The 143,730-nt window shown below is 45.1% G+C and overlaps 1 protein-coding gene across 1 annotated transcript; it reads left to right on the forward strand.

Moving 5' to 3' along the window:
- Window positions 1-26,072: 26,072 nt before the first annotated feature.
- GCNA (germ cell nuclear acidic peptidase) lies at window positions 26,073-108,472 on the forward strand. The gene is made up of 12 exons (XM_088445485.1): window positions 26,073-26,209; window positions 26,284-26,440; window positions 26,529-26,583; window positions 28,961-29,007; window positions 29,134-29,197; window positions 36,070-36,152; window positions 36,246-36,647; window positions 77,493-77,643; window positions 83,623-83,758; window positions 92,032-92,170; window positions 99,874-100,078; window positions 107,647-108,472. Exons 1-12 carry the CDS (start codon window positions 26,147-26,149, stop codon window positions 107,891-107,893), a joined length of 1,749 nt encoding a protein of 582 aa, XP_088301611.1. The 5' UTR covers window positions 26,073-26,146; the 3' UTR covers window positions 107,894-108,472.
- The last annotated feature ends 35,258 nt before the right edge of the window (window positions 108,473-143,730 follow it).

A 143,730-nucleotide genomic window follows, 5' to 3' on the forward strand; every position in this document is an offset into this window, starting at 1 on the left:
CCTAGATAAGGTGGAGAGTACGTGTCTATAAATCCATTAAAGTCCCTGGCCATAAGCTCAAGATGAACCAAGGGAAGATGTATAATGGCTGCCAGATAACCAGAGCCCAGGTGAGGCTGCTGTTGGACACAGCCAGACAGTCCAGGTGGGGCTACAGTGTGAGGGAAGCAGACCAGGTGGTCAGGATCATACCTGCAAGGAGGCAGGCAGATCCATATACCTCTGACACTGTCCTTGTGAGAGGCGGCAGCCAACAAGCTGAGAAAGCTATACCAGGCCAGGAGGCCAGTGTCCAGTCCTGCATGTGGCAGGAAGGACCACAAATCTCAGAGACTGTGAGAGACTTTCATGCAGGTTAGCTGCTTCTAAAGAGAGGGTTCAAGAAGTGAGCTAGTGCCCTAAGAAAGGGCTAGGTTGTTTATTATTTTATTTCTGTTTCCTGATGTTCATGCTGAAGTAAAAGCACCATTTTTCATTTGTTTCACTGGAATGCAATGTGTGGACTCTAATTCTGCATCTAATCTACCAAGCTAATAACCCCAAGTTATCACACAACCAATACCAAACAGTAAAACATAGCAAGACCTCTCGCGTTTGCAACCATTGCTGTTTAGGAGCGGAACCTGGGACTCTCACACTTAAATGCTATAGAACAGTGATTCCCAACCTCGGTTCTCAAGGCACACTAACAGTCCTGGTTTTGGTGATATGCATGCTAAAGCACAAATAGTTTAATCAAAATAACTGAGGTACTAATTAAATTGACTGTGCTCAAGTATGGCTATCCTTAAAACCTGGACTGTTAGTGTGCCTTGAGGACTGTGGTTGGGAACCCCTGCTATAGAACATGTGCACTACCCCAATTAGGCACTTCAGTTCCGAATGTAGCATAACCCCAACAGAAACTAGCATAAAAGCGTCGCTAATCTCCAGTCCATCCAAAAAGATGAACCAGGAGAAGCCTTTAAAACAAGAGACAGCACCCGTTAAGCCGCACTGCAAGCTAACCTCACGCTCTGAAGAGAGAACTACCGTTGTTCCACCTGGTAGAAGGTTGAATTACTGTATATAACGATTTCTGGCAGAAAATGACGGTCCCCTCCAATTGAGGATTAACGCTCCTAGAAAGGAGTGTGACAAGAGGGATATGCCTTATCAAAAGACTGTAACCGGAAAAAAATCGACTACAATGTGAGTCAAAACCTCAGCCAGCAATGTTCACATTGATGCGTGACATCATCTCTAGTAAGATGGTAGGGAGATACAAACGACACCCATTAATACAGACATCCTATATCTCCAGGAAGGAGGAATATAGCCGTGTAAGAACTATGAATCCACACGCTAGGAAAGCTCTAAGGTGGATAGCCAACTGACGTGAACAAGTACCATGGGTGACTGCTAGGACCACAGCTAGGGTGCGGAAGGGGAAATAACAACTGTGCAATGTCAGATACTGTACATTATCAAGAGCATCTTCCGAGGCATGAGTGGTGTAAGCCCGCTTACCTGTGAGTGACCAAAAACCCCCTCCTGACTTTTACTATCTCGCAGCAACCAGCCTCGTCAGGTATATAAGTTCCGTAGGCGGTCTAAGACCCAATGCTCTACAACTCGGACTTCAGCCTGGGGATGTTGCAGTCCAAAAAGCTCTAGAAAACTAGCAGAATTGTTAGTGACGACATTTAGTTTATACAACAGGACTGCACTCTATTACCTTACCTGAGAGTGCTCCATTAGGGATCTATATACATATAGAGAGTATACATATATCCCAAAAACCGGTCTGCCTGAACACTCTATGTACTTAAGGATGATAGAGGCCAATCCTTACGGTACCTTCCAAACTGTCTTTACTTACTAGAACGGGTCAGGGAACATTTTTTACCTTTTACTACAAAATATATTTAGATACGCTGACGTTACCCCCTTGATTTGAAAGGAAATCATATAGTAGTGCCCCCATATAACGCCCCTGTAGAGCTGCTTGTACAAAAAAACCCACTTACCTTAATCCCCGCTCCTGCTTCCGCCGCCATCCTGTCCGCCCGGCTGCTCCTCGGAACATGACGTCTCTCCCATAGTGCGCATGGAGAGAGGCGGAAGCTGGAGTTCAGAAGAGAACTCCAGCCTCTGGCTAACGCGGCGCTGCAGGGAAGGAGCCGGGTGCCCGCTGGTAATAACATCTCAGCGGGCGTCAGGCTTAGAGCCACCCTGCGGCACAGCCGGGCATGCATATGAATCATTCTATATTATAGAATGATTCATATGCATGCCCGGCTGTCCGTCCATTACCTCCAGGAATTCAATTTTTACCCCACGTGGGGTAATTTACCCCTGTTCCCTGACCACTGTACTAGAACATACTGTAGTGTAAGAAACATTACATTAACACCTAGAATGTTGAATTGTATAATAGCTAAAGAGGCAGAGTCATTCAATAAAAATATCACACAATTAACACTGGATCTCAAACCAGTGACCCCTGACAATAAAACAGTGGCTACCAATGAGGGATATTGAGAACAAATAATATAATTGAGCCAATATTATCTCAACTAGACCTGACCCTGCATAACTTTTTGGAGGGTGGCCCCTGGCCTGCTGAAATAGAAGCTACAACAGTTGCCCTCGCCGCAAGGCTCCTGAGGGCCTGATTCAGACTCGCGAGTGAGTGCACAGTGCTCGCAAGTGGGTCGATGGTCCCCCACTGCGCATGCTGGAGCCGACGTACACATGTGCAAGACCCGCCCAGCGACGGGCGCTCCGTTGCTACGGGTCTCGCACCAAAAAGGGGCAGCTGTCGATTGTGATTGACAGCTCGCCCCGTTTTGGAGGCGGGCAAGGGGGTGGCTGGCCAAACGGAGGCGTTCCCGAAAGGAACGCCTGCCGTTTGGGGGCGGCCTCAGTAGTGAGCTTCTGGTGCTATTAGAGCCGGAAGCTCACTGGGGCTTGCGATGGACAAGACCCTACCACAAGGGTCTCATCGCAAGCCCGATGGTCGCGACCATCGCCTGGTGCTGGGCCCCTCTAACAGCCTGCTTTCCTTCAGCCAGCTGAGCTCTTTGCATGCAGGGAAGGTGGACACTGCATGGGACAGGAGGGAGCTGCAACAGTGTCCCGGCCGGGGGCTCCCAGCGAAAGCAAGGAGGTAGCCACTACCCCATGTGCTGTATATCTTTACCTCCTCCCTACCCTCAGTTCTGCCTCAGCTGCTATTCTAACCCCTTCCCTAACCCCTGTACTGCCCCCAGTATTGCCTGCCCCTAGTCCCCACCTTGTTACCATGTACTGCCCTAGTTATCTACCCTTACCCCTCCCTACACCCAGTATTGCTTGCCCCTAATCTCTTCCTTGCCCCCAAGTACTGCCCTAGCTGCTAACAACTCTTTTCCCCTCTATTCCTACCATATTGCCCCTACTGCTATCTACTGCCCCTTCTCTACTCCATCTGCTATCTTGACCCAGCACTGCCCCTAACCCCCTCCTTGCCCCCCCCAGTACTGCCCTGCCACCTCCCTACCCCAAGAACTGCTTGACGCTTACCCCAACCATGCCCCCCAAGTACTGTGCCAGCTGCTATTTACCATTTCCCCTCCCTACCCTCAGCACTGCCTGCCCCTAGCCCCCTCCTTGCCCCCCAGCACTGTCGCAACAACTGTCTGCACTTACCCCTCCCTTACTCCCCTGCAGCTCTACCCCAACTTTTCCCTGCCTTTACCCCCAGCTCTACCCCAACTGCTATATATCCCTCCAGCACTGTCCCAACTGGTGCCTGCCCTCAACTCCCATAATATGTAACGGGACCCAGAAAAAGTGCTGTAGGACCCCAATTTTTTAAAGTGAGGGGTTCCCTGGGACCCACAATTTTTTCATTTGTTCAGCGCGATTACAGATAGTAGTAGAGATTTTCTCACCAATGAATTGGAAAAAGATAAATATAAATATATATTTGTACGTGAGAAGCCTGTCTCTTGTTATAAATGGGATTTTGGTACTTACCGGTAAATCATTTTCTCTGATTCCACAGAGGACACTGGAAACAATTACACTGGGGTATAGAGGCGTGGTTAGTTGGAGCTGGCACTTTAAATCATTTAGAAGTATGAATCTCCTCCCCCTCTATTCCCCACCAGCCCTCAGTTTAGAAACATGAAGACTGATAGGAGATGGAGAACAACAGGAGCAAAGAGAAGGGAAGGTCACACAATAAACAGAAACTACACAACACACGGAACGAACCGAGCAGGCAGACGAAGAGCGCTGAGGTGGGCGTCCAGTGTCCCCTGTGGAGTCAGAAAAATGTATTTACCGGTAAGTACCAAAATCCCATTTTCTCTCTTTCATCCACTAGGAGACACTGGAAACAAGTATACTGGGGACATCCCAAAGTGGGAGCGCTCTGAGGAACCTGCAGAACAAGCCGGCTAAATCGTGAAGCCGCAAATGTGTAAAACCTATAAAAAACTTCACAAAAGGTATGTACTGGGGACCAATAGGCCGTATGGCACATTAGCATGGTGGAAGGACCTCGATGTGCCGCCCATGACGTACCCAAAGAGCGTGTGGAATGTGCTGAAAAGACAGAGGAGGCTTATTGCTGCTGGCATAAGCCTGACTTATAGCCAGTCGAATCCACCTTGCCAACGTTAATTTTGACGCTGGCCAACCCCTCCGAAGAGCATCATACAGAACAAAAAGCGAATAAATCTTACGGAAAGACGCTGTCTGAGCCACACAGACACGGAGTGCTCTAACAACATCCAGAGTCTAGGATACTCCAGAGACCTCAATCAAGGAAGGCACCAGTATAGGCTGATTTATGTGGAAAGCCAACACAACCTTAGGAAGGAAAGCGTCTTGCGTCCTGAGCTCCGCCCTATTATCATGAAATATAAGGTATGGGGGCTTATAAGACAGGGACCCCAACTCCGAAATCCGACGGGCCGAAACCAATGCCATGAGGAGAACCGTCTTCCAAGACAAATACTTGATATCTACCTCATCAAGCGGCTCAAACATGGAAGAATGAAGAAACGTAAGTACGAAATTCAGGTCCCAGGGAGCTGTAGGTGGAACAAAAGGTGGATGCACCCGCAACACTCTATGGAGAAAAGTCTGCACCTCAGGTATGAGGGCCAATTTGCGTTGAAAGAAAATAGAAAGGGCAGATATCTGTACTTTGGAGGACCCTAAACGGAGACCAGCATCGAGTCCCATTTGAAGAAAATGCAATAGCCTAGAGAAACTAAAAATCCTGGGAAAAAAAGTCCCGACCGTCACACCATGCTGCATAAGACCGCCAAATGCGTTGGTAATGTGCAGCCGTAACCGGTTTTCTGGCATGAAGCATAGTGGGGAGAACAGATTCTGGGATGCCTTTGTGACTCAAGATAGCGGCCTCAACAGTCACCCCGTTAAACGCAGCAGCGCTAAGTTGGGGTGTACGAAAGGACCCTGTTGCAAAAGGTCCGGAGAAAGTGGCAGGGGCCACGGGTCGTCTGCTAAGAGAGTCCGAAGGTCCGAGAACCAACTACTCTGAAGCCGGTCCGGTGCCTTGAGTATGACCGAGGCCGGCTCATGTTCTATCCGCTTTTAAAAAGACAAGGAAGTAGTGGAATTGGCTGAGATAGGTAAACCATGTCGTAGGTGCATGGAACGGTGAGTGCATCCACTGCCTCTGCAGCCGCATCCCAAGTTCTGGACACGTATCTTGGTAGCTGATGGTTACTACTGCTCCCCAATCTCAGAGACTGGCATCTGTTGTCATGATTATCCAATCCCACACTCCAAATCTTCGACCCGCAAAGAGGTTGTTGGGTGGCATCCACCAGTGGAGAGACACCCTGTTTGTCGGGTCCAACCCGATCATCCGATGTATGAGTAGGTGATACCCTCACCCCTGTGTTAAGAGGTCCAGCTGGCAAACAAGGGAGTGTAATCGTTCGAATTGTAGTGCCTCAAAGGCAGCTACCATCTTTCCCAAGAGACGAAGACAAATAAGTAAAGACACCTTCTTGGTCTGAGAAATAACTGAACTAGTAGCCAAATGTCCTGTGGCTTTGTCTTCCGGTAGGAACACCCGTTGTAACCTCGTATCCAGGTTCATCCCCAGAAACTGGAGCCTTTGAGATGGAATTAGGTTGGATTTTTGTTTTAAATAGATCAGCCAGCCTTGCTACGTCAGAGTCTTGTATGTTAGTAAGGTGTCGTCCCAGAGAAGAGATTTCGATGGGACCTTGATCAACAGGTCGTCTAAGTAAGCAATTATTGTCACACCTGATGTCCGAAGGTGTGCAATCATGACAGACATGACCTTGGTGAAAACACGGGGTGCCAAGGATAAACTGAACTGCAACGCCCGAAACCGATTGTGATATATTGCAAGACGCAGGAAAGCTTGATGCGGTTCCCAAAATGGGACATCCAGAGAAATGAGAAACTCCAAGCTCGCAATGACTGATTGAATCGACTCCATCTTGAAGCGATGAACCATCAGATACTGGTTTAAAAACTTGAGGTTCAGGATAAGCCTGACAGACCCGTTCGGCCTGGTTACCACAAAGAAAGTTTGAGTAGAACCCCAGACCCTGATGATGTACTGGAACCAGCACTGCTGATTTTAGGAGAGACCTTGCAGAACCTTGGGTTTGTCTGCTGACACTGGCAGAACCTTAATGAAGAAACCTGTTGAAAAGTCTGCAAGTGAGACCCTGCCATGGGAGATCCCAAGTGGGACGGGAGACCGTCACGCCACCTATTTTCATCTGGCTGTAGTTCCTGTCAACGTGCTACCATCTGTAGGCGACTGCTATTTCTGCCACCGCTAGCGTGTGTGGAAGCACCCCTGGCTCCACCATGAAAGGGATGCGGGGCATGAAAGGAATGAAACTTGGGATCTTTATAAGTCCTTGTTGATGGTGGGGCAGATGAAGGGATGAAAGTAGACTTACTCCCTGTGGTTTGGGATATCCATTAGTCCAGTTCTGGACCAAAACGCATATCACCCGTGAACTGCAGACCCTCAACCACCCTTTTGGATTCTGCGTTCGCCTGCCAAGACCTTGTCATACTCACTGCGTTCTTGCGACTACTGAAGGGAGCTGTAAGAAGCTTTTAGGAGAAGCACTGTGCACTCCCAGCAGCTCTCATGGTGCGGCGGTGGAGGTGAGCTGTCAGAGGCTTTTAAGAAAAGCCCTGTGCACTCCTGCCTGACATGAGTAAGGAACGCCAGTATTGATTCCTAATAGTCGCTATTTAGAGCTGCAAGTCGCTTAAGAATTGCTTTCCAGTCCAAGCGTGTGGTTCCAAAGCACAAAAAGTTATTTATGTAAACAAGGAAAGATTTAACAATTAGAATAAAAAGCAATGAAAATAGTAACAGCCAATACATACGCGCTACTGGTCCCAGTATGCAGCCTTCAATCCTGAATCCTACGGTCACCCAAAATGGAGAATGACTGAACACTGAGACCAGCACACAGCATATATACGGTACATAACAAAGGGACAAGTTGGCATGTTTTCATTAGTGCTTGTATCTGGTCAATCTGGTCATTGGTCAGTTCATACGGTGTCATCAGAGGAATGGCTCAGTTTTCCAACAGTTTCTTTGTGTAGCTTCCCGCCAAAGAACTAGTTAAAACTGGCTACAGACACTGCATACAAGTAATAGCATTCTAACCAATAACTCCCTATAATCCATAACTAACGAACGCAAGATGCGAACCCTTCGCCGATAGAAACGGATGTCTGCAAATAAACAGGGATTTAGTATGATACCAAACATAACATGTCCACTGTATTCTGAACCTTAGATCTCTTTTAAGTACATTATAATTATTAGCTAACAAATACCTTTAATAACTCTGGTTATTAACTATGTGTGGGAACCATCTTATATGTATGCGTTCGCATATGTGCATCCGTATTTTGAAGTAGGAAATGTTCGTATGTATGTATGTGAATACTCATATGAGCGTCTATGTGTACGTATGTGGATACACATACGAGCGTCTATGTGTATGCATATATGTATATGTGTGTGCGTTATGTACATCGGTATATGTGTGTTGTGGAATCGCATTTGTGCACATTAGATTGCGCCGACGCAAAGTAGCATCGTGGTAACACATCATCAGACCATAGACGATTAGATAGTCAGATAATCATTGCAAGCGATCATATCCAATTATTTGACTTTGACACCAGGGACCCGGACCCCAACCTTTGGCTAGGTGGCGAAGGGTCCCTCTAGGCAGTCAGCCTATGTAAAAGTTAAATATAAAAAAATAAAGCAAAATGCTGGAACGCTGTCCAGAGTGAACCAGTTCCTATAGCACATTTTTCTAAACTGAGGGCTGGTGGGGAATAGAGGGGGAGGAGCTTCACACTTCTAGATTATTTAAGTACCAGCTCCCACTAACCACGCTTCTAGTGTACTTGTTTCCAGTGTCCCCTAGTGGATGAAAGAGTATGTATATACAGTGTTCTCCTCAGGCTGTTTTTTGCGCGTGCACCACCCGGCAAGAAACAGCCTACTACCCAACACTTTGGGAGCCTGCAAGTGGGGACAGTGGGCCTCATTCAGACCCACTCGCAAGCGGCTGTCCGCTCGCAAGTGGGTCGATGGTGTGCACTGTGCATGCGCACGACGGAGGGAGCTCCGTCGTGCGCATGCGCCAGATGCGACGAGCGAAGGACTTTCGCTCGTCGCGACCATCATCATCCATCGCGACCATCATCCTGCAAGCTCGTATGTGCTGTGGGTGGTGACCCACAGCTATACGAGCGTCCAGGAGGACGCTCCATTTTTATGGAGGACGGCCCTCATTCAGAGCGAGCGCTCTGCTCAGAGCGTCCGGCTCTGAATGAGGGCCAGTATCTGGGAGCTGTATAAAAAGGATCAAATCCTACAGACTTTGCAGCTTTTTCATAATCAGACGACTGGGCCTCTAATAAGAAGAGAATTTCTAAAATATTATTTCAAGTTTAAATCATTATATGGTCAGGGTTTAAAACATTTTATTACTGTGAAGGCACCCACCCCGTTACTTCTTGAAGCCCCCTGGCTACAGAGATTTTCTGGGGAGAACACTGATCTATATCACACATATATATTACAAACACACATGGAACTTAGAATACTGCGTAGCCCTTGGTATTCCTATGTGGTCCTCCATCCAAGTACTAACCATGCAAAGAAGATCAGACGAGAACAGTGTGGACTGGTCATAGGCTTTTCAGAGCGAGATTACTACAGTTTCTAATAATTATAATAGGCCTCTAGATAAGGCGTATCAGATACGAGCTAATGTACACTAGATTGTAGTCAAAGGCCGCTAAGCGATAGCCCAAGATGAAGAGTTGTGAGGAAGAATGACACTACATGGAGAACTTCTCAGAGCTTCATTTTGGCTCCACTTTCAGCATTAGAACAGCCTGCTACGACTGTACCTAGACAGCAGGTATCCCAAGAACACACAAGATAGCCCCAGGACACAGGTATGTACTGTTATATATATATATATATATATATATATATATATATATATATATATTAGTGCATCCGGAAAGTATTCACAGAGCTTCACTTTTTCCACATTTAGTTATATTACAGCCTTATTTCAAAATGGAATAAATTAATTTTTGTCCTCAAAATTCTACACACAATAGTGGCAACGTTTAAAAAGTTTTTTTTTAGATTTTTCTAATTTGAAAAAAAAAATAACTAAGAAATAACATGTACATAAGTATTCACAGCCTTTGCTCAATACTTTGTTGATGCACCTTTGGCAGCAATTACAGCCTCAAGTCTTTTTGAATATGATGCCACAAGCTTGGCACACCTATCTTTGGGCAGTTTCGCCCATTCCCCTCTGCAGCACCTCTCAAGCTCCATCAGGTTGGATGGGAAGCGTCAGTGCACAGCCATTTTCAGATCTCTCCAGAGATGTTCAATCAGATTCAAGTCTGGGCTCTGGCTGGGCCACTCAAGGACATTCACAGAGTTGTCCTGAAGCCACTCCTTTGATATCTTGGCTGTGTGTTTGGGGTCGTTGTCCTGCAGAAAGATGAACCATCGCCCCAGTCTGAGGGCAAGAACGCTCTGGAGTAGGTTTTCATCCAGGATATCTCTGTACATTGCTGCATTCATCTTTCCCTCTATCTTGACTAGTATCCCAGTTCCTGCCGCTGAAAAACATCCCCACAGCATGATACTGCCACCACCATGAGTCACTGTAGGGGTGGGATTGGCCTACTGATGAGCGGTGCCTAGCTTCCTCCAAACATAACGCCGGGCACTGACGCCAAATAGTTCAATCTTTGTCTCATCAGACCAGAGAATTTTGTTTCTCATGGTCTGAGAGTCCTTCAGGTACATTTTGGCTTCCGTCTTGCCACTCTACCATACAGGCCTGATTGGTGGACTGCTGCAGAGATGGCTGTCCTTCTGGAAGGTTCAACTCTCTCCACAAAGGAATGCTGTAGCTCTGACAGAGTGACCATCAGGTTCTTGGTCACCTCTCTGACTAGGGCCCTTCTCCCAAGATCGCTCAGTTTAGATGGCCGGCCAACTCTAGGAAGAGTCCTGGTGGTTCCGAACTTCTTCCATTTACGGATGATGGAGGCCACTGTGCTCATTGGGACCTTCAAAGCAGCAGATATTTTTCTGTACACTTCCCCAGATTTGTGCCTTGAGACAATCCTGTCTCGGAGACCTACAGACAATTCCTTGGACTTCATGCTTGCTTTGTGCTCTGACATGCACTGTCAAGTGTGGGACCTTATATAGACAGGTGTATGCCTTTCAAAATCATGTCCAAACAACTGAATTTACCACAGGTAGACTCCAATTAAGCTGTAGAAACACCTCAAGGATGATCAGTGGAAACAGGATGCACCGGAGCTCAATTTTGAGCTTCATGGCAAAGGCTGTGAATACTTATGTACATTTGATTTCTTAGTTGTTGCTATTTTTATTAAAATTGCAAAAATCTAAAAAAAAAAAGTTTTAACACGTCATTATGGGGTATTGTGTGTACAATTTTTAGGACAAAAAATAATTTATTCCATTTTGCAATATGGCTGTAACATAACAAAATGCGGAAAAAGTGAAGCGCTGTGAATACTTTCCGGGTGCACTGTGTGTATATATATATATATATATAGCGTTTCCGCTAGGCTGTTTTAGCGGGGTGTGGCACCCTGCATTCCTTCTGGAGGGAAAAAAGCACCCTGCACTCCAGAAGGAGAGCAAAAAGAGCCCTGCCCTCACAGCCTGTGGGTGCCGTCTTCACCCACGGGTCGCAGTGTCCCGTGGGTGGGGAAATGTGCGGTGACCCGGTCACCGCCGGAGTATAGACGCCGGGCGTATGCGCCCGGCATCTATTCTCCTTGTTGGCAGCGCTTGGGAGCTGCCCGGTGTGTATTGGAAGTGCCGGGCACGCCCCCAAGAGTGACAAAAAGGGGATGCATCTTATAAACACCCCCCCTTTTCAATGGCCACATCCCCTTTTCAGGCGCGCGCACGGAAGTGCCCTCTCTAGCTCCAGTGCCCTGCCTGCCGCCGGAGCTAGAGTGAACATTATATATATATATATATATATATATATATATATATACACACAGTCAGGTGCATAAATATTGGGACATTGACAGAATTTTCATATTTTGGCCTCTATTCACCACCACAATGGCTTTGAAATTAAACAAACAAGATGTGCTTTAACTGTAGACTTTCAGATTTAATTTGAGGGTAATTACATCCAAATCAGGTGAACGGTGTAGGAATTACAACGGTTTCTATATGTGCCTCCCACTTTTTAAGGGGCCAAAAGTAATGGGACAAACTAAACAATCCTAAATCTAACTTTCACTTTTTAATACTTTGTTGCAAATCCTTTGCAGGCAATTACAGCCTGAAGTCTGGAACACATAGACATCACCAGACGCTGGGTTTCATCCCTGGTGATGCTCTGCCAGGCCTCTACTGCAAATGTCTTCAGTTCCTGCTTGTTCTTGGGGCAGGTTTGTCTTCATCAAGTGAAATGCATGCTCAATCGGATTCAGATCAGGGGATTGACTTGGCCATTGCATAACATTCCACTTTTTAGCCTTAAAAAACGCTTTGTTTGCTTTTGCAGAATGCTTCGGGTCATTGTCCATCTGCACTGTGAAGCGCCGTCCAATGAGTTCTGGAGCATTTGACTGAATATGAGCATATAATATTGCCCGAAACACTTCAGAATTCATTCTGCTGCTTTTGTCAGCAGTCACATCATCAATAAATACAAGGGAACCAGTTCCATTGGCAGCCATACATGCCCACGCCATGACACTACCACCACCATGCTTCACTGATGAGGTGGTATGTTTTGGATCTTGAGCAGTTCCTTTCCTTCTCCATACTCTTCTCTTCCCATCACTCTGGTACAAGTTGATCTTTGTCTCATCTGTCCATAGGATGTTGTTCCAGAACTGTAATGGCTTTTTTAGATGTTGTTTGGCAAACTCTAATCTGGTCTTCCTGTTTTTGTGGCTCACCAATGGTTTACATCTTGTGGTGAACCCTCTATATTCACTCTTGTGAAGTCTTCGCTTGATTGTTGACTTTGACACATATACACCTACCTCCTGGAGAGTGTTCTTGATTTGGCCAACTGTTGGGTAGGGGTTTTCTTCACCAGGGAAATAATTCTTCTGTCATCCACCACAGTTGTGTCCCGTGGTCTTCCGGGTCTTTTGGTGTTGCTGAGCTCGCCGATGCATTCTTTCTTTTTAAGAATGTTCCAAACAGTTGATTTGGCCTCACCTAATGTTTTTGCTGTCTCTCTGATGGGTTTGTTTTGATTTTTCAGCCTAATGATGGCTTGCTTCACTGATAGTGACAGCTCGTTGGATCTCATATTGAGAGTCGACAGCAACTGATTCCAAATGCAAATGTCACACCTAGAATCAACTCCAAACCTTTTACCTGCTTAATTGATAATGAAATAACGAGGGAATAGCCCACACCTGTCCATGAAATAGCTTTTGTGTTGATAGTCCCATTACTTTTGGCCCTTTAAAAAGTGGGAGGCACATATAGAAACCTTTGTAATTCCTACACCGTTCACCTGATTTGGATGTAATTACCCTCAAATTAAATCTGAAAGTCTGCAGTTAAAGCACATCTTGTTTGTTTCATTTCAAAGCCATTGTGGTGGTGAATAGAGGCCAAAATATGAAAATTCTGTCAATGTCCCAATATTTATGCACCTGACTGTGTGTGTGTGTATGTATGTATATATATACATACATACACACACACACACAGCATACATATGTCCTGAATTGCTTACAGAAGCGAAGCCTCCTCCATTCATCATGGCAGTTTTTCCAGAAGGATGAACAGGTAAGGGTCAACCTCATCTTGTAGGATCTAAATTGTGCTTATCACAATGTAAGGTTGCAAATCCTGAAGCCTAGCACATAGAGCCTCCTAACCTATTGCTCATTGGGCTATTTAAACCCACTCCAGATCTTGTGTATGTGCTGCTGAAGACAGTACATAAAATAGAACTATATAAACATCTGCATACCTTATCATGGCTATGGTAACCTATATATCCCACAAGGTATGGTTATGGTAACCTATATACCTATGAGATGATTACTAAAGCCTTGCTTTTAGATAACTGGGATATTTAAACACAGCTGCCAATATTAGTATATACACTGCCAAAGTGTGCACACACGCACGTATGGAGAACTACCTAATTTTGCTGTATTAGTTGTTGAGCTATTTGAACCCAGCTCCAATTTTAGTATATGTGCAGCTGAAGCAAGCACATTAGCACACTATAATAATAGAATATTCACATTCCATGTGTAGCACAGATGGCTGCGAAGGAGGAGTAATGCCCCCCTGATGTAATGTTCATAAAGCTACTTTAAACCTATCCAACACAGGATTAGATTGTAGAAGGGAGTTATCTTGGGGCTGAACCAGAAGGACTTTACAGGCAGCCTGATACCACCTAGATGCTAACCACAGCGCCCACTGTGCTACAAGCAAACAAGCTGAGCGCAGGCCACTCGTCAGACAGTTGCAGCGCCATGCTTTAAACGTCTGCCTGATGGTGCAGTGTTTCACATGAACTGTGGACCTGATTCAGAGCCGGACGCTATTTGCGGACGCTCGTTCTGAAAAAGAGGCTGGCTATTTAAATTAATCGCTCGCTCTTTGCGGTCTGTTGACGCCTCTATGTCTGAACGAGCAAACTAAACATGCGCTCACTATTTAGGAAAAAACGCCCCCTGGCCGCTCGCATCCTACGTCATCTCCGCTATTTATTTGATTAATCGAGTACATCGAAAGGCGTATGAACTGCTCGCAGTGCTTGTGGTTGGATTTTCCTACCGCAATCATGTGAGCAGTTCAGGCTAAAAGACAACCAAGTGACGTGGTCAATGACGCTGCTTTGTTAATTATGCACTCCCATTAAACACCCGTTTTGACCTTTTGGCACACCTGCTTTCGGATCTCCACTCCCCGTTTTCAAGCACCTTCCCCTGTTACCACCCACAAACGCCTCATTCTGTCACTCAAATTAGCAGGCATTCGCTATTTTGCGAGCACACGATTTTTCGACCACACTGACTGGTTCGCGCATGCGTACTAAAACCCATACGCATATGTGCGAACATCGCTCGGAGCAAACGAGCGGCCGCTTACGAGAGGCTCTGAATCAGGCCCTGTGTCCATCTAAATACACCGCTGCTAATGTGCAGAGCACTAGAATAAAACAGCGGGCAAGGACACGCTGGCAGGAAAAAACCCCAGCCCACTCCCTACTAGTGAAGAGCAGCTCCAGGGGAGCTGAGAGGCTTTTGTGAAAGCCTCCTGTTTTTTTTTTTCACCCGCCGCTGCCAGTGGTCTCCCTTATGTAACAGGCACTGTGCGGGGCATTACTGTGATGGTGCAGAGGTGCTGCAATGACCGAGACACCCTATGTCCCCGGCAGCCAGAGATAGCAGAGGGAGCGCTCTGTGCCCAGGACTGCCGTTGGCAGTCCCCGGGGAGGGGACCGTCTGGGAAATAGCGGCGGGCGCAGCAGAAGTGGAGGGAGAGACTGACACAACGTGCAAGACTGCCTCCCCCCAACCCATTCACTGAGCGGGGATATCGAGTATACGGCACCGCAAAGCTCCGCCCCCAGTCAGCTCTGGCTATACTCCTGCTGAAAATGGCGGGCCCTTGCTGCTGTGTCAGCGCTGCGCTGGTTGTCTGACACTATTATATTACTCAATTGGGAGCTGCAGGATGCGGCTCTCCTCCTATGATAGCATAGAGGAGGGAAACATGTGTGACAGCCGCAGCCTTCACACTACACGGACACTAGCCAGTGTTAGCTGTGGCTGGCCTCGCTGAGTCCGATGACTCCAAGTAATTCAGGGACGCCGGACACAGGCTGCAGTAGCCGTGGAGACTCCCTGCCCGCCGGCTTCCACGTAGCAAGCAGGCTGCTGCAGTAAGCAGTCTGCCTGTCCTCACTGGAAAACTTTGTAAAAATAAATAAAATACTGAAAGGCTGGAGACAGCATGATGTGCTACCGGCTCTCTCGCGCACATTTCTAAGACTGGGCCTGATGGGGCATAGAAGGGGAGGAGCCAGTCACACTTTTAGATTATTTAAAATGCCAGGCTCTACTCTACCACCGTCTATACCCCAATGTCTTGAGCTCCAGTGTCCCTTAGTGGATGAAGGAGAAATTACATCTGTTCTTATGTTAAATCATAGTCTCTGAAAGTATGGGAAAACCCTGGACATAGGCGAAACTTGGGGGTGGTCCAGGGGTGCACAGGACCACCCATTAGCCCAGTTCACTTAAAAACCAAAAAAACAGGATGGCCACCGGGGAGCTGCTGTGCATGCTCGGCAACAGCTCTTCCCACAACAAGCATCAAAACAGAGGAACAGGAGGTAAGTGCTGGCGGCGACTGCAGGGAGGAAGTGGGGGGGATTGTACCTGTGCACAGTGCTAAGAAGGGAGGGGGGATTGTAGTTGTGCACAGTGCTGAGGGGGGGGAGGCTGGAGTTAATTGCACAGGGCTGGGGGGGATTGGAGCTGACTACACCGGGCTGAGGGGGGATTGGAGCTGACTGCACAGGGCTGTGGGGACTTGGAGCTGAACTGCAAAGGGCTGGGGGAGTTGGAGTTAAAACAGGGCTGGGGTGACACAGGCTGGGAGAATGGACAGAGAGACGCACACTGGGCCGGGGGAATGGGGCAGAGAGATGCACACTGGTGTCGGGGAAATGGGGCTGAGAGATGCATACTGGGGTCGGGAAATGGGGCTGAGAGATGCATACTGGGGTCGGGAAATGGGGCTGAGAGATGCACACTGAGGCAGAGAGATGCACACTGGGGTCAGGGAAATGGGGCTTAGAGACACACTGGGGCAGAGAGACACACACTGGGGTTGGGGCAATGGGGCTGAGAGACGCACACTGGGGTCGGGGAAATGGGGCTTAGAGACACACTGAGGGAGAGAGACGCACACTGGGGTCGGGGAAATGGGGCTTAGAGACACACTGGGGCAGAGAGACACACACTGGGGTTGGGGCAATGAGGCTGAGAGACGCACACTGGGGTTGGGGGAATGGGGCTGAGAGATGCACACTGGGGCAGGGGGAATGGGGCTTAAAGACGCACACTGGGGTCGGGGAAATGGGGCTTAGAGACACACTGAGGCAGAGAGACGCACACTGGGGTCGGGGAAATGGGGCTTAGAGACACACTGAGGCAGAGAGACGCACACTGGGGTCGGGGAAATGGGGCTTAGAGACGCACTGGGGCAGAGAGACGCACACTGGGGTCGGCAAAATGGGGTTGAGAGACGCACACTGGGGTCGGGGAAATGGGGCTGAGAGACGCACTGGAGCAGAGAGATGCACACTGGGGTCGGGGAAATGGGGCTTAGAGACGCACTGGGGCAGAGAGATGCACACTGGGGTCGGGGAAATGGGGCTGAGAGATGCACTGGAGCAGAGAGATGCACACTGGGGTTGGGGAAATGGGGCTTAGAGACGCACTGGGGAAGAGAGATGCACACTGGGGTCGGGGAAATGGGGCTTAGAGACGCACTGGGGCAGAGAGACACACACTGGGGTTGGGGAAATGGGGCTGAGAGATGCACACTTGGGTTGGGGGAATGGGGCTGAGAGACACACACTAGGGCTGAGAGATGCACACTGGGGCAGGGGGAATGGGGCTTAGATGCACACTGGGGCTTAGAGACACACACTGGGGCCAGGGGAATGGGGCTGAGAGACGCACTGCGGCAGAAAGACGCACCCTGGGGCGGAGAGACGCACACTGGGGTCGGGGAAATGGAGTTGAGACGCACTGGGACAGAGAGATGCACACTGGGGTCGGGGAAATGGAGCTTAGAGACGCACTGGGGCAGAGAGATGCACACTGGGGTCGGGGAAATGGGGCTTAGAGACGCACTGGGGCAGAGAGATGCACACTGGGGTCGGGGAAATGGGGCTTAGAGACGCACGCACACTGGGGCTGAGAAACGCACACTGGGGTCGGGGAAATGGGGCAGAGAGACGCACACTGGGGCTGAGAGACGCACACTGGTGTTGGGGAAATGGGGCTGAGAGACGCACACTGGGGCTGAGAGACGCACACTGGTGTTGGGGAAATGGGGCTGAGAGACGCACACTGGGGTCTGGGAAATGGGGCTTAGAGACAACCTGGGGCAGAGAGACGCACACTGGGGCTGGAGACACACAGACACACACTGGGGTCGGGGCAGTGGGGCCAAGAGACGCACACTGGGGTCGGGGGAATGGGGCTGAGAGACACACTGGGGCTGAGAGATGCACACTGGGGTCGGGGGAATGGGGCTGAGAGATGCACACTGGGGCTGGTGGAATAAGGCTGAGCCACAGGTGGGCCTGAGGATGGAGAGACGCAGGGGGTCCGGGGGATGGAGAGGCCCAGGGGGTCCTGGGGATGGAAAGAGAAAAGGGGGCCTGGAGATAGACAGACATGGAGGCCTGGAGATAAAGAGACACAGAGAGACTGTAGAACCACAAAGGGGCCTGGGGATGGAGACATTGGTGGGTCTGGAGTAACACAGGGGAGCCTGGAGAGACACAGAAGTTTGATCAGGGAAATTAAAAATTTTCCTGCACAAAAGCTGTTACTACAGTATATATTATTTGGTTAGGATGATGACATGGGTTATATTTCTACGTAAACAGGCATCTTCCAGACAATGTTATCTCCTACATGAATAGTGAATACCGGCTGAAGACGTTGCCCAGTGAGGCTCAAATTCCTCAGAGGTTCCCCGTTGCAGAGAAACCACCATATTGGTAAGAAAAGACTTTCAAAATGACTAGGGTCCCAAAAACCCGCCTAGGCGAGACAGGAGCCGGGTGCTGCACTGTAGCATCAAATGCAGCACTCGGCTCCTTACAGTGTGAGGGAGCCAGCACTGCATAGTGCTCACCTGTACTTCTTAGACACACACCAGACCACTGGGGTTCGGGCTGCGAGGCCATTCCCCCTTCTCAAGTGGCCATGCCCCCTGATCACGAGGCCACGCCCCATTTTTTACGCGCGCAGCTTAGCCGCGCACATAACATACCTTCTTGCTCCAGGTAACACCATGGAGAAGGGCACTACTGGTGTTTTTTCACATTATCTGACATGGTACTAAAACTGGGACCACCCATTACCAGATCTCTAGCTTCGCCTTTGACCCTGGACCATGAAGATACAGATGCTCAGCAAAAACTCCTGACATAGGTGCTCAGAGGAGGCTACTTGTTTCCCTGCCCAGAAGGCACTCACTGATCTGAAACAATATGCCGTTGCGTTGGCAGGAACAGGCTTCCCTGCCACCAATGTAAGTGTCAAAGCACAGAATCACCTAGGCGAATAGGGGGTGAAAGTTTCACCCTTTAATTCAAGTGCACTACACAAAAATGTAGCAAATTCCAGGGCTTTCCACATTCCTATACATTACTAGATCTTCTTTGTCTCAGTCACTTTAAGGCCCAATTAAGTAGAAAACAAAAGTATATAGAATTCAAATAGAACAAAAGCAGCTCTACGATAGCAAAACGAGCTTGGAAGGAATCCTACATTCAGATTTGGTTTACATTTATTTTATTTTGTACTTGTACTGTTATCTTTATCTACTATTTTAGCTATCTCATCTACTACAAACTGTTCTTATTATTGTTAAAATCCTGTATCTTTTTTTTCTATTTAATCTAAATGCTGACATGTCTCAACCTCACCTCACTACATATTTCTAATTGTGCCATCTCTATTGAAATAACAAATCTTTCTATGGAGGATTGATTGAAAAATAATGAGACTGATTTTGAATCAGATGACTCCACAGGATCTGAACATTTTTCTTTTTCAAAGTAGCGTCCATCACATTCAATACATTTTTTGCAGCGTTTCAACATTGTGCAGTAGGCTGTTTTGTGACATCACTTTTAGTGTTACAGCTGCGGCAATTTTCACTTCATCATCTGTTGAGAACGTCTCTCCGCGCAGTTGTTTTTTCAGGGTTGGGAATACCCAAAAATCACAGGTCGCTAAGTCCAGGCTACATGCGATGCATTTTCAGTTCCTTTGTCACAATATGCTGAACCCGTTCGAATGAGATGCCAAGTGAAGCCGAAATTTCGCGTAAAGTTAACCCTCTGTCATTTTGCAACATCTCTGCAGCTTTGGCAATGTTGACATCTGTAACCGCGGTGGATGGTCGCCCAGAACGCGCTTCATCATTCACTCGCGTATTACCCTCTTTGAAGTGCTTCCACCACCGAAATACTGCAGCACGGCTAATTGTTTCTCCACCGTATGCTTGCCGTAACAGTACATGAGTTTCATTTCCGCTTTTTCCAAGTTTAACACAAAATTCAATCACACATCTCTGACGTAATCTCATAGACACGTCTTCCTCATCTGCCATGATGAAACTTACGAAGATCTTCCACTCGCTGTGACCAAACAAAGAAGACTATGGCAGTCCAACCGCAGGTTCAGACTCATCGATGTATGAGCTTCACAATAACCAGCATAGCGTTGCCACGTCTACCTATGGGACAGAAAAACAGAAGCCGTCTCATTACTTTTCAATCAGCCCTCATACTTAACTCCTACGTGCCTCACATTTTAATATCCTATGCAAATCACATGCATTCTCCCTACACTGTTCTTCCCTATTTATCTCAATAAACTTTTCTCCACCCTACCATCTAATCAGGTATGCCAACACCTATACCAGAGGTTCCCAAACGCGGTCCTCAAGGCTCCCCAACAGTTGAGGTTTTAAGGTGCATACACACGTAATGATTTTTTTAACGATTTAATTATAACGATGCCGTTATCGTTAAAAAAAAATCGATGATTATCGTTCATGCGCGTTCCCGTTTGTAGTTCATTCTGCCTGACCAACTGAACGATTTTCATTATGGGAAGTTACAAAACTCGTTTGTAGTTCAAAAAATCATTCATTACACTTTAAAAAATCTGACAGAAAATCGGTAACAAAATCGTTGTGTGTGTATGCAGCTTTAGATATCCAGGGTTGAGCACAGGTGGCTAAATTAAATTGACGGAGGCACTAATTAAATCACCTGTGCTCAACCATGGATATCTCCAAAATCAGAACCATTGGGGAGCCTTGAGGACCGCGTTTGGGAACCTCTGACCTATACACAATTATATATTACTAATACCTCTAATAATAGTAGAATTATCTCACACTGTATGAGCAACATCCATATATCAGAATGGCAGCTCTTTGGAGACTTCAAAGGTAGGTTAAAACATGCTTTTGTTGATCAATGGATCAATAAAAGCATTCTGTTAACCTACCTTTGAAGTCTCCAAGTGCCGCCATTCTGCAGCTATATATTGGAGTTCCCGGATGTACGAGTGCCATATTATTGGTTACCTCTATAAATATAAAATTTTCTTTTTAATATATATTTTTTCTAATTTATGTTTTTTTTTGACAGATTTTCTATAGATCAGCCCAGTTCCTGGGGTTTGTCTAGATGGTAGTTTTTTTATTGCCTCCTTATATTGACACATTTGTGTACAGCCACCCTTGGTTCGCCTGTACACTGTGGATTTATTCACTATTTCAGATATCTTGTTATTAATGAATGTTTTTGCTTTGGTGTATTCATTCAGATTACATAGGATTGTTTTACTGAAGAGACTTTTCAATGCAGTGACACGTCTATTTTGGACATTACACTTATCAGTTAGTTTCAAGCATCCTGTCTGCCTAGATTCTGTGTAATCAGCACATCGATTTTGTATATCCCAGATCTCTCAGTTTGTTCTTATGTTGTTTTGTTACTTTACCAACAACTTTAAGTCACATGCTGAGGTCTCCGTGACACTGCGTCGCCACCACGCTTTGACGTGACTTGCCTGCCTCCCAGCGCCATGGACAGTACGGAGGGGGATTTAAGAGGGTAGGTTTGTTTTTTTTTGTCTTGCAACCTGACTAAAATGCATCATGCATTGAAACGTTAGTAAAGTACATCTGCCAGCAGTGTCTATAATTATAGCATTGAGTGCCGCCGTCTACAGTTACATTGTACCTGTCGTTTGTCGGCTGTTGGATGGACACCTGCTTTAACCCATTATCAGACTAATTGGAGGAGTGCTGCCCGTGCTGTGTATATATATATATATATATACATATATACATACATACACACACACACACACACACACACACACACACACACACACACACACACACACACACACACACACACACACACATCTTTCCATTATTGTTGATGATAGATCCTTTGCCCAAACCTACACCATCATATCATTTAAATGTAGATTTACATAGAAATGGTGATTTACAGTTTTTTCACACGTCCCCAAATATACAGTTTGATAAAGTGGGGATCTTGGACCTAAGTGACTATATAGTAGATCTAGGGCACCCTTTCCTATGGGTACAGACAATGGGTGTACTCCATTTACCAACAGACAGCGTGTAAAGAATATATTGCTGCTTTTCATTGTTCACTACTAAACAGTGTTTAAAGCTTGTTTCTACCAGTGCTTGGCTTAGGGTTATTACACACTGTGGTATTAGTTGGACTCTGTGACTTTGGCATCCACTAATGATACGAAGAGAACATTTCCAACAATGCCTGAAAAACACTGCTGAAGGATGCTTACTGAGCAAAAGGGATTTACTTCTATTTTACTCTAATTTACTAACATTTCATTTAGGTGCAAACTTTAAACTAAGCTATAGTAACTAATCAGACACTTACTTCATTGTCTAAAGCCTAATACACACTTACCCGATGGTTCTTGCAGCCAGTTTACAGGCGCTCAGCGGGTCACTCGTACCCACAGCCAGATGTGCTTTGGCCTCTATCCAATTCAAACACCTGCTTACTCCATGTCCTGGACACTACTTACTGGGCACCCTGATATTCTAACATTAATACCCTAACCAAACCCTTAATCCAACTCCAACCCTTATAACCGCACCCTTAAAGAGCAGGCTAGATGGGCCAAATGGTTCTTATCTGTCTACAAATTCTTTGCTTCTATGTTTACATAAGATTATTAATGCAGTTAAGAGCATGGTCTGCTTTCCTATGTTACAAGATCTGAACTATTGCTCCAGATCATTTTGCCATATATACTGTAACGTGCTCTATGCAATCTGTGGTACCATACGCTAAGACTGTAATGTCTGTCCCCATTTAGCGTTCCCGCTAGGCTGTTTTAGCGGGGCGCGGCGCCCTGCCCCTCCTTCTGGAGGGCAAAAAGCACCCTGCCCTCCAGGAGGAGGGCAAAAAGCGCCCTGCCCTCACAGCCTGCGGGAGCCGTTCTCACCCGCGGGACGCAGTGTCCCGCGGGTGGAGAAACATGCGGTGACCCTGTCACCGCCGGAGAATAGACGCCGGGCGCATGCGCCCGGCATCTATTCTCCGTCTGCAGGGCTTGGGGGCTGCCCGGCGTGTCCGTAAGTGCCGGGCACGCCCCCAAGAGTGACGAAAAGGGGACGCGTCTTATAGATGACCACGCCCCCTTCTCGGGCGCGCGCGCGCCTTCGACGCGCGCACGGGCATGCCCTCTCTAGCTCCGGAGCCCTGCCTCCCACCGGAGCTAGAGGGAACACTACCCATTCACTGGTGAACAAATTAAGATTTTATTTATCTCCATCTGCCTAGCACAAACCTTTGTACTTTGACAGTTTTAGATGATATGATGGACCATCTCATTCATTATTACATTTTGTCAAAGCAGGCCATAAAACCAAGGTATTTGTGGTTATTTTATTGGCCTCATAAATACTATAAATGTTGCACTTTTTGGTCCTGTTCCATGAGCAGAACAGTAAACTACAAAAATGCACAAGAAGATGCAGGAGACAAAAAAGTAGTATCTAGTTCTAAAGCTGTTGCAGGCCAACTAACGCACAAAGGGCCTGATTCAGACCCGCTCGCAAGCGGGTCGATGGTCCCCCACTGTGCATGCGCCGGCTCCGGCGTGCCCATGCGCAAGACCCGTCCAGTGACGGTAGCTCCGTCGCTACGGGTCTCGCTACAAGACGGGGCGGCGGAGGGGGGCTGGCTGCACAAACGCAGGCGTTCCCTTAGGAACGCCTGGTGTTTGTGGCCGGTCCTACTGACATAACTTGTGATGTCAGTAGTGGATTTCCTGCTCTATTAGAGCAGGAAGTCCACTCGGGCTTTTAGACCCTACCACAGGGTCTCGTCGCAAGCCCGATGGTCGCGATAATCGCGACCATCTCCAGGCCGCTCGCACAAGCTGTGGGTGGTCACCCACAGCTTTGCGAGCGGGCTGGAGGAGGAGAAAAAAAAAACACCCTGATTCAGAGCAAGCGGCTCTGAATCAGGCCCAAAGTCACCCACTCTACGTGCAGTGACTACATGTCAATAAATTGTCACCTTTATCCCTGTGATCCAATCACAGTGCTGTAACATTCTATCTACTCCTTAGCACAGCACGTCTGTGAGCTGCAGTGGAGGATGAAGGAAGGGACCATTCAGTATTTACCTGTGGAAGAGGCTGTAAATTGAACATAAGAGGTTATATGGTTGAACAGTGGGCTGACTTGTTTTCCCCTAGTATCTTAACACATTAAACTATTTGCTAATGATCAGATATCGTTAACGATTTCTCCTGGACTCCCAGGAACTCCTGGACAAACGATATAGTGCATACACACTGTGCAATATTACTAACGACGAAACGATATATCATTCATCGATTTCCAAATCGTTAGATCATTAATGATATATCGTTTGCTGTCCCAAACACCTGACGACCATCTAAAAGATTTCTGCCTAAATTTAAATAATGGGCTGTACTATGACACAGATGCATGCACAGTGAGATCCGTGCATACATCTGTGTAAAAACTTTTTAACGTGTAAAATCCAAAAACAAAATGATGTGGGGGTCCCCCCTAAAAGCACAACCAGCCACAGACTTTTAAGAGACGGTCCTGCTTGTAAAGATACAGGTGACAAAAGACGTAGGGGTCCCCTGAATTTAGCATAACCAGCACTGGGCTCAGCGAGCCAGTCTTAGTTTTGGAAACACAGGGGACTAAATGAGTAGGGGTCCTCTGTATTTTCCATAACCAGACTCTTTCTAGCGGGGGTGTAATGCCACAGCCAGGGAAACCCTTTCACCGGGTCCCTTGGCCAAAGCATTACGCCTGACTGCTAGATCTCACCATTGAAGTCAATGATGGGAACCGTTCATTGGCGGAGGCTCACCTCTCTCAGCCAATGAATGCTCAGCACTGGGATTTCTATAGAGAAATGCTGCGGCTTCGCTGTCATTCGGGAAGCATTCTTTTTTTTAACACAGATGCATTTATGGATCTTACTGATCTGCGCATGCATCTGTGTCATTAGGGAAATGCCTGTCAAGTGACGTCCGCATCTTTCGGTAGTGCACACACACTGCACGATATGCTGCGAGTTGTTGACGAGATTAACAGATCTTCCTGCATGTAGGGAAGATCTGAAGATACGACCAATGACCGGCGGGAGTGCACATTGTGATCAAGTGTACACACTGGTTATTAATTATTTGTCGTTCTGATGCTTCGGAATCGGCCAAATCGCTGACGACATTGTCTAGTGTGAAGGGGCCTTTGCATGTTTCATAGTACTGATATTATATTATTTTAGCATAACATGAACACTGTTTATTCACTATTATGCTGTAATATTTTGCGATGCTATGCTCACAACACTAAAGCTGGGTACACACTATCACATATATTGGCCAATCTTGTGATCTATGATGGATCACAAGGACCATTGTGTATAAACAAAATTCATTGTTTGATTAATTGCGTGGTCGCATCTTACCATCTGATGTGATGTACATGCAAATTGCTAACACTAATACTGTAACGCTAAATTGTGCCGCTGTACAGTGGATAGTGCAGCGTCAGTGTGTACGTGGGCACAATTGTATTGGCCAGTCACAAGAACACTGAGGTCTATTTACTAAGAAGTGTTAGGAGACAGAGTGAAAAGTGATAAGGTGCCAGCCAATCAGCTCTCAACTGCCATCTCACAGGCTGTGTTTGATAAAATGACAGTTGGGAGCTGATTGGCTGGCACCTTATCACTTTCACATTTATTAGCCCCATTGTTGTTATTGTTGTCAGGGCAGCCATGCAGACTTCTTTAAATTCTCTTTGAATTAAAAGGTGTGAATCACAAAGGAGAAAGACATTACTCTGGATGAATTAAGTCATTTCGGCTAATTATCTCTACAATTGTATGTACAGTACTGGTGCTGATACCGATTATGTGATATGCATGTGAGCTCCACACACCGAGTGCAGCGCTCACTTCACTTCCCATTTACTATAAGCGATAGAGGGTGATATGATACTTACCAATCCGCTTACATGGACACCATAATAATAATAGTCCTTATGCATGGCCCGGAAATAGTTCTGCTGCCGCCGCTACTTACTCTTCCCCGGAAGTTGTGCTTCTGTCATTTGTTCCGCGGGAAGTTTGAATTGTTTCTTTGCCAATTGCTGGCTGTGAGCGGCGCGGTGATGTCTGTGGAGTCCCTGAGCCTGCTGGAACGGATCTCTGCTAGGCTGGCGGGGACTCGGCCGGTAAGTAGCGCCGGTGTCAGTGATAGCGGGTCACTCATAGTTACCAGCAGCCTGATGGTCTATTATCATTCCAGGCTCCGTCAGCACAGAAGCCGCTTCCCGTGGACCGTGAGCTGCTGAGCCCTGACTATGAGGGGGAGCACGGAGCGCAGCTGCCGCCGTGTGTTCAGGAGCTAGTCCTGACCGACTCAGAGGAAGATGCGTTGCCGGGCGACGGCGCTGGTGGCTCAGGTATCAGCAGTCAGTGCGGCCGCTGCTGGCTTGTCACGGATATGTCTCTCTGAAAACTAATAAATTGTGTTTTGTTATTTTTCCCCAGATCACATCAGTGCACTGACAAATAAGCATTACAGCTTTACACAGAATACACCCAGGTAGCCTATCTATAAAAGTGTGTGCGTAAAATATATAATGTTTATAGACAGGCACTCCACAGCGGAAAAACAATATTACTTGCCTGGGTGCCCTCCCCCGGTAGACATCACAGGGCTTGCAAAGCTGAAAATCACCAACAGGTCATTGATAATTTATTCCAACGTTTCAATCTCCAGACTAGAAATTTTCCTCAGGTGAACGGTGTAGGAATTACAACGGTTTCTATATGTGCCTCCCACTTTTTAAGGGGCCAAAAGTAATTGAACAAACTAAACAATCCTAAATCTAACACTCACTTTTTAATACTTTGTTGCAAATCCTTTGCAGGCAATTACAGCCTGAAGTCTGGAATGCATAGACATCACCAGACGCTGGGTTTCATCCCTGGTGATGCTCTGCCAGGCCTCTACTGCAAATGTCTTCAGTTCCTGCTTGTTCTTAGGGCATTTTCCCTTCAGGTTTGTCTTCATCAAGTGAAATGCATGCTCAATCGGATTCAGGTCAGGGGATTGACTTGGCCATTGCATAACATTCCACTTTTTAGCCTTAAAAAAAAAACCTCTTTGTTTGCTTTTGCAGTATGCTTCGGGTCATTGTCCATCTGCACTGTGAAGCGCAGTCAAATGAGTTCTGGGTGTGTTTCTGCACCCCGAGCCCGACACCTCCAAGCCGGTGGTGCCGCCATTTTCCCCGCCCGGGTCCGACAGCAGATGCTGAGTGGCTGCAACTGAGGCGGGAGCAGAGTGTGGCTGACACTCTCTGTGTAGGCGAGGAGCGGGCAGCGCAGCGGCAGAGGGTGGACAGAGGGAGGAGATGCAAGCTCCATGGGAATTCTGGGAGTTGTAGTCAGGAGAAACCTCTGGCGATTGGATGAGAAGAAGCCGCCAGCGGTGATTGGGTTTTTTTTCGCAACGCAGGCAGCACACACAACGGGTCCTGCAGGACCCGCTGAGTTTTAAAAACCAGGTCCCCAACTTCCTAAAATGCGTAAAAATGCGCTATAGCGCGTATTTTGCGATCACTGCTGTCCCATCAATTATGATTTTATTTTTGCTAATTGTAAATATGTAATGTTTCTCTTTTTGTTCTGTGCTTACTGTAAACTCAGCATCTGGTGATGGTTGCACAGAATTCATATGCCTCTTGGACTCTAGGACGTGATAACGTCATAACACTGCAAGGCCGCGTGGTTGAGCAGTCCCGTTCCAGGAAGAGCTGCATCCATGTGGTGCCACAATATGGATATAAGGGCTGAATTCAATTAGCCTTGTTAATTTAACGAGTGTGAAAAAGGGTGGTAGCGTCGGGCTTTAATGCCAGGGGCTATTCAATTCCAGACCCTTTTTTACCCAAGACCCATTTTTTTGAATGCATAGAATGCGTGATAAGTTCACTGACCTAACAAGGTCTCTTCACCCGTTAACATGCTACTTAGGGATTTCTTTTTGGGTCTAATCAGTGAGTACTGCTCGTGAGTACTCGCAGTCTAAGGGGCATATTTATCACAATCCGCATCTCAGATGCGGATTGATTGTGATGTATTCAAATAACGCATTGCGATATTGGGCGAATCTATCACAAAGATGTATAAAAAAATTGCATGCAGGGACAGCGCTTGCGATAAAGCTGTGCCCTTGCGAATCCACTTCACACACTTTTCACTGTGTTTTTCGCAAAAAACCCAGTGACTGTGTCGGTGCATGCGCTACCGCTAACCCTCTCCCCCACCCTACACTTACCTGCCTGGTGATCGATGTTTCGGTGAGGTCCTCTCTCTGACTCCAGTCAGCTGGTCTCCGGGGGCTCCTGCACTGTGACCACCGTCAGCTGCTCTTTGCAGTAAGTTTTTTTTCGTTTTGTTTGATATATATATTTTATGCTTATGCACAGCTGATCACGGGGGCCGGCTTCGCTCTGCCTCGCAGAGCAGGAATCAGGGGAAAACCACAATAACTCCATCTGAAGGTACAATGTACAAAAAAAAAATACAATGTGTTTTTCAATGTATTTTAAGTAAATCTAAGCAGATCACGTTTCCCATTACAAGTATGGGAAATGCGTTCTGCTTACTAAAATTATGTAAATTGAAGGGATTGGGGTAGTTTTTCATGACTGTTACTCCAATTTCCCTTTTATACATTCACATGATAATATGCTGTGAAAACACCCATTTTTCAAATTATTTTTATTAAAAATATTAACAAATGCCCCTTAAGGAGTTGGGGTAAACTGTGAGATGAACTGGGAAAGATAAGGAGAGAGTACAGAGGAAATGAGTTGAGATTGTAACAGGTAATTCTTTGATATGGAGATTTTTTATTTTTTTTTGTCATCGGATGCTTGATTAATTTAAGATACTTTTCTTGTATTCTTTAGATCCACTGTGGTAGTATCTGATTCCAGCGATGAAGAGTTTGAAAAGTGTATGTGTGAGATTTTTTTTATTAACATTATATATTTTTATTTACATTATATAAAGTGGCTACTGCTTATGCACATAGGGCTATAGTCTTCCACTAAAATATTCATGTTTCCATTTCTTAATACAGATTTGACACAGCTAAAAACCCCTAAACCAGCAATAAACAAACGTTTGGATAAACAAAGCAACAGGTAGTGGATATGGGTATATTGATGATTATGCAGTCCTATTATTTTAGTTCCTTTTTTATGATTTGTGTAAAGGAGCATCGATGTTTATTCCTTATGTATGATACTATATTATGCAGGAAAACCCTGTTCCTCTATAATGTAAAACCGTGTTACCTCAATGTATGGGAGGTAATGTGGGCAATATTTATTTTTATTTTTTTTCTTCTTTCATTATGTCTGATCACTGGGCTGCTGTATTCGAAAGCTGGGTACATGCCCAATGATTGTGTACCGATCGATGCTGCCCACGATCCCAGCACCGACATATCTGCCCCCCCCGCAGCATTGTGCTGCATTGGATCGTCAGCCACATCGCCTGATCTTCCTACATGTGCAAAAGATCAGGCAATGCGGCTGACGACGTTGCACAAAATTGACTATTTGTTGTTCCGATGCGTCTGTATCGGCCAAATCATTATCGTGTAGTGTGTAGGGGCCTTTAGTCTTTGAATAGTTTTTCAAATTACCTTCCTAAATAAATAACCTTATAATTGTGATGTATTTTTATCTGCAGAACAACCTACCGCCATTATTATTATTATCATTTATTTATATGGCGCCACAAGTGTTCGGCAGCGCCTTACAAAGTACATAAACAAACTGTAGACAAGCGACTTACAGGACATGGATAATATATATTGCTGCATTAGCGACCATATCACCCAGATAAGCAACAGAGCATAAGCAACCAAGTGTTAGGTGCCCTAGTGGTGAGTAAGAAGTAAATGACACTAAAGTAAGGAGAAGCACAAGAGAGTAGATGGCTCTGCTTGTGAGAGCTTACATTCTAAAATGGTGGGGAAAGACAAACTGGTTTGACACGGATGGGGTAGATGGGGAGGAAGGAGCATGTAGCAGGGAGTTAGAATGATGGCTGGAAGGCTTTGATTAAGTAGTGGGTCTTGAGAGCCCGTTTGAAGGATTGCAAAGAGGTGGAGAGTCTGATGGGGAGTGAAAGAGTTCCAGAGGTTGGGAGCAGTGCGGGCAAAATCTTGGAGGCGGGAGTGGGAGGAAGTAATCAGCTGGCATGAAAGGCGGCGTGCATTAGTTGAACGAAGAGAGAGGAGCGTGAAGGGAGATGAGATCAGAGATGTATATGGGAGAAGATTGGGTGAGGGCTTTGTGAGCGAGCGTGAGAACCTTAAATTGGGTTCTAAAAAGGAAGGGGAGCCAGTAGAGGGCTTGTAGGAGAGGGGAGGCAGATGTAGAGCCTTTGGAGAGGAAGATAAGCCGTGTAGCAGCATTAAGGATAGACTGGAGAGGAGAGAGATAGGATTTGGGGAGGCCAGATAGGAGGAGGTTACAGTAGTCCAAACTGGAGATGACCAGTGAGTGTATGAGTGTTTTAGTAGCATCTTGGGTGAGTCAAGAGCGGAAACTGAGAAAGATCTGTCAGAGAGGTAGGACGACAGCCAGGAGAGGGCAGTTTCACTTAGACCAAGGGAGTGAAGGATATGCAGCAGGAGAGGGTGGTCCACAGTGTCAAGAGCAGCAGAGAGATCAAGGAGAATGAGAAGAGAGTAGTGGCCTTGGGATTTGGCAGCAAGGAGATCATTGCTGACTTCAGTGAGGGCAGTTTCAGTGGAGTGGAGAGAACGGAAGCCAGACTGAAAAGGGTCAAGGAGGGAGTGGGAGGAAAGAAAAGCGGTAAGGCGGTTGTAGACAATCCGCTCAAGGAGTTTGGAGGAAAAGGGGAGGAGAGAGATGGGTCGGTAGTTAGAAGGTTAGGATCAAGGGTAGATTTTCTTTGTTAAGAATGAGGGAGACAAGGGCATGCTTGAATGCAGAAGGAACAGTGCCTGATGAGAGGGAGAGGTTAATGAGGTGGGCAAGATTGGAGCAGAGAGAGAGCGGAGGGGGGGGGGGACCGGATGAGGGCCATGACTTCCTCTCCAGATACAGGGGAGAAGGATGTTAGAGTTGGTAAAGTTGATGGGGAGGGGTGATCTGGGAAAGGAGGAGGTGGAGAGCTGGGGGACTGGTTGGATATGATGTCCTGATGTATGGAATCAATTTTAGATGTAAAGTAGGTAGCAAAGTCAAGGGCAGTGAGCAAGGAGGGGAGACGAGGAGGGGGTGGGCGAAGGAGGGAGTTGAAAGTGGTGAAGAGACGCTGGGGATTAGAGGACTGAGAGGAGATGAGGTTCTTGAAGTATGACTGTTTAGAGAGGGGGAGCGCAGCACTATAGGATGAGAGCATAAATTTGAAATGGAGAAAATCTGCCTTAGAGCGTGATCTTCACTGTCTCTCAGCAGTTCGAGAACACTTTTGTAGGTATCTGGTGCATTTGGAATGCCAGGGTTAAGGAGTAGATCTGCGAGTGTGAGTAGTGATCGCCGGAGCAACAGAGTCCAGAGCAGAAGTAAGGGAGGCGTTGTATAGTGAAGTGGCTTGTTCAGGGCAGGAGAGAGAGGATAGGGGAGAGAAGTGAGTCAAGCAGGGAAGAAAAGGAAACTGTCGATAGCGTCAATGTTACGCTTGGTAATGGTGGCTTTTGGAGGTAGAGGGGAAGGAGAGAGGGACAGGGTAAAAGAGAAGGTGATGGTCAGAAAGTGGGAATGGGGAATTGAGGTGATCAGAAATATCACAACGGTGAGTGAAGACCAGATCAAGCACATGGCAACTCACATGGGAGGGTGAGGAGGTACATTGAGAGAGACCAAGTGAAAGATGTGAGGGAGAGGAGTTTGGAGGCAGAGGATTCTGTGGGGATATCAATTGGAATATTGAAGTCACCTAGGATAATAGAGGGAAGGTCTGAGGAGAGAAAGTGAGGGAGCCAGGAAGCAAAGTTGTCAAGGAACTTGGAGGGAGGGCCAGGGGGATGGTAAATGACAGCTGTTTGGAGGTGTACTGGGTGGAAGAGGCATATAGCATGGACTTCAAATGAAGAGAATGTAAGGGATGGTTCAGAGGGAAAGGGTTGGTATGAGCAACCAGGGGATAGAAGGACCCCAACACCACCACTATGGCGACCTCCAGGTCGTGGGGTGTGGGAAAAGGTGAGGCCCCAAGAGGAGAGAGCTGCAGGAGAAGTGGTGTCAGAGGGTAAAATCCAGGTTTCAGTAATGGCTAGGAGATTCAGGGAGTTGGAGATGAAAAGGTCATGGGTTGGGACGAGTTTATTACAGACTGACCTGGCATTCCAGAGGGCACAGGATAGAGGGACAGAGTTTGTTGTAGAGATTTGAATGAGATTATCAGGGTTGCTGTAGCGTGGGGGTGAGATTAATTTGGGTAACCGAGCTGAATAGAGTGTAGCGATGGTGCGGACTCCAGTGCTAGAAGGGGAGACAGTAGAAGGTGGGCAGAAAGGGAAATTAATGATGTGGGGTGAAGTGACCTGGAGAGGGGAGTGGGAGGAGGGATTAGCAGTGAGGTTGTATGATCCCTTTGGAGTATAAGAGAATGAAAGTGGAGTAATGGGAGAAGATGAGGAGGAAGGTAAACAGAGGAGATAAGGGGAAGAGGAAGTGGTGGAGACCAGGGGGAAAGGATAAAGGTGGAAGCAAGGGGCAAAACAAAAGATTAGTTAGACACTGAGTGAAGGTGGGAGTTGAAGAAAACATGGTAATAGTAAGGATGATGTAAATGGGGGAAGAAAAAGTTAAAAGTAGGTATGAAGACAGAATGTAGGAGAGAGCAGATTTCCAGAAATGCAAGTAAGTTACAGTGTGGGAAAAGTTTATTATTGAGTATAATAAAAGTGGAAATTTGGTTGGAGCAGAAGTTAAATAATAAAATAGACAGTGGTAGGAGCTAGATGATATAATACTTAGAAAAAGAGCTAACACAAAAGTACATTATTATAGAGGCATACTTATGTGTTAATGTCAGTTTACATTAGGATTATATGTAAAGCACAGAGCCAGCACAAATAGTAGCAAGGGAAGCACCAGGTTTTTGTAGCTACCAAACAGGGGAGTTCAGTAATGAAAGTCCTGGTTATATAGTCCACAGGATCTTGTAGTATGGAGAATGTGAACTCACAATTGATCATCCGACTTTGTCCAGTTAATGGTTAGGTTATTGTTTGTTTGTAGATAAGTGGGTTTCCATTTGTTTCACTTCTGTTTAACGCTGATAGAACGCCAATAATCGATTAAAAAAGTAATTGGCACTTTTAAAATAGGGCACTCCAGCCAAGGCTAGTCCAGCCTTCTAATGAACCTTACATAGAGCTAGCATGTGAAACCACTAATTTCTAGCTACCCCCAAAACACTCCCACTATTATTGCAAGCAATAAATTACCTTAAACAAACAGCACATACCATTAAGCTAACATCTGGGTCTTTATATACCTAGAAGCTAACAAAACAAAAACACAAAACTATATTCTAAACCATCAGCTATAGATAGTATGCAGTTATAAACTACTTAAGTTAACATTACTTCTAAATTATTTGTTCAGAGCAGTAGTCCTTTACCTACTACAGCTGGGGCTGGGACATAGAAATACAATGCAGCAAGAATATGCTGGGAGCAGTAGTCCTTTATCTGCAGGTGAGAGGAGACAAGGATGCGTCAATTCACAAGCAATAGCAGCGAAGATATAATTAATAACGCTGATATAACGCCAATAATCTATTTAAAAAGTAATTGGCCCTTTTAAAATAGGGCACTTCTAAGATGGGGCACGCCAGCCAAGGCTAATCCAGCCTTCTAAATTATTTAACGTTATGGACATTACTTATGCATGTTGTTGTGTAGGGTGTTGGATTGTTGTTGTACAGGTGGTGGTTAGCTGTGTTTGTGATGGTGGGTGTATTGTTGTGGTGGTTTTTGTTTTGTTTTACTCTTGTTTTCGCTGCATTGTGAATGCAGGCAGAATGTTTGTTATAGAGATCATTGATCTCTATGGAATATGCATCTTCCATAATTTGTACTTTAGGTGAGCATGAAGGAGGCATGTACCAAGTGGATACATGATGACTTGCATTGTACTTATTTCCACAATGTGGTGAACATGGTTAAGTACAGAACTTAAGTACTCTACTTAGGGCCAAATTAAGTTAGCTGTGATAACCCAATTACGCGTGTAAATGTGATTTTATTTATTTTACGGGCGCAGCAACTTAAGTTATTCAATTAGCGCACAAGTTGACGTGTGATTCTTCATGGGTATAAGTGCAACCTTTTTTTTTCACGACCCCCCTCCCCCCCTGAGCAAGAGAAAAGTTTGGGAAAATCCCTATTTTAAGGTACAAATATGGGGACTTGGTTCAGAACCAGTGGGACACCATGTTTGATTAGGCACTTAGAAGTTTTTAATTAGTTTAATTTGGCCAATAACACTGCACAACAATAAAAATGTTTCCGATGTGAAAATAGTTACTTCTAATTGATTTCAGCATGCAAAGAATGAATTTGACATTTAAAACTGTTAGCTCTGAGTTCCGAGATACAGCCCATTTATGACGATGTAGGGGTATTCCTAGTGAAGTGGGCAGAATGGAGAGAATCTTACCAGCAATCTGCATTCTGCGCAGAGGGGGTGGGGCCTAACGACCCAATTAAATGAATGTTATTTGTCCCCTCCCTTATTCAAATATATGCGCTTCACGGGATTACCCACACAAGATAACTGTGGTGCACTGAGTGACAAGCATAGTGAGCCATTCCACCAAGACATTTCAGCAATGGAACAAAGATATCAGGGTAGGTGAATCACTACTGTTGGACAGTGCCTGGTTTCCTCCAAACATAACTCCTGGCATTCATGCCAAAGAGTTCAATCTTTGTCTCATCAGAATAGAGAATTTTGTTTCTCCTGGTCTGAGAGTCCTTCAGGTACATTTTGGCAAACTCCAGGCGGGCTGTTATGTGCTTTTTACTAAGTAGTGGCTTCTGTCTGGCCACTCTACCATACAGGCCTGATTGGTGGATTGCTGCAGAGATAGTTGTCCTTCTGGAAGGTTCTCCTCTCTCCACAGAGGAATGCTGTAGCTCTGACAGAGTGACCATCAGGTTCTTGGTCACCTCCCTGACGAGGGCCCTTCTCCCTCGATCGCTCAGTTTAGACGGCTGGCCAACTCTAGGAAGAGACCTGGTGGTTCCGAACTTCCATTTACGGATGATGGAGGCCACTGTGGTCATTGGGACCTTCAAAGCAGCAGATATTTTTCGGTAGCCTTCCCCAGATTTGTGCCTCAAGACAATCCTGTCTCGGAGGTCTACAGCCAATTCCTTGGACTTCATGTTAGTGCTCTGACATGCACTGTCAAGTGTGGAACATTTATATAGACAGGTGTATTCCTTTCAAAATCATGTCCAATCTACTGAATTTACCACAGGTGTACTCCAATTAAGCTTTAGGAACATCTCAATGGTGATCAGTGGAAACAGGATGCACCTGAGCTCAATTTTGAGCTTCATGGCAAAGGCTGTGAATACTTATGTACATGTGAAATATATATATGTGTGTGTGTGTGTGTGTGTGTGTATATGTATGTATATATATATATATATATATATATATATATATATATATATATATATATATTTTTTTTTAATAAATTTGCAAAAATCTCAAATCTTTACACGTTGTCATTATGGGGTATTGTGTGTAGAATTTTGAGGACAAAAATTTATTTATTCCATTTTGGAATAAGGCTGTAACATACCAAAATGGAAAAAGTGGAGCGCTGTGAATACTTTCCGGATGCACTGTATTTATATACAAGCTTTTTGTTTTTGCCCTTCCATATTGGTGACTGGTGTTACTGCTATGATCCTTGCTTTTTTTTTTTTTTTTTTTTTTTTTTTACATTTTATTTTGAGGGTCCAAGCATTGTTTTATCTACTGATACATATTTCACTGTCTGGTTTCAGCTTGAGGGGATTCATTGATTCAGATGATGACGACTTTGTTTCAGAATTATGTAAAAGTGGAAAAGGTGCCAAAAGTAAAAATAGTAAGTGAGCTTTAATTAGTACTTTGTTCTGAATGCAGTCTAGGTCTAATTGGGTTCAATCCCTTGATACTATAATTCATATGTTAATTCCAGATATCAAGTTTTCTGATACAGGTTCTGCAAGTCCGCAGAAAGACCCTGCCATGGTGCAGTGGGATTCCCCTGTATTTGTAAGTGACAGTGATGATGATTCTATAGTTCTAAAAAGTACATGGCGTGAAAGACAGAAAACACGTCGAAATCTGAAGGATAATGGACAGAAGCCGAAGTCTAGGAGTAAAAATGACAAAGAAAATACTCATGAGTCGCTAAGCGACAAATGCTTAGCTGGACAGGAGATTGTGGAGAGGCCACCCGCCTATAACCAAAAGTTATGTACTCCCGGCAGCTCTGATGATGAGTTTCAGTCCGTTATGGATCGCATTAAAAACCGGACGAAGCTTCAAACGCCAGGTTCCACAGCAAGTAAAATCAGACCAAAGACTGCTGCAACAGGTGAGCTTTATTAACATCTTACTTATATAGGTCACGTTCGCTCCTCTTGTGATACAATTTTAAGTGGGGTGGGGGGGAGAAAAAAAGTGTATGTATGTGTATATATATATATGTATGTATGTATGTATGTATGTATGTATATATATATATATATATATATATATATATAATTTTTTTTTTTTTTTTTTTAATTTTTACTCTGGTGTGGCACTCCTCGCTCATAAGCGTGGAGTGCCACACCATAGTGAATATATATATATATATATATCTCTCTCTCCCTGTAAACTGCAGCTGGCTTCCTATGTTTATTGCGTGCTTAATGCACTCTGCAAAAGTAAAGCGGAAAACATTCTATTATTTAGGTTTATTTCCTTGCGCCTCATAGAAGATAAAGCACCACATGCTTTGCCTGAGGTCCTCATTGCAGCCCCTTCCAGCTGTAGCTGAGACTGCAAAATTTGCTTGGATTACTTTTGCAGATGTCAAATATAGTTTAAAAATTATATTTTGCAGGTTGCTAGATATTGGTTTAAACAAGAACCTGTGCTCTAAAAAAAAAACAAAAAAAAAAAACTGTACATTTGAGATTATACAACAAAGGACCATTAAAACATCATTACATATAATTTGTCCTATAGAGAACAATAATGAAATTTGTTAGTAAAAGTGGGTGTTGGGATAAACGGTAATTAAGTCTGTACGTGTAGGACACAGTCTTAGCATAATTATTCTGAAACTAAATGTAATTTTTAGTTATGAAATGTGGGGATCACAAATCCAGCAGATATGTATACAATCCAAGTTAAATAAGTGTCAGCCAACAAATGCGGAAATGGATAAACGATTAGCAAATAGTGCAGGGGTTCCCAAAATTTTCTGAATCATAGCGCCCTAGAGTATCAGCATTTTTTCCAAGGCACCCCTTGGCCAAAAGTTGAGAAATTCAGCAAAAATTAAATGTAGTAAATTGCGCTTATGTCACCCTTAGGTTCAATTATGTGGTGGTTGACAGGGCTGCACTTCTTTTGTCCACCTATTTTTTGATAGGCAAAACAAGTGCTAATGATTGCCAATCACACTGACTAAAAAAATGAGTTATGGTAAGAACTTACCTTTGTTAACCCTTTCTTCGAAGTCCATAGGGTCCACAAGGAGACCTTGGGGTGTAGGTTGGATCTGAATCCCGGGCACAACGCAGTTAAAGCTTTTGCTCCCAGCATGCAATGGTCCATCCTTCCTATACCCCGCCCACTGAACCAGAGGCACCTTTGTTGGTAAGTAGCCAAAGGCCGGATGAGGATAAGAGAGAAGGAAGACTGGTACACACAAGAATCACTCAGAGAAGGAGACTGGAAACCGGTGACCAGAAATATAGCCCATATGAAGCCAGGTGCGACAGGGCGGGTGTCCTGTGGACCCTATGGACTTTGAAGAAATAGTTAACAAAGGTAAGTTATTACATAACTCCTTTTCTTCAGGGTCCATAGGCTCCACAGGGAGACCTTGGGGATGTCCCAATGCAGTCCTTTGAAGGGTGGGGACGCTCCTGCGCTGAGAGGAGAATCAGGCACCCAACAGAAGCATTCTAAGAGGCAAAGGTATCAAATGCATAGAACCTTAGAAAGGTCTGAATGGAAGACCACGTTGCCGCCTTACAAAGCTGAGCAGCCGAGGAGCCACAGTGAGCCGTCCACTAGGGGCCCACAGACCGAGTAGAATGAGCAGTAATAGAATCCGGAACAGGCAGGCCTGCCTGCCTGTGTGTAAGCCTCTGAGATAGTCATACGAAGCCATCTGGCCAATGTTTGTTTATTGACTGGCCATCCCTTCTTGTGAAATCCATAGATCACAAACAAGGAGTCCGATTTCCGAAGAGTACTGGTCCGGCCCACGTAAATCCTGAGAGCACGGACCACATCCAATGAGTCCTCACCAGCCAAAATGTCTGGCGACTGAAAGGCCAGAACTATAATTTCCTGATTTATAGAGATGAGCGGGTTCGGATTTTCCCGCCAAATTTGAGGGACTTTTGTCCATGAAAGATGACATTTTGCCTCTTCCTGAGACTGATTTTTCTCGGGAAAAATCCGAACTTGGCGGGAAAATTCGAACTAATCCGAACCCGCTCATCTCTACTTATTTTATATGGAAATTAGAAACCACCTTAGGAAGAAACTCATGGCGAGTACGAAGCACAGCCCTGTCCTGGTGAAATATCGGAAAGGGATGACTACAGGAGAGTGCCCCCAATTCTGACACCCTCCTAGCAGATGCAATAGCCAGCAGAAAGAGTCTTCGCTTTGAACCACTTGATTTCTATAGAATCCAGGGGTTCAAATGGAGGGCACGAAGAACTACTGACAAATCCCACGGAGCCACTGGAGGGACAAAGGGAGGTTGAATCCGGAGGACACCCTGTAGGAAGGTGTGGACATCCAGTAGTGGTGCAAGTCTACGCTGGAACCAAATGGATAGAGCAGAGACCTGCACTTTCAGTGAAGCAAGGTGAAGTCCAAGGTCCAATCCGGTTTGAAAGAAGACCAGGACTCTGGAAATCCTAAATACATGAGGATTGTAGCTTTTGGTACAACACCGTTGGAAATATGTATGCCCCACACTGTGGTAGATCTGAGCAGAGGCTGGCTTACACGCTCTGAGCATAGTGCTGACTACAGAGCTAGCGAATCCTTTTTGACCTCAGGAGGGATGTCTCAATAGCCACGCCGTCAAAGACTGGCGACCCATGTCCGGGTAAAGGCAAGGACCTTGAGACAACAGGAACGGAGAGTCGATGGAGAGACTCCGAAGATCTGAGTACTAATAACCTCTGGGCCAAGCTGGAGTCCATTAAACAAAACCAAAACAAAAGAGAGAGTATTTTGTTCTGGTGCACATACGTTTAGTTCACATAGAGCATTTCATTATGCTGTTAAAATATTCAATCTTTATTAAATTAATAAAATTGATACCATATAGGGTTACCAATGAGGCGAAATATTTAAAATACAATTGATAGTATAGAGTAAAGGTGCCCACACACATAGCAACATTTTAAACGATTTGGCCGATGACGACGAATCGGGTAAAAAAAACTACAAATCGTGAGTTTATACTCACGAGCATGATGCCGATGCGCGTCCCCGCTCGTCGTACATCGCATCTTCTGATCTGCCGTGCTGTAGGGCAGATTAGCCAATCTGGGATACAATGCATTGGCTGCAAGATAGATCTTTAGTCAGATTGGACATTTTTAACTCCAAATCGTGATCACGACGGCAAGGGAGCTCCCGTGAAAGTTCATGAGGAAATTGGCCATAAAATCGTATCGAGAGGACATCTCGATACGATGTGTGTGGGCACCATAAGGTGTGCAAAAGAATAAATAAATGTGTTTTAAAACATATCTTTGTAACTGCTGATTAAATATATATATTTTCCTTCTGGATGGCTTGCAATATGTTTTGAATTAATTACTATTGATCTCACAACATCGTCAATTCATGTGAGTATATTAGTATTAGTTTAATACCTTAGATCCAAAACTACTCCAATACTATCAGCTCTTTAGCAGTTACTGCTATAATATAGCAGAGATCACCATATATCAGATCATGATTAATATTCTGAGAATTAATGCTCATAGCACTATGTGTCTCTGTTGTTCCGCAGTCAAATAATGTTGTTAATAATCTCTCACAATGCTATAGCCTGTATTGTTAGTATGGAGCATGCTTCACAGTCACAGAGTTCGTTACATTCATAATATATTATGTATCTTTGCTTTGTAGCACATTTGCACACCTTACTCTATACTATCAATTGTATTTTAAATATTTCGCCTCATTGGTAACCCTATATGGTATCAATTTTAATAATAATTTAATAAAGATTGAATATTTTAACAGCATAATGAAATGCTCTATGTGAACTAATTGTATGTGCTCCAGAACAAAATACTCTTTTCTATTGGTTTTGTTTAATGGACATATATAATCTAGAGTATATGGTAGCACCTCAGTGATGGAATTTTGTGGTATTTTAACCCTTTACCTTTACCAACTGAGTTATTGTTTCACATATATATAAATAAGACCTAATATCGAATAACTATATATATGAATAACTAGTGCGGGATCACATTCAATTCTCATTGCCAAGCTGGAGTCATCAGCAGGACAGTGCCTCCATCTTGTTGGAACTTCCGAAGAACTTGAGGGAGAAGGGGGACTGGAGGGAACAGGTGCACAATCTGGAAGGTCCACTTCACTGGTGCGTCTACCAAGGTTGCCTCGGCATCTCCTGTTCTAGACCCGTACACCAGCAGTTTGTGATTGTGTCGGGAGGCCATGAGGTCCATCTCTGAGAGGCCCCATCTGTGCACTAGGAGTTGAAACACCTCTTGGAGAAGTGACCATTCCCTGGGATGCACGCCATGACTGCTGAGGAAGTCTGCTTCCCAATTGAGAACTCCCTGAAGGAACACTGCAGAGATGTCCGGGAGGTGACCCTCAGCCATGTCAATGCATGACACTTCTGTCATTGCAGGCCGACTTCGAGTGCCTCCTTGATGGTCAATGTAAGCCACTTTTATTGCAACGTTGGACTCAACCTGTACAGGTTTTCTGTGAAGTATGTGCTGGGCCAGGTTGAGGGCCCTGTAGGCAGCTCGAAGTTCCAATATGTTGATTGGCAGGGTTGATTCGACCGATGTCCAACGGTCCTAAAAGGAGTGCGGACCGGTCACTGCGGCCCCGCCCCAAAGACTGGTGTCCGTTGTTAGGATTACCCAGTCCAGGATCCAAAAGGGGTGACTATTGGTTAGATGAGATGTCTGTAGTTACCAAGATAGAGACAGATGCACCTCTGGAGAGAGCACTCTCGTCTGAGCTATGATCCTATTGGGTAACCCATTCCACCTGAAGAGGATCAGCCTTTGCAAAGGCCTGGAATGGAACTGAGCATATTCCACCATGTTGAAGGTGGACACCATGGATCCCAGAACCTGTATTGCTGAGTGGATATGTGCACTCGTAGTCGAAGTGTGGAGATCTTGTCTGATGTCAGAAAGATTCTCTGACCCTGAGAATCCAGCAGGGCTCCCCGATGAATCATTCTCTGTGAGGGATTCAGGGAGGACTTTTTTCAGTTGATTAACCATCCGTGCTTGTGCAAGAAAGCAATGGTTAACTGCATTGCGGCCCACGGTGGAAGTGTTGCTGTATAGCAAACTGGAGATATCGCTGATGTGAGGGTGCTATAGGTACCTGTAGGTACGCGTCCTGAATATCCAGAGATACCATGAAGTCCCCAAGCTCCATAGCTAGGATGATGGAGCGTAGGGTTTCCATTCTGAGTATCTTGAGGAATTTGTTAAATGATTTGAGGTTGAGAATAGGCCGATGAGACCCATTCCACTTCTGAACTAGAAAGCGAGTCGAATAATGGGGGCGTGGCCATGGAGAGCATGTGGTAGCACACACTTTGGTGCACTCTCTGGACCAACTTATCCTTGTGCTAATATCCTGTGACACCCCCGGGATTTCACCTAGGTGCCTGGCTGGCGGAAGGTCTGTGGCTGCGATGTGCAGCTCGGCGGCGGTAGCGGCCATTTAATTACCCGGCATTGGTCGTGTGAGGAAGACTGGGCCCGCTCACGTGTCCCGCCGGTGCCATCTTTCCTGTGGATGCAGAGTCCCGGCGGTGGCTTGTATATTCCTGCAGGCACTCCTTCCTGGCGGCTGTTGGCAGGGCAGAAGCATATCCAGTGGTTTCCCTGAAGTTGCTCAAGGTGAGAGCAGTTCTCTCTGACAGTTTTGGAGCTCATGTTAATAGGGCAGTGACATCACACCCACACTGAAGTATACAGGCGGGTCCAGCCTCTAGATATATATATATATATTATATATATATATATATATATATATATATATATATATATATATATATATATATATATATATATAAATCTCTATATATCTATGTGTGTGTGTATATATAATATACTACTCTTTATCTCGCAATATAAGACCTCTATGCCTAAGGTCCTTGAAATTATTGATCTATTTGGGAAATACTCAGGATTGTTAATTAATCGTTAATTAATTGGGATAAATCCTGTATCCTCCCATTTAGGGGCTCTCGCCCAATGATCCCAGTATAAATCTTCCCCCTACAATGGGTAGATTCGTTTAAATATCTGGGAATTTGGATCTCCAATACACCTCAAAAGTATATAGCACTTAACGTACAGCCACAGATTGAGTATCTCAAGTCCCGTGTCCCAGTATGGAGTAAATTGCCACTAACTTTAACGGGCAGAGTAAATTTAGTTAAAATGGTTTTCCAACCCAAAATCCTCTACAGTTTGAATCATTCCCCGGTTTATATCCCTCAGAAATTTTTCAAGCAAATTGATGGTCTGTTTGTCCTCACTACTCTGGGTTAACAAAAGTTAGGATTAAATTGGACACTTTAACCAGACCTCGTGATTGTGGTGGTCTGGCACTACCCCTTTTCAAATGATATTGCTATGCTGCACAATTATCACCTATATGGGATTGGATAAATAATAAAACGGCAGTCTCCCTACGTACTGGCTGAGTCCAAGACAGGTCTATCGCCATTGCGTCTACTCTTTAGTGATAATATACACATAGTTAGTATGCCCTTAATTAAGCAGGCCATTAATATTTGGAGACTTGCCTTGCGCATTCTGCAGGCAGAAGGCATAGATCCAGATACTCCTCTAGCACATGCCAATAATCTTAAGGAGCTCTCTGCCCTTCAGGTCGGAGAAGCATGGGGTCAGTGGGATATAGTGTCCCTGGGACAGTTATTTCAGACGGGAGTTCTAAAATCCTTTCATCAACTGCAACTTAAGTTTGATGTCCCCAATCATTTTTTCTTTCGGTATCTTCAGTTTAGACATGCTCTTAATGCCCAATTCTCTAGTGCGCCTTTGACCTTACAGGAATCTCCTATTAAAACTCTATTACAATCTGTTAGTTCTAGTCGCTTGGTATCTGTGATTTATACCAATTTATTGAACAAGCATCATAAGTCTGATTTAATATCTATAAAACAACAATGGGAAAATGACGTTGGGGTATTGGAGGAGGATGACTGGAGTGTAGCTCTTGCTAGTCCACGCCTGGCCACTATGTCTGTAAGATCTCAGCAGATACAGTATTTCATATTACATAGAATGGCACCCGTCCGATCACTGAGAATAGGTGGCAGGACAGATTCAAAGTGTCCTAAATGCAATTAGTCTGAGGCTAATTTTTGGCATCTGTTATGGTTATGTCCTATAGTATATTGCTTTTGGCAAGGCATACTCAGGGTGATTGTTTCTATGGGCATATATCAGGATATTCTTACTGCTGCGGCATGTATTTTGGCCGTAATAAATGCAGACACAATTGACAAACCTGCTATAAGTTTTACTAATAATCTTTGTGCGCTTGCCAAAGTATGTATTGCAAGGGATTGGATGGCAAATGCTGGGCCAGATCTGGAAACTTGGATATCTCTAGTTGGAGCGGTTGCAGCACATGAAAAATGTCTATACTTCTAGAGATATCTCAGAAGTATTACACTGTATGGGACAGATGGCTAGACTCCCCATATAACCGTTCGGGGGCTGTATTAATGAGTAATCCCTTAGAATAAGATTATAGTATTACATGTGGGATGCGGTAATAGATGTCATTATTATGGTTTTATATACCAGATGAATATATATTTTTTTATGTGGTGTATTTACAGAGAAAAGATTGTATTGTATGGTACAATGATATTTAAATAGCAAGAAGTGAAGCCACACGTGTATGTATTTTTGTTTCTTTTCTTATTTTTATTGTTTTTATTTCATTAATGTAATGTTTACATTGTTTTATTGGTCATAAATGTACATTTTATTGTATACTCAATACAAAATGTAATAAACTATTGGATTTTAAAAAAAAAAGTTGAATAATAACCAGTCCCTCACAGATTGTGGGGCCGGCACAAATTCCTCTGCTTGCAGCAAGGAATGTATTGCAAGGCCTTGTTCAGTTCTGAAGGAGGGTCTGTGTAGAAAAACTGGTGGGGAGGCTGTCTGAGAAATGAGAGGGCGCACCCGTGAGAGACTACTTCTCTTACCCAAGCATCCGTGGTGGTTTGACACCAGCACTGGGTGAACTGAAGACGTCTGCCTCCCACCCTGGGATATCCCAGAGGGAAGCCCGTCCAGTCAGGCTGAGGGTTTATCCTCATGTTTTGAAGCAGGACATCTGGTGTTCCAGGGCTGCTTGGTCCTGGGTTTGGTGGCCCTAGTGGAAGCCGACTGCATAGGGATAGGACTAACCTTTAGGCTTTCCCTAAGGACGAAAGGACTTAAATAATGTAGTCCGAGGCCTAATAGAAGTAGTTGCTGAAGGTAGAAATGTAGTTTCTGATCCTGCCAATGTGGTTACAAACTTGTCAGGGTGTGATCCAAACAAGATCTCCCCATTGCAGGGTAACCCTTCTAGGCCTTTCTTGGAATCCGCATCTGCCTTCCATGAGCATAGCCACAGGGTACGGTGGGCAGACACAGCCGCGGCCGAGACTCTGGAGGTTAGGAGACTGGCATCCACTGTCTTTTCTCCAATATAGGAAGCTGCATCTCGAATGTAAGAAACAAGACATCTGATCCCCAGAAGCATCTGAGGGAAAAAAAGTCTTCAAGTGCGTCAGCCCAGCTCTCTATAGCTTCTGACAAACTCCAAGCATTGATTAGGCAAGAATGGGTGGCCATCAGTCAGTATGTGGCCCACAATTTGACAGCATGCCAGGGCGAATTGCAGAGGTCTTGAAAAAGGAGGGCCAACATTGCAAATATTGACTCTGCATAAACTTAATGTAATTGTCTGGCTGAATATTAACCCCTGGTACGCTGGCTTCCTGCGCCGATACTTTCCCTGGTGGTCTAGTGGAAGCGCTGGGTATGGGGGGCCTGGATATACCTCAGGGGACAGACCGGAGGCAATGACTGCCTTACCTTGTCCCTGTACGTCTGTCCGCAGTCTGGGATGTCCATGGGGCATGGCTAGCACAGACCCCGGGGTCCCGGCGAGATCTCCAGATCTGTGCTGGCGGGGTGAAGGAGTGGCAGCACAGACGTCCAATGGACAGTCTGTTTCTTTGCGCTATGAAGATAGCTAAAAAAAGCTATCAAATCACAACCTAAAATAGCTTTAGGGGTTGCTAAGCAGCCCCTCTGCGTTAAGTGACCCGGCCGGGCACCAACAGGTGCTTCTGGCTTTGGGTGCGAGGTATAGGAAGGACCAGTGCATCCTGGGAGCAAAAACTTTAACTGCGTGGTGCCCGGGATCCAGATCCAACCTACACCCCAAGGCCTCCTTGTGGAGCCTCTTCACCCTGAAGAATAATAATTTTATTTTGTACTGTGCCACCAACTCAAGGTACCCCTGTAAGTGCCCTGAGGCACCCCAGGGTGCCACGGCACACAGTTTGGGAACCACTGAAATAGTGAGATCTGTTAAACTATAATGGCGCTTGGAGTATAAAGTATCCAATCGGGGTGCAAGGTAATATAGATAGATATGAATATACCGTCCCAGCCTTTAGCAGAGTTCGTATTCTCCAGGATCTCTCAAAGCAATAAGAACTTAGAACTGTGGCTACAGTAATCATGGTAATGACCATGCTTGTAATGTTTAGTTTCACTACAAACGTACAAGACTGTAAATTACATAGACTGATTTAATTAGGCATCTATTATGTGCAAATCTATCAAAATGGCCTTCCTTGGAGGTGGCATAAAGCAATACTTTCAATGAAATGTTTGTTCACCATATATGGTAAAACGTCTGTGCTCAATATAACTAGCACTATGTGCAGTTCTATTGAAATTGTCGTTTTGGAGAATCTACAGACTTTTAAAACGTCAGTGTGACTTGCTGGACTTTTTCAATTCCTAAATGATCCTGGTTGTGTTGTATAGCTGTAAAAATAGATGGTCACAGATATTTTGGGGCAGATACAACCAAGCTCTATGAGGAGCAAGCAAAAATAGGCAATGCTCTATTCCAGTAACATCCCGCGAAGATCTTTCAGGACCTCTTGCTGAATTCAATTGGCCCTTTTGTGTCTTTCACAAGTCTACATATAGTTGTGATATATTTTAGATTTTTTTGTGCAGTTCTGTATTTCATTCACAATTGGTTGCCATACATGCTTGTTGTGAAAGTGTGTGCATTCTCGGAAATTTCAACACTGTGAACTTTGCTTGCTTTTCTCCTTTTTAGGATGGTATAGAATTAATCCCTTCCTCTTCCCCCAACTAGAGAACGGAAAGTCCTCTTATTTCTGGCGAAGGCCTCACAGCTGGTTTTTTACAACATGCATTCCGTCAGATCAGGTCAAGTAACTCCAGAAAGTGTTGCACTCTATGCTCCAGGCTGGAGTTATAGTGCCTGTTCCGTTACCCCAGAGGGGCATGGGATACTTTTCCAATCTCTTTCTGTTGCAGAAACCCAATGGGTCTTACCGGCCAAACCTCAAATCCCTCAACAAGTCCTTGAGGGTCCCTCGTTTCAGGATGGAGACCCTGCGTTCCATTATTCTGCCAATGGAACCTGGGGATTTCATGGTGTCGTTGGATATTCAGGACTCCTACCTGCATGTCCCTATTATCTTGGCACACCAGCAATTCCTCAGGTTTGCAGTGCTCGACCAACTTTTCCAGTTCCAGGCACTGCCCTTTGGTCTGGCCACAGCGCCTCGAGTATTTACCAAAGTCATGGCAGGGGGTCCGCTTGTTGCCTTATCTGGACGACCACCTGTTAGCAAGATTTCCAGAGATCCTCCAGCGCCATCTGCAACGAACAATATCTGTGTTGCAGAATCACGGCTGATTGATAAACTGGAAGAAGTCCACCCTGGTTCCCTCACAGAGGATGCTCCTTCTCTGAGCCCTGTTGGACTCTCAACAACAGAGTATCTTTGTGATGGAGGAAAAGATCTCTGCATTACAGGCAAAGGTACGCAATTGCCTTCAGAGCCGCCGAGTGTTTGTTCACTCAGCGATGAGGTTACTGGGCTCCATGGTGTCAATGTTTGACACTGGAATATGCCCAGTTTCACTCCAGACCTCTGCAGAAATTGATCCTCTCCAGATGGAATGGGTTGCCCCATCGGATAAAGACACAGACCATGGTGCTTTCTCCGGAGGTACGTCTGTCTCTGGCCTGGTGGCTAGTCGACTCATCTGAACAAGGGACACCCCTTTTGGGTAGCGAACTGTGTCCTTCTGACAACGGAAGCCAGCCTCCTAGGCTGGGGAGCAGTGACAGGTCCACACTTGGTCCAGGGCAGGTGGACACCAGCAGAATCTGCGCTTCCAATAAATATCATGAAACTTCGGGCAGTATTCAGGGCTCTTCAGCAAGCAAGACATGTTCTCCACGGAAAACCCGTGCAGGTACAGTCGGGCAACGCCACCACGGTGGCTTACATAAACCACCAAGGAGGAATGGTAAGTCAGACGGCTGACAGAGGTGTCCTGCATTCTGGCTTGGGCGGAGGACAATCTCCCTGCTATCTCTGCAGTGTTCATACCGGGAGTCCTCAACTGGGAAGCAGACTTTCTCAGCTGTTAAGATGTGCATCCAGGGGAATGGTCTCTTCACCAGGAGGGGTTTCAACTACTGGTGAACAAGTGGGGTCCTCTGGAGATAGACCTCATGGCCTCCCGACACAACAACAAGCTTCCTGTGTACAGGTCAAGAACAAGAGACGCGGAGGCTCTTCTGGTAGACGCTCTGTCGGTCCGGTGGACCTTCAGGTTTGCGTACCTCTTCCCTCCATTCTCCCTTCTTCCTCGAGTAATTGGAAAATTCAAGCAAGAAGGAAGCACGCTTCTGTTGCTAGCTCCAGCGTGGCCTAGACGTGACTGGTACTCAGATCTTCGGAGTCTCTCCATAGACACTTCGATGCTGTTGCCTCAACGTCCAGACCGGTTTGTCTCAGGGTCCTTGCCTTTACCCGGACCTGAGTCATCTGCTTTGACGGCGTGGCTGTTGAGACAGCCCTCTTAAGGTCCAGGGGTTTTTCCAGCACTGTAGTTATCACTATGCTCAGAGCTCAGAAGCCTGCGTCTACAAAAAGAGTGTGACATACTTTCTTTAAATGGTGTCACCCTAGAGGCAATGATCCGCAGGTATTCAGGATATCCATGGTTTTGGCTTTCCTACAGGTGGGCTTAGATCACGGTCTTCGCCTTGCTTCCCTGAAGGTGCAAGTTTCTGCCCTGTCAGTGTGATTTCAGCGTAGGATTGCTACTCTTCCTGATGTCCGCACCTTTCTGCAAGGTGTCCTTCGTATTCAGCCTCCCTTTGTTCCACCAGTGGCTCCTTGGGATTTGGCTGTGGTCCTGAAGGCTCTCCAAGGACCTCCATTTGAACCACTGGGCTCAGTGGATTTAAAATGGCTTACAGTTTCTTCAGGCCATTGCTTCTGCCAGAAGGGTGTCAGAATTGGGGGCTCTCATGTCGACCTCCCTTTCTGATTTTTCATATGGATAGGGCGGTGCTTTGCACTCGCCCTGGTTTCCTACCTAAGGTGGTATCTAGTTTCCACATTAATGAGGAAATTATAGTGCCGGCCTTTAATTCCCCAGAACTCTCGGCTGGTGAGGCCTCCTTGGATGTGGTACGTGCGCTCAGGATTTGTTGACCATACCAATTCTTTTCGGAAGTCGGGACTCTGTTTGTCCTCTATGGTTTCCGTAAGAAGGGTTGGCCTGCCACTAAGCGAACTTTGGTAGGATGGATTCGCATGGCGATTTCTGAGGCTTACACTCGGCAGGGCCTTCCTGTACCGTCCTCTGTTGGGGCTCTTTCTGCTCGGTCTGTGGATTTTTCGTGGGCAGCTCGCCGTAGTGCCTCTGCTGTTCAGCTTTGCAAAGCAGCCACGTGGTCTTCTGTCCATACCTTTTGTGAGGTATTATGCATTCGATACCTTCACCTCTCAAGATGCTTCCTTCGGGCGGCGGATTCTCCTTTCAGCACAGGAGCGTCCCCACCCTTAAAGGATACTGCTTTGGGGCATCCCCAAGGTATCCTGTGGATACCCTATGGACCCTGAAGTAGAAAATATGAGATATGGTAAGAACTTACCCTTGTTATCTCTATTTCTAAGAAGTCCATAGGGTTCCACAGGACTCCCGCCCTGTCGCACCTGTGCTGCAGATGGCTTTGATCTGGTCACCGTTTTTTTCCGTCTCCTTCTGGTGAGAATGTGATTCTTGTGTGTTCCAGAACTTTCTTCTTTCTTCTCCTCCTCCGGCTTATGGCTTGTTACGTAACTGAGATGCCTTGGCTTGGGGGTGGAGTATAGGAGAGGGACCCCAGTGCGTCCTTAGAGACTTAAAAGTTTTAACTCTGAGGTGCCTGATGTCTGCCGCCATCGCCTATACCCCAAGGTATCCTGTGGAATTCTATGGACTTCGTAGAAATAGATAACGAGGGTAAGCTCTTATCTTATCTCATGTTTATTGCTTAAATCTTCAAAAAGACTCTTCCCTTGGCATATGGATGTTCACTGTAGTACAATCCTTCTTGATGTCCAAAAAGATACACGCCTACAAAGCATTATCTTACTCCAATACACATCACCACAGTCCGCCCTGTGGTTTTTACCCAATTAAGTTAAGTGCATGTGCCTTGATGCACAAGGCATGCTTACCTTTGACATTGTCCCTAATGGACAGTTGGGAGTGGTCACTTTTCTGTACCTGGGCTCGTCCCCGCCCAGGTGCAGTCACTTCTGGGGTGAATAAAGTTCCCTGCCAAACATCCAGGAATAGGCTAAGTGACCAAGCCTACCACCTGTAGCCTGAATCCGAGCTCTAGCGATGGCAATAAAGGTCCCCAGGAAGGGTTTCCTGGAGACGGCAGTGAAGCTTTTTGGAGCTCCTTGAAAATAATTGGCTGGCTGCATTGCCAGCTCCCCATGCACCTCTTCATACCATTTTCAGGGATGAGGCTGCATGGGGAGGCAGTCTGCATTCCTGGATCCCCTGGCCTTCCAGGGAAATAAAGGTAAGTGCAATTTACTTTAAATTATACATTAAAATACATTCAGGCATATTTGTAAACTCATTATGTTAAAATATATACACCAAGCCTGTGCCCTGCGTATTTTTCATACTTTTTGCCTAGCACTCGGCGCTGGGGTTTAACCACTCTCCTGGTCCCCAGCACTCTGCAGTGCCCAGCACTCAGCACCGGGCTCCCCCTGCTGTCTGCTGCCGTCAGAGCGCCGCACATAAGCAGGGCTCAGTTCGGGGTGCAGACACTCCTCTCTGTGCTGGGATATAGGGAGCCTTTCCCACTGCCCCAGTGTATAGCCTTTCCGCCCTGTAGAGCCCTGCCAACAGCGGTCAGTGCACAACCCCCCTTCTGCCATGCTGCACTGGGAGCCGGCTGTCCTGGTCTCCCAACGGGTGGCCACTCAGCCCTGCAGTCTGGGACAAGAGTTCCGGCTGCTGCAACTCCTTGCTGCCCTGTAGTGCGGGGCCTCTGATCCCCAGTGGTCAGCACATAGCCCTGCACTTTGGGACTTTGTCTAGACACCTGTGGGGGTCCCAGCCACAGTATGCCAGGTCATGCAGGCCACCAGTGAGTTAGGGGCTGATTAAGCACAGATTGCGCAGCTGCGTTCGCATGCATCGGCTTGCTGTGAAAATCTGCTAATGAATACAATCGCATGGCAACCGCAGCACTATACAAAGCCGCCCACCGCTGTATAAAGCCGCCCACTTCCCATGACATGCATCCGCAAATCAGTGTAAACATTGTTCACATCGGAACCGTTCGCACAGTTGTGGTTGACCTAACCCTACCTCTCAAACCGCTAAATTACCTGTCGCCAGCTAGACCTCTGCCAGTGTATACAATCGCAGGGGCTTAATTGTGCACGCCCCTGTAACCGTCCAAATGCGTTCTGCCGACCCCCCCCTCTCAACCCTTAAATGGTCACTTCATGTCAATCACTATGCTATTGGACTGCGTACTCAGGGCCTGATTCAGACCCACTCGCGAGCGCTGAGCGCTCGCACGCGGGTCGATGTTGCCCAAGTGCGCATGCGCGAGACCGAATAACGACGGGCAAGCCGTCGTTATGGGTCTCGCACCAAAGGGGGCGTGCTGTCGATGGTGGTTGACAGCACGCCCCCTTTGGTGGGCGTGCCGGGGGCGTGGCTGCCCAGACGGAGGCGTTCCCATGGGAACGCCTTCCGTCTGGGGCCAGCCCCACTGACATCAGTAGTGATGTCAATGGGAGTGCTTTTGGCTCTGATAGAGCCAAAAGCACTCCAGGGCTTGCGGCAACGAGACCCTACCGCAAGGGTCTCGTCGCAAGCGCGATGGTCTTGGCCATCGCGACCATCACTTATGCGAGCGGCCAGGAGGCCGCTCCAAAAAGGAGGAGGGCCGGCTCTTATTCAGAGCGAGCGCTCTGTCAGAGCGTCTGGCTCTGAATCAGGGCCCCACTGCGATCGCTTCCCAATCTCAGTGGCTGGTACGCGAAGAGCACAAACATCGACCTGCTGCTTGCGAACGCAGCCGTGTAATCGAACCTGAATAAGGCCGTATGTCCCAATGATTTGGTTCCTGGTCCTGCACTCTCTTGGGGTGAAGGGAAACTACCTGGGGGGCTTCGGCTACGGCCTAGATAGTTCATCCATATTGCAGTGGGCCTCTCCTTATTGGTAAACAATGTCTGAATACTCACATTGAAGTCCCAGGCTTCACCATAACAGTGTCAATCTCCCCCAAGGTAGGCTGCAGCCACAAAAAGTGGGTGGTTAGTCACCCCTGTTGGGGCCAGTTGCACAAAGCACAAACAGTGCTGAAGTTTGTCCAATTCACACACAATTGCCAACCACGGTGTTCTAATTGTGGCATACCTCACCTCTCCTGGCTCCATGTTGCTCCCAGTCCATGCAATGACTCATTATTTCGGACCACCATGTCCTTCTCCTGAATTTGCACCATCTGCCCTGGAGCTGTAACCAGAGTCTCCTTCAATGTCTGGAATGCCAACTCACAAGCTGGTATCCAGTCCACTGACTTGGGAAGTCCCTTCCCAGTCAAACCTGTACAGGGTGTCACTACAGAACTAAGTCTGGGACAACTCGTCCGTAGGGCCCTACAGTTTCTAAGGTCAATAGATGTCTCGGGGTTGTGGGTCGGGGACAGTCTCTGGTAGCCTCTATCTCTGCTGGTTTGGGCCTACCGCTCCCACTCTATACCCCAGGCACTGCCTCGCTGTCTTTTATCTGGCGTCTTTCTTGCCTAACAGTTAAGGTGCATAACCACTACACAAGAGTGGAACGACTGTACGATTACAACATCGTAATCGTGCATTTGTTAATCATCCTCTGCAGTGGATAATGTGCCCACACTGAACAATATATCGTTCAGTGCAGGCAGCCGCCCTCATCCCCCGAACATGCACAACCTGTCGATGTCGACAGGTTGGCCTGCATGTTCAGGCAATGACAAATGCCGACAACTACTAGTGGGAGTGGATGTCACGGGTCGTTTGCCGGCATATTCATTGCACAATTAATGAACTATAACAATGTCGTAATCGTTCAATCGCTCATTTTTCTCGTGTAGTGGATACGTGCTATTAGACTTGCCCTCCAATCATCCTCTAATGAACAAGGTGGTACGAGTAGACCTAGGTGACAGGGTAGGTTCCCTGTCTGATCTATCCCCTTCTACCTTCATGGCAACCCTGTACCTTAACCCTTCCCGCCAGGTCACACTCACTGCTGCCATCCCTGAAAGGCTGCTGCCAGCTTGGTGCCTCATGTCTTCCTGAGATGGGTCTGAGAACTGAGCTTCCCTGAACTCTTGTCTGTGGCCCTCACTTTATCTAAGTTTGGACACTCTACAGGGGATATGCGATGGGATTGCTATGGTCAGTCAAAGAGGGGTCAGTGCGGTCACTCATACTCACCGCTGGAGTTGGAAACCACTAGGGATGGGAGCATCACTGGGCACCCTCACAGGATCCAACAAGCTGGAACCAACATCCTCTGCATTGCTAGGGGACGTAGGTGAACCAGAGGCAAAAGGCATGCTGGGTAGATGTGAAGATCTAGTCGATCTGGTCTTTTCCTCTGGGCTGGTTGATGCTATGGTTGGCAGTTGTCTAGCCGCTGTGGTCTTTTCTTCTGGGCTGGGCTGCTCTGTTGTAGACTGTAGTCTGGAAACTTGACTCCAGGTGATGGTATCAGCAAACATGGTAATGATTTCACCACTAAAATAATTTCCCAGGACCACATCCGTTGGGAGGCCGTCCATGACTGTAACATCTCGCAAACTCTTGGCCTGCTCCCCAGTCCAGGTAGACTCTTGCCATAGGAACATCTTGCTCCATTCCGCATGCCACGATCACTTTGGCAATGCACCCTGCAATACTGCAACAGGGTCAATAAGGCGGGGGCTTACTACAGTGATTGAGGCCTCAGAGTGTTTCTCTCCTCCCTGAAGGGGCCCCACTTGAAAAGACAAATCTCACGTGCACAACTCCAAATTATTGATAATATATAAATGCAATAAAATGTTGCAATCAATAGAGGTTTTTAGCATAATCATGGCCAAGGTTATGGGCCTACCCACCATATCCAGGTAACCTCTTTAGGGTAGGTCCCTAACATACTAGGGATTTGGCTGTGGCTGCTCTTAACAATCTCTTTTACACTGCACTTTTCTTACTATGGTGGTGCACTGGGGCGGCTTAGCTGGGCCAGTTTGGAGGTGCCCTGCGCTCTGGATTTGAACCCTAGTATGTTAGGGACCTACCCTAAAGAGGTTACCTGGATATGCTGGGTAGGCCCATAACCTTGGCCATGATTATGCTAAAAACCTCTATTGATTGCAAAATGTTATTGCATTTATATATTATCAACAATTTGGAGTTGTCAACCTGAGATTTGTCTTTCTGTGCCTGCAATTACCCGGGTTGGAAGATGCTTGTTTTGGGGGGTGATGAGCGGAAGGGGGTGTGTCCCCCTGTATGTTAAGTCCTTTGGGGAGGGCTGCTGGTCAGGCACTTATGCCCTTCTGGCTGAATTGCCACATACTTGTCCACTAGCCGGGCCGCCATCTTCAAGCAGGGTGGTTCCTGATCTAGTACCCACTCTATCATGTCTGGGGTGCACCTGCAATAAAACTGTTCTGCACACAGCAGGTCGAGATCCCTTCACCACGTACTGCCTCAGCTGGGTGGCAAACTGCCTCAGCTGTTAGGCTTCTTGGGCAAGTCCCAGACCTTTTTCCTGTAGGACTCAGGAGTGATTAAATATCGCTGTAGGAGGGCCCTTATGACTTCTTTATAGTCACCGCAGTCCTCAGTGACAACTCCTCGATAGGCCTCCAGTGTCTCTCCATGCAGAGTGGGTACTAGGTGTCTGACCCACTCCCACTTAGGCAAATCATGGAGTTTGCAAGTCCTTTCAAATACTTGCAAGTGTCCATCATTGTCCCCATTACTGTCTGCAAATTTGGCAAACTGTATGCGTCCTGTTCGGGGTACAGCAGTCTGCAACGGTTCTCTGGGTACCACTGCCGCAGCAGCTCTGGATGTACAGTCTCCCGGTTCAGCGAACCGGGGGTTAACGTCCGGCATTGCCGCAGCCGCCAGACATGGTCCAGAGCTGCGTCACTTAGACACGGTCCCCTGGTGCAGCACACCTGGGGGTCGCAAGATGCATCACTTTGGTTGCCGCAGAGGGTCCGGGGCTGCGACACTTCAAACAGGTAGTTGAAAAAAAAAAAAAAAATTTTAAACACTTGGCGTATAGAGCCGGCTATACATTTTACACGTGGTGTCGATCAAACATTTTAAAGTGGTCACCTAGTGCCGGCAACAGTCAGTTATGGTGCCGCAGCACTGGGTTAACCCCTTCAGTGCCACGGCCGCCATTAGCCACGTTGGGGGAGAGTGGGGGCTCTGGCCACAGTATCAATGCCAGACCATTATACATGTAATCGGTGAACTCTATCCTCATGGCTATCTGAAGATTTCCTCACATCCATATTTCAGGATGATTATCTTTATAGTCCTGTAACTGTTCTACCCTCTTGCTTGTTAGTATCTGACAGGTTTTCAAGTTGTAGCCATATTGTATATGTATGATATCCTTGTGTTGGGAAATGTCACAATAGATAATAAAAGCCACCACAGTACAGTTATGCTTTTACTGCAGAAATGTGGCTTATTTGTGAAGAACGCAAAAAAGTCAGCTAATTTCTTTACAAGGCACAATTCCCAGGAGTAGTAATAAATACCATATAGCACTTACAAAATTTGTCAGTGGAAAGTCTCATCAAGATAAAGTACTTGGCAAATCAAGTGCAAGGCTCCTTTATGGAAACCGCTAAGGAAGGGTCTCATACTGTTGGCAATCGTTTCACATGCTCAATCTTCAACCAAAACTCGTAATCCAGATTTCTATAATCCAATACAAAGCAACCAAGAGATGCCAAAAAATCTCTTGGCGGCACAAGCCAAGACTATATAGACACAAGGAATCTTTTTCTAGAGTAGTTAATGCTAACGACAAAGGGGTCCATTTACTAAGCCTTGGATGGAGATAAAGTACCAACCAATCCGCTCCTAACTGCCATGTCACAGGCTGTGATTGAAATATGACTGCGCTGTTTGGTTGGTACTTTTATCTCCGTTCACTTCATCTCCATCCAAGGCTCAGTAAATAGACCCCAAAATCCATGGCTAGAGGGTGGGAAGTCACCCTCCTCTTGAGGCTAGCACATTGTCAAGGAAAGTGTGTGTGTGTATATATACATGTGTGTGTATATATATATATATATATATATATGTGTATGTATATATATATATGTATGTGTGTATATATATGTATGTGTATGTATATATATATATATGTATGTGTATGTGTATATATATATATATATAGATATATATAGATATAGATTTTTATTTATTACTGGAGATGGGTGGTACTGAAAGCCTTTTATCACTGTAACTGTTATTGGGAAATTATCTAAATACATTTTCTCATATCTTGATTATATTCCAATAAACATACAATTATCTTCAAAGAGCATTTGACTATGTATATTTAAAACTTTGGACAATACAGATATTCTTGCATTAAAATTTTCAATATACAAAATTGTACGATCATTGTCAAATAAAACATTAACCACTAATAATCCTTCATCCATCATCAAATGCTTATAATCTTTTCTCCAAATAATACTCTTTAAACCAGGGATGGGGAACCTCAGGCCCGGGGGCCATAACAGGCCCGTGGAATCACTTGGTTTGGTCCTCTGAGCTTTTGTCTGCTAGCCTCATCTGGCTAACATGGTGCCTAGAATGGCACGCTGCAGCCAGAATCTATGCAGCAGTGCCACCTGGAGCGTCCTTAGGATGCTTCAGATGGTCACACCGCTGTCCTTACAGCTCCCCAGAGCATCCTCAGGATGCTCTGGGCATTGATGTAATCACCTGCGATTGTGGTCCAGCTCTATGTGATGTGTCAGAGGGGGCGTGGCATGCAAATAATGTTATATATTTCAAAATGGCCCTTGTCAGAAAAAAGGTTCCCCACCCCTGCTTTAAACTCTTCGTAGCCTGCTAAACATTAACATACAATACACTTCAAAATTCACCTTTCCACATTTTTTTTTTGTATCCTGAGGAAAGAACTAATACAAGAGTTCTGAAACGTTGTACATGAGTGTATTGTGTTGTCTGTGAAGTCGCTGGGAGTGCTGCCTATTGTTGCATATACCTTTTTCCTTCCCATTGCGTGGAAAGATAATTGAGCAAACTACACATTTTAGCCGTTTGGAGTGTGGGCTGCAATTGCTGTGTGTATATGTACAGTGGGTAAAGAAAGTATTGAACATATCAACATTTTCTACTTCAGGGTTCATAGGGTATCCACAGGATACCTTGGGGTATAGGTGATGACATCAGGCATCGGGCACCATAGAGTTAAGTTTCAGCCTCCCAGGATGCACTAGGGTCCCCCTCCTATACCCCGCCCCCGAGCCAAGCATCTCAGTTTAGTTAGGTGCCCGGCCAGAGTCGGATGCACCTGTTAGAGGGGGGCCATGAAGAGCCCCTGAAGTTTCTTCAATGCAGCTGTGGCTGCACATCTGGAAGTACAGCATGGACAGTCAGTCCTGACGTCCATGCTGTCTTCCCTACACCCCCGCCGGAACCAGAACACCGGTACTGATCCGGGGATGCTGGTAGGCATCTGGGGTCACAGCTAGCGGTGACCCCAGATGTTTAGAACCATGGCCGGAATCAAGGGGGACAACAGGTAAGCAGCGGGGTCCCGCGGTGGGTCCCCGCTGATACATGGTCCAGAGTCCCCAGGCAGGGGGCTCCCTGGGGACTGGCTGCAGCGTGGAGCCAGGTTCTAACCTGCGCTTCCACTACCCCCCTGGGACAGCAGGACCGCGGCAGAGCGGCAGCGCTGCTGCGTCCCAGGGGTTAAATGCATGCCAGGGGAGCGCGCCTTCCCTATCTCACAACCGGCGCCTCCCGTGCTGCACACAGCCCTCTCTGCTCTAGCTGACTGGTCCTGTGTCAGCGCTTCTCCCCCAGGCCGGCCACCTCTCTGCTCCTCGGTGGCCATCTTTGAAAGAAGCATGGTGAGCGCTGCTGGACGCTGATGAACGGTGGCATCGCGGTCTGGGTCCCCCTGCATACCTCTCCTCCATTGGATTAAGGTCTGTGTATGCAGCGCTGTGTCCTACCAGGCTCTGAGTCTGTGTAGTTGAAGATCAGCGCTGATAGTGCAGGAATTGATTTCTTTGCATTGTATGTGACCTATGCTAGCGTCTGCTGTCTGTACTTTCTTTTTCTATCTATCAGCATTTAACTGTCCCTGTTCTTTCTGCTAAAGCCCTTGCGGTGCGGTGCTTGCAGGGCGGTCTCACACTATACTAACGAGTATCAGTGAGAGGGGTCACATACTTACCATTATGTCTGAAAGTGATTTTCCTCTCCAGCTTTTATGTACTACATGCAAGGTACCTATAGCGGAGGGGGATGGTAGTACGGAGGGACTATGTCGACGGTGTTATTCGTTGATGCGACAGATTACGGTCACGGCTCCGGTACAGGAGCCGCCCTGGGCTTGTTTTGCCAAAGTGCTTACAACCCTCGTGGGCCAGTTAGCTCCGCAGCCTGCCTTCACTCAGATGGGTTTGTCCCAGCAGTCAGTGGTGTCGTCACCCATGCAGGGTTTCCCAAGACAATTGATGGTACCCCACAGTCTCCCTATTTCCCCTCCTCAGGTCTCTCATGAGCCTGCGTGGGTTAATTAATTCGTTAACAAACTCTGTACAGCAGTTGTCAGAAGTGTTGCAAGGGGAGTCTGTGATGCGGCCTCACAAGCGGCCGGTGGCATCTCTGTCTGCTCCTTATGAGGATGACGACGGGACGTCCGACGATGGGGAGATTCTGGATCTTTCTGACCAGGAACCTCCCCGTCCTAAAGAGTCGGACGCTAAGTCTAAGGTTTATATACCTGGCCTTATTCGTGCAGTCTGTACTGCTTTAGTTATTGAGGATGAGGAGCCTCCAGTATCAAAGTCTAAATACGCCTTTTTCAAGGATGTTAAAGGAGATACCACAGTGTTTCCTCTTTCGGGGCAATTAGTTGACCATTTAGAGGAAACGTGGTAAACAGCCAGGCAAACGATATCAGCCTCAAAGGCGTTTAGCAGTGGCGTATCCGTTTGCGGACAATTATTTTGCCAAGTGGGAGTCCCCTCCACAGGTGGATTCTCATGTGACACGCCTTGTCCGTAGTGCCACATTACCCATGCCATCCATGTCCTCCCTTAAGGATGCTACGGACCTCAAGGTGGAGATCTGCCTGAAGTCCGTCTATTCCCTTGCGGAGGGGCAGCGCGGCCAGCTATGGCCATTTGCTGGGTTGCCAGAGCTATGGAGCGCTGGGCTGATACGTTGGAGGCGTCCTTCGATTCCGACTGTTCGGCTGAGCAGACGGAGTTGATCGGCAATCTCCGGGATTCGGCCACTTATATCAACGTAGCGGCCTTGGATATTAGTACCCTGGCGTCTCGAATTTCTTCGGCAGCTGTAGCTGCTCGTCGCACATTGTGGTTGCGATCTTGGAAGGCGGACGCGGATTCCAAAAAGGGTTTGGAAGCGTTGCCTTTTAACGGAGAAGTTCACTTTGGTCCGGACCTGGAAAAAATTGTAGCCACACTGGCGGCAGCAAAATCCGCATGTCTCCCGTCTGCTGCAGTTCCTTCCGGTTCAGGTAAATCGTCCTTTCAGCCTTATAGGGCCCAGGGTAGGCCTAAAGCTCAGTCCTTTCCCCGACAGGCTGGCCCCAAGAAATCGGCCAAGCCTCGGAAGCAGGCCTGGAGTACCAGACGTCCGGCCCTTAAGCCAGATGACAAGCCTGCAGCCTGACAGTCCGGGCCTCCCTTTGGGGGATCCCAAAGTGGGAGGCCGCCTGCTGCAGTTCGCCCAGTATTGGTCGGTCATCACGACGGACACTTGGGTTCTCAAGGTGGTCTCACACGGGTATGCCCTCTCCTTCCGGCACAGACCACCGGCTCGATTCTTCACCACGGGTCTACCATCAGACCGGAACAAAGCCACGGAGCTGCGGAAGGTCTTGCACACTATGCTCCAGGCTGGAGTTATAGTGCCTGTTCCATTCTCCCAGAGGGGCCAGGGTTTCTATTCAAATCTTTTTTTGGTACAGAAACCCAATGGGTCGTTTCGTCCGATTCTCAACCTCAAAGCTCTCAACAAGTCTTTGCGGGTGCCGAAGTTTCGGATGGAGACCCTACGGTCCATCATTCTGGCGCTGGAACCTGGGGACTACATGGTGTCATTGGACATACAGGACGCTTGCCTGCATGTCCCTATTCTTTTGCGCCATCAGCAGTTCCTCAGGTTTGCAATCCACAGCGACCACTTTCAGTTTCGGGCGTTACCTTTTGGCCTGGCGACAGCACCACGTGTTTTCACCAAGGTGATGGCGGTCATGGCGGCTTCCCTGCGGCTGCAGGGAGTCCGAATGTTGCCGTACTTGGACGACCTTCTATTAGTGGCAGGATCTCCGGAGCTCCTTCTGCGCCACTTGGACCTGACCATTGCGCTACTGCAACGGCACGGCTGGTTGATAAACTGGCAGAAGTCCACCCTGATCCCGTCTCAGCGAATTCTGCATCTCGGAGCCTTATTGGACTCGGGACAGCAAAGGATCTTTGTGACGGGGGAAAAGATCTCTGCCTTACAGTCGAGGGTGCGCAGTTGTCTGCAGAGCCGCCGGGTGTCTCTGCACTCGGCGATGAGGTTACTGGGCTCCATGGTGTCGGTATTCCACATGGTGGAATATGCCCAGTTTCACTCCAGACCTCTGCAGCACCTGATCCTGTCCAAATGGAATGGACTGCCTCAGAGTCTGAAGTCCCAGACGTTGGTGCTCACTCCGGAGGTTCGCCTGCCTCTAGCCTGGTGGTTGCAGACGACCCATCTCAACAAGGGTCGTCCGTTCTGGGTGGCGAATTGGGTCCTGTTAACAACGGACGCCAGTCTTCGGGGCTGGGGAGCGGTCTTGGGTCCACACTTGTTCCAGGGCGGGTGGACTCAGGCAGAAGCAGAGCTTCCAATAAACATCTTGGAACTCCGAGCGGTTTTCAATGCTCTCCAGCAGGCACATCGGGTTCTCCAAGGTCACCCAGTGCAGGTCCAGTCGGACAACGCTACCACCGTGGCCTACATAAACCGGCAACGAGGAACCTGAAGTCGGGCGGTTCTCGTAGAGGTGTCTCGGATCCTGGTATGGGCGGAGCGCAATCTTCCGGCCATATCAGCTGTCTTCATCCCGGGAGTGCTAAACTGGGAGGCGGACTTTCTCAGTCGCCAGGACGTTCATCCAGGGGAATGGTCCCTGCACCCGGACGTTTTTCAACTGCTGGTGGACAGGTGGGGTCTTCCAGAGATCGACCTCATGGCGTCCCGACACAACAACAAGTTGCCGGTGTACTGGTCTCGCACAAGAGACGAAGAGGCGTCTCTGGTGGATGCTCTGTCCGTCCGGTGGACGTTCCGGTTTGCTTATCTCTTTCCTCCGGTTTTCCTTCTTCCACGGGTAATCCGGAAATTCAAACAGGAAGGACGGACGCTCCTGTTGATAGCTCCCGCATGGCCCAGACGGCACTGGTTCTCAGACCTTCAGTGTCTGTCCGTGGACAGTCCTCTGTTCTTACCGCTCCGACCGGACCTTCTGTCACAGGGTCCTTGTCTTCACCCGGACCTGACTCGGCTGTCTTTGACGGCGTGGCTGTTGAGACGGCCATGTTAAGGTCCAGGGGGTTTTCCAGCTCTGTGGTACGAACCATGCCAAGATCTCGGAAACAGTCTTCCGCGAGGATATACCATCGCGTGTGGCATACGCTCTTCCAGTGGTGTCGACCGAGAGGTTATGCACCGCGGGAGTTTCGTCTGTCTCGTGTACTTGCCTTCCTACAAGCGGGACTAGACCACGGGCTTCGCCTTGCTTCTTTGAAGGTACAGGTTTCTGCCCTGTCTGTCTGGTTTCACCGTAGGATTGCTACAATCCCTGATGTGCGCACCTTTATGCAGGGCGTTCTGCGAATTCAGCCGCCTTTTGTTCCACTCGTTGCGCCTTGGGACTTGGCTGTGGTCCTGAGAGCTCTCCAAGGACCGCCATTTGAACCACTGGGCTCAGTGGATCTTAAATGGTTTACAGCTAAGACTGTTTTCCTTCTGGCCATAGCTTTGGCCAGGCGTGTTTCTGATTTAGAGGCTCTCTCTTGTAGACCCCCTTTCTTGATTTTTCATGGGAACAGGGCAGTGCTACGCACTCGTCCTGATTTTCTTCCCAAAGTTGTTTCCCAGTTTCATGTTAACGAGGAAATAGTTGTTCCAGCTTTTAACTCACCCGGCCTTTCAGTGGGTGAGGCCACTTTGGATGTTGTGCGGGCCTTAAGGACTTATGTTGACCGCACTTCTTCGTTTAGGAAGTCTGACGCCTTGTTTGTCCTCTATGGCTTCCGTAAAAAGGGTTGGCCTGCTTCAAAGCAAACTTTGGCAGCCTGGATCCGTATGGCTATTTCTGAAGCTTATCTTCATGAAGGCCTGCCGGTTCCTCCTTCTGTGAAGGCTCATTCCACTAGGTCTGTGGGTCCTTCGTGGGCAGCTCGACGTGGTGCCTCTGCAGTCCAGATCTGCAAGGCTGCTACGTGGTCCTCTGTCCATACCTTTGTGAGGTATTATGCGTTTGACACCTTTGCCTCTCAGGATGCTTCCTTCGGGCGGCGGATTCTCCTTTCAGCACCCTTAGAGGATACTGCTTTGGGACATACCCAAGGTATCCTGTGGATACCCTATGGACCCTGAAGTAGAAAATATGAGATATGGTAAGAACTTGTTATCTCTATTTCTACGAAGTCCATAGGGTTCCACAGGACTCCCGCCCTGTCGCACCTGTGCTGCAGATGGGCTTTACTCTGGTCACCGGTTTTTCCGTCTCCTCTGGTGAGAATGTGATTCTTGTGTGTGTCCAGATCTTTCTTCTCTTTTCCTTCTCCTCCTCCAGCCTATGGCTTGGTGGTACCTAACTGAGATGCCTTGGCTCGGGGGCGGGGTATAGGAGGGGGACCCTAGTGCATCCTGGGAGGCTGAAACTTAACTCTATGGTGCCCGATGCCTGACGTCATCACCTATACCCCAAGGTATCCTGTGGAACCCTATGGACTTCGTAGAAATTGAGATAACAAGGGTAAGTTCTTACCATATCTCATATTTTTCTACATATTTGTAATGGGACTATTGTAATGACATTTTCACCAAATGTCAGCAACAATCCATGCAATCCACACATGAAAGGGAATCAAACCGTGGATGTCCATAAATTAAGTTGTTTAATAATGTGAAATGACACAGGGAAAAAGTAATGAATACGCTTACTGAAATCTATTTTATACTTCGTACAAAAGCCTTTGTTGGTAATGACAGCTTCAAGACGCCTCCTGTATGGAGAAACTAGTTGCATGCATTGCTCAGGTGTGATTTTGGCCCATTCTTCCACACAGTCTTCAAATCTTGAAGGTTCCATGGGCCTCTTCTATGTACTATGATCTTTCGTTTTTTCCATAGATTTTCAATTGGATTCAAGTCAGGAGATTGGCTGGGCCATTGTAGCAGCTTTATTTTCTTTCTGAAACCAATTGAGTGTCCTTGGCTGTGTGTTTGGGATCATTGTCTTGCTGAAATGTTCACCCTAGTTTCATCTGCAGCATCCTGGTAGATGGCGGTAGATTTTTATCAACTGTCTCGGTACATTTTTCCATGTATCCCTTCCTTCAATCATATGAAGTATGCCAGTACCATATGTTGAAAAACAGCCCCACACCATGATGTTCCCACCTCAAACTTCACTGTTGGTATGGTGTTTTTTGGGTCATGTGAGGTGCCATTTCTCCTCCAATCATGTGTATTATGGCATCCAAAGAGTTAAATTTTGGTCTCATCTGACAAGACTATATTCTCCCAGTATTTCACAGGCTTAAACGACCGTCAACATGCTTTTTCTACAGCAATGGAGTCTTGCGGGGTGAGTGTGCATACAGGTCATGGCGGTTGAGTGCATTACTTCTTTGAAACAATTGTACCTGCTAATTCCAGGTCTTTCTGAAACTTTCCACAAGTGGTCCTTGGCTCTTGGACAACCCATCTGATAATTATTTTAACTCCTCTGTCACAAATCTTGCGAAGAGCACCTGGTCGTAGCCTGTTTCTGGTGAAATTATGTTCTTTCCACTTCCGGATTATGGCCCCAACAGTGCTCTCTGGAACATTCAGACGTTTAGAAATACTTCTGTAACCAATGCCATCAGTATGTTTTGCAACAATAAGGTTGCGAAGGTCTTGAGAGAGCTCTTTGCTTTTACCCATCATGAGATGTTTCTTGTGTGACACCTTTTTTTTATAGGCCATCAGTTTGGACTGAACCAGCTTATATTAATTTGCACTGAGAAGGGGCAGGATTGCTTTCTAATTACTGATAGATTTCAGCTGGTGTCTTGGCTTTCCATACCTTTTTGCACCTCCTTTTCTTCATGTGTTCAATACTTTTTCCCTGTGTCATTTCACATTACACAACTTAATTTATGAACATCTATGGTTTGATTTCATTGCATGTGTGGATTGCATGGGTTGTTGACATTTGGTGACAATTTCATTACAATAGCCCCATTACAAATATTTTTATATATTTATTAAGAAAAATGTTGATGTGTTCACTACTTATTTTACCCGCTGTGTGTGTGTGTGTGTGTGTGTGTGTGTGTGTGTGTGTGTGTGTGTGTGTGTATATAATATAATGGTCTAGTGCACTTTTTCAAGGGTATACCAATCCTACTTAGAATGAGAGACAGTGTCAATCAGTATGCTCCACCAGAATCCAATCCAGACCTGATTCCTTCAAGTAAAGGTCCTTTTTTTTTTTCCTAACACTAAGGGTACCCCAGTGCCAAATGGTTCCTCAATAACAAGTCATATGAAACATAAAGGGAACACATCCATAGTGTAAAACAGTAAATGTTTATTCATATCAAAACACAAATAAGTGGCTGCGTACCATGTGTGTCCTTTTAAGAAAGGTACAGTATAGAACATATAGGGGTATTTTTGCATTAGTTCCCCCTATAGATCTGTACCTCAAGGTCCCAGGTGATGCGGCCCGCAAATACAACTCGTTTCAATCTAATTTAGGTCTTTTTCAAGGTGTCAAGACACATGAGACGTTTTTGGATTCTGCTGGAGCAGACCGATTGACAATCCGTGTGAGGAAGATCGTTCCAGACAATACGTGACTATAAGAACTATTTTATTTTAAACAGTTTTTTTTTATTTTGAATATTCATTTTCTTTTTATATTTTGGAGACACTGACTCTCCCATTCAAAGTGGGATTGGTATACCCTTGAAAAAAACTTGGCCATCTTTTATTTTGTATAGTCTATGTTGTGATTAGGTGTTTATCACTTGGTTTAAGCTGCCTTTTTAGAAGTGTATGTGCAGGTGATTATTTTTCCTTATGGATATAGATATATATATATATATGACGCAGTTGTAAATACAGTACATATAAAATTGAGTATTTCTACTGCAGGGTCCATAGGGCTCCACAGGAGACCTTGGGTATAGGCGATGACGTCCGTCTCTGCCACCTCAATAGTTAAACTTGTGCTCCCAAGATGCACCAGGCCCCTTTCCTATACCCTGCCCCCCAAGCCAAGGCACCTCAGTTTCGTAGGCGCTCGGCACGGAGTCGGGTCACTTCAAGAGAGGCTGCATTGACAGCCCCAGAAAACTTTTAAAAAACAAGAGTGGTCAGCAGGGGCAGACCAGCGGACGCCCATGCTGCCACTCCGACATCCCGCCAGGGCTGAGACGCTGGCATGGCGCCAGGGATCTCGTCGGGTGTCTGGGGGTTTTGGATAGCAAAAGCGCCCAGGACTGTGGCTGGACTTCACGGGAGACGTTAAGGTAAGCAGCGGGCGCCCGCTGACATCAGTCCTGTAGGCTTCCCAGGTGGGGGTCAAGTGGAAGCGGCTGCGTGTTTTAACAGGCATTGCGCCTGCTCTGACACTTTACCATCAGGGATAGCGGGCCACAGCGTGTGGACGTTGTCAGCATCCCGGGGGTTAATATCATGCCAGGTGAGCGGGCCTTCCCTGTACTGCACAGCCAGCCCCCTGCACTTCGCGCCTTTCCACTGCGGCCTGGTGGGTGCAGGCAGCTCTCCTCCCTCAGACACGCCCCCTATGAGTCCGGCAGCCATTTTATATGTGCTTAAGCGCTGGTCTCAGGGAGTTGCGGTGCCTAGGACCCCCTACATACCTCTCCTCTAAGCAGGTCAGTGTATGCAGCACTATTCCTACTAGACACAAGGTCTAGCTAGTTGATTTTCCTGGCATTGTATGTGTCTGTGCTAGCGCTGTCTGCCTGTATTTCTGTGTCAGCCATTATATCTATCCCTGTACTTTCTCTTTCACTAGCCCTTGCGGGGTTAATTTGCTTCACAGTTCAAATGACTATTGTACTGAGGAGTTTGACACATACATTTACAATGTCTGGCAGTGAGTCTGGTCAGGCTGATCTACCCCTCATACAGTCCTGCAACAGATGCTTGGTTGGAATAAGAGAGGCATAAGAGATTATTGTGGTAGGATTGTGTACCAGGAATGCAGGATTACCTGCTGGGCCCAGCTCTTCTCAAGAGCCTCCATGGGCTTGCTTTGCACAAGCACTAAATACCCTGATGGGTCGGCTTGCTGCACCACCAGTGACCTCACCATTGGGGTACACTCCGCAGCTTGCTATGCCATCTGCATCACAGGGGACCCCCAGACAGTTGGCTGTGGCTCAGAGTATACCTTTACAACCTACTCCCTACCAAACCCAGTCGGAACCTGTGTGAGTTAATACACTCTCCAATAAGGTGCAAAACCTGACTGAGGTGTTACAGGGGGAGCCTTTCCAACGTTCTGTTAGTACGTAGACTGGGAAGACAGTATCTCTTTCCTATCAGGATGATATGTCGACTGATGATGGGGAATTACAGGATTTATCTGAATCTGAGCTCCCTCTAAAAGAGGCGGAGCCCAAGTCCAAAATATATGTGCACGGTCTCATCCGTGCGGTCCGTGTGGCCATGGAAATCCAAACATGCTTACTTTAAAGAAGTTAAAAGTTCAGTGACAGCTTTTTCGCTGTCTGATCAGCTGGTGGAACACTTGGAAGAAGCATGGAAAACTCCAAGCAGGAGATTTCAGCCAAAGAAGAGACTGGAGACCACTTATCCGTTCGAGGAGAAATATTTCTCTAAATGGGAAACTCCACCTCAGGTGGATCCTCATATTACGCGCCTTGTCAAAAGTGCGTCACTCCCTATGCCATCCATGTCATCATTAAAGGATGTCACGGACAGGAAGGTGGAAATATGCTTAAAGTCCATTTATTCTCTTTCAGGGGGAGTGGCTAGGCCAGCTATGGCTATATGCTGGGTGGCCAGGGCAATGGAGTGTTAGGCTAATGCCCTGGAGGCGTCCTTGCCTTTAGAAGCTACCAGTGAACAAGTGGACTTGGTAGGTTTCCTCAGAGATTCAGCCACATATATGAATGAGGCTTCTCTGGATGTTAGTATGCGAACATCCCGCATTTCATTGGCTGCAGTGTCTGCTAGACGCTCTCTCTGGTTGCGATCTTGGAGGGCGTATGCGGAGTCCAAGAAAGGGTTAGAAGGTTTACCCTTTAACGGCCAGGTACTTTTTGGTCCAGATTTGGACAAAATTCTGGACACTTTGGCGGCTGCCAAGTCTGCCTGTTTACCTTCGGCCCCATTACCCTCGATTTCTGGAACTCGGTCATTTTGAACCTTCCGCCCTCAGAGTAAGGCCAAGGCTCAGTCCTTTCCAGGACCGTCTGGAACTAAGAAAGTCACAAAGCAAAAAAGCGGGCCTGGAGTGCTAGGCTTCCAGCTGCCAAGCCCGAGGCTAAACCTTCAGCCTGACGGGATGGGCCTCTCCTTGGGGTACCCCAAGGTGGGAGGCTGACTTCTTCAGTTTGTCCAGTGTTGGTGTCATACCACAACAGACACTTGGGTAAGGGAAGTTGTCTCAAGGGTACGCCCTTTCGTTCCAAAACAGACCGCCACATCAAATCTGCCTTACGGGACAACAGATGCATCAGGAAAAGGCATTGGTACTGCAGAGAGTGGTTCGATCTATGCTCCTACAGGGAGTTATAGTTCCAGTACCTATTCCCCAGAGGAGAACGGGGTATTATTCCACTCTCTTTTTGGTTCCAAAACCGAATGGTACATACACATACAGGCCTATCCTGAATCTCAAGTCCCTAAACAAGTTCCTCCGAACACCCCGGTTCATGATGGAAACCCTGTGGTCAATTATACTGGCTATGGAACCTGGGGATTTTAGGGTGTCTCTGGACATACAGGATGCCTACCCGCACGTCCCTGATAGCTTCGGCTCACCAGAAGTGCCTCAGGTTCGCAGTGTTAAATCAACACTTCCAGTTTCAGGCCCTGCCGTTTGGACTGTCCACGACACCCAGGGTGTTTACCAAACTTATGGTGGTAATGGCGGCCTGACTGCGTCTTCAGGGGATCCGTCTATTACCCTACCTGGACGACTTGCTATTGCTGGCCAGGTCTCCGGAATTGCTTCTTCAGCATCTGCAACTGACATTGACAGTGCTACAAAGCCACGGTTGGTTGATCAACTGGAAGAAGTCCTCACTAATGCCTTCACAGAGGCTGCTACATCTCGGGGCTTTGTTAGATTCTCAACAGAGGATTTCTTAACCAGGGACAAGATAACCACGCTGCAGCAGCGGGTTCGCAGCTGCCTGCGCAGTCGCTGCGTGTTGATCCACTCGGCAATGCAGTTGCTAGGCTCCATGGTGTCGACCTTCGACATGGTAGCATATGGCCAATTCCATTCCAGGCCTCTACAGACACTGATCCTGTCCAGATGGGATGGATCTCCACGCCAGATAAGAACGCAGACGTTGGTACTGTTTCCGGAGGAACGTCTGTCTCTGACTTTGTGGCATCATACAAGTCACCTTACAAAGGGCCGTCCCTTTTGGACTGTAGAGTGGGTCCTCCTGACGATGGACGCCTGTCTCCAGGGGGTGGGGTGAAGTGACAGGTCCACACTTCTTCCAAGGAAGGTGGACAATGGAGGAGTGCTGCCAATAAATATATTGGAACGAAGGGTGGTTCTGAGGGCTCTTCAACAAGCACGGCTCATACTTCAGGGGAATCCTGTGCAAGTCCAGTCAGACAACGCTACCACAGTGGCCTACATAAACCGCCAAGGAGGCACTCGAAGTCAGGCGGCACTAGTGGAAGTGTCCCGCATCCTGACTTGGGCAGAGGTGAATCTCCCAGCCATATCAGCTGTGTTTATTCCGGGAGTCCTAAACTGGGAAGCGGACTTCCTAAGCCGTCACGACGTACACCCAGGGGAATGGTCACTTCAGGAAGTATTTCAACTTCTGGTAAACAAGTTTCAGCGTAGGATTGCTACCCTTCCGGATGTACATACCTCTATGCAAGGGGTGCTTCGCATCCAACCTCCTTTTATCCCACCGGTGGCTACGTGGGATCTGACTGTGTGATCCTTAGGGCTCTACAAGGAATGCTATTTGAACCACTGGGCTCAGTGGATTTAAAATGGCTTGCTATTAAAACTATTTATTTCTTCTGGCCATTGCTTCGACCAGAAGGGTAACTGATTTGGGGGCTCTTTCTTGTCTTCCCCCCCCCCCCTTTCTGATATTTCATAGGGACAGGGCGGTTCCTCGTACTCGCCCTGGTTTCCTGCCTAAGGTAGTATCCAGCTTCCACATTAATGAGGAAATTGTAGTGCCAGCCTTTAACTCCCCAGACCTCTCAGCTGGTGAGGCCTCCTTGGATGTGGTACGGGCTCCAAAGACCTATGTGGACCGTACCAACTCATTTGGAAGTCGGACTCGTTGGTCCTTTTTGGTTTCTGAAAGAAAGGATGGCCTGCCACTAAGCAGACTTTAGCAGGCTGGATTCGCCTGGCAATATCAGAGGCTTAAATTCATGAGGGCCTTCCTGTTCCGTCCTCTGTCAAAGCTCACTCTACTAGGTCTGTGGGTCCCTCGTGGGCAGCTCGTCGTGGTGCCTCAGCTGTGTAAGGCGGCCACTTGGTCTACTGTCCATACAGTCCTAAGGTATGCATTCGATACCTTTGCCTCTCAGGATGCCTCCTTCGGGCCGCCGATTCTCCTCTCTGCACAGGAGCACTCCCACCCTTAAGGAGATTGCTTTGGGACATCCCCAAGGTCCCCTGTAGAGCCCTATGGACCCTGCAGTAGAAAATAAGAGATATGGGAAGAACTTACCTTTGTTATCTCTATTTCTACGAAGTCCATAGGGATCCACAGGACTCCCACCCTGTCGCACCTGTGCTGCAGTTGGGCTGTGTTCTGGTCAACGGTTTCCGTCTCCTTCTGTATGTGAGAGTCTGATACTTGTGTGTTCCACAAATTCTTCCTTCTCTCTTCTCCTCCTCCGGCCATTGGCTTGTTACGAAACTGAGGTGCCTTGGCTTGAGGGCGTGGTGTAGGAGAGGTTTAACTATTGAGGTGCCTGAGACTGACGTCATCGCCTATAGCCAAGGTCTCCTGTGGATCCCTATGGACTTCGTAGAAATAGAGATAACAAAGGTAAGTTCTTACCATATCTCTTTTTTTTTTTTTTTTTTTTATGTATTGATCAACTTTTGTAATGAAAACAATACCCCTTCTGGGTCAAACACATCTTTAATCTTTATAATTACCTTTACCTTCTCTAATGCTGGTACAAAATTCAGATTATCACAAAAACATAGAAAATTATGGATTTCTGATTTCTTCCCAGGCTTTGGGAGTCTTTTAATAATAGCATTGTTAAAATAAAAAGGTATCGTACGCGACATAATAAATTCATTAAAAACTTCAGTTAGGGCACCCTCTATCTTTGGACCCAATATTTTATAATATTCCCCAGACATACCGTTGGGCCCATGTGATTTAAAGATTTCAACTTCAGAATCTCAGTCTTCACTTCTATATTTGTTATTGGGGCATGCCATTATTTTACTTCTTCCCTACCTACTTGTGGCAAAACTATATATTTTAATCCAGGACACCCCTTTAGCTTTATTATCAATCGGTGGCTGAGTATAAATATCTCCATTATTTCCTTACTATTTGTAGAAGTACCATCTGCCTTACAGAGATTTGAAATACTAACAGCCGACTTTGACTCCTTTATTAAGTTAGACAATAGTCTTCCTGTTTTATTACCGAATACATCAAATTTATATTGGGTCCTAAACGTATAACGTTCATCCAACTTAAATAAGATCTCCTCAAAATGTATTTTAAATTCATTATATTCCTTTAGAGTTGCAGGTGAAGTGCGAGTTTTATATTTGGAAGGCCTCTGTGTTTATATAATGATGGCATTTCCCAGCACCTCTTGGCCACATAATCTATTATCCTCCCCCTAACCACAGCTGTAGAAGCTTGCCAATGACTCTCTATATTTTCATTTTTTCCCTGTTCGTTATTTTTCTTAAACTCTGCTCACCAGTACTTTTTTTTCCCTCTTTTTACAATGTACTGAAGTCGACATATGCATTGGAAATCTCCATGGTCTAAAAGGCCCCCTATTTGTCTCCATAGTGAGTTGTGCACATATTAAAGAATGGTCTGACAGACATGCAGGCTCTTCCTGTCTGAGTTTAGACAATAATTTGTCCGCCATAAGTATATAATCTATAAGGGATAGTGTACCATGCACCATTGATAAGAGCGTATATTCTTTATCTAGCGGATGTTGTGATCTCCACACATCCGTTAATAAAAGTTGTTGAATTTAAATCCCCTCCTACAATTAAGGAAAATAACTTAAATGGGTATATAATTATTTTTTTTCAAATGCACATTAGATGCATACACATTACATAGCACATATCTGCTTCCTGATAAATTAGTGTCTATAATCAAAAACCTCCCTTCTGGGTCTACTATAGATGTCAATATCTCCACCTATATATTTTTCCTTGCTAAAACAAGAACTCCCCTCGCTTTAGAATGAAATGGTGCCGAGGCCACCACAGACCAACCCAGTATATTTAATTTCACAATTTCTGGAGGTAACAAATGTATTTCTTGTAATATAACCATATCTAACTTCTGCTTTCTAAGATATAGTAGCAGTTTTTTCCTTTTAACTGGTGAATGTATCCCTCCTTAAGTGTATTCATATCTCCTTACAATATTGATCTTGAACCTTCCATACCTCTCAGGTATTTATAAAGAATCGGAGCACTTCTATCAAAATGTTGCCTAAAACCATCCTCATACACCCTACTTACACACAACATACTATACTAAATCCAAGGGCCTTATTCAGGACCTGGAAGACACTTTATTAACGACTCCCTAGTCTAAAATACTTATTATAAATCAAACTTTACCCCGTCTCAAAGGGGCTCCTATAGCTCCTAGCCACACTCCAGCCCTTTGTGTCATCATTTCAGTGACATTACTTAATGCCTTCCTAGTAATCTGGACTTCTTTCCTTTCCAATCTCTTCCCCCTGTTCTCCTTTCCTCTCCTCTCTCTCCCCTTTCCCCCATTTTACTAATTTCACCATATTAATCCTATTAAATCTCCCTTACTCAAACTAAATATTATAATATTGCTTTTACCGAGCTATTAATCTAGTCCTATCCTTTCCTCCTCTCCACTTCTTTCCTCCTTTCCTCTCCTCTCCTTTTTGTTTTATATACATCTCTGCCTCTACCTCTGAGCAAAGTCTTTTACAGATTCTCCTTCAAATATTTTAAGACTGGCAGGATACATCAGGGCGAATTTCTTTCCAAGCTTAAACAATTTTGTACAGAGGGGTGAAAACTTTTCGCGCTCTCCCAAGTTCTGCTAAAAAGTCTTCAAAGATAATCGGTTTAGTATCATTCCAGATAATGTCTCTGTATCTACGTGAAACAGTCCAAAAACCCTCCTTATGACTGTAATTATGGCATCTGAACACCACTGTTTGTGGTAATTTTTCCTCAGGGGCTCCAATCTATGGGCCCGCTCCACCACCATTCCCATACTCTTCTTGCACTTTAAGTAACTGTGGTAACGAATTGCATAGAAATTGATTAAACGCTACACCCTTTGTATTCTCAGGCAGCCCCATTACTCTCAAATTTTTCCTTGTGGATCTATTTTCTAGATCGTACAATTTGGATCACATTTGTTTTCCTGATTTTTGTAATGCTGCAGTCAAAACCTTAATGTTGCAGCTGCTCTCATTTCATTCATTTTGGTGTAAAGGGCAGTTTGTTCAGCCACCTGCTCTTTGAGTAAGGGGCGTTACGGTCTCTTTAATCGCATGTACGTCTTCATATGATAAATAAGGTTTATACATTCAGGGGAAGATGGGGCTGAATTGGACGCCATTGTTGTGTCCAATCTGGTTGTTTCATATGCCAAGACCCCGGCTTGTGGAGAGCTGGTTGCAGAAATCTTTGATACTCCTGCAGCACCTGCCTCTTTCAGCTTTGGCTTACTGATTTCTACCACGCATCGGTGCTGTATGATATTTCTCCATCCCCTATTATTCCTGAAGTATTGCTGATCAGTCTATTTGCAAATCTCTAATGCAGTAATAAACCTCTTCTTTTCCTTTTATAGCTATTAAATCACCACTGTATGAAAAGTTCTATCAAATCCCACATATCAACTAAAAGGGGTTTACTTAGTTCCCCCCATTCCCAGAGTCATGCAGCTTCTTTGTACATCCAATCTCCCGAACCAACCCTTTGCTATAGTTGTCAGACATTGTGTTTTTTTTTATTTCACTGTCCTTTACCTAGAGTCCACTCCCACCTGACACTTCTCCTTCAATATTCCCTACCGTATCAGGCTCCACTCTGGTCCCATTTTCCCAAATAGTTACACTGCTTGACGTTCACCACCAGGTGCGGGGATCTGGCGACCAATATGTGGCTCACTCATCCTCTTACCACTGGTCCCAAGCAGTGGCAATTTCCAGGTTGCCAACTTCCAGTGGCTACCAAGTATGGGGCAAGTGTTTCTGAGATCCTCCACCTGTCTCAGGCCCCAGTCAGCCCCCCCCCTCCTGTGTAGCTGCGCAGTATATGGTCCGACGTCTGGGTGCGATAGGTGACGGTCACATGTTTTCTCCTCCTCTACTGCTGCTCCGGCGTAAGAGAAGCTGCAATCTGCCGGTACACAAGCTGCAGGTTTACATCCAGCACTAGTGAATATGCTAGTTCCCCGAACTACATCTCAATCAGTGGACTAAGTTAGCATCGGAGCATGCTATTGCTGAGTCCTTCTACATCGCAGGTGGAAGTCATAAATACATTTTGAAAATAGAACAGTGGTTGTCTTCATATATCTCGAAGGAGGCTCCATTAGCAAAGCAATGATAGTGGAAATGGCAAAACTCTTGTCTTGAATGTAATGAAACTTAATATGTCCAATCTGGCTGGTTGGGATGAAAACCTGGTAATGTATGGGAGCTGTTAATATTAGAATGAACCTCTATACACACCTTCCTATACCTTCTAATGTCCTGCCTATACCTTCTAAGGATGACGCTAATTTGCGTACGCAGTCACACCATAAATAAAGACTTAGACGTGGAATCTGTGGTTCCAAAGCACAAGTGATATTCAGGTAAAAGTTCAGACAGTTACACGCAATTGATCCAGACACAATTTAGGCGCAAAAGAAATTATACAGACCCCAAGTACAGTATACATACGTGTGCGCTCTGGGACCAGATACCGGCATCAAGATTGAGACCTCCGCCGACAGCATAAACAGGAACACTGCAGGCTAGCATCTTGTTTCAGAGCACTCACATATATACCCGTACTAGGATAAGCAATACAATAGAATACGTTGGCAGGTTCTCATTGGTTCCTCTTCTTCTTCCGTTACGGTACAATTCATATTCAGTGCAAAGACACAACCCAGCCTCCAACAACCTGATTGTGTCCACTTTCCCGCTGCATAATAAATCTAGTCTAAACTATGGCATACAACATTTCAAGAAGTTATTCTCTCTAACATTCATATTTCATAGCCGCATGTTCTGATCTTCTCACCGAAGCCACCGGAACGCTGTTGAAACAGAGTAGATCAGTACGGCACCAAACACAGTCCAATTGTCATTTACTAAGCTATAGTTACAGAAAACATTCATTTCTTTATATACTGACATTGCATTTAAACCAAGTAATAATTATCCTTTTTGCGTTACGGGACCATTGCTTTTAAATGTATGTATGCGGGGAGAAACAGCACTGAATTGCGTTGTGCGTCTGAGGGTCGGTGGGGCACTCGGCGAGCAGCACTAAGCTGGAAGGGCATCTATGTGTGTGTGTGTGTGGCAATGCCGGTATGATTTTGGGAAGGATCACTAAAAAGCTGACTGTGTTCTGTTTAACATTGTGTGTATGAGTTGCAGGGAATTTTGCTACTTTTCAAATATAAGTCTGTGTGTGATATTATACATGTAAGTCCATGCATGATGGGCCACATATGCGCGCGCGCGCACACACACACACGTGTATGTATATATATATATATATATATATATATATGCACACATGTATTTTTCTGATGTTGTTTTTAAACTGCAATTGCAAAATGTGTTTATACAGTGAATTTAGTTCTCATACAGGGTGGAGGCTTCCAGCAGCGCAGTCGGAGCCTCACTCTTTATTCTGCTTGTTTTGGTTGTGGGGATGGACTCAATTGTGTAGCTCCATAGCTAGGCTACATTACAATTGCCACAGCTCATATATTCTTATGTAAAAGTGCTCATAGCACCACGGTATATTGTGTCGTGTTATGGTATAGGGATTTTCTCCAGGATGGGCTTTGTATAGGATTCCAAACGCTAATAAGTTAGTGTTTATGTGCTAAACACTGTCTGCCCGTGTTTGAGGAAGGCTGACTATGTACCTTTTTTTCAAAACAGTGTTGTGAGATTTTATTTCTAAGATGGAGTCTTGTCGCCCTTCACAAGATAGCATTGCGCAGATTCCAATTGCAAACAGATTCTGTCTTCGCCAATTATCCGGTTTCGACAGAGCAAATGACAGTCGATCATATGGTTTTAAACACTGGAAAAAGGACAAAAAAAAATTGTTCAAATTGGTTACATTTGTGTGTTTTAACCAATTTGTCTGAACAACCATTTTTGGCTATTTTCCAGTGTTTGTGAGCAAATGGATGATTGCCATTTGCTCTCATACATTACCAGGTTTTCATTCCAACCAGCCAGATTGGCTAGATGTCTAACAGATAATTGTATAGTGTATTGGAGCATACACACGGTCAGATGAGCGATTTTACCAAAGATTTGAACGATTTTTGACTGCATTAAAATGAATGGAATCGTCCAAGTCTGACTGCAAACACATCAGATGTCAGATATCGTTATCTGACCATCGGGAAGGCGCATCGTTGAAATCGTTCATCTGACAGATATGTCAGCTTTTCCTTCAGATATGAACGATTGAAGATTTTTTTTCAATTGTTATCGTTCAGATATGAAGAAAAATCTCACCGTGTGTTTGCACCATAAGCCCAGCTTTAGTCATCTTAGACATTCTATGTCGCAGGCAAGGAGATTGTTGTTTTGTATTGTTTAAGCTGAAGGTAATTCATTTTGGGGGGAATGGCTCCTAAATTGGGGAAGTCTGTCATCTATTTATAAAATGTTTTGGCCTTCCACAAATGGACGCTATGCTGATGGGTCAAAATGCAAAAACCAAGTTTCTCCACTGTCCACAAGATCATATGAAGGAGAAAAAGATGCATTGTCAATGTTGTGTTTTTTTTTAATCTGTTTTTCCCAATCTAGTATATCGCTTAGGCCATTGTAATAGATTAAGTACTTTAAAAGAAAAGGAGTTATCAGCAAGTATAAATTGTGATTTTGCTTGCACCACTAGGATTCTGTGATCCTACTTGACCTCATGCTTAATTGAATCTGCACCTCACCTTTTGTAATGAGACTGGTGTTCGAGAATAGTGGAACCTTACTAAATCACTAAATAGAAATTGATTATTTTCAATACATGTATTTTTTTTCCCATTTCAGAACCAACAAAAGTGCCATGTATTGATCTCACGAACACAAAGGAGAGGCAGAAACCCAAATCACAGACAGACTTTTCCAGTCCATATTTCTCTTCAGACAGAGGTTTGAAAGAACCACCTGATTACATTGAGAAGCCACCTCCAGAGACCATGTGAGTTATGCCTTTTCTTTTTCAAGTGTGTGTTTTTTTTTTAGATCTAATTTATTGAAAAGTTTCAAAGTAGCAAAGCCATTACAAGTGCAGTGAGAGATATCTGGTTCAGAGAACAAACAAAGAGGTGGAGTCGGGAGGGTGGTTATACCCAAGCTACCAGAGTCCTTATGGGGGCGAGCCGGTGGCCAGCACAAGATGTCTTTGGTCTGAGGAGAACAAATAGAAAAAAATCTGTCAGGCCTCTATACCATAAATTGGACTGAAATGTCCATTGATAAACTGATAAACACGTGAGAGAGCCGGGGTAACATCCACTGGGATAGAATACTTTGCTTGGCAGCAGTAGCAACCCTCTCTATGTGCAGCAGATTCCTGTGGTTCAGTTGAGCAGGAGGGTCAGAAGAGTATATGTTCCAAAATACCCATCTATTTGTTATAACTAAGTCAGTCCCGAGGTTTCTCTGAACAACTTATAGGACAAAGGCCCTCATTCAGAGCCGCTCGTTAGCGGCAGTACGCTCGTTCCGAGCGATGTTTGCACATCTGCGCATGCGTACGGTTTTTAGTACGCATGCGCGAACCAGTCAGTGCGGCCAAAAATCGTTTGTACGCTATATAGCGAGTGCCTGCTATTTTGAGTGACAGAATGAGGCGTATGTGGGTGGTAACAGGGGAAGGTGCTTGAAAATGGGGAGTGGAGATCCGAACGCAGGCGTGCTTAAAGGTCAAAACGGGCGTATTATGGGTGTGCATAATTAATACAGCAGCGTCATTGACCACGTCACTGGGTTATTTTATAGCCAGAACTGCTCGCAAATTTGTGGTAGCAAACACCAACCACAAGAATAGCGAGCAGTTCATACGCTGGTCGATGTACTCGATTAATCTAATAAATAGCGGACATGACGTATGGTGCGAGCGGCCAGGGGGCGTTTTTAACAAATAAACGAGCGTATGTTTTGCACGCTCGTTCAGACTTATAGGTGTGAACAGACTGCAATTTGCGAACGGATCATTTGAATAGCCACCCCTTGTTTTTGAACGAACGACCGCAAATAGCGAACGGCTCTGAATCAGGCCCAAAGTTCCAAGAACCCTACTCACTGACACCACAACATTCAATGTAGGAAGTTAGCCTTTAAGTGTGGACATTTAAAACCAGTAGATGTGGATGGTTCACCAATAAGGAACCATAGTTTAGGAGTTACAGTAAGTAGGAGCAATCGAACAATTTAAGGATCATTTCATCATTGGTTGTGGAGGCTATTTCAGAATTAACTGTACACCAGAACGTAGTATGTCCCCTAAAGTTTCCCCTGGGAAGGTTGTAGACCAGTTATCCAAGCCCTTTGTGAGAGTGTCCAGCTCTAGTAGTCAATGGGTGCATTTGTATATGTATGAAGAACCAAAACTTGGTGAGGAGTGGCAACGCAGCGCCCCATCTAGCACATAGTTCTTGTCAGCTATGGTCAATGTATTGAAGTTACTTTAAACATAACTAGAAACCTGTAAATATGAGAATAGCAGAAGGAAAGTGTGTGGCAGCATGCTTGTACCTGAGGGCGTGTAGGGAACTAAAGTGGACTGGTCCACAGAATTATATCTTTAATATAGACCCTGGAGATACCAATGACCCCCCCCCCCCAGTGGCACGGACATATTGGGAAATAGGTTGTCAACTTTGGGGAGGAATATAGAGCAAAAGGTGGTGTTGGGAGTAAATCAAATGCCGGGCAGTGCAAGCTGAGCAAATCAGCCAGTTGTCTCAGAGGGGGAATGATTGGTTGGACTTGTGTGGAATAGGCTCACCAGATAAACATATGGACAGAAGTAGTATAGAGGTCATTGCCTCCTATATAATACAGAGCATGCAAACAAAAAAAAAAAGAGAAAAGGTATTCCTGTATTGGGGCACTCACGGACTAGACCTAAATCTTCACTAAATCTTATAGTGGACATATTGTTTCTAATGACCCATCATTATCAAAAATTGTTCAGCTCAGTATAAAAGGGTTCCTGTAAAATAAACCAGGTCAAGTGACCTTGCAATCCAACCCAGGTAGCTACCAGGGTCGGACCCAGGATGGACCTGGATAATGGTGCAGTATAAACTGGGCGACCCAGGTTATCCGACCTGGGTCATGCCTAAAATGAGCTGATTGCTCCACAGCCACCTGTCAGCTCATTTTAGGCATGACCCACACACATCTGGAAAAAGAAGACATTGAGGTCCTGCGGGAGCATACAGATTGGCCAATGACCGTGCACCCTCCAATTCTAATTTAATAAACAGAAATCTGCCTCCTGGATCTGCTAAAACAGTGTAATAAATTGTACTGCTAAAAAGAATAACCACCCTCTGTTTAGTGTTGAAAGATACCAACATGCAACCATCTATCGAAGTATCTTAGACTAATGTTTTAACTCTTTCCAGTGAGATTCCTGGATAACCACCACATCAGGCTTCAAATGTTCTAAAGGCACAAAGCCTTTTTCCTTTTTTATGAGTGTGTTCAGACCTTCAGCATTCCAAGACATTCATTTTCTAGACTTCTTGATATGTTGAGAGGTCATCTCTTTATCAACAGTATTAACCCATGCCCACTCTCCAGTCCTTGCCAAGAAAAAAATGCCCAAATGTTGCACTCATCCATCTAAGTGAGTGGAGTGAGAGCCACCAACTGCCCAAGAAACACCAAGGAAGGACATTACAGATGAGTAACAAATAAAAACAATGCAGCAAGAACCTGTTTTTAAACTTTGTGTGCAGCCAAAGAAGCAGCAAAATAACAGTAGAACTGACCTTATACGAGTTTGAGGGAAGGGAAAGTTGGGTACCCTCAGAGGTAGTCAGGAGACCGGGCCAAGATTCGACCCCAAAAGGTGACTGGAATGGTGTACACAGTAGGTCAGACATATTATATGCTAAAACAATACAACATTAAAGTCAGTACATGTAGACAGTCATAATGGGCTAGTCCACTGCTGTTGCAATCAAAGTGGAAGCCTTAGGGAAAAAGCCTAGAAAAGCCTTTGCTGAGGAGGCGGGATTTAAAAAAAAAAAAGAAAAAGTTTGCCATTATGGGTGACCCACAGCTTCGCGGTAAAGGAGAGCAAAGTGGATTCCGGCTTTTAACAAGGAATTGCCGATAGTAGAGACCTCCATCTCATGGCAACTTGATAGGAAAAGTCTTTGAAAAGTTTGAAGTTTGTCACCATTGTTGTGAAGCTCAAGATGTTTCTTAGGCTTCCAGTAAATGCACCTTGTCTGGGTAATTAAGGATGCTCATAATAGCAGGATGGTATCTGCGTTGGTCATGTTGGCAGGTTGGTCCCACCTGATGAACCTGTTCAGTCATTAGCGGCATCATGGACAGTGGGCAGCCAACTTAGAGGGAAGCCAGGAGGAAACCAGATGCACCAAGTCTCGCTGCTTTACTGTCTCAGGCAGGACAATTATGCGCAGGTTGTTCTTCCTTTTTCAGTTTCATATGCTGAACTCATGCATCTGAATCAAGACTTGGTCCTCAGCCAGATCATCTGTGTGAGCTGTGCCGTACAGAGTCAATCGAGTCTTTTTATTTCCTTCAGACTTGCCATTTTTTGTCCACCAGTGGACAAATAATTTCAGAAACTTTGTGAATAATGGAGTGGGATATGAACCTAGATCGGTCTGATGTGTACCCTCTGCCAGACCACCAAAAAGTGGTGAGGGAGCGGGGTGGGGAGGCTGGCGTGGAGTCTGCAGCAGTTGTATGTTTGTCTGGGTTTTCAGGAATGACTGCCTCTGACACCTTGATGCTGCTTGGCCACAAACTTCACCATACTGGCAGAAATAGTAGCCATGCTTACGGTATGCGGTGTAGACAATCTGAGAGGAGATGTGTAGCAGACCACCACAGAAAGGTCTATTATCAGGTAGTGTAGGACTACCTGAGCAGAGATGCCTTGCCGTGGCTGGTGGCTTACCATATGTTTGCAAATGTATGTAACCGAGATGTCTGCATTGCTATTATGTAGCATGTAGGTCTCTTTTGGCCCATTGCAGTGTGCTGGGGGATTTCTTTCTGTTCTTTTTCTTGTCTAGAATTCAGGGTTGCATAAAATTTGGATCAAAAACTGATTTATTTGATTCTAAATCAGATTTTTTGGATTTAAATAGGATTTTTTATTAAAATTTTTAAGCAAACCTTTTAAATGTTTAAACGTTTTATTTAAAAACGTTTTTATATAAAAAATAAAACCAATTTAAATCAAATCTGTTTTTTTGATTATTATTTTTTTTAAATCCAATTTTATACAACCCTGGACTAACCCGTCCCTTACATGCATCGGTGATGGGCCAATAAATTGCTTGAGTAACTACCATTATACCACCCGTATTCCAAACGCAGTCCTATCTGGTCTCAGCTCAATCTGCAGTGCAGCCAACAAAACATGCAAGGATAGATAAAGGCTCTTAGAGAAGTGCTGCTGGAGCACAGGCTGCAGTTTTGTCAGACCCAGTGGGAGTTTGCCCACTGCGAGAGCTTTCTCTCCACTTGGGCGCTCTGGATGGTAGGAGTGAGGGGTATTTGCTGCATTTCAGCAGGAAGCTAGCCGGGAGGCAAGGGGAAGGAAGAGGATGCCCAGCCGCACTAGCAAGATGGCAGCTGTGAGCAGTGCCTCGCACCTGCGAGGCTGGATCTCTGTAGTATCTGCGGCCACAGGCACGGAGTCTGGCATCTGATATACCCATGGGTCTCACCAGGTTGGTTCGAATGGTGTGGCGGCCGAAAATCTTTTAGCCAAGTGGATTTGGGCCAATATACAGACACCTGCAGGGGGCTCTGTCACGTTTGGCTTAGGGGAATCCCCTATAGAGGGGGTGAAAGCTGAGGTCCCGGGTTGAGGGAGGAATCGGAGGCGTGGGGCCTGTATATAAGATCTCCTCATCCACGAGTATCGGATGTTGGCGAGACCTGACCAAAGGCGCGGAGTCTAAACTACTGGGAGGTGTTCACCAGTGACCCCTGCAAGCGGGATATGGGTTTAAGCTGCACCCAGCGGGCAGGTTGCTGTATTTTAGTCAGTTATCAGATACCCACGGGAATAGAGAAAATACTACAGTGGCCCAAGAGAAATACTTCAGGAAGAAGTACAGCTGCACCAAGAGTTAGTATTGTAGTGGTACACACGTAAGAGTCTTTTGACGCACAGTTGCACAAGAGATGGCACTTGAACTGCACACCGTCAAGGTGTTTTGACACACTATTGCACCAAGGGGATGGTACTTGAAAGGCACACAGGCAGGATGTTCAGACACACTGTTGTACAATGAGATGACGCTTGAATGGCACACAGGCAAGATGTTCGGACGCACTGTTGCACTTGGAGTTGGCACTTGTAAACTCGAGGGTATCACGAGGAGGTAACAGCAAGTATACACAAGGTAGCGACACCGTTGCACAGGCAACTTCCTTCTGTCCGGAGTCTGGCTATATACCCTAAGGTAGCAGATCATTGGTGGACAGCGTCAGCTGACCACCACCATGCTACCGTTGGGTAAAGGGTAGTCAAGTGATGTGAACTGTCATAGCTGCGTCCATGACGGCAACCGAGGCACAGCGCAGCTCATGGGTGTCCACATGACTCTAAGTATAATGCTCAGTGCTTCACTTGCCGCCACACCTGACGTCTGACCACCCGAGGGATCATGGGAAGCCGGCGCTGTGGTGAGTAACGGCCAATCCTAGGCTGCAACCTGACAGGCTCTAGGTAAACACAGCCACCGGAAGTATCAAGTCATCTATTTGTACATGAGATGAAGCAAATGTTTCAATAAGTAAAAGACCCTCGCGTAGCTGCTTTCTATGGGAGTTTTCCCAAAGTGAGCAATCCCTTTACATTGTAGGTACTGTGACTAGTGAGGACTTTGGCTTTTATTTTGTGTTAAGAGGCTAAAAACTTGAAATGTGCTTTCACTGTTCTCAACAGATGTAAAGTACCAGACTGCTTTCTGCAAGATCTGTCTTGTCCGACATCTCTATATGTGAAGAATTTCAAGCAGAAAAAACAAGAGCTGACAACAAGGCTGTACAGACATTACAACTGCACCATCTTTGAGCAGCAGGTACGTTGGCCTTGCACTCCTGCATACAGTTTGCCAAATAAACACACTTTTGAATATGCTGCTAAATCCTATAAATTGGCACAATGTTAATAATCGTTATTACCTTTATAACGATTATGCTCTATTTAGATCGCATCAATGTATTAGGCAGATTTATTTAGGTATATCAGACTCTACCTCAATGGCTCTTATGGTGCATCCACGCTGTCAGATAATCAGGACGATGTAAACTATATAGTTCGATCGTTTATATCGTCCTGATTATAAGCCCCTTCCAACGACCAAATAAATGGTCGATGCGCGGGCACCGATGGTCGATATCAACCATTGCCCGTGCATGGAGGCCAACCTGGTCAATATCGATCAGGTTAGCCTGGTTGCTATCGTTGATCCAGGGTCGTTACAGTACTTGGGGTGGGGGGGGGGGGGGGGAATGGTGAATGTGCTGGATGTTCGATAAATATCATCCAGCACATGTAGGACGATCAGACAACGATATCTAGTTGTTGTCTGATGTGACCTTGTGTACAGTCCTTTACTTAGAATTCCTTACCACACCAAGGCCACACACAACTCTGTTAACTTCCCTGTATGTCTGTGTTTGTGTGAAAATGCAGTACACATAGTCATTTTTGTTGAAAACGGGGAGATCAGAAAAGATCCACCCAGGTAATCGTCACACATGGCAGCAATTCCTTACGCAATGTAGTAGAAATGTCTCTCTGCTTGATGTGGACTGGTGCAATCGAGTGCTGTAGAGACTGTTTATACTTCTCATTGCGTTCCACCCATCTGCTAGTGAATTTTCCAACCCCTCTATGGGCTCAATCCAATTAGTTGCCATGATCTCGCTGGTGCGAGTTATCGCAAAAACAGCTGCACTTTACTGCAGCCTGTACTCACGTAAAGGTGCTTGTAGCCCCATAGGGTTCCGAGCAAAATTGTGCGAATCTGGATTCTGAGCGTGCTGCGAAGGGTGCGAGATGAGGTGCCGGTGTTTTAACGCCACGGCAACTCTCACCCTTCGCGGCTAATTGAATTGAGCCCTACGACTGGAATAGAAGTGCACTATGAGCCTCCTCTTTATGCAGACTGCAAACAAAGCTGTGAAAGGAGTTTGTATTACAAATGAATGTAACACCAGGACAGGCTAATTATTAAAAATAAACAAAAAAAAACATATAACCTGTAATCCTAGCAAAGTATAAATGTGATTACAAAACAGATTTTTTACATCGAAAGTGGTCCCGCACTGATTATGTGATGGTGATCTTAAACCTGAGGTAGATATTCTTAGTACGTATATAATATAATATAGCTTTCAAGCCTATATAACTCCAATAGTTATTAAATGTTTCTAGTTTCCGGAGGTGCCCCCAGACTTCGTTGTTTCAATAGTATATTGAAAAAGCAGCCCGTGGTGAAACGCGCGTCGGCGTTACCTGCATGCTGCCGGATACCGCACTATCATATGCGGGATTGCATATCACTTTACCCAATTCTGGGACAGTGATTTAAGCATTATAAAAAAATATATAACTCTGCAATACTGCTATTAGCAACGATGCGGCACATCCATATGAATTAAGGATGCACAGTCATACGTGCAGCATATTTCCTCCCCTCTGGGTATTCTCAATATTGGTGGAATTTATAAAGCAGATATAAGAGCGACTGTGACTCTCTGCCTAACATTATTCCGCAATCTATTTATATGTATAGATATTTATGTGCCTCATCAAGAGATCATTATCCAGTGTTTTGAGGGGTGCATAAGTGTGGGGGATTTCTGTGCGGTTACCCTCACAGGTGTTTACCCCTTATCACCATATCTGGCTCAGATAGTGTCATGATATATGAGAATCATAACAACTATATATCCTAATGTATCTATGAGTCCTCACACGGCAAACTAGATACTTGGTGTCGACTTACATAAAACATTGTATCTATTTAAAAATATACACAGGACACCAAGTACCTTGTGAAAATCTTTTCTACAATATCTAGACACTTTTGCTGAATTCAATATAACCATTCATTTAGGATAAATGAGTAATACTATTTAAGATATAGGGTGGGGCCTGTACACTTATACTCATAGAGATATTTTATATATCGCAGATCTATGCATCCAATCATGATTGTGCCATCCATATGCAGAGTATAAAAATCATGGTTATTTATATCCGGCAGACACAGGAGGTGTTTTAATTACTTATTTTCAATATATCCTACTTTCTCTTACCTTACTTTTATTTTATTTTATATTTCGCCTTTATTTGACTATATTGGACACATTATATTTTATTAATACCTAATAAAAGTTATATTTTAATTTATTTTCCTGAGGAGATAAGATTTACATATGTGTAAGCCTGTTAGTGCACCAGACCAGAAATAGTTGCTTCCTTTCCCTTTTCTCTTCCCTTTTCCCTTCTGTTGTCAGTGATTATAAAACAGTCACGTTTAAACTTCACAGAAGTTGGTTCACTTACAGGGCCTGGAATTATGTAGGGGAATGTATTGCTCTAATTTTTGCTTTTCTATATTTTATTTATTTTCTTTTAATCCTTTATTAAGGTGTAAAACTTATTTTACATCGCTATACACCAATATGAAGGGGCTAATTTCATTTTGTCTGGTTATGTGGAGATTTTACCTTGGGTTACATTACCTCAACCCTCACTGTTCAATTAAATAATGCTTACCGTGGAGGTGGTGTGGTAATTCTGCATGGTTTTATCTGTTAGAAGTGTGAGGAAAAGTGGGAAAATCGCACAACCCCAAAAAAAGTGGCCAATAAGGTGGCAGGGCAGTATAGAAAGCTGTTATTGGCCAGAAGCAAAGTATTTGGGGATCTTACAAGGTGTCAAATGGTTGATTTTTGCATATTCACAGTGTAAAAACATTAAGTAAGTGTTTTTCAGCAAATGAAAACCTCTAATGAATTTGGGGTACAGCTGTAAGTTGAAATCTCATGTCTTATCTATACAACACCCCCAAATACCTGTCCCACATTATTTAACCCAGTGGTTCTTAACTCCAGTCTTCAGGTACCACCAACAGGTCATGTATTGTGGATGTCTATTTATCATGCACAGGTGAGAGAATCTATTTTGCTGGGTCAGTAATTATCCCACCTGTTTCCACGGACAGAAATGCTCACCAGGTGGCTTAAGAAAAGAGGGAGTAGGATAACTGCGCACTGAGAATGGGTATGGTAATAGCGAGCTGCAGTAAATAGAACAGCTGACTCTGTAGGTATAGGAATGAATAATTTAAATTATATACTGCGCTCAACTAAACCTTGTGCCAAACTAGAGAACTGGTCCAATATGGGCTAATCAAATTATTAGGAGGGTAAATATGTTAAGAAAAAACGCTTGGTAAAAGACATACATATATACCTAAATAAATCTAAATCACTGCATGTAGCATAAACAATTAGGATTCAATGAGGATATGGCAATTAGCAAAAACACCATATAACGCAAATATACGGAGGAGATCAGTATGAAACTGCTGAACGTATAGATAATTACATATGTCAAGGTATTGTAATGATAACTGATGGATTGGTGTCAGAAGTCAGAATAAGTCACTTCCAGAGAAAATGATGCTCGCAAAACAGAAGTGCAGGCAAAAAGTCTTTGTGGATTGAGTTGTTAATGGTACCAGCGGCGTCCCGCTGATACCTTACAGTACTTTGATGTAGTGCTGGTAGTGAGATGCCCGGGGTGTGCTTCTTGAGGAAGTGAGTACGGACTAATCGGCAAGTAGGGGGTTAAATCTCAAACGGGCTAGTTCACCCCTGGTGAAGGTGCTGGCAGTACGCCTGATCCCAGACGCTTGCCAGAAATGCACTCCGGAGCGGCTGCTACGTTGGTGTGAGGGGATGTTATGGTCGGGCTCTCTGAAGCCAATTACCATTCATCCTTATCACACTGGAGACTTACCTTCTTTTGCCTCGCCGCTGTCCGCTACTTCCTCCTGCCGGCTGTGCTGGTTTGCGATGCGTGTCCTCCCTTCTTCCCGTCTGGTTCTCCTGGTCTGGTCACGTGTCTGCGTCTTCTCCTCCGTCTGCTTCTTCTGGGTATGGTCACAGTGATTGAGCCGCTGCTCGATTCGTTGTGTAAACAGCAGTTTTTCTTCATACAGATCTCCAGAATATAATTGTTGTGGTAGTCTTGTGGTGGAACCTTTTGGTCTCCAACGCGTTTCAGCCCGTTTGGCCTTTATCAGGGAGTTATGTGTCAGATGGCTTGTTGGATTTTTGAGAACCACTGATTTTACCCCATTCAGCTTTTTGTAGAAAATCTCCTACAAAAGGACATGTTTAGTGGCCAGTTTTGACTATATAGAAACTTCTATGTGCCTTATTAATAGGGTGGTTGGTACCAAAGGTTCTGAGCAAGGTCTGGAAATTTTTATATTGAAGCAGGGATTTTTGTTCCTACTCAGGAATCTATGCTAAATTAATATGGGTCTCAGTGAGAGTTAATGCAGATTTTAGTCCGTACCTCCTAATTGAATAGGAAAAAGTTGTGGTGGTAACCCGCTTCTAACTGAATTTGGTGCCAATTAATTAGAAATTATTTTTAAATTTATATATCAAAATATTTACCAACTATATTATAATTATGAAAACTCATGACCATTGTGAGGATAGAACAGTGGATAGAAAAAATGAATAAGAATTAAATAGAAAAATTCAGTCACATTCTGTTTCTCTTTGATTTCTGAATAATGAATTGAAACCATGCAATTGGTGGAAACCTTAAAATCAAACTATGCAAACATCTTTTCTGTCACTGACTGACTGCTTCAACTGATAATCAGTTGTCTCTTCCATGGAATCTCTATACATCCAGTAGAATTGGCTTCATAAAATGACAACCATGCTTCAGTTTTGCTAAAAATAACTTTTTTACATCTAATGCTGTGATTGCTGAACATGTTAATGCTGGCTATGATAGAAAGGAGCTAGGACAGACTGCATCACAGCTTGCTGCGTTGTGTAGCTGCAGACTGGTCAGAGTGCCTATGCTGACCCCTGTCCACCGCTGAACCAATGGGACATGAGTGTCAGAACTTGAGCATGGAAGAAGGTGGCCTGGTCTGATGAATCACATTTTCTTTTACCTTATGTGGACGGCCGTGTGCATGTCGTTTACCTGGGAAAGAGATGGCATTAGAATGCTCTATAGAAAGAAGTCAAGCCTTTGGGGGCAGTGTTATGCTCTGGGCAATGTTCTGCTGGGAAACATTGGGTCCTGCCATTCATGTGGCTGTTACTTTTGACACGTACCATCTATCTAAACATTGTTGCAGACCAAGTACACCCCTTCATGGCAACCGTGTTCACTGATGTCAGTGGCCTTTGTCAGCAGCACAATAAGTCATGGAGGCCCCACCTCACATCTGCTGCTAACCCCTCAATGCCAGATACCACAGGACACCTCCAGAGGTCATATGTGGAGTCCATGCCTCGACGGGTCAGAGCTGTTTTGGCGCTATGACATGCGCCCTAAATAATAGACAGGTGGTTTTAATGTTATGGCTGACTGGTGTATACAGTCTAGCCAATTAAAAAAGGAGTCCTAACAAACCTGTATGTTTCCAGCCTTAATAGTGACTTCCTCCTGCAAATTGTCTATATCCAGTCCTATTCTCTAAATATGAATCTGCTATGGATTTTGAGAGAATATTAATATCCCTTTTTTTTTATTTTATTTTTTTATATTGAGTCATTTGTATTGAAATTTTAAAATGCACCTTACAATAAAATGTATAAATAAATGCAGCAGACATGGAAATAAATGTGGCATGCATAATGACATAAGGCAGAGTAAAATTGAAGATCAGAATAATCAAAACCGGGTATACATAAAATTCTAAATCGCATAAGAACATGCCAAGTACCCGAAGGTGCCATTTAGGTTCCTGGAGCCAGAGATCAAAGAGGATATAGAAAGGCACATACAGATGGGTCCATATACATCTATCCTCTGTGGCTACACATAAAGCGGGAGCTCCATGTGACTCTGTAGGGCAGAAGGTTTTGTTTGTGTGACTTTTTACCTTCCAATGCGTCTTAATCTCACAACGATGCAAATACATAGCATTCCTATGTTCTGTGTGCAACGGCGGGTGTATTTGCTTGCGAAACACTACTTTACAGTTACAGCCGCTGACACTGTAACGTAGCATTTCCGCTAAGCTACCTCGAACAACCCCTTCCCCCTTGATATAAAGGCAAAGAGATAAATGTTCATAATCTAGATAGAGCAGGATTCTACCATTAAAAAAATGCTAGAATCCTGCTCTGTCTAGATTATGACCATTTATCTCTTTGCCCAAGTCATTTATATGCAAATATTTAGATAACATAGGCTGGAAACAGACATAGTATAAATGACTGGGGTGACTTGGTAAAGAAGTGACCTTAACCGGATATGGTAGGGTGACCCTTAAAACAGTGAATTTTATAAAAATATAAAGATAAAAAGTTAAATACAGACCAAATGTGAATAACTGGGTAACTAAATGAGATGTCTTGAGCTAAATAGGGCAGGATAATACCCTTAAACTGAAACAACTTGTATACATACATTTCTATCAAGAGCTTGAAATCCACCATAATAAAATACACAAAGATACAGTAACAGGAAAAAATAAAAGGGGTAAAGACAGCGATCAAACAGTAAGGCGAAATAATAGACTATAGGATATCAATCCGGCCATGCCTCAGCCTCCTGCAAGAAATGTAAAAAGAGGAGCAGCCCACCCGAGGACAAACAGAGAAGCACATAGAATACAATAACTGCAAATCCTGGAGCCACGACATATTGGACAGGATAGAAAGCTTTATAGGTTCCACAGCTGAGTCCAACCACCCTCGAACTAAGAAAATATCAAATTCAGGAAGCGCTGCAGCCATAGGGAAGGAGAAATACAGGAAATTATCTTTCACAAAGGAAGCGAGGATTGGAGATTCAGGAATTGGAGATTCAGACACCTCGACTTCCTCCCGACGATTCCAAGGGATACCGTAAGGAGAGAGAATAGACACCTGTAAGTCTCCAAATTTGTTAATAAGCCACTGGGCAGAGGCATTAATAGCTTGAAAGATCTGTTGTACAGAGTAGCAAGAAAAAAAAAAAACAGAAGTGAAGAGTCTCTGTTTATGAAACAGGCAGGAGTGGAGAGGCACCAGGAGCCTGTGAGTGAGGAAGTGGAAGCTGACAAGCAGGCAGAATTGCAAAGGTAGGGGGTATTGGCAGGAGGAAAGATGAAGGGCCCCCATTGGGAAGTACAACCACTCCAAGGCTGTGTAGTTGTTGTTAGGAGAGAGAGTCAGAATTCAGGCAGATACCAAGAAGCAGCACTAGATACGAATCAGCTGCCAGGGGAGCCTGCAGCAGCGTGTCCCTGCAGACCAGATAGCCACCGGGCCAGTCAGCATGCCTGCACTTACTGATTCAGCAGGCTCAGGGATATCAGACTGTCGGGTGGCCGTCCGCACACATCGCTGCTGGAGGAGAGGGGACCACATGGAGCCGCAGGACCCGGAAGGAGCCGCAGAAGACCACGGGCCACTCCAGAGATCGCGGGGATCCAGCAGTGAAGGGCAGTCACTCAGGCGTGGAGTGGGAGACTGCCACACACACTCGGGCAAGGCAGCAGAAGTAAGCGGGTTAACTGGACGTAAGGAGCAGGTCACCCGAGGCAGGAGAAGATAGTCCCCCAGATACAGACTTGAGCAATTCCAGCAGCTGGAACAGGATAAATAACGGATGGCTGCAGGAGAAAGAGACCAGCGTCCTACTACATAATACACCAGGCCACGCCCTCCATCCCTCTTAATTTTTAGATGAGTGCCTTTTTGTTCTACTGATTTCTTTTCTCTTCATTATGTGATACTCCCAGTTATTATTATTAGGAGAGTACGTTGTTCCTGGAGGACTTATTTAGGAGTATATATGTAAAGATTATCCTGGAAATACAATTTTTTTTTAAATGTATCACTCTGAAGACTATTTTATGGTAAAAGCACCTGTAATCAATTAACCAAATCTGCTAAATAAGAATGTGTGTAGGAGTATACATGTCCTCATAAGTAAAATCCTGCCCAGGTAGTTTTGGCAGTTTTTTAGCAAATTTGGTTTTATGGCCCTTTGTTGACGCTTGTGAAGAGCTGCTCATGTGCGTGAATGTGCTGGTTGTCCTCTGTGGATACTTCATAACACTATATATTTTTTCAACTGTAGCTTCCGGACAAGTTAGAAATAATCTGGAATAAGAAGATGAGAAAGACAGCTGGTTACTGTGTAACAGGACAGAAAAATCTCCCGACTTTGCATCGATATGCAAGGATAGAGTTATCGGAGAAAGTCTGTGATTCTGCTGGTATGTTACAAATTACAAATACATTAGTTTGTTTGCAGAAAAAGGAATCATTTTTATTTTCTTTGTTAATCCTTTGCTTGAAGTCCATGAGCAATGCAGGTATAGAGCTGCCTGCAGTGTAGCTTTAGCTTTAAGAAAATCTCAGTGAAGTTCAGGCTTCTCTTGTTTGTAGGAGGTCTGTTATAATTCTAACTCTGCCCCAGTATGGGAGAGTGAATGAGAGGTAAAGAGGGAGGGTGACAGAACAAAAGAGTATATTATTTTTCCAGAGTCTCCCAGTGGATGTACATACAAAATCCCTTTTTTTTTTTTGCATTCTTTGCGAGACACATGAACCACTGGGACATCCCAAAGTGTAAATGAATGGACATGAGACCATTAGGCCAGCTGATGCACCAAAGCACTATGTCACAACGCTCCAGTGGCATTCGCCAACCTGTTGGAATGTGCTCTCTTGTTTACCTGCTCCATTAGCTGCCTAATGAATAAGAGCGGTAATCCTTCTAGCAATAGTCTGCCTGGTTTTAGGGCAACCTCCTTTTTTTTTTTTTCTTTTTGTGGATTGAGGTTGATCAGGAGGTCATCAGTCTCCGAAGCAAGTTGTCCTATGCAGATAGACTTATAGCCCTGTCTAAAACGAAAATTAAATCTTTTACCTCCAGAATATCTTTCTGGATTTATCCTGATTTAAGTTAACTTTTGATATGACCTTTGGTAGGGGGTTCATGTTTAATGACTGAGGGTATGAAGGAATCTGGGAGAGTGAGACTCTAACTTGGAAACTCTTCTGACTTTGGAAAACGCAAAGAGGAAAACTGTTTTTCAGCTTTCTACAGAATTTATTGGTTAAAGTGAAGGATTTTGCTTGGTTGCCATTTTTTCTCTCTCCAAGGCTTAGTACATGGACCCCTTAGCATATCCAGACCCTCCTGTAAAAAGTGAGGCAACCTACTAAGTTTAATGGATGAAGTGGAAATTTCCATCTGTTCATACCAAATAACATACTATTATGGTAGGTCTTAGCTGAAGACTGTTTCTAGATTTTTGCATGGTTTCCACCCCACTGTCAGAAAAACTTTTTAACTACAAAGTCATGGTTTGAACAGCCGCACTATGAAAGCTGGAATCATTATGATTTACCACCGGACCCATGCCCGGCGGTTAGAATCCCGGCAGAGGAGGAAATCCAGATCGTCCAAGGTAAGTATTGTCTAACCTAATTCTACCCCCTAACCCTCCCTTAGGGGTGCCTAACCCTAACCTTCCCCCCCAGTGCCTAACCCTAATCCCCCCTTCCCTGCCGCCTAAACCTAAGTCCCCCCCCGGGGGGTGCCTAACCCCCCCCTTCTCCTAGCCCAACCCTAACCTCCCGGGGGGCTGCCTAATAGATTTAGACGCCTTTCATTTAACCCTCGCCGGGATTAAGCAGTCGGGAAGCCGGCTGTTGGGATTAGGTCCGCCAACTTCCCGACTGCATACCATTAAAGCCATATGGGCTAAATCCTGACAAAAAAAAAACCAGTACTTGCCTTAACAGAAGCCAACCGGATGAGCCATGGTGGGCTTCTTGCCATTTTTTTCTAAACTCTAAACCACAACTGTCTTGGCCTATCTGGAGCTACAAGAATTGCCTTAGCAACTTCCTTTTTTAGCTTTTTGATAACCCTAGATAGACAAGTTGAAAATAAAAAGGAACTTTCATTTCCATCTACTAGAAATATTTTGGCGCTCTTGTTCTTGAACAATACAGTCTAATTTGTGGTTCATCCAAGTTGCCATTACCTCGACATATGGTTTACCTAATTTCTTGACTTTTTGTGAGAATGGGTCAAGGGACCAATCTGCGGGGTGCAGGGTATGCCTGCTGAGTCTGCCTCCCAGTTCTCTACCCCAGTCTTAAGCGCACTTGTTAAGTATCAAACTCTTCTAAGGGGAAATCCAATAAAAGTTCACTGCAAAGAGCGAATCAGCCACCATGGGAGGGACCAAGAGCTCCCGGGCAATGGAAGAAATCAAAAGGATTATGCGCTCATTCCACTATGTTGGCGGCACTAGAACACGAGCAATTTGCGGGTGAACAATAATGGTTGCCACTCAACTTCACAAGGTGGGCAAATGAGATATATATATATATGTATATATTATACACAGCAGGCACTCCATTCTTCTTTCATAAGGGGGCTTATTCAGCTCCTAAAGGAAACACCTGCTGTATATGTTATTTAAGAAGGCACCCAGCAAATAGTTCCTTATTGTCTCTAGTGCCAAACCACATGCTGTGTGTGTGTGTATATATGTATGTGTGTGTGTATATGTGTGTATATATATATATATATATATATATATATATATATACACACACACCATACCATTACAATACTGGTGCGGGATTCACATATATATCTAGTGGACACAATCCATAGAAATAACTACAAACCATAAAATGGGCTCTGTACAACATTATCTTGAAAAGAGGCCCTGGCCATAATACTTCTGATGAGCACTGTCTGCTCCTTCCTCCTAAGGTTACTAGACCCTAAAATATTGCTGCATATTGTAGAAAAAAAAAAAGGTGGCATGGACATAAAAACTTAAATATTAATCTGACTAATCCAAGGTACACTCAGCAGCTGGTTCCACCCAATGAATGATAATCTGCAAAAAATGTTTAATAGCTGCAAATACTCCAGTGTTTGTCTACGACTTCCACAGACAATGTGTATATGAATAAGCAGCCTGAGGCTCAGTCATACATGTTATTCAGTACCTTCCAATACTCGTGGAGTTGCATAATAATACTCATAAACTTAATGAGCGTTTTATTGCTGCATTAGTCTGCAATCCGAATTGGTAATATATAGGTTAAAGAACAGCCTAAGACTCAAAAGCATACATGTTAGTAGGAAGCTGACCATTCACACTCAGTAATTGCACAGACTATTTGGTGCACTCCAGTGCTCTCCCCAGAAAATTTTTCCAGCCGGGTGGCATCAAGAAGTAGCCGGGTGGGGGCATTCGCAATAATAAAATGTTTTAAACCCTGACCATATAATGATTTAATCTTGAAATAATAGCATTTTAGATATGAATTCTCCTCTTATTAGAGGCCCAGTCATCTGATTATGAAAAAGCTGCAAAGTTTGTAGGATCTGGTCCTTTTTATACAGCTCCCAGATACTGTCCCCATTTGCAGGCTCCCAAAGTCCTCTGTTGTTCATCTGCAATAATTGGTAATAAATTCCTTCCCCGAGATCCTACCAGGGATCAGACTCTTTAGAAAGAGGATACTTCAATCTGGGAACTTTGGCCCTCATTCAGAGCCGTACGCTCTGAGCAGAGCGCACGCTCTGAATGAGGGCCGGGCTCCATTTTCATGGAGCGTCCTCCTGGACGCTCGTATAGCTGTGGGTCACCACCCACAGGCTATACGAGCGTGCATTGTGATGGCCGCGATGGTCGAGACCATCGCGACCATCGAAATTGCGAGCCGGAGCCTGCGGTTGAGGTTTTCAACCGCAAGCTCCGGAGTGATTTTGACTCTATCAGAGCCAAAATCACTCCCACTGACATCACTAGTGATGTCAGTGGGCCGGCTTCTGACGGGAGGCGTTCCCGTGGGAACGCCCCCGTCAGGGAGGCACGCCCCCGGCACGCCCACCAAAGGGGGCGTGCTGTCAATCAACATTGACAGCACGCCCCCTTTGATCGGACGCAACGAGCGAAGGACTTTCCTTCGCTCGTCGCGTCTGGCGCATGCGCACGACGGAGCTCCCTCCGTCGTGCGCATGCTCAGTCCATAACATCGACCCACTTGCGAGCGGACAGCCGCTCGCGAGTGGGTCTGAATCAGGCCCTTTGTCGGCCAAAGTGGAGACCAGACCAAGCCCTGCCTCTCCTTAGATGCTTCTCTGCTTTATAGATCGTTTTCATCAGAGGAAATGACACTTAATGTGTGGACAAAGATATTTACATGTCCTTTGACTAACAACAAGGCCCAAATACCGACAAATGCTAATTTATGCAAATGTTTAACCCAGTGTGTTTAACATTTGAAGCATAAGTACTGTAGCTAGCTTAACAAACATTTTACATGAAAAAACAATTCCACATATATACATGAAAAACTCATGCCCAAATGTATATTTATCAGTGTGGCAGCGATAATATATATATGCTTACTTTCAATGTTCTCTCGATCAACGAGGAATTTATGGATACTCAAAATTTGTTTAGACGTGACATAATAGGATCATAAAGAAGCAAAGAATTAAGCACATTTCATATTTAACGCATCTGTAGGCAGTGCTGCGCATGCGCTGGTTTTACAGATGTAACGGCGCATGCGCAGCACTGTTTCCAGATGCGATAAGATAGTGTAGGCAGGGAAAAGTATCTATTTCCCGAAAAGCTGTCATCGCAAAAATGACAGCTTTTCGGAATAGATACTTATGGTGAGGTGGAATGATGAATTCCACCTATAATTAGCTAGAACTCCATGCGAGTTCTAAAGCTAATTATCTCCAGAGAATTTTTAAGTTTAATGAATAGGCCCCTCAATCTGAAGCCAAAAATGCATTAAATCCCATACAAAAATCTATATGGTCTCAAATAATAAATTCTAATGTTTATTTACATACAAGAACAATAATAAAATAGTATATTAAGTCAAAAAAAAGTCTCCAGTTGGAGCACAGGTAAATCTAAAATTGCATAAATTGTTAGTATAGCAACAAATGTTTCTGTTCAGGGTCTAACCACATCCGAATCCACATGCTATTGAGGCCATACATTAAGCGGAGTGCTCTGGAAATGATGTAAATAGAATGAGTTTACCTCTTAATGCTGCAATACAAATTAGAAATTGATATTACACTTCCGTTTGTTTATACAGTAAGTTGTTAAAGAGTAATGATCGCAGTGGTCTATCCTCTAGTGGTATGCAGTAATACGCTGGAGCCTTCAGGCTGATGATGTTCCCCCAGCACGCTGGATTCAAGTTCCAACTGGATGGTAACGCGTCTGCTGTCTGGGTGAAGAATATGATCTTGTTTTGCTCTGGCAAAGGAAATGGTACACTAAATCCTTGGTGGTTCCTGGAAATCAGTAATGGCGCACATCCACTAGGCGATATTAATGAGGTCATTACGACATCGTAATCGTGCAATCGCTCATTAATCGTGCACTATAATGTCGGAAACGACCAGCGTTGCGTGCTCTCGCTGCCCGTTTCTGACAATCATCGCTCGAACATGCTGGTCAATCTGCCGATAACGTCAGGTTGACCATGTTCGGGGATGAGGGAGGGTGCCAGCACTGAACGACTAATCGTTCAGTGTAGGCACTGCAGGGGATGGGGAACGATGATACGATTACAGTGTTGTAATCGTACGTTACCCCATCGCCTAGTGCAGTGGCTCTCCAACTCGGTCCTCAGGACCCCACACAGGTCACGTTTTGCAGGTCACCCAGCAGGTGCATAGGTGTATTCATTACTCACTGACACATGTTGAAAGATACACAGGTGAAGCTAATTATTTAACTTGTGATTGTGAGGAGACATGGAAAATATGCACCGTGTGGGGTCCTGAGGACCGAGTTTGAGAACCTGTGGCTAGTGGATATGCGGCTTGAGAGAGACTAGTGGCTGAATAGCAGGGCTGTAACTAGGTGTGTGCGAGCAGAACCGTCACACAGGGCCCTGGGAGTGGACGCAGTGCTGGGCAGCCCCCTTGGTATGACGTCACGTGTTTGGGGGTGGTACAGGGTGGCTCAGACATCTGCTCTCCAACACTGCTGATTAGAGGTATTGATTACAGTTCAACAGGAGCATATGTGGAAAACGAATAGTTTCCAGCGTTCATATGTGTATCAAATGATCTATTTGCTGTGAAAGAGCTAAATATTACTACTGGTTATCTGACATAAAATCTAATACACGATTCAATTCTAAAAAGCAGTTATTTAAGTGCACATGATCTTACACTCTCATCACAAAGCGTTTTAGAGCAGCTAAAGATTATAACTCTGTATCAAACCCCCATTTCACCTATAAGTGAATATAAGGTGCTGTTAGAATAGAACTATCAAATCAGTGACAGCAGGAAGATGGGTAATAACTAGGATGTAATATATTTTCTGATTAACTTTGTTACATATCCATCTATCTTTGTGCAGTGTGATACAGATGTATATAGTGAAACCTTCCCATAGTCATTTTCTATTATGGGAATGTGCAGCATATTAACAAGCCTTTATATAAAGGTGTATTTGTTGTGTTACAGCAGCATACTTTTCACATAGTGCATGTGCACTGGCTAACGCAGTAACCATTTAAGGCCGATACACACTAGGCAATGTCTAGTGTGCCCGACCTAGTCACCGGCGGGGGTGACTGCAGGGGCCATGCTCATTCGGCAGCATAGCTAACGATATTGCCCCTTGGACCTGCATGCAGAGCCGACGGAGGTTGTGGGTGACGACACGCGGGAGTGCGCATAGTTATGACATAGCGGGTACACACTAGGCATATTGTCTAGTGTGTACGCAGCTTTAGTGTTCCATGGTTGCGTCAGCCAATCAGATTAAGATTGTTGGTAAACTTTATTCACAGAAATGAGGGCAGCAAGTTTTACCAGGAGGGAGCTGCTGCTCTTAATCAAGTCCATAGACACTAATTTGGGTATGGCACGACCATACCCAACCAATGCAGAACCCTATAGGTCTCCAAATCACCGCATATGCAGGGACCTAGCTGCCTGGTGCACTGTGGTGCAATTGGAATATCGGTGGAGTTACTGCGGAAGCCAGAACTGCTGACAAGGCTCTACCAAAAGATTGCATGCCATAAGTATGCTTGCAAATGTATGCTTTTACTGGTGATTCATGTTTGGTAGTTGTTGACTGTCATGGCAGGATTAGCAAAAGAAAAGCCTCAAGATAAATGACTCGTTTATAGTCAAAGTAATATTTTTATTACTTTGTGTGTTTCCTCGTCATTATGCAGACCAATGATAACAAGGGAACCAAAAAACAAAAGGCAGTAATGTATAATTGTAGGAGGTGTCTTCCTCTAGCACATAGGGGTTAATCCAATTAAATGCGAAGGGTGCGAGATGCCGTTGCAGCGGCGTTAACATCCAGCAGAGGACCATCACCTCGCGGCCTGGTCAGAGCCCGAATGCTCTTAATTTTGCTCGGAGCCCTATGCCGTAAAGTGCTGGCATTGCCGCGATGACTTGCACCTGCAAGATCATCGCGGCTAATTGGATTGACCCTATAGTGTGTGCTAAGCTTCCTGTCAGCCACTGCGACAACAGCACCAGTTGGATACATAAAATACAGAACCTGATAAATGTATATGTTGAATTCAAAAGCAAATAAACAAATCTAAAGTAATAATGCCATCCTAGTCAGCACAAAACTGCTAGCTACTGAGGCAATTCGAAATATCAGACTTGTTCCTGGCTAGGGAATATAAAAGGGAAATATTGGTCTTCATTACAATTTTCTTAAAGTGCCCAAGCTACTGTGTACACCTGTATACCTATATGATTTCAGTGTCCTTCAGTGGATGTTAGAAAAATATTCTAATTATGTTACATGTAAAGAAGCCTCTGATGATTTAGAGCTGTGATTGTACAATGAGAAGGTTCTCATTGATATTGATCCAAAATTAAAAATCATGTTTTCCTAATTTTTTTTAGATCGTCTTCGAGATACCTTAATCCATGAAATTTGTCATGCTGCCACATGGCTTATCAATGGCGTAAGAGATGGACATGGCCAGTACTGGAGATTTTATGCACGAAAGGCAACACTTCTCCACCCTGAGTTACCAATGGTTACCCGATGTCACACTTATGAGATCAATTACAAGTTCACCTATCAATGCTCCCGCTGCAAAAACACGTAAATAGCATCTTTACTATTTTTACTAAAGCATTTTCCAAGACCAGACCTTTTATGAGCATTTGCCAAATGTGTGTGGAGCAGATTACCAGTATACTGTAACAGCAGATGCATTGCATTTGTATTTCTAGCATTTAATCGTGGCATCTATGCAGTTTCCGTTTTATATTTATATACAGATGTGTCGACATACATCTATCCTACGTGCGCTACACATAACGCAGGAGCTCCGTGTGACTCTCTAGCGACGAGCATCTATTCATGTGACAATTTACCTTCAAAAACGTCTTAACACAGCGATGTGAATAGGATGCATTAAAATGATATGCGGCATGCCTATATTCTGTGTGCAACTGCGGGTGTATCTGCATGTGAAACGCTACGGTACAGTGTTACAGCCTCTGATACTGTAGCGTAGCATTTCACATACAGATACACCCACACACAGAACATAGGCATGCTGCATATCATTTTAATCAACAGAAGCCACTTGTGCTACCTATTTGCATCAATGTGCGAATAACATGATTTTGAAGGTAAAAAGTAACATGAAAAGGCCCACAGCATGGCACGACTAAAATGGCTGTTTAACGTGCAAGGAGGCTAGATGTAGAAGGACACATTTGTAGTCTTTATCGGTGTCTAGTGACCGTATGGATTACAAATCGTGATTTAATAGAGATCTGCTGATTCGATTTTGTTTTATTTTTAATGATGGAGAATTCTAGTTTTTAAGAATCATTTTAATGTACTTATGTTTCTACTTCAGGGTCCGTAGGGGGTCCACAGGGTTGACCTTGGGGTATAGGTTGGGAACCAAATCCGGGCACCACGCAGTTAAAGCTGTTAGCTCCCAGGATGCACTTGGGTCCACTCTCCCTATAACCCCACACCCAAGCCAGAAGCACCTCCGTTTAAGTTGGTGCCCGGCCAGAGTCGGGTCACCGTTAGCGCAGGGGGAGCTGATTAGCAGCCCCTAAGCTTATTTTATTTTTATTTTAGGGACAAAGTTGTTTTTTTTTTTTTCAACTTTGGACTCTTCAGAGCGGCAGCGTCGGACTGTCCATAGGACGTCTAAGCTGCCGCTCCGTCACCCCGCTGGCGCTGAGACGCCAGTACAGATCTGGGGATCACAGCGGGACCCCAGAGTCTGTACCAGCCGGACTCTGTGGGCGCCCAGGACTGCTGCCGGATCCACGGGGAGCAGGTAAGGTCGCGGATCACCGCAAGCGGTGATCCGCGCATTTCAAATGCAGTCCTGTGCCTCTGGTCTCTGGGGAAGACCGGAGGCGGCGGCAGTGGCTGCGGGCCCCCCACACCCCGTGTGTCCACTAGACCACCAGGGACTTAACGAACGGCGCAGGGAGCCGGCGTCCCGGGGGTTAATAGCCGGCCAGGGGAGCAAGCCTTCCCTGTTACAGCGGCTCCTCCCCCCAGCTCAGCGCGCCTTTCAGTATTATAGTCTGGCGTCGTTGAGCTGCTTCCTCCGCGAGCCACGCTTCTTCTGAGGTCTCCAGGCGGCCATTTTCTATGTGCAGCAGCAGAGCTCCGGAGATGGCAGTGAGTCCAGTCCCCCTGCGTACCTTACCATCAGGTCAGAGTCTGGGCAGTTGAATGCAGTGACATACTGCAGTATATTATATGACATGTTTATGTATATATCTGCATGGTATGTGACTTATGCTAGTGCTGACTGTCTGTACTTTATTCTCTCACCTGTCAGTGTATATATCTATCCCTTTTCTTTATCTGCCCTAATACAGCTGTACTTAGGGTGGTTCTGAGACCTCACATTTATATACTTGTTAATATTTGTGAGGTTTGTCACATACTGTTGCGTTCTGCACGTTGCCATATTTTAGATGGAACTGTGTGTTGCATACACTGAAAATGGGTCCCTGCGGCTAATTTTGGCATCAGTCAGGACTAGTATAGCGCTGCTTGATATTTCCGCCAAGCTTGGTCAGATATGTCTGACCAGGAGAGAGAGCGTTATACTGCACCCATTTTTACTATCCTGCAAGTCATGTGCTGCAGGTGTTAGTGCGGAGGATTTGACTCAAAGGGTTCTGTATGTGGCGTTATCTGGTGCCGGCCCCTTTCACGACCCCCTTGGGCGGTTTGTTTTCTCGGGATCCTCTCAATTGCGGATCACCGGCGGGCCCCATTGTTGTACCTCACTTGGGGTTACTTCACCATACTGCCCTTTTCATCTCAGGGTATCTTGCAGTTTCTTGCACTCTTCCCCTGTGAGCCAGACTACCGCTCCCTGCAGGGGTTTTTCGCAGTATATGAATTCCCCCTGGTGCCACAATAGTCTGTCATTCCCCTTGCAGGGATTACCACAGCCACCCTGGGTGGTTGTCGTTTTCTGCGAAATGCAAAGTGGCGTAGTTTGCCGTGAACTGGATACTGTTTTGGGCTCTCTCCCTCTTACACGGGGGGAAGCCTATTTCAGGTATTATTATCCCTGCTTTAGGGCTGGTAGCAGGTCCATTCTGGTTAGAGTGAATGTTGACCTGCACCTGTATCATACACCCTCAGTCTTACGTGCCTCCAGGTTCCCTGTTGCTGACTAGCGGGTGGATCGCATGGCGGCACTCTGGCTGTTGCCAGATACGAGGTATTACAACAGTGTCTGGCCTCCTGTCCCAAATTCCCTGAGGGTCATCACGAGACCCTCCTGGGGTGGATGGGCGTGTTACTCGTCTCATTACAGACGTTACTACGCCTCCCATTCCTGCGTGGTCGGATTCTTCGGATCCGTAGGTGGTAACTCTGCCTGAAATCAGTATACTCACTTTCAGGGGTTGTTACCCATCCTACCATGGCTATAGCATGGTTGGTTAATACTATTGCATACTGAGCTGTTGCATTTGTAATGGTTGTTTTTTTTGCCCCTCCAACACGTCTGGGGTTCAAATGTATTTGGTCGCTCATGTAATATATGCAGTTGTCATAGGTGGAAATGCCTATATTGGGTACCAGTCTCCTAACTTTCAGAGTTCCGGCTGCGACTGTATCATCCATAATACCCTATGGCTGCGCTCTGGGAATGCAGAGGTGCAGATACCATCTATAGGGTAGATCTTGTTTGGTCCTGACCTTGACAAGATTGTAGTAACATTGGCATATTACTAACGACAAGTTTACCGCCTTCAGCTATGCCCACTACAAGGCCTCAGACTAATGGTGCATACACACGATCAGATTTTTTCTTCAGATATGGACGATAACGATTTAAAAATCGTTCAGTCGTTCATATCTGAAGGAAAATCGTTCATATCTGACATGCCTGAACGATGGACGATCAACGATGCGCGTTCCCGTTTGTCAGATAACGATATCTGACATCTGATGGGTTTGCAGTCAGACTTGGACGATTCCATTCATTGTAATGCAGTCAAAAATCGTTCAATCGTTCAAATCGTTCAAAACTTTGGTCAAATCGTTCAAATCGTTTAGTCGTTCAGTCGTTCATCTGACAAATCTGACAAGTCTGACAAATCTGACCGTGTGTACGCTCCATTAGTCTGTTAAGTCTTTTTGTCCTCTGGGTCAGCCTAAAGGTCTGTTTCTTCATAGACTGTCGGCCTCTACAAGGGCCGACATATCCAGTACCGAGCAGGCCTGGACTGCCAGCCGATCCTGCTTCTGAACCTACGGATATATCTTCAGCCTGACGAGACAGGCCTACCACTGGGAGATAGCGATTTTCTCAGTTCGCCCGGTACTAGTGTCAAGTTGCCGTGGGTAGGAGGGTACAGGGCGTACCCACCTACCCAAGATCCTCTTTGCTCAGGCGGCCTCTTTACATGTGATGGTACGCGGGCCCTTATTCAGACCCGAACAGGGCCTTACAAATCCAGAAAGCTATACAGTTGTTGCGGTAATTAGGCCATCCCCACTTTCTCAGCGAGGGACTAGTCTACTTTCTTTCTGGTGCGGTGGCTGAATGGTCCTTTTTGGCCTATTCTCTGTCTCAATTCCCTGAACCAGTTCCTACCTGGGCTCAGGAGGCAATCCCTATGCTCCATCATACTATGTTTGGAACCTGGGGACTTTAAGGTATTACTGGATATACAGGACGCATGCCTACGGGTACTCACAGAGACCTTTCCTCAGCATGGACTGAGGTTTGCTGTATCACAGCAACACTTACAATTTTTCGGGCTCTGCCTGTTGGGACTGTCCTCAGCCCCACAGGGGTTTACCAGCGTTTTGGATTTTCTGACAGTTCTCCTGTTCAGTATATCCCAATGCTCCTGTACCTGGACGGCCTCCTGCTCTTAGCAGGATCACCGGGGTACTTTACAGCAAGGTCAGGATGACCGTGGCTTCTTCAGGGTGCAGACGTTTAATCAACGGGGAAAAAGTCCTCCCTGCATCCCTTTCTGGGTATTCTTCATCAAGGAGCCCTGCTGGATTCTCAGAATCTGAGAGTTCTTCTGGCGTAAGACTGAATCTCCACTTTTCCATTAGGAGTACATGGATGTCTACGCAGTCGACATATGTCTTTACACTCCGGGATGCATGGTCAAATATTCAGTGTCTGCCTTTGGAAGGGTGGAATGGGCTCAGTTCCATTCCAGGCCTTTCCATAATTGGCTTATCTCTAGATCGAACGAGTTTTTTTTTTTCTGTCTGATCACTGTTCAAACGATGATGCTCTCTCCGGAGGCAAGTCTGTCCCTTTCTGGGTGGCTATGGCCATCTCGTCCAGGGTATTCTTTGCTATGGACAGTGTCTGGTTCGCATCCATTTCAGTGCAGTTGGACATCTGTCGATTCCACCCTGTCAATTAACTTGTTGGAACTTTAGCCTGTCTTGGTCCTTCACTCTGGCATAACTCTTGTTTCCCGGTGAACCTGAAAAGGTTCAGTCCGACAGGGTCAGGACAGTGGCTTCCTTTTTAGCAACATTTCGTTGGGTGGCAATTACAGGTATGTCACACATTCGGACATAGTCCGAGGGTCTCCTCTAGACCATCTCGGCAGCGTTCATTTCAGGAGCTCTCCATTGGGAAGCGTTAGTCCTCAGCCGTCACGACGTGCATCCCGGGGACTAGTCTCTTCCCCAAGAGAGGTTTCATCTCCTGGTGAGCAGGGGGGCCCCCCTGAGGTGACCCTCATGGCCTTCTGACTTTATCACACTATGGTGTTACAGTCCAGCTCTGGGTATTCTGAAGCAACCTACAGTGACTCTTTGTCGGTGAAGTGGTCCTTCCACTTTGCGTACCGGTGTTCTCAGGTCTCCCTTCTTCCTCGAGGGAAGTGTTTCAATCGAGATGGAGATGCTTTCCTGCTGGTGGCTCCTGATTGCCCCAGATGTCAGGGGTACTTGGATTTTCGGAGTCTCTCCATCGATACTCCATTCCTGATGCTTCACTGCCCGGACCTGTTGTCTCAGGGTCCTTGGTTTTGCCTTGGACCTGGGTCGTTTGTCTTTGACTGCGTCCCTACAGTGGTCTTACGGCTTCCCTGGCTTGGTCATCGTTGGAATGATTAGAGCACATAGATCAGCTTTTGCTGGGACCTACCACAAACTGTGGCAGCCATAATTCTTATGGTATTGTACCTGTCGATACGATCCTTCGGTGTTTTCTGGATTATGCCTCCATTTGTCCTCCCTAGGGACTCCTTGGGAGTTAGTAGTGGTTCTTCATCCCTCAGGGGACAGTCAATGGAACCGCTGGTTGTGAGAGCCATTACATGGTCTATTGTTTAGGCGCTCTCTTTCTCTCAGGGTGTTTATATCAACCAGGAGAGTGTCTGAATTGGGAGCGTTCTCATGTGGCTCCCTCTTCTGGAGGGCATCATGTCAGGGTGTGAGTTGCTCTCGCCCTATGTTTCTTCTTAAAGTGGTTTTTAGGTTCCATATTATTCTGGAACTTATGGTACGGCCATTCAGTCCCCAGTCCTCTCGGCTGGTGTGGCCTCATTGACTGTGGTCCGGCCTCTTTGGATTTGTGATCCGTTCAAGTTCCTTACGGAAATCGGACTCCTTATTGGTGGTCTGCGGTTTCTGGTTTTCACAGGAAAGGATGGCCGGCCTATAATCAAATGTTGGCTGGATGGCCTCGTATGTCTTCCGCACGGGCCTACCCATGGGTAGGCCTTTCTGTCGTTGAGGCTTGTTTTTTCTCGGGCCATGTAACCCTCGTGGGCGGCTCGCTGTTGCGCCTCGGCTGTTTTGCCTTACTAGGTGACCACGTGGTCTTCTGTCCACACCTTTTTAAGGTTCTAGGCATTGGTTTCCTTTGCCTCTCAGGATGCTTCCTTTTTGGCGACTGATTCTCCTCAGCACAGGAGCGTCCCCACCCTTGGTTGAACTGCTTTGGGACATCCCCAAGGTCAACCCTGTGGACCCCCTATGGACCCTGAAGTAGAAAACAAGAGAGATGGTAAGAACTTACCTTTGTTATCTCTGTTTCTACGAAGTCCATAGGGTCCACAGGGCGCCCGCCCTGACGCACCTGGCTTCATATGGGCTGTGTGGTTGGTCACCGGTTTTCCGTCTCCCATTTCTGTGAGTATGGTTGAGTGCTCCAGTTTTCTCTTTTTTTTTTTTTCTCTCCTCCTCCAGCCTTTGGCTACTTACAAACTGAGGTGCCTCTGGTTTGGGGGTGGGAGAGTGGAGAGTGGACCCAAGTGCATCCTGGGAGCTAAAAGCTTTAACTGCGTGGTGCCCGGATTTGGTTCCCAACCTATACCCCAAGGTCAACCCTGTGGACCCTATGGACTTCGTAGAAACAGAGATAACAAAGGTAAGTTCTTACCATATCTCTTGTTGTTTCTTTTCAGTACATAAGACCCTACTGATTGTGAAAACAAAAGGAAGCTAGCGTATTAGGTGGCAATACTATGCAGGGAATTACGGCGTTGTATAACCTTGCGACAGAATAAACATGGGCTAAGATTAGCTGTCCAATAATTATCTCCCTGTGGCACATTTCTGCTTATTTCTATCGTTTGTTGTTTTTTTTTTCTCTGTTATTAAAACAGGCGCCACCACTTGCCTGTATTGGGAAATATTGTATAACCTGTATATGGTGTCACATTCAGTCAAGCTTGTTCTTCTGCCATAAGAGAGGCCTAATTAACCTACAGTACAACTGTGTCCACATACATCTATTCTCAAATCGCAACAAATAGCCTGTTTATAGCGCTCCATGGACTTTGCTACTTAGCCGCTCAAAAACCCTAAAGATGTAGAATTGAGGAAATGATCACAATCGAGAAAAATGTATCAAAGTTGAGGAAAAGTATGCAGTCTGCGTAAGGCGTAAAAAGACAGGTCTGATACCGGCAACCTGCGCCGTGCATCATTAAGCTTCATCTGTGACTATACCATTTCCTTTGTGACAGAGAGCTAATCCTAAGTACCTAGTATGGTATACTATTTGTGAATGAATTGTGGAAAAAGCTGTAAAATTGGGAAGATATGAGGACACATCTAAGTGGGGGGAAAATATTTGTCAGCATTTATAGGTTATATGGAGCTTGTGGTCTGTTCTTTCATTACAATAGTATTTATTAGATGTAATTGGTATTTCTCTCGCCCTTTAGAATCGGACGACACTCAAAGTCGTTGGATACAGAGAGATTTGTCTGCGCCTTGTGTCAGGGAAAACTGACCTTGCTGGCAACCACTGGGAAGGATGGATCTCCCTCCTGTAATCGCATCACTCCTTTCGCCAAATTTGTCAAAGACAATTACGGGTCTACAAAGAAAGAAATGATTGGCATGAGCCATGCAGAGGTCATGCGGAAACTTAGTGCTGATTTTTCTACCAAGACGAAAATTTCAAGTTAATTTGGTTGGAAAATGTTACGGATGACAAATGTACATCTACAACTGAAAGATTCTCTTTTACAAAATTAGCAATAGTATTTTTCAATCCATTTCTTGTCATCAAAGGTTGCAGCAGAAATTCCTGCAGATAGGTTTGTATTCTATTTCTAGTCAAGGTTATACCTGTTGTTACTTTATTTGGTCCCCTTGTTATCATTGGTCTGAATAAGGGGAAACAAATGAAGACAAAAGCCAGCAATGTCATTTCTGTATATGACCGACACATCGTTCCAGGGTATTAATAGTGTAGTTAGCGCCATTAGCCTAATAATAAGCTGCAGGGCACAATGTGACTGATGCATGCGGTAGGTAGTACTGTGTAATGTGATACTAGGACTTCTGTTATATCACTGTGAAAGTGCTGGTCGGCATGTTTAGACTAATCTAAACATTTGTATCCTTGTGACTGTGGAAATGTTAGATGAATGTAATTTATGATTATAAAGCCGTTGCAACTTTCTTTAATTTAACACCATATTTTCTTTAAAAGCTGTGATTCTATTGTGTTCATGTTTTCAATTGTCTGTTTTTCTATTTCTATGCCTGTTTTTGCTTTATTTTTTATAATAAAAACATTGTGTATTAAATAACTTTTAGGCTATGTATACTGGAATTGGAAAAGCAATGCTTGTTCAAGCTTGGGTCATTTGACCTTTACACATATGAAAGTACACTATTGACACACAGCTTTAGCCTGCGCTCACATAGACCATCATTCTATTTTACCAAGCGTTGATTGACAAGTATTCACTTCCATTCTGAAGTTTTCTGCAGATATGACTGTGTGTGTAAACTGGTCCATTTGCTTACATCATTCTGTGAAGCCCTTTTACTGGTTAACATCTTATTGCAGTGTAAATACACAAAAAAATTGTTCTAGATTTGCGCAACAAACTGCAGCCAGTGGAAACTGAAGAGAATCCTTACTTTTCTCTTTGCAACACACAAATATAAAAGTCCACTAAGGCTGTTTAAATGTTCAAATATAGTATAACATATAAGAAATAGTCTCTTACTCTATTTAAATTAAAAAAGAAGCACATCTGATTAAGGACTACCATGTCCGAAATGCGTTAAGCGGGTGAGATCTGAAGCTGTGTGGGACGTTGTGTATTTGGGATCCAAGGATCGAGTGAAGAGGGGGCTGGTGTTCAGGACCTCCAAACTCTCTGTTGGTTTCACCTTACTGGTATCCCTTAATATATCGCACTACATGAAATAATTTACAGAGGGAGAGGAAAAGAAGTCCCCTTCTGAAAGAAATCCCTTGGAGCCTGAAGAGAAATATTTTTTGGGATTTAAATAGAGTAAGTCTAATTTTTTTTTTTATGTTATACTATTTTTGAACATTTACAGCGCCTTAGTGGGACTTTTATATTTATCTTATTGCTGTGGCCAATTACATTTAGGTACATAGGTGTATATGGGCTTAAGGCAACTTTTCAGACTATATACCTCTTAGCATAGCTCCGGTGACAGAATTTCTTAAATCTAAATCGCATTGGTGGAGAAAGCGCCCTCTCAAGATTCTGTTAAGAGTATATCTGGTCAAGATGGTCGTCCAGCCCAAACATCTTTACCCACTGCAACACTCCCTGGTGTATTTCTTAGGATTAATAAATATACTTCTTTATTAGTGGGAAGAAGTTCAGGCTTTGTATGCTTCTTAGGCCTAAGGATGCAGATGGTCTCGTTTTACAGATTCTCAAAATATACTGTTATGCTAGTTAGCTCTCTCATGTAACAGTCATGCTGGCTACAGGGGTCTGTTTAGAAATGCCCATATGGTGGTGCAGAGACACCCCTGAGACACAAATATGGAAAAACTATCCTGTGCTCATCCTCTGCTGCTTTTTATCCTTCACGTGATGCTGCAACTCTAGGGTCTCTGGTTGACTTTCACATTGCATGCAAGTGACCTCTTTGGATCAGTGCACTCCTTCTCTTCCCCAGTCCCAGACCCTACTTCAGTGTTGGCAACTCCAGCTGTTGTGGAACTATATATCCCAGCATGCCCTGCCACAGTTTTAGCATGCCCTAATAGCAAAACTGTAGCAGTGCATGCTGGGTTATGTAGTTCCATAACAGCTGGAGTGTCAAGGTTAGCCAACACTGCCCTACTTGATTCATTTGCTGCTGTTCCCAATGAGGTGCCCAATCCAGTGTTAAAGTGACGGATTATTCTCTGCTGACCCCGGTCCCCACAGTATCACTTTTCTGACTTTTAGTATCAATTTGCCTCCTTTTAGTATTCAACACGATGCAAGTTGCGGTGACCAATACCATACTACTGGATTGATCCAATATTGCTCCGGAACAAGGACAGCTACTCCAAAAAGCAGCTGTCCCTGCGATCCTTACTGTTGCCGATTCTACCACTAATTACTAGCGACATAACTTTACACTGCTGAGTCCAACCCAGCAGTGCTCGTGACCTGAGGGCCTGATTCATTAAGGATCGCTATTACAAAAGCATACGCAGATGGGCGATTGTTGCATACTGCGTATACATCACAATGCGCGAAGGCACCACTGCGACCACGGAGAGCCATCGCAGAGTGATTGACAGACGGTGAGCGTTTGGGGGTTGTCATCAAATATTAAGACTGAATGAAGTACATTAAAATACAACACTTTCTGTACATTATTATAAATATTTTCATTACGGGCGTAATTTCTTATTTCTATTGAATTTGTTATTTTAATCTGCATTTGATCTGTATTGTTTTATAGATACTGCAGCTCTGCTGTAAATATAATGTAATATTATAGATGTAATGTTTCTAGATCCATTTATTAGCAGTTAAGCAATGTAATGTGCTGCCCCTGAAACTCAATACTCCCCTCACCCATGATAATGAAAATCAAAGGAAATCCAGCATGGAATAGTCATCGGCGGGGCCTTCAGGCTTCATGAAGATCCAGCCACTTACACAAAGTAGAAGATCCTGACCTATCCAGATCCCTGCCTGTACCCAATGATTTTATTCCCTAAGGACTATTTGAATGTTAACCTTTAAAGTGTACTGCAATGACCTTTTGGAAATCAGTGCGTTCGGAATTGAAGTCTTGTATTGGTGCCAACGGTGCATGCGCATTGGAGGGGCGGTACTCATTGTGTGAATAAATCTTTTGGACTTTGGAACTCCAGGTAATGGTGCATACACATGGTCAGATGAATAATTTTACCAACGATTTGCACTATTTCTGACCATTTAAATGACTGAAATCGACCAAATCTGACTGCAAACACATCAGATGTCAGATAACGATATCTGACAATCTGGAACGCACATCGTTTATCTGACAAACATGTCAGATTTTCCTTTAGATATGAACGATTTTAAAATCGTTATCGTTCAGATCTGAAGAAAAATCTGACCGTGTGCATGCACCATAAGATGATCACACTTCACAATTAATTTACTTTAATAATTGGGTGCTCATGAAAAGGACTCTTATCGCTCTACTCATAGAGACATGTAATTTGGAGTATCAGCAAGGGTGGAAGATGCATCACAAAAAGGCAAGCACAAATTGTTCTATATCTTAAACCATCTGTGTTGATGCACCAAATTCCTGCTTTGTGGGTTAGGAAGGTGCAGAGAAGAATTCGGGATAAGGTAAAATAAATTGCTTAGTCTGCGTAGATATTTGCTGTTTTTTAAAATAACTTTCTGCTTCATAGTTATGTTGCCATAAAACTTAAACATTTGTCAAAACTGTATAGCTCAGTGTTACAAAAATCATCATTTCCTGTACCTATGCATACTTGCGGGTTAATTAGCACATGAAAACATTGAGCCAGCCACACACACAATATAATCTATGGCCATCTAAGAGACTGAAACTGACTCACAATTTTGTATTTTTTTTCCTAAGTTAGTACATGTTTGAATAGAAATATCTGAATTAAAGGTACCAACAAAAGGAATTGTGTTAACAAAACTGTATGCTTGATGTGTGTATGGCGTTCAAACCACCATATAAATAGGAAATTGTCCTTGGTGAAGGTAATCGCACTAAATATAGTTTTTGGAATATGCGAATGCCCGCAGCAAGTGATGATATAGATAGGGTAACAGAGTGTTAGGGACTGCAAAAAGGGGAGCAAAATACTGCACCCCAATCTGCAACATTTTATCAGGAAAAGGTCGCAACAAGAGAAGCGAAAGGATCGCATTTCAGGAGCGGCATTTAATAAGTATGAGACTACAGTAATTCGATAAGCACAATAGCGAATATCGGGGAGTGAATGAGCCTGTATCACATCTAGTTTAAACGATATTTAGTGAATGCAATATTGTGTGTAGACAACCCATTAGGACAATAGGTCAGTCATGAGTTGCACTGTTAGGACAAGCGGCTGGTCACAGCGGGGCTTCGCTGACTAGCAGCTAGGGACGTATCTGTATTGGTATTATACCTACCTGTGTGTCAAGTAGACCGTTTGGACATAAAGTCGAGGTGCGGGACAGACAGTATGGGAGCCAGACAGTCAGTTTGGAGCCAATAATGTACGGAAAGGGATGTCGGAAATGGTCGATAGACCGTCAACTGTTTCCTGTACAACGCCGACAGGTTCGACTAGGTTTATTGTAGAGACTAAATATGGTGTGGACGCAACTAAATATTGTGAGAAGTGGTCAAAAATGAGCCAAGAGTGTGTGAGATCTTTTTGCATTGTTGGTACATTTGACAGTCTTGAAAACTGTTAGTAATAAAATCTGTAGAATAATTTACGCAAATTGCGAATTAAACACTGAATATTTAGAAATATGACTATGTAAAAATGAGGAGTGGAGAGTTGCAAACTAATAGTAAGGAAACTGGAAAGGTGGTTTTACATGCAAACAGCGTGCCTTTACAAACTCTGCCAATATTGAAAAAAAATAATTGCATTGTCCGGTAATATATGAGAGATATGGTAAGTATTTTACACTTTAGTTAATGTGTGTGAAGTTATGTTATGAAATAATATTTGAGGTTTTACATAATTAGGTTACTAACTAATGAATGCAAGTTTTATTTATATTATACATTTTTTTGTTTATTTAACAGGAGTAATATAAAGAAAACTATTTCAGCCATGGAAGTAACAGGAATAGTACATCAATATTCTTTCCGCAAAGGCTATTGATGCACCAGACTGTTATAGATATTATTCCATCAAGGGTAGAAAAAAAAAAAATTATATGTATTTTTGCAAATTCCCGGTTTCCTATGAACTAAAGATGGACAGGACTCTGGATTGAGGGCAGAAGGTTTCACCCACAATTATATATATATATATATATATATATATATATATATATATATATATATATATATATATATATATATATATATATATTTGATACAGGATCAAAAGGGAATAAATGAAAGCCAATTCCCCATAGTGCCCAATCCAGAGGTCATTTCTAATGTAAAAATAAATCTTTTGTTTTTTTCTTCTCATATTTCTTTTCTTGATATCACTGACCTCGCTCTGCTTTCTTATCTCTACCTCTTTATCCTGGCTGTTAATACTAGTGCCATAAAGGATCAATGATAGCCCAGTTATCTTTCCACAAGTCTGAAGTGACTGTTTTAATTCTTTTAACCAGTTTATGTATCTATCCTTAGTCATATGGATGAGTTATTGTTATGTTTATTATTGTCTTCTTTGCCTGACACTAAAACTATTGTTGTTTCATCTCTCGCAAGCAGGACATCAGGTATTATAAGGATAAGCTACAGCCATGTCGAACCCAGAGGACGAGACACTTGACACTGGACAGGATATAGGAAAGACACAGTATAAGGTCATGATCTAATGTTCTATGCACAGTATGCAGTATCTGCTCATTCTAAGTGTGACACAAACGAGCACAAGATGGAAATTGTCCCTTATGGCACCAATAAATAATAACCATCAAAAGATGTATTATGCTAAATCCTGTAATTTATTTTCCATATGTATCTCATAAGATACAAAGGGTGGAGAGTGACGAGGATTTAGCAGTTACACAGATACGCATTATTGCATGGAACATTTATATCAGATTGACTTTACATGTGACAACCCTTTAGAAAGTATAGACTTTAATATAATGTTTTTTTTCCCCTTTTAAAGATGGGAGCTGCTATTATAGACTATGAAGGTATGAACTGATAGCACTATTATAGATAATGTGGGTTGGCAGAAGACCATACTAATGCCAACTAAAAGATATGTTTTGAGGATATATATGAAGTTCGGGACCTATGACAAACAACTAGAACACCACACAAAGGACAACCATCCAACTGCCACTGGTAGTAACAGATATAAATTGTCTAAGCACTTGCAGATACAGGGGTTACATTTATTAAGACAAGGAGAGCCTATAGCTCGGTTACCAAGAATCCAGGCAACTAATTTTAATGTTTTTTTTTTTCTGGAGACCTTGCATACAGAAACTGATTAATATGCAAGATTTGTGTTACCACAGGGGGCTCATTCCAGATAATACAAATCAACTTCAATCAAGTAGTATAATGTGGGAATTTGAAATGTGTGTTGGTTTGGGTGAATTTATTTTTAATTGGGTTATAAAAATATAAGTGGAGTAGACACAGAACCGTTCCTGTCGTAACGACATTAGAATTTGCAATGTGTTCGAATCCATCACTGCCTCAGACCTGCAATCTTTCCTTGGCGGTCTCTCTTATCACATTCTCCCGAACCTTTCAGCAGCAGACTAACTAATGGACAGAGCTCATTGAGTCCTCCGAGCCAGACCTTCCTCTGCCCAACCTCCACGTGATATCATTGTCCGACTCCACTATTACTGTACCAAGGAACATTTGCTTCAGGCAACTAGAGACACATCTGTCAATTCCTACCAGGTTATGGACATACAATTATTCCAGGACTTGGCCCCTTCCACTATTCAGAGGCGCTGAGACCTTCAACCTGTTACTCGAATTCTGCGACAACATAATATTAGATATTGCTGGTTCTTCCCTTTCCAGCTGCAGGTGTTTGCGGCTAATTCATAATTTTCTGTGAAATCTCTTGAGCAAGGCCAGGATCTACTAGCAAAATTGGACATACTGCCTGAGTCATCGCACCCACAACCCTCGTCACCCAAGCCTCAGCGTTCCCGCCCCCCAGCTCCAGAAGAATGGTCTACAGTTACCTGACATCATGACCGTGATACTGCTCCTACGTGAGGCAACCACTGCTTCCCATTGTTATTCCATTTCAATTGTTTCCACCCAAGCCTCTTCCTTGGTTGTTCATCGCTGGCTCTGTGGTGGGAAGTTTGTTTTATTGTCTTGAGGTTTTCTGTATTGCAGCTTGTTTAATGTTAAGCTCACCTTGCCTTTTTTCCTTAGACAATGCATTTCCAAGCTGTGGACAGTTGCTTTACCTCTGGTTTTCTATGTCTCTTCTAGCCTACATTTGGTTTTAATTTATTCTGATCGTTCTGTTTAGATTTGTTTGTTGTTCTACATATGTATAAATGCATAATTTCCTCATAATGTTCTCTAAACATTTGCTAAGGCCCTAGGTCCCCTTTTGGGGTTTCCTCTTCTTAATTGCTTATGGCCAAACCCCCATGCTTCCTGTACTGTTTGTAAATTTTTTCACAAGTTATATATTTCACTATTTTGAACCCCTTCCGGGTTCCTGTGTTTAAGGGTTCTTGCCCGTACGGACTCCTCCCCTCTTTTTTCCTTTTCTTTTGTGGCTACTCTCTTTTTCCTCTTCTCCTCTCTATATTGTGTGGTTGGGGGAACAAAGCCATTTTATCTTTTCACTTCTCCTCAACATTTTTTCCTTAGCAGCAGACTCACCCTTGGTACCATGGCCTTGAAGCTCTTATCCATTGTCAATGGTTTCAATTCACCACGTAAGCGTACTGTAACCCTGGGGGCCTGCAGGTGGAAAAAAGCAGATATAAGGTGGGTTTCCTGAAGGAACACTATAGGTACCGTATATACTCAAGTAAAAGTCGACCCAAATATAAGCCGAGGTACCTACTTTTACCACAAAAAACTGGGAAAACTTATTGAATCAAGGATAAGCCTAGGGTGGGAAATGCAGCAGCTGGTAGTGCCCCCAGTAGTAATTCCCCCCTTTTAGTGCCCCCAGTAGTAATTCCCCCCTGGTAGTGCCCCCAGTAGTAATCCCCCCCTGGTAGTTCCCCCAGTGGTAATCCCCCCTTTTAGTGCCCCCAGTAGTAATCCCCCCCTGGTAGTTCCCCCAGTGGTAATCCCCCCTTTTAGTGCTCCAGTAGTAATCCCCTCCTGCTAGTACACCCAGTGGTAATCCCCCCTTTTAGTGCCCCCAGTAGTAATCCCCCCCTGGTAGTTCCCCCAGTGGTAATCCCCCCTTTAAGTGCCACCTGTAGTAATTCCCCCCCCTGGTAGTACCCCCAGTAGCCCCCCCCCCCCTAGTAGAGAGAGACGTAATAAAAATAAAAAATAAATCACTTACTTGAAATCCCCGCTCCTGGTCCCGCCGCTATCCGCTCCTCCGGCCGCTTTGCATGGGAGAGACGTCATTACTCATGACGTCTCTCCCATTACCCACTGCGGGAGCCGGAAGATGGCTCCTGCAGTGGGAGCAGCAGCATCCGATGAGAGTCTGACAGACTCTCATCGGCTGCTGATTACAACAAACACACAGCTGCCGGCTCCGGCGGCTGTGTGTTTGTGCTGTGTATCGCTGACCGAACTCCGTCCGGTCAACGCTACACACTTCACTCGAGTATAAGCCGAGGCGGTGCTTTTTCAGCACAAAAAATGTGCTTAAAAACTCGGCTTATACTACAGTATATACGGTAATCACACTCAATTGCAGGAGAAGCAGTTCTCCCAGACCTTTTTTGCCTCAGCAGATTGCAAGAAATGTGGTGTTGCGATATTAATTCACAACAGAACCCCTTTTCTGCACTCTTCCATCTACTCAGACCCAGGGGGTTGCTTTCTTATAGTAGTTGGCTCATTACGCTCCACTAAAGTCACTCTGGTCTTTGTTTGTGCTCCAAATCAGGGACAGGTTGCCTTTTTTTTTTTCTATATTTAGGTGCATTGAGCGGCTAGCGCAGGGACATCTTATCATAGCGTAGGCCTTTAATATTACCTTTAACCTGGGTCTTGATTAAGCTCTACCTCCCACCCACAAGTCAAATATCCCTCCTTCCACGGATGCCCTGATTTTATCTTCCCTTCTCAAACAACATAATTTGTAGGATTCCTAGTGCCTAAAAAATTAAACAGCACGAGACTATACCCACTACTCGGCTCCACACTGCATTTATTTGCACATTGATATGATTTTTGTTTCTCATTCACTGATTTTGAGACTACCAAAGCAGGGATCACCCCCCTTTCATGGACAGATAATGTAGGAGTTTTTATCCTCCTTGATCTACTTCGACATTACCCCCATAGATCGTGTCTAGATGTTGCGCTTTTAGTCAATACAACAACTTTTTCCGCTATCAAACAGGCAATCTCTGGCTATTTCACAATCATCTTATCGGCCGATGTAGCCCCAGGGATCGTGTGGGAGGCCCATAAGGCCACCATTCGTGGCCAACTCATTGCCTCAGACACCCATTAACGCGCGACTGTTGAAGTGACCTCTCTTGAACAGCAACAACTCTCTACACTTCTTGACAGTCATAAATGTAACCGCACTGCTGACTTGTTAACTAAGATCGATTCTGTCCAGGGCCAGTTAAATACTCTGCTCTCCCAGAGAGCCGCCTCCACTCCACAAAAACTCCAGCAACGTTTCTACGACAAAGTTGACAAGGCTGACTATGTTGACTAGAAAGCTAAGACAGAAATGGGCCCTAAACCTTATTGATAAAATTCAATCTAACTGTACTAAATCTGTCACTTATCACTTAGTTCCCCACAGATTACTTTAATAAAGTATTGGATGGGGCATCCTTTGACTCCGCCACAACGCAAGCAAATTTTACTGTGATAACAAAACCTGGGAAAGACCATTCGATTTGCTCTAGTTATAGGCCGATTTCGCATATAATTGGCGACTCCAGAAGATTAAATATCTGAGTGTATTCATAACCAGGCGTTACCACCAACTCTTTCTTGCTAACTTCCCATGTGCACTCTCCCAAATGAAGTCAGACTTTGCCTCATGCTCCCATCACTTCATATCCTGGATAGGTCGAATCCACGAGACTAAAATGAACATCCTGCCTAGACTCCTCTACCTCTTCCAGACCCTTCTCATCCATGTCCCTCCCCCCCCATGTTTTTAAATGAGATCCACTCGGGATGGTGGTCTGGGTATCCCTAATTTTAAGCACTACTATTTTTCTGCGCAGCTCGCTCAATGCATCTTATGGAATAGCGCTGGTAGAGTGTGGGTTCATATTGAGGCTTTCTCCTGCATCCCTCCTCTGGCTCCCATGGGCTTGACGCCCAAAAAAGCTCAAGACCACCTCATTATCTCCCATTCCTTGTCGCTATGGGACGCAGCTTTCTGAAAATTTTCCCTTTCTCCATCTCCCATCCCAATCATCCCCCTGTTTAACTCTCCAGAATTCCCCCCTGGCATGACTCCCTCAGCTTTTTCCCCTTGGGTAAAAGGTGGTATTAGATACCTAAATGATTTGACCCTATTCTCTGATATTCAATCTAAATTTCATATCCCCTCCAAAAACTTTTTCCAATACCTACAGCTTTGAAAATTTCATAGTGCAGTTAAACACAGTCTTGTTTAAGCCCCCTGACATCTATTGAATTGTTGTGTCTACGTCAGTCTTCCACTGCTGGACTGATGTCGACTTTATATGCCAAGCTTTTTTTTTTTAGCCTTAATACCTACACGTGACCCACATGAGCTGGCCTGGGAATGGGAGCTGGATGAGTCCCTTGACCCTGATGACTGGGCAGAGATTAGAGAGAGGGCTGCCTCTAGCTCAATTAATACAAGGTCCATTAATACTGATAATCAAAATTAAAACTAACCCAACAACAAGATGGTAAAAAAATATATATATAAAAATTCGGTAATGGGATGATGTACACACTGGGAAGGTTTTGGCTTAATAATGCTAGTAATCATAGTGGTAATATGTACAAATACTTTCTTTAAAAAAAAAAAAATGGGTAACTCTGTTTATCCAATCTGTTATAAGTGTGGTCAAAAAGATCAACAACCAAATCAATCACCCAAAGTAAAGAAATTAATGTTCAGGTTTCAATAAAATACTACAATACAGAACTGGACAATATGAAATATGATCCTACATTGGAATTATGAAAATAGTGATAGTATATTGACTAACAAAGTCAAATATTAAAACTGAATGAAGTACATTAAAATACAACACTTTCTGTACGTTATTCTAAATATAATTTTCATAAGTGTAATTTCTGATTTTTATTGAATTTGTATAACTATATTGATGTTTAGACTTATTTTAATCAGCATTTGATATGTATTGCTTTATAGATAAATACTGCATCTCTGCTGTAAATATAAATACTATTTATAGATGTAATGTTTCTAGATCAATTTAAGTTAAGCAATGTAATGTCCTGCCCCTGAAACTCACTACTCATCTCACTCATGATACTGTAAAACAAAGGAAATCCAGCATGGGATAGTCATCGGCGGGTCTTCAGGCTTAATGAAGATTGGCGCCATTCACACTGTACCCAATGATTTTATTCCTTAAGGACTATTTGAATGTAAACCTTTATATTGTACTGCAGTGACCTTTGGAAGTCAGTGCGTTCAGAATTGAAGTCTTGTGTTGGTGCCAACTGCGCATGCGCATTGTAGGGGAGGTACTCTTTGTATTTCTTTGTGCGAATAAATCTTTTGGACTTTGCAATTCCAAGTAAGATGATCAGACTACACATTTATTTTACTTTAATAGGGTGGTGACGGGAGGGTAATCGGAGAAACGCAGACATGACTGTCCGTTTGAACGCCGTTGCATGGGCGTGCATAAATTCGCCAAGGTCAGAGCTGCTGTAATTCTGCGTGAGGGGACAATGGCACTTGATGTTACCGATATTTATAGACGTTTGCAAGATATTATGGATGTGAGATAGTGGTAGTAGGTGGCAGTGGGCATCTCTATGCTGGCATTGGGATAGCATTCATTAGCATATTTTTGCAGCAGATCTGCGTGCGATTACAGAGTTGCGATCACAGTAGCGATCCGTAATGAATCGGGCACTGAGTGTGGAGGAGGTGGAAGGATAATAATGGAGCCTCTTGCAACCTGGTACTCCTCCCCATAGGAAGTAGCGAGGCTTCGGGAACCAGGGGCATCTGCAGATGGCATAGTTTGATGGATGAAGGTCGCCATATTCTAGTATGGGGACATGACCAGTATAGGAGATGAAAGGCAAGCAGAAGATATCAGTGATATTTCCTGCATTTACCACTGTTATGATTAGCTCAGATACCTACTGCAGATTTTACAAATGTGTCTGAAAGTGACTATTTTCACTTACCTTTAGTGATGATTAATGGGCACCATCCTTCTACCATTATTTTGGTAAACAATTTATAGTAGACATACAGAAGAGAAATCTGCTTATAAGAGGCTGGCATATTAAAGTGTCTGCCTGGCTCTGTAAGGACCTTTACTGCAGCAGTATTAATGTGTATCAGGACATTATTTTCAGAAATACCATTAGAAAAATTCTGCAGTGGACTCTACATTTTTATGATGCATTTTGTAAAATATTTTAGATATGTATTTGCTATAAGGATATGTCTAATGGGAGAGGCAAGAGTCAGCTTGCTGATACGTAATCTTGGGTATCTTAACTGATCTTCAAAAAGACTTTGTCAGACACGGGGCCGAATTCAATTAGAGGCAAAAAGTCGCGATTGGCGAAAAGCATTTGCCGATGCAATGTTTTCGCAACATACCAGCAAATCGCGCTGTTCAATTCCCAGGCGTTTTCGCAGGTGTGGAAACTCCATAGGGAAAAATAGGAGAAAAGTTTTCACCACCCAGAGGCAGGAGAAAAGATGTGCAAAATCCCTATTTTGGACTAAAAAAAAAAGGGGACTTGGAGCCTAATTCAGACCCGCTCGCGAGCGCAGGACGCTCGCAAGCGGGTCGATGGTGCCCTAATGCACATGCGCACGACGGAGGGAGCGACTGGGAAACCGTCGCTCGGGGTCTCGCACCAAAGGGGGTGTGCTGTCGATGGTGAGTGACAGCACGCCCCCTTTGGTGGGCATGTGGGGGGCGTGGCTGCCAGACGGCGGCGTTCCCATGGGAACGCCTACCGTCTGGGTCCGGCCCCACTGACAACACTAATGATGTCAGTGGGAGTGATTTTGGCTCTGATAGAGCCAAAATCACTCCAGGGCTTGCGGCCACGAGACCCTATCGCAGGGTCTCGTCGCAAGTCCGACGGTCTTGACGATCGCGACCACCTTCATGGACGCTCGCTATAGCTGAGGGTGGCAACCCGCAGCTATGCGAGCGTCCAAGAGGCTGCTCCAAGAACATGTAGGAGGGCCCTGATTCAGAGCGTTCGGCTCTGAATCAGGCCCTTGGTTCAGTTACCTTTAGACTACCCCCCCCCCCCCTATTGACAAATTAGACCAAAAAAATGATCTTAATTCCCCCTAATGTCATTTTTGGGGTGAAAATTGTTGGAAAATGGGTTTAAAGTACTGGTTCAAGTATTTGGGGGGCTGTATGGATACAATCACCCATTTAAATGAACAATTTAACTACAGCAATTATTTTTCCCAAAAGAAATTGCTTTACATAATTTTTACACACTTATATGCATATTTGCATAACAGCCCTTTGACTCAATTTAAGAACCCAAAATACTTTTATTAGGGCTATTAATACACTTCTAGATTGATTTCCAGGGTCAGTTAGGCTTTTTATGGGGTACAGACTGATTTCTCCAAAATATGCTGATCTTTTCGCTAGTTCCGCCATTAGCTGCATTCGCACATATGCGTTTTTGCCTGTTTTGCAATTGAATAGGGTGAAAAGCTGAAGCGCGCATAGTGAAAGTTCATGAAAACTTTGCGTCCAAACAGGCGAATGAGGCAAATAGATTGCAACAGCGACTTTTCGCCTCTAATTGACTTCAGCCCATGATCGGGTCTTTCAGAAGCTCCTGAAAACGTGCAATACCTCTTTGTCTTAATTACCATTGCTCGTTTATGTGATGCCAATAGTAAGTAAATTTCTCCTGAACAAGTCTGAAAGCAATCTGCCGGCTTTGTTGCTATAGTTATAAAAAAAAGAAATAAAATTAGACATCAGCCACCTGTCGATTCCCCTGTTTCTCTATAACAGTATCAAAATGTTTTTCTTTTGCTGATGACGGCTTTTGTGTCCACTAAAGGATTTAGATCTAGATTTTTGAAAAGCATCAGTTAACCCATTATGGGTGTATGCATATGCTGCCATTTAATCCTTTTTTTGTATTTTGTTTTATATAAGAAATCCCATAGATCCGCTTTGGCTGATTTCCAAAACATCAATCAGTTGTTGGTTGTTTTGTGTGTAAATAGCCTACGGTATTAATTATATGCTGATGAAAGAGAAGGCTGTATTCTAAATCAAATTACAATAATTTACTGTGCCCACCACACCTTATACTGCTTTTACACCTAAATCCTGGGTCTGACCTTTTCTTCTGTGGCGCTGATCGGGTTATTCCAGGATCGGCACTGTTCACACTGCACACGGGAGCAGTGGAACACTTCTCTCAGCGCTTGAAGATGACATCATCTCCAAGCGCCGAGAAACCCGGAAGTCCCCATACTGTAAACGGGAGCCGGGTTGTTCCCGTGTAAAACCCTGCAAGTTACCTGGGTTGGATTGCAGGGTCACTCGACCCGGGAATCCATCCCTGGCCCCTTTTACATCAGGGAGCTACCCAAGTTAACCCTGCAATAACCCGGGTTTTAGCTCTGGTGTAAAAGGGGTATCAGTGTGGTCTTCTCCTTATTCCAAGTCCCGGTAAAGGTAAGTCTGTCAGTTAAATACTATATGGATTGTGTACCACTGAATATTCATTAACAAGAGAGTGCTGTTCATTTACATTCATGTATGTGCAGTGGCGTAACTAGGGCAGGGCGAGCAGGGTGCGTGCCCTGGGCGCCGTGGGACCGGCGGCGCGGGGGGGGCGCCGCCGGCCACGGTCCGGCCCTCCCTAGTTAGCCACCAGTGTAGCACCGACCGCAGTGAGTGCGGTCAGCGCTACACATTTACACAGGACCGGCGCTAGGCTTCCAGTGCCGGTCCTGTGCTGCACACCTGAGCCCGTTCCCTCCCCCTGAGCGCTTGCCCAATAGCGCCAGGAGACGGGCTCAGGCTGTGCATAACACACTCATCGCCGCCAGCACTGGCGGCGATGCGTGTGTTAAACAGCAGCCAACGAGAGTCAGTTAGACTCTCATTGACTGCTGCAGCACCCACTGCAAGAGCCGGACTTCCGTCCGGCTCCTGCAGTGGGTAATGGGAGAGACATCATGACATCATGACGTCTCTCCCATTATGCTGAGCGCGCCAGCCCGTGAGCAGCAGCGTGGATTCAGGTAAGTATGTTTTTATATATATATTTTTTTAAAAACCTGTCAGCACTACTGGGGGCACAATGGGGGAGGGGTGTGGCTACTACTAGGGGGACCTCTACTGGGGTGGGGGCACAACGGGGGGATGGCTACTACTGGGGGCACCATTATTGGGAGGACCTCTACTGGGAGGGGGGCTATTACAGGGGGCACTTAATCGGGAGGGGGAACCTCAACTGGGGACCACTACTTGGGAGGGGGGAACTACTACTGGGGGCACTGCACTGGGGGGGACCACAACTGGGGGCAATAACAGGAAGGACCACTACAGGGACCACTGGATAGGGGGAGTCACTACTGGGGGCCTGCATCAGGGGGACCACTACTGGGGCCACTGCATGGGAGGGGGGTACTACTGCTGGGGGCACTATATAAGGGGCTTACTGCTAGGGACACTGCGGGGACCACTACAGGGGGCACTAGATAGGGGGGATCACTACTGGGTGCCTGCATAAGGGGGACCACTACTGGGAAAACTGCATGGGGGGGACTACTGCTGGGGGCACTATATAAAGGGCACTGCATAGGGGGGGGACTGCTACTGGGGGCACTATATAAAGGCCACTGCATAAGGGGATACCACTACTGGGTGCACTGCATTGTGGGGACTGCTACTGGGGGCACTGCATAAGGGGGAACACTACATAGGGCACTGCATTTGGGGGGACCACTACTGGGGGCACTGAGTAAGGGGAACCACTACTGGGGATACTGTATAAGGGGCACTACTATGGGCCTGCATAAGAGGGACCACAACTGCATACTGGGGGTACTGTATAAGGGGTACTACTGGGGTTAAGGTGCATATGGATAGGAATGTTCAGCGTGAAAATAAAGGGGTGTGTCATGTTGACACGCCCCATTTTTAAGTGACCACACCCATATTTTTCCCGCGTGCGCACATATCGGGTTGTTGGGGGTGGGGGGGTGGGCTCCCTTTTCAAATTTGCCCTGGGCTCCAAATACCATAGTTACGCCACTGTGTATGTGTATATACTGTATATACAGTATGTGTGCATGTATGAGAATATACTGTATATATGTGTGTGTATGTATGTGTAGCTATATAGAGTTTCAACTCGGTACATCCTATAGCTTTTGAGGTGTAACCCCTTAAACACCATGCCCCCCCCCCCCCCTGAAAACTCTATGGAGAATTCAGTTTTTTTCAATTCAGTTGATTCACAACTGTGCCCTTATATAATATAGAGAGTTTTTTTCGGGTGGTTCATGGATAACTGATATATTACAGTGATTGTTTAAGTATATACAGCTGCGCTGCAAGCCTATTTGCACCTGTGGCGGGAGCTGCTTGGGGCTGAGGTAACCACCCTCTTGGTATATGAGTAATAATAATATTAATTACATTTACATTAGACCATTTAGCTACAGTACATTAAGGTTCGCGTTTGGGCAGCACTAATTCAGTGCAAAGGTTTTTTTTTTGGATTCAATTGATACACTGGGGCATAGTGTGAGCGGAGTGACTGGAGCCGAGGTGCAGGGTGCCTTCATATTTATTCATAGGCAGAGGCAGTCAGGGGTAGGGATGGCCATTGGTGGGATAACCATTGATGGTACCATCAGTGATTAACATTGATGGTGTGAAACCATCTATGGTATCGCCCACCGATGGTCAGCCTTACTCTTATTCAGTCCCGCTCTATTGTGCTGTGGGCCAATCAGATTTGGGGGATGGAGCTTCACTGGTAATGTCGTTGGGCGGTGCTATGCTCTTTGTCCTGGTGTCAGGAAGGGGAAATAAAATTGCAGGGCTATGTGCCATCAATAGTGGGGAACCATTAGATCTCTGCCATCAATGGAAAAACTAGTCTGCTGCTTACATCGACATAAATCCATCCCTCATGTTACTCCCCGTCCCCTTCTTTCCTCCGCTCTCCACCCTTGGTTTCCCTTTCCTGCCCACCCCCCCCACACCTGTTCCTCTCTTCTGGTCTCTCCGCGACCTCCCCCCCTCTCTTACACACACACACACACACCCCCACATCTGTTCTCTCTCCCGTAACAGAGCTCCAAACTCCTCCCTCCATTCATTCATGGGAGGCCCCTCCCCTCCACACACACCTGTTCCTCTCTCCTGGTCTCCCCAACCTGCCCCACACACACCCCTGCTTCCCTTTCCTGGTCTCTCTTCCCTCACACAGTTCCAAACTCCTTCCCCACACAAGTTCTCCTTTCCTGCTCTCTCTCCCCTAACACAGCTCCAAACTCCCCCTTCCCCATTTAAGGCACCCCCACCCTCCCTCACACATGTTCCTATTCCCCTGACCGCTCCAAACTACCCCACCTATCCGCGGCTCCCCTAACCCCTCTTCCCTCACACAGGAGTTCCTTTCCTCCTCTCTTTCCCTTACAGCTCCAAACTCTCTCTCACATCCTCAGCATCCTGTCCCATAGTGCTTAGAGCACAGAGGAGCTGTTGGGCGCAGCAGGATAGCATCTGGTTTCGCAGGGAGGCAAGGCGGACGACCAGGACTAGCATTCAGTGAATGACAGTGAGAGATTAGTGGCTGGAAGAGTGCTGTCACTGTGACTCACCCTATGGAAGGGGTCATTACTGTGTGGCATAATGTGTAAGGGGTACTACTGTGTGGTGTAGCGTGTATAAGGGTCTTTACTGTGTTGCATAACATGAATAAGGGACACCAATGTGCGTTGTACTGTGACTAAGGTTGCACTACTGTATGGCATAATTTGATATGGGGGTACTATCGTGGGGCCACGCCCCTTCTCCCCAAGACCATGCCCCTTTGGGGGGGGGGGCTCGCTGTCCCCATTTAAAATATGGGTGGGCCACCAATTCTCTTTCTGGCACATAGCACCAAACTGTTTATTTATGACTCTGTTATTAATCCATAGTAACAAACCATAAAATTATGCAGAAACTGCTGTTTCTACATCATTTTATGAAAATAAAAGCTTGATAAATATATAAACTCTCCAGCAGAAGACTACTTAGCGCTTCAGATTGCAGACCCCATTATTCTCAATGGGAACTACGATCAGACCCTTATATACCAAACTCTGGTGTAAACCGCTTTAAGCCTATGGAGGCTGCACTAGCAGGAGAGAAATCTTTCCGATCAGTCTCCAGCCAGTTCTGGAATCTGACACTGCATGTGTAAATGTGAAAGACCTCAAAATGCTGGTGAAGTAACTGGCAGGGACAGTGGTTATCCCTACCGCCACCCTGGGGGTTCAGTTAAGCACATAATGGGGATATTTTCATTAAAAATTAAAATGTCCTCTGCAATGCAGTGTTAATAATTGTTTCAGTGCTGCGATTACTAATACATTTTATACGTGAACTTTTTGCAGGGGTTTGGTTTTTAACAAATTTGATTATCTTTCCAAACATACAGACGGGTAACAATGAATTCCATATTAGCTCAAACCCACTGGGGGGGGGAGGGATAACTATTACAGTAAAAAAGGGATGAATACATTTCAGCTTCTCTTATAATGTACTGAAAATATTGCAAACTGAACGTTATTTCTTAACACCTCTAAGGGTCTATTCATGAGGTAGAGAAAAGCCCTGTTTAACTGAAACAGCTTGTCACTGTTACGTTCTATTCAGGAAGGGGGTTACTATGGATAAGTTTGTCTCCTCCAGTGGTGCCTCGATTGCTTCCCCATACGGTAGTATGGGGAGAGAGATTCACAGAAGAACAGAAAGCTCAGCTTTCCGCTGTGTACAGATTCCTCATCTGAGGATGGTATAATCTGCACTTCCAATCAAAAAGAGCAGGGATATTATATACTTCCCTGCTCGTAACAGGCATTTTCTCCAACCCTTTCCTGACCAGTATCCTTTGCAGCAGGTCTGACGTGACCTACTAGCCTCAGACGCCAGCGCATGCGCACACAGTACCAAATAACAGACGCCAGCGATGGGGAGAAATGACCCGCTAACAGACGTCGGCGCATGCACAGGCATTACGATACCACGGAAGATTAGAGGACCGCAGGAAAGCCAGGACTGACGGATGCCTCTTTATCCTTTTGCTTTGCCCAAAAGTTAAGTATGCATGAATTACAACATAAAACATCTATATATCGCATTGAACTGATGTGGTATATAGAGAAATATCACACTTGGGGGCCTATTCATTAAACCTAAAAAATCTCTGCAGATAATTAGCTTTACAACTCACATTGAGTTCTACCTAATTATAGGTGGAATTCATCATTCCACCTCTCCATAAGTATCTATTCCGAAAAGCTGTCATTTTTGCGATGACAGCTTTTCAGGAAATAGATACTTTTCCCTGCCTACACTACCTTATCGCATCTGGAAACAGTGCTGCGCATGCGCTGTTACATCTGTAAAACCAGCGCATGCGCAGCACTGCCTACAGATGCGTTAAGTTTGTGTACCCCCCGATCCCCCCCCCAACTTACCTGTCCGCGCAGCAGCCTCCGTCTCCGTCCTGCTGGTCTGTCATGTGGTTTCCCAGCAGACCACATGACAGATTAGAAAAAAAAAAAAAACTTTTTGCTCTGCTGGGGACCACACATGTCCGACCAGCCTCCGGAGCCTGAGGACGGAGCAGAGCATCGGAGGGACTTGTCGGGGGACCTGCACACGCGGATACAGGTAAGTCGATTCTGCTATTCGCCACCTCACAGTGGCGAATAGTAACTGCATCAAATTCCGAAAATTTATAATTTTCGGAATTTGATGAATACCACAATTTCCACATCCCCATACTAATGTATGGGAAGTGTGGAAATTAACGCAGGGGAACTTAGCAAGGAGATATCTGTGATATCTCCTGTGCTAAGTGGCTACATGAATACCAAGATAACGTTATTTAAGGAAAATGTCCTTAAAAACGTTATTTTAGTGTTGATGAATAGGCCCCTTGAACCACTAATGTACATGAATAGACCCCCTAGTGTAGACATAACTGAACAACTCTTTTTGTAATATATGAAATGACCACAAGGGGGTGTGCGACTCCACAAAAATTGAATAGCATTTCAACCACGTATTTCAAAAAGGAGAAAACTAGTCAGAAGCGTACAAAGTGAATAGAGTATAACACAGCAATTCAGATGGCTGAGGTTTCTTACGTTTGAGTGTGAATAGTAGACCCTGTACCCTATTGTTGAAGAGTGTCCCCAAAACATATAGGGAGGGATGCAGCAAGGGGAGAAATGCGGTCAAACCCCCAAATTGCGGTTTGACCACATTTCTCATATGCACCAAGCCCCAGAATGAAATGCACTCCGGCTTGGTTGTGGTGGGTAACGTTATCTTCCTGATGGCGTTACCCTATAGGATCCCTCCCAGCTCCCCCTGCAGCACAGAAGGATGCCAGAGGGGCTTCTGGGTCATAAACCTGGAAGTCCCTCCATTGCAAAGGGCTGTTACTGAGAGAGCGGTTCTTTGTGGTGTTTGCATCCTGAATGCGATGCGTCATGCATCCCGCCCACTAACTGGCTGATAGGCATGTGTGTCTCCTTCTCTTACTTATACTATCATTTACTCCTAACTCCCCACAATGGCTCCCCACAATGGTTGCTGATGCCCTGCTGCTTATTTAAGTGTTATGACCGCTAATGCAGCAATATTTATAAACCATTTCCTTGTCCTGCATTGTTTTGTACTGTTAAAACTGTTTTCTTGTGTGATCATTTGTTTATGTACTTTGTAAGGCGCTGTGGAACCCTTGTGGTGCCATAAAAATAAAGGATAATGATAAAAATTGCGCCAGGTTATATTTCTGGTGCAAAATGACAATGGCAGGCGGGAACCCTTCCTTTATCAACAGTACTGCAGATAAGATGAAAAAAGAAATGTAAAGTACTACACAATTACTGAAACTAAGTTCAGGAGTCACGCTGAGGGAGAACATGATCGATTGAGCAGCCAAGGGACTGTGCCACAAGGAGTTATGATGTAGGTAGTGCCTGGTGTACGTGGCACCAAATTTTGTGTATCAGCTGCAAGATTTCATCAGTTCTACCTTTACCATGGCACACATCAGTACACACATGGCTCCAAATGACAGATGAGAGCTATGGCACATCAGTCCTGGCTGGGGTCCCCATGGTAATTGGGAGTGAAGAAGTCCCATCCTTTTCAGGGGTGTCTTGGGTTTTCATGGGAATCAGAGCCCTCTGGTACTGGTATACCCTCTGGTATAATTGTGGCTGAGTGTAATCTGGACAATGCAGGAAGGTAACGCATGTGGCTCATGATGTCACACTACTTGGGAAGAGCAGGCTGCAGTTGCTCCTCACGTTACCACAGATGTTATTTGTAGGTCTACTCAAGTACTTTAGTGGTTCAGGTGTGATATGTCTCTCTATATATCTCATCAGTTCGATGCAATATATACTGTAGATATTTTATAATGTAATTCATGCATACGTAGCGTTTGGGCAAAGCAAAATGATAGAGGTGTCCAGCGATCCAGTCTTCTCCTGCGGTCTCTGATCTTCTGTGGTGTTGTAATGGAGGTGGTATATGCACTGGCATATTTTAGCAGGTCCTTTCTCCCCATCGCGGGGTCTGACATCTGGTCCCGTGTGCACAAGTGCCATCGTCTAGTCCCAACTCTGAATCAGGCCTCCGCAGTAGCCCGCCTCCTGAAGAGAAAGAAGCAGTGATAAGCCCTGTTTTCAGTTAAACAGGGCTTTTCTCTACTTCATGAAAAGACCCCATGGTGCTTTAAGACACAGGTGATTACTGTTTCATTCTATGCAACCAGTATTTAGACTACTAGGAGCCGGGCAGAGGAGTATGTGGACCGATATTGTGCTAAGACCAACATAGTTCTCTCAAAGATCACATCTGGCAATCATGGCAGTTAAAGCTCTTCCTCTTTTTATGTTATTTCCAAGGTGCATTATTCATAATTATGTCTATAGTGACTATGCTAAATTGCACATTTGTTTGTTAGCTATTTAGAACAGAGAGCCCAGGAGTGTATTTATAATGGGTGCAGGGTGTGCGGTGCACACTGGTACCTGTGTCTAGGGTGGGCCCACACGGCATACCCTGCACCCATACTTTTTAATACTTACCTCTCTGAAGTGCCACGTCGCCTGGAGCAGCGCTACACAAAACGCCTGGAAAATGGCAGCCGCTGCCATTTTTCCCGGCATTTTGCACAAGCACAGTAGGGAAATCAGCGGGAAAATGGCTGCCGCGCCATTTTCCCAGTGACCTGCACATGCGCAGTAGACTTAGACTAGTCCCCGGAGTCTACTGCTGCTGTCAGTGTGCAGGCGGCATCATGGAGAGAGGAGGGGGCCACAGATGGGGAATGCACATGGGCCCCCTCCTCTCTTAATACACCCCTGGGATGTAGCAACGAGCAATAACAAAATGGGAGGAGGCAGTCCCTTCCCATCATCACTCATGGCTCCTCCGCTTTGCCTCCACCGAGCTGAGTCCCATGCTGGCCCTTATGTCAGCCAGCCCGGATGGCATGAATTGAGCACCAGTCACACAGGAGGAGAGATCACGGTGGCTGTTTCCCTGCTGTTGAGGGGAGGCCTGAGCTGGGTGCTGTGTTGAGAGCTTGGTTGGTGGCACCCAGGACTGGGTGGAGCCTGAGCTGTGAGTCTGGTGCACATTATCAGTGACTGCAGTGGTTATGTGTGAGTTCTCTGACTGCACTATGCTATCCAGCTGTTTCAGCTGACCACCAAGCTGCTGGATCGTTCCAGTTTCCATCTGGTGGTGGATCAATTATTGTGCGCTCCCGGCCAAATCTGACTCTGTGTGCGCTCACACACACCAGCCTGGGGGTGTACAGATGTGTTACATACACCTTTTCTCACATTGCTCCAAATAGCTCCATTGGACGTACTATAGACTTTACCATTTAGCTGCTCCAAACATCTTTTTCTTTTACTTTGCATTTTATTCGCATACCAATTCCTGTGTGACCAAAGTATTCATCTAGTGTCCATGGTATACTGTGAGCGAATCTCTAGGCCGCTACAATGTGAATAAGACACAGAATTTAGGAAAAAGTATGGATCGCTATCCATGGCAGATTCATCCGAGTTGTGGCAAGCATCTCATGCTATACAGTACCTCCCAAAAACGCTATGTGAATGAGGATACAGAGGTCATCTGTATCTGTACACTCAGAGCCTGATTCAGACCCGCTCGCTAAGATGCGATCACTGGGCCTGATTCAGAGCCGGACGCTCTGACCAGAGCACTCGCTCTGAATCAGGGCCCTCCTACCTCATTTTGGAGCGGCCTCATGGACGCTCGCATAGCTGTGGGTTACCACCCACAGCTATAGCGAGCGTCCATGATGATGGTCGCGATGGTCAAGACCATCGCGACCATCAGGCTTGCGACGACACCCTGCGGTAGGGTCTCGCTGCCGCAAGCCCAGGAGTGATTTTGGCTCTATCAGAGCCAAAATCACTCCCACTGACATCACTACTGATGTCAGTGGGGCCGGACTCAGACGGTAAGCGTTCCCATGGGAACGCCACCTTCTGGCAGCCATGCCCCCGGCACGCCCACCAAAGGGGGCATGCTGTCACTCACCATCGACAGCACGCCCCCTTTGTAGCGAGACCCGGAGCAACAGATTCCCCGTCGCTCGCCGGGTCTCGCGCATGCGCTGGACGCTCGCAAGCGGGTCAGAATCAGGCCCACTGTGTATGCAAATTGCGTAGGCAGTGTTTAGTGTTTGCGTAGCATTAGCACGCCCAGTGTTTCTTAGAGAGCAGTCACATAGTGTATGCAGACACCCACCAGCTTGTTTTAAGACGCCCACTTGTGCACGTCATGACCAGGAGGTGTATGCAACCATCGGTACATCGGGTAACATCAGATGCTATCGCAGCGCTTGAGGTTGACCATACCCTTCCGCAAGCACTGAGAGCACATCAGTGTAAAAACAAGCCAGGTGACGTGTACTATGATTCTGTCTTCTAATTATGCACACCTCTAAAACGCCGTTGAGATGCTCAGGCACACCTGCGTTTGCACCTCCACTCCCCCGTTTTTAATGGCCAGCCCCTGTTACCACCTACCAAATGGCTTCCCCTGTCACGCACTCTGCTGGGCTGTCTATGCGCAACGAGCGAATTCATTGTGAACTTTCACTAAGGTATGCACATGCGCACTGCGATGCATATGTATGCACACCACCGGCAGCAGCGAAAGTATGCATCTTAGCGAGCGGGTCTGAATCAGTCCCTGAGGCCTCTTACTAGCTGCTTTTATCTCTTTTTATACCACACATGGGGCCTATTCATCATCACTTAATTTTTACAAAAGCAGGTTATAATTATCATTTTCACCTGCACTTGTAAAAATTAAGTTATCAGGTCATTCATCATGAAGGTAAAGCAGGAGATATCACAGATATCTCCTACTTACCTTTCTGCAGCGGATTGGTCCGCTGTCCCCATACACTAGTATCACAGATATCTCCTACTTACCTTTCTCTCACAGAATGGCCCGCTGTCCCCATACACTAGTATCACAGATATCTCCTACTTACCTTTCTGCAGCGGATTGGTCCGCTGTCCCCATACACTAGTATCACAGATATCTCCTACTTACCTTCCTCTCACAGAATGGCCCGCTGTCCCCATACACTAGTATCACAGATATCTCCTGCTTACCTATCTCTAGCAGATGGGCCCGCTGTCCCCATACACTAGTATCACAGATATATCTCCTCAGGGCCGCCATCAGGGGCGGCTTGAGTCCCGGGTCCGGACGCTGGCAGAACGGGGGGCGCCCGCCGGCTCCTACTACTTGGGCACAGCCAGCCGCTGATAGTGGGTGCCGCCGCTGCAGACATGGTCCTCCTTAAGTAAATGGTGGAGCGCCCACTCGGGCCGCTCCTCCATCCTACAGCCGGGTACACAGAGACCCGCCGGCCCCTATGTACACTAAAGACGTCCCTGTAGTCAGTGCTCGTGACGTTATGACGTCACGCTGCGCCGCTGAGGTGAGAGGTCAGAGGAGCCGTGTTGATCGAGGAGCAGCGTCTGCCGGGGGATGTGAATAGAAGAAGTCAGAAGGAAGAACTCGGAGCCTTCTTCAAGGAAAAAGGTAAGTAAGTCAGAAAATGCTGGGCAGGGCTGAAGGCTTGTCTGTGTGTGTCTATATATATATATATATATATATATATGTGCGTGTGTATATATATATATATATATATAACTAATTGTGTGTGTGTGTGTGTGTGTCTATATATATATATATATATATGTGTGCGTGTGTGTATATATATATATATATATAACTAATTGTGTGTGTGTGTGTGTGTATATATATATGAGGAAGTCCAACTAGGACGAAACGCGTTGGGACTGGTTCTCCTGCACCTCCAACAGAGTGGACTCTTTTTCAGCTTAAAACTTACCTAAGATAAGCACCTTTTATTCATTTTATTCCTGTTAGTAATCTGTCTGTTCGTTTTTACATGTGTTTGGAAAATAAAAAATTATTTACGGAGATCAATCTCCTTTTTAAGGTTTGAGGCTGGATACCCCCGATGTATGAATTAGAGGGTGATTTCTGGTAACTTACAGAACAGGAGGGAGCTTATCTTTATATGCACTACTATTTGCTACATCTGGTACGCAGAAATATTTATTTACTATCCACTCTAAATGGCTGAAATTACTACACTATAATATATGTATGGGCTTGTGTGTGTATATATATATGAGGAAGTCCAACTAGGACGAAACGCGTTGGGACTGGTTCTCCTGCACCTCCAACAGAGTGGACTCTTTTTCAGCTTAAAACTTACCTAAGATAAGCACCTTTTATTCATTTTATTCCTGTTAGTAATCTGTCTGTTCGTTTTTACATGTGTTTGGAAAATAAAAAATTATTTACGGAGATCAATCTCCTTTTTAAGGTTTGAGGCTGGATACCCCCGATGTATGAATTAGAGGGTGATTTCTGGTAACTTACAGAACAGGAGGGAGCTTATCTTTATATGCACTACTATTTGCTACATCTGGTACGCAGAAATATTTATTTACTATCCACTCTAAAAGGCTGAAATTACTACACTATAATATATGTATGGGCTTGGTTGGAGCCTTTTCATTTAAGGTCCATATAAGAGGGTACCTATCTCCGGAATCTATTGGCAGTTGTTTCCTGACCATATGAGGGAGACCTGGACATCAGATAAGCTTTATTGAAAGTTTTTGTTTGGTACGCACATTACTTATTTTGAGCACTATTTGCTGTTATTTAAATACTACACTATTAGGCGCACGTCTTCTTATTTTTCAGCATATAGATATATATATATATATATATATATACACATAAATAATTGTGTGTGTGTATATATATATATATATTTATATAATGTGTGTGTATATATATATATATATATAAATATATATATATATATACATACATAAATAATTGTGTGTGTGTGTCTATATATATATATATATATATATTTATATAATGTGTGTGTGTGTATATGTGTGTATATATATATATATATATATACACACATAAATAATTGTGTGTGTGTATGTATATATATATATATATATATATATATATATGTAGACTAGCACTCAATACAGTAGCACTACAGCGTGCCTCGGTGCCCCTCCAAGTGGAACTCGTATATAGCAAAAAATAACAGACGGCACCCCAGGTCTCAATAATGAAAATCACGACTTCACTACTTTAGTTTGTTGTGATTTTCATTATTGATACCTGGAGTGCCGTCCGATATTTCTTTCTCTCTCTCGCTCACGGTTTCTGAGCTATATATGGGAAGGGGGGGCCCTGCCTATTTTCTAAGTCCCGGGCCCCACAATTTCTGATGGCAGCCCTGTATCTCCTGCTTACCTTTCTCTAGCGGATTGGCCCGCTGTCCCCATACACTAGTATCACAGATATCTCCTGCTTACCTTTCTCTAGCATATGGGCCCGCTGTCCCCATACACTAGTATCACAGATATCTCCTGCTTACCTTTCTCTAGCGGATGGGCCCGCTGTCCCCATACACTAGTATCACAGATATATCTCCTGCTTACCTTTCTCTAGCGGATTGGCCCGCTGTCCCCATACACTAGTATCACAGATATCTCCTGCTTACCTTTCTGTAGCAGAATGGCCCGCTGTCCCCATACACTAGTATCACAGATATCTCCTGCTTACCTTTCTCTTGCGGAATGGCCCGCTGTCCCCATACACTAGTATGGGGACAGAATTCATCAAGCTTGAGTGCTGGAGCATTTGCCATCTTCAGATGGCGAATGCTCCCGATACCCTCTCCTTCCCTATGGGAAGGAGACCTGGGTCGTGAAGAGGGATTTTGTTCGGATACATCCGTTTCTGTCCGTCTCCTTACGCCGGACGTCGGGGCTCTTGTGCACATGCGTGACCTGTAGGTGGCGCATGCGCACTCCCGTCACTTCTCCGAAAGGAACAGTGAAAACATTCACAGATTTTCAGATTAGCTGTCACCGTGCCGGAGCAATGATGAATTGCTCCGGAATCCGCGGAGAGTTAGAATGTTAATTATCGGACCCCAATAATTAACATAGTGAATAGGACCCTAAGGGGTAAATTTACTATATGTTGATTTAGCTAAATTTAAAACATAGATGGGCTTTCCAAATGCAAATTTTGCATATTTATCATCCGTAGGGTTTCATCTTCAATTGGAAGTTGAAACCCTACGGATGATGAATATGCAGATTTTGCATTTGGAAAGCCCATCTCTGTTGATGAGTGACCATATAGATGTACAGGGCTGCCGTCCTAGTCTATTATGCAGGTCATGGAACTCTGCGTTGACCTCTGATATCTATAGGACTGTACGGTAGGGGGTATATAGCACCTTATGATACATAAGATTTTTGTAAGAAATAGAAGTTGCTAATACTGTACACAAGTTCTAATGGTTTTATGTTGCTCAATATTAATAAATGTATAACACTATGGGGTTAGATCACCTTTGCGTCACAATTTCCGAACGGTAAAATGCGTTAACTAAATAAACACGATTGCTTGTAAATACAGATTTGCAAAAATTGCAGGATGCGTGTCAGTCTGCGCCAGGATTGTGTCATGCATACATCACATACACTTACTTTTTGTTGTTAGAAATTGGTTTATTGTTAATTATATACAAATGATTTTCTTTCTCCTGGTTTTCCTTCTCTATTTTAGATTCTGATGATAGCACTGTGGGCAGGAGTTAGTTTTGCTCCTATTCATGTCTTGCTCTCTGTAGAGAGTCCATACATATATAGAGCATGGGGGTTCACCATCGATCTTCTTCTTCCACCATCGATAGTCTTGCACAGCGCACTCTCATATGTCAGCATACAGCTTCTCCCAGTATGTATAAATCATTTATGCCCAGTTGTTTCTTTATTAGCGACACCCATTTTGGGGAGTTGGGGCGACAGGGACCATCCATTTTCTGGCTATCATCACCTGCTAGAATAAGTTATTTATCCAGAAGTAGATTTGGATTCCGATTATCCATGATAGAATGCTGACCAACATATAAAGATATGGGTCATCAGCATTCTCACAGCCAATGATGTTTCCTTCTCCGTTGTTATAATTTTCTTCCACAGGCTCCTCCGGCTCTTCCTCCTCATGTATACTGGGAAGATTTTCTTCCACAGGCTCCTCCGGCTCTTCCTCCTCATGTATACTGGGAAGATTTTCTTCCACAGGCTCCTCTGGCTCTTCCTCCTCACGAATACTAGGAAGATTTGGTATAAATGTATAGCTCTTGTATTTGTACATCCTACGTTTGCTATACATTGGTTGGGTGGTGATGATTTTTTCAAGAATATCTGCTTCCTCTTCTAACGAGAGATCCATGGATTGGACATTAGAGCAGATGTCAGGATTCTGAGCTACGACAGACGCAGCATAACCCCCATCATCATCATCATCGTCTCTACAGCATTTGCTTCCGCAACATCCCATTTTGCAATGGAAACTTCTTACCACCAGCTCCCTTCAAGAAGTGAGCACCAAGCCAAACAGCTCAGTGTATATGATCCATATGTGACCTCATAAAGGACAGACTTGGTAATACATTGTGACATCACTAGTCTGTGTAATCAGCAGAAGCAGCATCTATCATACCTATGTGACTTTTTCTTGGTATCCATGGATTGTAATAATAAATACTGTCCCCAGTTAATTCCAACCGGAGTTGACCAGTGACAAAATCAGCACCATTAGTCAGTGCTGCCTATGCTTACTTAGCAATCTGCCTCCCTTGGAGATAGAAGTAAAACAAGCTGAGCTCCACAGTGATTCTGAATGTACCCATCTATAAATATATCGTGAGATGAGAGGGCCGAACTGACGCTGATGTGTTGCTTTATTTTAAATGGTTTTTGTTATAGGAATAATAAATATAACAAAACTTTTACAATGTCAAGAAAGTCATGGAAAGCATGACATAGCACTGGTCTGTTCAATTTAGTTTCAGTGTCGTGGGCGTGTAGACCGACTTCCTTGCTGGTGTGTAAGAACAGTGGCCAGGATAGGCTTCCACATGCAGCCACGCGGATTTTTAGTATACATGAGCGGATTCTCGCATTACCATAATGTAGTAAGCAGACAGCCGTAAAAGTGACCAGGGTTACGTCTCTCTCAGAATCAGCCTTGCCACACCTCCCTTGTTCATTGGGTACACCCACTTTGGCAGATGGTCACACCCCTTCAGCGGGCCCCTATCACTGCATTCCTCTGGTGGGCTCTTCATGCTCCAGTGCACAGTCCATCACTGCATAGGTGGAGGGTTTGCCTGTATCCAGGCCTGAAGGACACACAGTCACGGCGATCATTACATGTTTTCTCCTATCTGGTCAATTTCAAACAGGAATGAAGAATGCCCAATATTGCCAAGCTGGGGAAATGGGGGCATAGAAAACTAAATGGGTAGAGTTACAGAAGTAAATTTGCCTCCAGAAATGTATAATAGAAGGACATTCCCACATGCAGTGCACAGGAGGCAGTGATTGGAGGTTCACATTTTGAACAAGCAGAACTGAGAGCCTAGTAGCGGGGAGGGGACAGGTAGCCCCTATGGTATATATTAATAAACATTGCCCTATAAGAACTAACAGTAAGCATTATGCAGGAGTAGGATAGTGTCATAAACAACTGGTCAATGGAAAGGGTAGGATTTTTTTTTTATGACCTACGGAGGTACTGGTCATGTATGGAAATGTCCCTGTCTCTCACCAGAGACTTACACACAAGGGAATCAAGGCTGTTATACCAATCAGATAAGGAAAAGTCAGTAATAACTGAGTGTACTTGGTGCCCAGCAGAGACCGGCCAATGGTGGCTTCTGCTGCAGCTCCCCCTACAGTCCCCCAGCAGCACCAACAGCTACACATGCAAAACTGCAAAGGACAGCTCTTCAAATAAGAGCTGGGTCGAACTGGACCACAGGGGCATGGGGAAAACCCCGGTGGTCCCCACTGCCTATGTGCCAACCCACCTTTTCTAGATGTCAGATTCCAGACTTTAAATTATAGATTGTTACTGTAAGGGGTATTTTATTTCCCTCCTTGTGTATCTCTTTTGTTTTGTTTTATTTGAACCTGCCGGCAATTGGCCGCTTAAACAATATATCTGAAGCAAATATTCTATTTGTATCATTAATCAACATCAGGTTATAAGTAACTTTCAAATTAAATAAATGAACTTGCAATGTGTTTAACCAGAATTATATACCTATTAAATAATTTGAATAATAACATATCACACCAGATGTGTTTAAGTAAAGTGTATTTATATCCATGAAATCAATCCTCATAAAACAGTATTAATTTTTAACAATACTAGTCAAAATACAATGAGCCAAATGTACTAAGCTCTGAAAAGTGATAAACTAGAGAATGATAAATCACCAGCCAATCAGCTCCCAACTGCCTTTTTTCAAACACAGCCTGTAACATGACAGTTGGGAGATGATTGGCTGGTGGCTTATCACTCTCCAGTTTATCACTTTTCAAAGCTTAGTACATTTCCCCCAATGAGAGAGAGAGATAGAGAGAGATATATGAGGGGGGTGGTGAGAGTGTTTGGGGGTTGGTGTGGGCTAGGTTCTATTGTCCAAACCGCATGGTCTCTATGCAAAACTCCATTTTGAAAACTCCCATAATGCCATGTTCTGTAATACCAATATAATGCATCCAGTAATTCACATATCTATCCACACATCTCCTCAATACTATCTCATAAATATGCAAACTGGATATTGTCTGCAGATTGTTATACTATTTTCACAAACCACAACTGTGTGATATCTTTGGACCAAAACAGTACATTATATTGTATTCCAGTATCTAATATAGCCATCTTATTCAATGGGGAAAAAGAGAGGATAGTGTCACATGTAATGCCATTGTCTAATCCACATGCTGGCAGCCATATTTAACAAAACTGCAGACTCCTTTATAGTTATTATTACTTATAAAAAACCTATTTGAACTATACAACACCAAAACTATGATAGTATTGTAACTATGATCACAATACTAGCAATTCACAACTCCATTGAATCAAGCACATAATACAAGGCCCATATCACGAAAGGAACAACACATGGAACCGAATCTATATTTTGAATCACATGGTGACTGTTACATTTACAACCTACAGCAGGCAGTATGTATGTATGTATATCTCAGCCAGACCTCATCCATAACAGAACAGACTAGATCACACTACAGTATATTGCATGTTACATCACAGACTTACCCATATTTCTTACCAATGTTACAAATTTACTTCATTATTAAAAGTTATCACAGCCTTTACCATACTATAATGCAAACTTGTTACACATTGTCTACTACAGATTAACACAAACTATCCAAGCAGTGGCGTAACTATAAATTTTGCTCCCCCCTGCCAAAAATTTTTCTGATGCCCCCCCCATGCAGGGCCACAGGTAGTGGTCCCCCTATGCAGTGCCCCTTACATAATGCCCCCAGTAGTAGACCCACTTATATAGTTCCCCCAGTCCTAACCCCCCAGCAGTGCCCCCAGTAGTAGTCCCCCACAAGTAATCCTCACCTATGCAGAGCCCCCAGCAGTAAACACCCCCCTATGCAGTCCCCTCAATTGTGGTCCCACCAGTGCAATGCCCCCAGTAGTGGTCCCACCAGTGCAGTGCCCCCAGTAGTAGCCCCCCCAGCAATGCCTTCAGTAGTAGTCCCCCCCCAGAAATGCCTCCAGTAGTAGTCCCCCCACAGTAACACCCCCAGTAATAGCCCTCCCAGCAGTGCCCCCAGTAGTAGTCCCACCCAGAAGTGCCCCCAGTAGTAGTCCCTGCAGCAGTGCCCCTAGTAGTAATCCCCCTCTATGCAGTGTCCCCCAATAGTGGTCCCACCAGTGTGCAGTGCTCCTAGTAGTATTCCCAGCAGTGCCCTTAGTAGTAGTCCCCCCCAGCAGTGCCCTTAGTGGAAGTCCCCCCAGCAGTGCCCCCCGCCCGGCCAGAAACACACACACACACAAAGAAAATAAAACTCCGCTGCTCCTCCGTGCAGCGTCCTCCCGGGCCGGCCCGCTCTGCATGATGGGAGAGACGTCATGACGTCTATCCCATCACGCACTGCAGGAGCCAGAAGCCCGGCTCCCGCAGTGGGCGCAGCAGCCGATGAGAGTCTGACAAACTCTCATCGGCTGCTAAAACAAACACACAGCTGCCGACACCGGCGGCTGTGTGTTTGTTGCTAGTAATGTAGTGCGGACGGCACTTATGTGCCATCCACACTACCGCCCTGCCTGGGTCACTAACAGATGCTAGAGGTCCAGTAGGACCTCTAGCATATGTCTCCTCCTAGGCAGCGGCCATTTTGGGAGGGCTGTTTTCTGCAGATTTCATACGGACGGCCAGTCCGAATGGAATCTGCAGGCAGCCACCTCGCCCCACAAGCCTCCGCGCCCCCAAGCCACTGTGGGGGCTGTAGTTACGCCACTGTATCCAAGGCATAACCAAAGCATTACAGCTTGATAACCTTGCTGTTAACAAAGATTCCACTATGAATCACAATATTAATCAAACCATCACCATGTTACTGTGAGGTTTTGATTTTGTTGTGGAACCGGGGTGGTGATAGGAGCAGACACAGAAGCAGACTTAAATAAAAAAGTGGAGTTTTTAATAAGTGGCTTAGAAGACATGGGAATGGCAAATGAAACAGTCCAGGTATAGCACTAAAGTGCACTTGATAACTGTAGTGGGGGTTAATGGGAGAATGTCCAGATAGTGACAGGCAGGAACAGTCCAGTATGTAGATATGGTGAGCTGTAACAGAATGCAGGTATGATGAGCTGTAACAGAATGCAGGTATGGTGAGCTGTAACAAATGCAGGCAGAGGTAGTGAGTCCAGCTGGGAGTGAAAGGAGTAAGGTGCAGGGAAACAGCAGGTTCAGGTACTCAGGCAGGTGAAAAGGTATATGGAGGCTGCAGGGTAAGTCCAGCAGGTTAGAGCAGGCAAGGTTCAGGCTAGTAGTGTTTACAAGCAGGCAGGTAAGGCACAGGTACTCTCTCTCAGCCGCAGCTGAGAAACATGTTGCACTGGCAAAGGAAGGAAGGCTCTGGACCTTCCTAAATACTCAGTGCCGCGCTGTGACTGGCTGGAATGAGCACATGACCTACCAGGATTGGATAGCTGGAATCACATGGCCGCAGGCAAGATGGCGGCGCCCATGCCAACGGAACGGAAACACCACCAGACATCACCAGGCCTAGTGACAATGTGCCCGCACAGAACCAAGCACAGCCAATGCCACTCGCCAAACACCAGCACCGCTGCCAGAGACCCCCTGCCATAACGACCTCACAGGTAATACCCGGTGACTACCATGCCGAGAAACCCTGGCTGTGACAGTTACTAACTACAGTACACATTATTACCCAATATCATGATGCCATTAATCCATTAACTTAATTCTGTCTAGTCAAATACTTAGCGTAGTTTGAGAATATATCTCCAGGCCTCCTGGGGACTGAAGCTGCATTCTTAGATGTTGGTTATCAGTCAGAGAGTGAGCATATCTTTCTGTGTCTTCCAAGTGTTTGTGCCTGCATCTGTGAGAGACCCTTTGTCTGATCTCTGTGAGAATCCCCAAAGGCCAATTAATGCGGTTGAGGCGAATTGTTCGGACCTCAAAAGCTTTCGGTAACAAGCAGAGAATATGATGGAAACCTTCAAATTGAGGGGCTACCCATCACATCTTATTGAAAAATCCTTCACTGAAGTGCTCTCTATGCATAGAGGGTCACTTTTAGAATCCACAAAGAAAAAAACTTCGATCACACCTAATATAGAGAGAGGAATAACTTTTATTTCAACCTACAATGATTCGCATAACGAAATTAAGAATATCATTACAAAGAATTACAATATCTTCAAACAGGATAAGGTTCTGGGTGACTTGATCCCTCCCAAACCAGTATTCACATTTAGACGATGTAAATCTTTGAAGAATTTGCTAGCTCCTAGCTTCTTGAGACAAACTGAGAGAACTAATACGGGTATCACTTGGCTTCCATCTCGTCCACTAGGGTGTTATAAATGTGGGAGGAATAGATGCAAAACACATAACCAATGGTACTAAAAACATCCATCTACCTAATGATGAAGAGCCATACGCAATTAAAGAATTTATTAACTGTAATTCTAAGTATGTTATATATGTTTTGACATGTGGTTGGAACTTAAAATATGTGGGGAGGACAACCCGATGTCTAAAAACAAGGTTTATGGAGCATCGGAGGAATGTTGTTAACAGGCTGTCATCCCATAGTGTATCGAGACATTTTGATGAGATTCACAATGGAGACCCACGTTCCCTTCAACTCACTGCCATGGAGAAGATTTCCATAACCCCTAGTGGAGTGGATCGTTTCAGATATTTATGCAAACAAGAACTATTCTGGATATTCAGAATGGATTCTTTGTACCCCAAAGGTCTTAATGAAATGGTAGAACTCAATATAATTTCCAACTAGATATGCATATCCATTACATACCTTTCATACATTTATACCCAAGGATCACCCTTTGTGCCCTGGGAATCTCACTTTGACCACGTTTTATACACTACATAATTTTTTATTTATTTATTTCATTTATGATCAGTAGCACAATCTCATTCCCTTCACCTCCACCAATACTTTGCAAGAGTTT

The sequence above is a fragment of the Taudactylus pleione genome, unplaced genomic scaffold (genome assembly GCF_031769625.1).
Source record: "Taudactylus pleione unplaced genomic scaffold, aTauple2 ptg000381l, whole genome shotgun sequence".
NCBI classification, from domain to species: domain Eukaryota; kingdom Metazoa; phylum Chordata; class Amphibia; order Anura; family Myobatrachidae; genus Taudactylus; species Taudactylus pleione.

What these genes read in the sequence shown, in the direction of transcription:
- GCNA (XM_088445485.1), top strand. Translation starts at nt 26,147, where the DNA reads ATGTCTGTGGAGTCCCTGAGCCTGCTGGAACGGATCTCTGCTAGGCTG. An exon ending in GGCTGGCGGGGACTCGGCCG is followed by an intron (nt 26,210 to 26,283) that starts GTAAGTAGCGCC and finishes TTATCATTCCAG; the next exon opens with GCTCCGTCAGCACAGAAGCC. An exon ending in GAAAGTCTGTGATTCTGCTG is followed by an intron (nt 92,171 to 99,873) that starts GTATGTTACAAA and finishes AATTTTTTTTAG; the next exon opens with ATCGTCTTCGAGATACCTTA.